Source organism: Podarcis muralis, chromosome 1 (assembly GCF_964188315.1).
Source record: "Podarcis muralis chromosome 1, rPodMur119.hap1.1, whole genome shotgun sequence".
NCBI lineage: Eukaryota > Metazoa > Chordata > Lepidosauria > Squamata > Lacertidae > Podarcis > Podarcis muralis.
In genome coordinates, this window is record NC_135655.1 from 57365741 (window position 1) to 57472804 (window position 107064).

General features: G+C 42.3%; 5 protein-coding genes across 5 annotated transcripts; 4 read left to right on the forward strand and 1 right to left on the reverse strand.

Annotated features, from left to right (window-relative positions):
• Positions 1-1890: 1890 nt before the first annotated feature.
• On the reverse strand, positions 1891-42257 carry LOC144327847 (uncharacterized). The gene is made up of 5 exons (XM_077929268.1): positions 41746-42257; positions 35553-35632; positions 17370-17468; positions 5931-6026; positions 1891-2067 (listed from the first exon to the last, which is right to left on the reverse strand). Exons 1-5 carry the CDS (start codon positions 41767-41769, stop codon positions 1968-1970), a joined length of 399 nt encoding a protein of 132 aa, XP_077785394.1. The 5' UTR covers positions 41770-42257; the 3' UTR covers positions 1891-1967.
• Positions 42258-46545: 4288 nt separating this feature from the next.
• LMO2 (LIM domain only 2) lies at positions 46546-57729 on the forward strand. Its single transcript, XM_028728293.2, has 3 exons — positions 46546-46886; positions 53681-53896; positions 56653-57729. The coding sequence occupies exons 1-3, from the start codon at positions 46846-46848 to the stop codon at positions 56870-56872; spliced, it is 477 nt and encodes a 158-aa protein (XP_028584126.1). The 5' UTR covers positions 46546-46845; the 3' UTR covers positions 56873-57729.
• Positions 57730-65089: 7360 nt separating this feature from the next.
• Positions 65090-78165, forward strand: FBXO3 (F-box protein 3). Its single transcript, XM_028728302.2, has 11 exons — positions 65090-65358; positions 68088-68177; positions 69098-69252; positions 71151-71265; positions 71395-71599; positions 72435-72480; positions 73084-73168; positions 73553-73675; positions 74221-74336; positions 75522-75712; positions 77326-78165. Exons 1-11 carry the CDS (start codon positions 65252-65254, stop codon positions 77455-77457), a joined length of 1365 nt encoding a protein of 454 aa, XP_028584135.1. The 5' UTR covers positions 65090-65251; the 3' UTR covers positions 77458-78165.
• A 7302-nt stretch (positions 78166-85467) lies between these two features.
• On the forward strand, positions 85468-94230 carry CD59 (CD59 molecule (CD59 blood group)). Its single transcript, XM_028728355.2, has 4 exons — positions 85468-85682; positions 89134-89211; positions 90604-90705; positions 91581-94230. The coding sequence occupies exons 2-4, from the start codon at positions 89148-89150 to the stop codon at positions 91772-91774; spliced, it is 360 nt and encodes a 119-aa protein (XP_028584188.2). The 5' UTR covers positions 85468-85682; positions 89134-89147; the 3' UTR covers positions 91775-94230.
• Positions 94231-98229: 3999 nt separating this feature from the next.
• Positions 98230-104346, forward strand: LOC114596582 (CD59 glycoprotein-like). The gene is made up of 4 exons (XM_028728342.2): positions 98230-98347; positions 101509-101601; positions 102653-102754; positions 103806-104346. The coding sequence occupies exons 2-4, from the start codon at positions 101538-101540 to the stop codon at positions 104003-104005; spliced, it is 366 nt and encodes a 121-aa protein (XP_028584175.2). The 5' UTR covers positions 98230-98347; positions 101509-101537; the 3' UTR covers positions 104006-104346.
• Positions 104347-107064: the final 2718 nt, after the last annotated feature.

Genomic DNA, 107064 nt, shown 5'->3' on the forward strand with positions numbered 1-107064 from the left:
TTGTCCCCGAGAGGGGGCAATGACAATAAAGATATTATTATTATTATTAGAGGTTTTCGTCATGTAGTCTGCCTCAGGTAAACAAATCATCATATAAATGTGTCACTCCCTCATAATTTGGCCCTAATCATGATTTTACATTATAATATGATAATATTATAGTGTAAAATCATGATTAGGGCCAAATCAGACTACTGCTTTTCATGTTCCGAATATGCTTTTCCAGTGCATTTTCATATGCTGGAAAAATCTTGAAAGATTTCAACCTGGGTCCAAAGCCTCACTTCCCACATCCTGACTTCAATATTTCAGGGATACAGTGAAGTGAGATATTTAAATGTTCACAAGACCCTTTGGGGACCAGGATTGTTTGGAAAGTGGGGACACACACACACACCCCAACTGTGGCTATGTGCATATGATACACTTAAAAAGGACATGTCATTTTAATAATCCTGGGAAGTAAAGTTTGTTAAGGGTGTTGGGAGCTGCAGCTCTGTGAGTGGTAAATTACAGTTCCCAGGATTTGCATGGAGGGATACTTTAACTGTATGGTGTCTGCACAGCCACAGTTTCAATTCCCAAAATCACACACAAAACAAGTGTACTTCATTTATCATTTATTTATATCTATCAATAATAATCAAAGCCGTTCCGTTAACCTCAACACATAAAAAATGGTTGTATGAGCGGTTTCTGCTAGACATTATGAAGTAGGTGAGTCAAGGTTCAGAGAGGCCTCCCTAAGGGTCATACTTGCCAAGATGATCCAGGCACCTTTCAGGTCAGCCTGGGAGCATCGCCACACCACTGGGCTTGCCTTTAAGAATCCTGAGGCTATTGGAATGGATGTAAAAGCAGATCCCTTGGTATTTTTACCCGAGTGTTATTTATTGACCATTCATTGTGGTTTGTTTGCAGGGAGGTTAGATGTGGCATTGCATCAAGCAAGTGTTCTCCTACTCTAGAGAACGAGAGTGTTCTTTCAGTGAATTTTCCTGTCACTTTCTCCATTTTTTTGGAGGAAACAGGTTTAGGGCACAAATTGTGCAACTTGAATTTGCTGGTACGTGGATCCCACCTGAAAATAATGACAGTCCAGAACTGCCCCATGACACATGAGGCACCATCTTGGTCAGAAGGAGCGACTGCTAATTGTGAGGGGGGGGGGGGGGAGGAAAGGGCAAAGAAAATGTAGGAGAAGCCCGAAGGCAGCCTCTGTTTTTGTTCACTTTGCTGAAATTTCCTTCTATTGCATTAAAGAAGAACAAACAGTTCATTTGTTTCAGAGATGCTGCACATCTGTTTCTGTGTCTAATCACTGTTAATTATAAAGGACCATGTCTCAGTAATATTACCGGTCCCAGAGCTATGGCGTGCTTGTTGCTTCGCCTACAGTGTTTATTGCCAACTTTTGGCACAGCCTCATTTCATTATCAAACACAAAAAGGTAGAGCTTTTACTGGATCCTTGGCATGCACTACAAACTATCCAAGCTTAATACTAAAGCGGTGACTAATCAGGGAATTCCCGTGAGGAAGCTTTGTAATAACTCTTGCAAGGGTAACAAGGACAATTTCCATAGCCACAATGTTTTAAGCCAAACAAAATCCAAGCAGCTCTCATTTTTTCCCTTGCATGACCACACACACACACACACACACACACACACGGTAAGCAATGTCCTTCTAAAACAGAACGGCTGTACGATTAGCGTGCAAAGTTTGCATTGCTTTATCATAGCGGGGCTAATAGCAAAATTCTATTAATTGCCGGACGGTGTTTTGTTTGGCAAATCCAGGAAGCAGTTTACATGGCTACGCAGTGCTCTGGTTCACAGTGCTTCTAAAATAGTATTATTGTAAGGGACTAATACTGATTAGGGACAGTTCCCCGGAGGAAGGAGGGCCTTTTGATGATTGAGTCATTTCCTTTCTCTGTTCTGCTTCAATGATACAGTTCTTCTCTCAGCCCAGATACACACCCCTTCTGTCCAGAGAGTCATCCAGCAGAGTGCTCAGAACTTCATGCCTTGGCCTGACGTAGAGATGCTTGTGTTCATGGCTCCTGGAGCAAGCAATGAAGCAAATATTAGCTGACATACACCCACAAGACCACGTATTCACCTCCCACACAATGCTGCCGGTTTCTATATCCTTGCTTACATTCGATGGTGGTTTCCCAGTGTCCAGGGAAGACTGGTCCATTAGGGCAAATGGGACATTGCTTCATCAACCTCAAACAGCCCTCAATTTGAACCCTGGGGGAGCTTGAATCGATTTACATTGGCGGGACTCTCCCTATTGGTGGTTGACCCTTCCTGGACTCCCTGCACGGCGGGCAGAAGTCAGATATACGGTAGTTGGTTCAGTCCACTCCCTAAGCCAATACCGCTCACATTCTGTAACCAATAAAGTTGTGTCCTAAATTTTGCCCATTAACCATTAACCTAATACAGGGGTCTGCAACCTTTAAGACAAAAAGAGCCACTTGGACCCGTTTCCGAAGAAAAAAAAACGGGGAGCCACAAAACTCGTCATTATAAAAATAACTTTTTTGTCACTTTTTTATTATTTCTTTGTTTGACCCCTCAGAATTACTTCTCCTCATAGAAATAAACGTTAAATTAGCAAGTTACCTTTTTGTGTGTGTGTGTTCTTCACTCCCCTTCAAAACAGTGACCAGCGTACATGCCCCCTTTCAATGCAGTGACCAGCGTACATGCCCCTTACAATGTAGCGGGCAGGCGGGCAGGAAGGTGATGTCGGGACGGTGAGTGACTAACGCACACACCGCCCCCATGTGACGTCACAGCCAGTACAGCGCCCGCCACAGTGGGGAGTGTCGGAGCTCACAATGCGCCTCCTCCCCTCGCTAGTATCTGCCCCGGAGCCGCGGCAAAGGTGTAAAAGAGCCACATGTGGCTCCGGAGCCGCGGGTTGCAGACCCCTGACCTAATATAATGTGACAATGTGTCTTTTTCAACATAGGGGGAGGCCTTGGGGTCTTGACACGCAAATGATATGTTACAGACGATATATTACATAATCTGTACGCACCATGTCTAGGAAGGTAAGATTTGAAGAGACAAACTGCAGAAGGCCACTACCCTACTAGACATTAGAGAGGGGGTTGGACTAGATGACCCTCATGGTCCCAACTCTACATTTCTATGATTCTATTATTCTAAATCCAAACAAAGCAAATTAATCTATCCACACATGGCAGCTTAAATTCAGCAAGGCCATTCTCTTCCCACCCAATGTGCTTCAAGTCATGTTTACATGTTGCTGTAGACACCAGAGGGGTGTGTGACTTCACTCAGTGCGCATTATCTGTTTTGTTTCCCCACACCTGCAACTCCCCAACTCCTGTTCATGAAGCTGTTATCTGCGCATGTGCAATTGCTGTCTGAATTGTACATACCTTAGCTTAACTAGAAAGTGAATGTGACTTCTAATGTCATCAGATAGAAGCTGGCTTGAGGGAAGACTCATCAAACAGCAGCATTTTTTCAAGAAACTACAGGATGGATATTAGCCACACATTGTGGCTAATGTTGTGTGCACATCACTTCAGACACCAGCAGTGGAAGCACACTGGAGCCAGAGTAAATGGTAATATGTATGCAGCCTTAGACTCCTGATGCAGTTTTCTTTCTCCCCCTCCAAAGCCACCCAAAAAGGGGTGTGTGAGGGAATCATAACACAGATAAACCCAGTAGAATGAGGACATTTTATCATCCATTCTTATCCTGTACCCATATGCACATTATAGCAATGATAGTCAGTCATGTCATAATGAAATGTTTTAACAAATGAGGGTACAGTGGTACCTCGGGTTAAGAACTTAATTCATTCCGGAGGTCCGTTCTTAACCTGAAACTGTTCTTAAGCTGAAGCACCACTTTAGCTAATGGGGCCTCCTGCTGCTGCTGCCGCGCTGCCGGAGAACAATTTCTGTTCTCATCCTGAAGCAAAATTCTTAACCCGAGGTAATATTTCTTGGTTAGCGGAGTCTGTAACCTGAAGCATCTGTAACCTGAAGCGTATGTAACCTGAGGTATTCCACACAGGGCTTTTTTTCAGCAGGAAAGAGAGAGTAAGGGAGATGTTTATGGTGAATTCTGGCACCTCTTTTTCTAGAAAAGTAGCACTGATTCCACAATTGTGGAATGCGGGTTTCAGCCTGAGACAGGCTCCATCCCTTGTGGAACCATGCAGGCTCTAAAGACCTCTTGACTGTGGTCCTCAGCAGCTAACCTGGTGGTGAGCATGGTCAAAGTAGGTTCCCTCCTCCTCTTAAACTGGCCTCCACATGCACAAAGACCCTCCATTATTGAATTTATAACCAGGAAGAGGGTGTATCATCATCAGGACAATCCACACTTTAGCAATGGGCCTACTTTAAAAAGATATTTGCCCCTGCCACCAAAACTCCTGAGGTACGGGGACGGCAGAAAAATTGGCTTGAGGGAACTGAACTAGGACCCCAAATGGAGGGCAAGCTGTCCCTGCTTTACAGGAAACGCCATACAAAGCATGTGTTGATTGTCATATGCCAATCCTAAAGCACACACACCCTTGCAAGCCAATTGTGGCTCCTCAATGTGCATACCTGCTGCAGAAGAGATGCCAGTTTGCTTTACATGAGCCAAGTGAAACTTGCAGGAAATCGCAGCAATCTCCTACTGCAACAACCTTTGCAGAAGGGCTTATTTTATCAAGATGCTGCAGATCTTATGCCCATTATCCATTGCTTTGTGGTTTGTCACACATTTTCTAAATGGGCAATTTTGAAATGACATTTAAGGCCAGCAAGGGAAGGCTATCCCGTCTAAGCTAAGCTAAGCCTAGACATTTTTAAGTGCTTTCCCTCTGGAGGTGCAGTAATTGCTTTACGATTAGACAGGAAGCTGTATCAGCATTATTGCTCTAAAGGAGCCAGTGTTATCAAAAGACAACACTTCGGGGCCTGTCCTCACAGGAAGGGCATCGTGAGTAATCAACAGTGCTTTAAGCCAATTGGCTGCAAGACCCTTTGTATGGCTGGCAGAGTGTTTAGTGGAAAACATCTGACTGCCATTATTTTGTAAAATGCCCGGAGAATATAAATTTAATAAATAACGCCACTACCATGGATGTAAAAATGTGGGTCTTTAACTCAAATCATATGCACATAATAATTTGTACCCAAATGCAGGTACGTTCGCTTCTGCCTCTTAGTCAAGTCTTCTTCCCACCCCTCATGCTAAAATATATTACTATTTTTCTGAATATAAGAATTCACAAAGCAAGTAAAAAGGAGGTGATTGCACAGAGATATTTAATAGCTGCTTGCTTATAAAATGCAATAAATCCCGAGCAGGTGTGAAAGAATAACAGATCTGGTTCTAATCAGGATATGATAACACCTTGCTTCAGATTATCTGTCTCAGCGGCTTCAAACAGAAAGATACATCGTATACAACAGAGCTCTGTGGAATTCATCATTAACTTCCGAGACCCTCCAGAAAGGAGTGGACCTAGTTCTCAGCTGCTCAACAGAACACGGTAACCAACCATGTTAAAAGCTGCTGGAAGGTCCAGTGGGATCAACCAGCTAGTTGTGACCCTTGTTAGCACATACACAATATGTTGAAGTCAATCATGGTGTTACAAATGCAGTCTGTATGTAAGTGGAGAATGTGACAAATGGAATGGGGAGGTTGGAGTGATTGGATCTGTAGTAAAGTCACCAGGATATTTTTAAAACACAAAAGGGCATTCTCCTGCCTGCCTAATAAAAGTGAGACATACGATATTTCAGTGGATATTATTATTATTATTAGTCCTATGGGTAGGCTAATTTAGTTTGGCAAGCTGACACAGTGAGAAGGATTACATTGGGCCCCATTAATAACAAGGTATTAGCTAAACAATTCTACATACCTGTTTAGAATAAATCCTCTCCCAAAGCATTGGTCCTTAACTATTGGAGGAGGGAGCAGTGGCTTCAGTGCCTGAACTCTTTTCTGAGTTGTAGATCTGAAAATAAATGTGCTCTTTGTGAATCATTCTGGAGTTTGGCAAAATGAGGTAAATGCGTAATAAAGTAATCCTCAAAGAAATACTGGAAAACCAAAATCAGTTCATTTCTCATGAAAGCAGATTGATACCACATTTAGACTAAAAATAATCAAAGCTATTAAACACTCGCCCCCTTATTTCCAAATAAGTGATTGTTATTCAGCCCAAAACCATTTTTGCTTTCATTATGACAGTAAAGGCACCTGAAGGTAACTGACAGTGAGGATTGAAAATGGTGTCTTAACATTTTGTACATGGGACTATTCCACAGTACTGAAACGTACTGAACTTGTTTCTTTTATCAGCATTTGTTGCTTAGATTATTGTTGTTATATTAGTGTAACCAGAAGTACTCAACGTACCTTCTCAAATGTGATAACAAAATATTAAAGATTGTGTTTTCTTCTATCAATCTGTAGCAATGTACCTAACAGAGTGGTAGCACAGAATACTAATTAGGTATTTGATAAACACTATAATTAGCATATCATGTAATGATAGTATGAGGCCATGGGGTTTTTGATATGGGAAATTCCTAATGAATAGCAGGAATTCTCAAGTTGGAACAAGAATATTTACAGCGATAGTATCTTTTGGCTTTGGCTGTTGGTAAGTTTGATATCAGAATGTACCTTTCCCAAGACAGCACGAGGGACAACCTTCTGAAATCCCTTTTCTTGGGAAAGGACCTTATGGAAGACATTGCAAAACCATTGGTTCCCCCACTTTGATTTTTCTAACTTTCCCTCTAAGAGCTCCCAGGCAAGCAACAAGTCAAAACTAACAAACACCCACCTGGTGTTTTTGTGTTGATCAAACTTTCCTGGGGCTCCCCCTCCCATGCCAGTTTGAAAGCAAAATATGCAACACAGTCAAACAAATATATTAAGCTTAGATTAAGTCAACAAGGCAAAGTGTTTCTAAAAAGAAGAGCACACACTCAGCCACTTTTAGCCATACACCTGCAGACGGTGCACAGAGATTGGGGGTGTACTTAGCTGTGGGGAATATTGTGTTACATTCTCCTGATTATAATGCTGGTGCTTTTGTTCTGTTTTCTAACATGCCTTTTGCACTGCAGTACCTGCTGCTAGGGGTGGCCTATCCCTTTTCGCCACCTGAGGTGAAACAGGAAGTTGCTGCCTCTTCCCTCCCACCAAAGCCGGGGTCCTGCTGCCACCACATCTCCATTTGTATGAAGTACCACCAAATCCCATTTGTATGAAGTAAATGTCTGTTTACTCTCATCCATTTGGCTGCAGTTGACTGAAGCTGCATTTCCTTGACTGGTTGAATCGTCATCTCCACACACTACCTTCAAGACAAACATTGTTCTTTCTACCCTTTTACCCTCATGATGACTATCCTGTGAGGTACCGTATTTTTTGCTCTATAAGACTCGCTTTTTCCCTCCTAAAAAGTAAAGGGAAATGTGTGTGCGTCTTATGGAGCGAATGCAGGCTGCGCAGCTATTACAGAAGCCAGAACAGCAAGAGGGATTGCTGCTTTCACTGCGCAGCGATCCCTCTTGCTGTTCTGGCTTCTGAGATTCAGAATATTTATTTTCTTGTTTTCCTCCTCCAAAAACTAGGTGCGTCTTGTGGTTTGGTGCGTCTTATAGAGCAAAAAATACGGTAGTTAGGTTGAAAGACAGTGTCTGTCCCAGTGTCACTCAATGACCTCCATGACTGAATGGGGATTTGAACCTAGATCTTCCATAATAATAAAGGAGGCAAGCTAGCCTCCTTAAGGGATCCCATGGAGTAGACTCTAGTGAGCAAAAATAAGTTTTCCTATATACTAATGGTGAAATGATTCTCAAAGAGGGAGGTATTAGACTTGGAAGAAATCCCAAAGTTTCAAAAAATGTTCAGGGCAGGGTACCTAATGGGGAAATGCCCCAAACAGCTTAATAAAGACAGAGCAGGCTCAGTAGGCATAGAATCCTGACTGACTTGGGAGGGGTTGCGGGAACAGGAAAGAGAGAGAGAGAGTGATGGAATGGAATGGAATGGAATGGAAGAAAGGATGTCTGGTTGGCCAGAAAACTGAATAGCAGCATTCCATGCTGCAACATTTTGTTGCAGGTCTCACTTGTAATGATTTCCTAATATAACTTTCTTTGAGCATCAATGCAACAAAATAAATATGCACACAAAACTCCTAAACCAATTCAGTTAGTGCATTTGCTTATGCTCCTACACATTCTGTACATGATACCACAGACTTTTCTTAATAGGAAGGGCTATAAAGGCTTCCTGTTCCGACTTTGCCTAGCTCTCGTTCATGGTGTGTTTAGTTTCCTGACTCTGACCCCGACTTGACTCTTGGCTTACAGCTTCTGGCTCTCACTTGGTGACTGCCTGCAGTTCAGCTCTGATACTTCCAGACAGCAATTAAAGACAGTAGCTTTCTTTGGAGACAAGATTTGACAACCTTATTAACCACAATGCACTGGGGCCCCAGAACACTGTTAGAGCTGGACTGGGACCTCCACAGTACTAAAGAGGGCACAGTGCTCTGGTGACGTCTGAGACCTTCTTTACACACCCATGTTCACAACTCAAAAACAGCATCAAGTGACAACCTGTGTGAAAGAGCCATCACTGCTCAGACACCATAGATAATGGCCTCAAACACAAGGGGTGGGCCTGAACTAAGAAGAGTTTCCTGAGCGCAAATGTAACAGAGAACTTTGGTTGGCTTAAAAATGGAAGCATGAGTTTCTGGTGACCATATTAGAGGAAGAGAGGAGGCTGCAAGCTTGAGGCTTGTGCAAATTCATTCACATAATGCTAAACCATAATTTAGTGCTATGTCTGGACCAGCCCAGAGCTTCCTGAGAGAGATGCTACTGTGATGGTGTTCACTGAATTCTTCACTGGGATTTTTATGTAACACTTTTAGTTTCCTAAATTAGTATCTCCTCAACGACAATTGTGAGAAAAAAGCTGAACATCTGGACTAGGTCCAAGTATTGAGTCTGAGGCTATCTCCATGGCTTTGCCTTAACTCACACAAGTGTCTGTGCTGCAGTGCACGGACTGTGGAAGGACCATGTGGACAGCGTCTGTCTCTTGAAAGAAGCCTTGTGTGCTTCTACCCTGAAATCTCCTGATGTACCAAGTTTCAGGGCCAGTTTCCGCATGCATGAACTTCACTTAATCTATCATCACTCGATTACTCAGCTCCTGGGCCTGCTGCTTGAAATGGTGCCACCAAAAGATAATCGTCAGTTCAACATAACACAGCAGAATGTACTGAAAGAACTGCCTGGTTCCCACCATGTACTTTTGTGCTCGCATTTCACAGAATCGGGCCCTTTAACAGCTGGCCGAACTTTGTTATGATGAATACTCCGAGCTCTAATTGTTTGGTGAAAAATATTGCTCAGTGGCTATATAAACAATTTTAATTGGCTCAGGAGCCCCAAAATGTGCTTTTTTTGTTTGGCTGCCAAGCTGGCTTTCTCGCCTGCTAATTATGCTGAGCTCTAGCTTTTAGCAAAAACAGGAAATAAAGCATCCATTACTCAAATGACAACTTCTCACCCAGCCTGCATTTCAACATCCATTGTGTAATTTCCTACTCCTGAGCCCAGTTAAGAGCTAAACACATTTTAAAAACAAGTCACCCCTTTTTGCAAGGGCCAGTGCTACAGTTTATGCTACCCATTAGTAGACTGCAGTGCTTGCAATTCTAGAAGCACTCAAAAGAGGTTAGCCGCACACCCAGCATGCATCCGTGTGAGAGAAGTCATTATCTCCCAGCTCCTGCTGCCTACCTATTTTCAATAAATAAGCCCACCACAGGACTTGTATCAGCCTTCGGGCAAGACAACAGGTAAAACTTCCCTGTGGGATTGCTAGTCATTGTCCTTCAGGGATAACCTCTTTCTCTGCCGCTCAACAAAGGGTCATTGTCGAACGTCAGCTGCCCTCAATACACTCTCCCACCCCACCCCCAATAGATTCAGTAGATTTGCTCAGCTTTATCTAGCAGCAAAGAAATAGATTATTGACTGTTTTACACAGATATAATTGGACAATTGTTCTCGTGGGAAGTCTCTGCTTTTGAAGTGAGAACTTGAAGACCAAGAAGGAAGGAAGCTGTGACCTCTCTGAGGCGGAGAGGAGCTTGGGGACTTCACACAGAAAGACTTCGCCTTTCTCTGGCATAGTAATGGTAGTTTGCTAGAAAGAGAAAAAGAGAAGATCGGCTAAGCCCATTCTCTGGACGTGCGCTGGCACAGACATCTGCATTATTGAAACCTATGTGCAGGTGCAGGCGTAGACATCCAGAGAGCAGGGCCAACAGTTCTGCCTGCTCCATTCCCTGGTAGACATGCAGGGACCCCTTCATGGCTCAACACATGTTCCCATTTTCAAACACTGACAGCTGGCTTGGTGGAGCTCCATAGTCGATTATTTTACCACTTTGAAGACAAAACAGATACTGTAATCAGTTTGCTAAGTAGATACACAGTTCTCACTTTTGCTTTCACTTTTGTGGACAAGGCGGCAGTGTGAAGGCAAAGTCTTGAGAAGCCCCGTGCAGTCTCTCTTCCTCGTTCCTCTGCACACATTCACACAGAACAGCAGTCCCTACTCTGTACTGCAGGCTTTGTGCTTGCAGCATAGCTATCTGCCTCTTGAGTCTCATTGCGCACACACCCAAAAAACCAAATGTGTCTACAAGGGATATCATACTGTAGGGATTTGTGGGAGTATCCCACAAAGGATAAGATGCGTTTGGGACACTCTTCGCTTGATTGTGTGTGGGGAAAACCTTTTATCAAGGCGGAGTCCGTTCATGTTCTGTCCATGAAGATTTGGATAAGCCGTGCTCTGAGGGAAAGAGATAGTTCCAGCTTCTGATTCAGTGTGGCTGATGAGCTGAGCAAAAGCCTTATACATCCTTTCCCCATAGCCTTTTATTTTTAAACACAGCAATTTATGCTCCTTCGCCATTTTTAGTTACAATTTCATAATGGGGTGAGAATATTCCTTGAGAAGAAAAAGCATATGCTATCCAGCAGTAGAAAACACAGAAAGCACAGAGAATAATGTAATTGTTCAGATCCAGAAAGAAGTAATAAAATTCATTTAAAAAAAAAAATCTGTGTTCAGTTTTTTCTCAACATACATTAGCAAAGAGAACTACAACCATCTCATATATGCCTGCTTTGTAGTACGTCCCACTGATATCAATGGTGGTGGTGTTATTTCCAGGTAAGTGTGTCTAGGTCTGCAGCCTACAGCCTACAGTATATCACAGAGTGAACGTTCTTGGTCAGGTCTCCCCTCTAACCAATGTGAAGTACTTAGAATTTCCTGGAAGGTGACCAAGAACAGAACAACACCTTACATATGTGCACTGCAAACATATGCAAAATAGCAATCAGGTCCCTGTTTTTCCCCTCCATGGATCTGGGAAGAGTAAACACTTTAAGTTTTATTCTATATCCTTTCCCTGCCGAAACGCTCTAAGCCAGCCTGACCTTTCCCCACAGTTTATCCTTGGGCTATTCCAATGGATCATGTACAACCATCTTCAGAATTGCCTCCCTCTTTTTGTACGGCAGTGGTAACAATGGTAGGCTACAAGCCAAGTCTGGCTAATTGTTTATTGCTGCCTGGCCCACTGACCAGGAGCCTCCCATGGAATCCTGCTACGTAACCTAGCAACATAGCTAAAACCCTTGAGTATATTTTTATGCAGCTTTTACTGCTGTTTTTATCTCTGTGTTGTTGTATATCATTTTTCAACACTGTTGTCGGCTACCCTGAAAACACAATGTGCTTGAAGGCTGATCAGAGAAAGGGGGTAACTTGAGGAGCCACCTATAAAGATGGACCTAGGAGCCAGTGTGGTGTAGTGGTTAGAGTGATGGACTAAGACCTGGGAGACCAGGCTTCCAATCCCCATGCAGCCATGGGGTGGCATTGGGCCTGGCACTGTCTCTTAGCTTAACCCACTTCACAGGGTTGTTCTAAGGACAAAATGGGGATAGAGAGAAGCACGTATGCCACCTTGTGCTCCTTGGGAAATAAATGTAATCAATAAATAAAAATAAGATAGAAGATAGCCGTTTGGGCACTTTTCTGGGAAAAGACTTGGCCTACCACACCAGCTAGATACTTAACACACAGCTTTTGGCCAAATAAACTTACTGACCCCTATAAATTCTTAGAGTGGTTACTGATTTCTCATTTCCTCTCATTCTTAATATGCTACATTGCCTCATCTTGACTCATTGTCCTGCCTGGACTAGTATGCACAGCACTCTTGCAGTTCCCTACTACCTTATATATTCTGCCTCTATATATGTAAGTTTCTTGGACCAAAGCCATTCTGTACCTGTCTACTTAGAATTATGCTTCACTGAATTCAATGGAAATTCATCCCACATGACTAGAATTGCAGGCAAAATGATCCTGGGTTGTTTCCTTATACTGAGATGCTCTGAGACAGAGTAAAACACTATTTGAGCATTACCTTAAAGGCACTTATTCAAGACAGTTAAATGTTGAGCAGATGCAAAGCACATATTTACAAGATTTTTTTTCTATAAGATGAATGCTGAAATTCTTTTTTGGCACTTCTCATATGCCAAAACTTTGCAATAATAACTATTGGTGAAATGACACTTATAATGATGTTAATGTACTCTGAATATAGCTGTGGAGACAAATGCGAAAACAGGGAACAAATGAGAAAGCATTCACTGGACCAGTTACACAGGATTCAGAGAAAGCACTCTCTGTCTTTTTCAGGGCATATCTACACTGCAAACGTATTGGTTTCAAAACCATTGTTTCTCCCAAAAAAACATGGGATATAGCTGTTTGGTGGGGCCAACCAAAATTCTCTAACAAGGTTTTTATGCTATGTTCACCAAAACAAAGCCAGTGATGAGTATAGGCTACACATTAGGGCAAATAAAGGTGCCCTTTGAATTGTCCATAAAAGCACTGGATTCATAGGTTTCCATAGGCAATTTGCTCAGCTTATTGATTCTCTGCTGTTTAAATTAAAGTTTGATGTCCTGGAACAGGCTATTTGGCACAAAGCACTAATAGGATGCAAAAGCACATATGTTGCCACAATGGAAACATTAACCTGCACACAGAGCAACAAACTGCATTGCTAAATAAGCTGCATATGCAGTTTAAACCTCCAAATATTTTTAGAAATTTGCTGCAGGATGTGATGATGATCAACAACACAGATGACTTCAAAAGGGGGTTATATTTATTTTTTAGGTTTCCTGCCCGGCCTTCATGACAGGGTCCCAGGGCAGATTACAACAACAGAGCCAATTATTAAATAAAAAGATAAAACTATTGCAATTATGAAAACAAATGGGCTCTTTGTTGGGACCAGAACATGATAGATAACTATGGAGTACCGCTATATTCAGGACCAGGGGTGTTGTGCTGCTAAGCATCAGTCATTGAGGAACAACAGCAGAAGGGCTATGGCCTTCAAGTCCTGCTTCTGGACTTCCCAGAAGGATCTGATTGGTCACTAGGAGTTACTCTGCTAGACATGATAAGCCCTGCTTATGTTCCTCTTAGTTAAAAAAAAATGCAAGTAGAAGAAGAGGGAGAAAGGTCGCATTCTCCTATCCCTGAAATAATAAAATCTCTTGTGGCACCTTAAAGACTAGCAAATTTATTGCAGTGTAAACTTTAGTATCTGTTGAAGTTGGTTCTAGTCTATGAAAGCTTGTACTACAATAAATCTGTGAAGACAAGATACTATAAGTCTCTTTGTTGTTCATGCCGTGACAGTAAAAACCCACTTACCTCTCTGGAAGTTCTAATCCTGAAATGATAGTAACTACATTCTAAATGTTCTCCAATGACGTATCAATGAAAAATATCCCCTCTTGCCCCAAATCTGGAAAGGTATAGCCCAGAATTCAAACTTGTCATCTCAGTTGGGATTCTGTCCAACCTAACCATGTGACAATTCACACAGTTGTCAATAATTCTAGAGGATAAGAACAAACCAGTTCAGGTGTAATGACAGGCTATGGTTTGTTTTGAACAAAGAAGCAAGGAAGTAAACGAGAACCATCAAAAGGTGTGAGCTTATTTGAACAGAAGATTTCCTCATGAAACATCAAACCATGATTTAATGTTATATCCCCATATATGTCCCCATATGTATACTCTAATATGTAATCCTAGGTCACACCCCCACCTACTCTGTCTTTTAAGCCACTTTAATATGCTGTATGTTATATACAATGCACTTAAGAGATTTACTAAATCTTACTGGAGGATTTGAGACAATCTAGAAACTCGTGAAATCTCCTTCTCATATGATTGTATCAGCACATTATGAGAGTGGAAGCGAAAACCATATAAAAATGAGACAGAATACTTTTAAGAAAAAGAACAAAAAGGAAACAGAGACATAAAAATGTGAAAAGGCAGGATCCATTATTAATTTTGTAAAGTTTTTGAACGAGAGAAAAATTGACCCTGAGAATGAATAGAGATTTAATTTCAAAACTGGCTTCATTTACTGATGAATAGAAAATAGCTCAGAAGTAATGGGAAATCCAGATACTGAAAGTCCTCGATTTGGGGCTAGCTACTAGTTCACCTAGTACGCTGGAAAATAAATTAGTCTGGAGAACAATGGATATGATGAAATGGAAATGTGGCAGGGAATATTAAGCAAATAGTAGTGTTGAGTATATGCATATAGTTTAAGAGACTGCTATTTGAATAGTTTGAAACAAAACAGTGAATCTCAGCATTTTTAAAAAATATATATTATTTTTTGTATTTCAGATAATGCAGTAATTTTTAAAAAGCACACAGGGTCAGAGGAAGCTGTCTTATACTAAGGGCTGTCTACACTGAGTGGCAGCAATTCTCCAGGGTTTGGGGCAGGGTTCTCTCCCAGCCTTACCTGCAGATGCTGGGAACCTGGGACTGTTTGCATGCAAAACAGATGCTCAATTGCTTAACCAGTGGATTCTCCAACAACCCAGTTTCTCTTCCTTTGCCTAGCACATCTTTCTTTCCATAAATCTCAGCATGTCTGATGTATGAAAATACTAGGGATCTTAGTGCTCATATATGGACCGTTTTTTGAGATACTGAAGGCATCATGAAATCAGTAGGAACGAATGGCTCCCACGGCTTGTGAAAAAGGCAATACAGTGGTACCTCAGGTTAAGTACTTAATTCGATCCGGAGGTCCGTACTTAACCTGAAACTGTTCTTAACCTGAAGCACCACTTTAGCTAATAGGGCCTCCTGCTGCTGCCGCACCGCCGGAGCCCGATTTCTGTTCTTATCCTGAAGCACTATTTCTGGGTTAGTGGAGTCTGTAACCTGAAGCGTATGTAACCTGAAGCGTATGTAACCCAAGGTACCACTGTACCGAGATCAGTAGAGATGATAAGACACTTTTATGCATGGGAGCCAATTTAAGTCATTGGTGCTCCAAGTATAAAAGATAGCTGGGAAACTGTGGCATTCCTAGACAGGGTCTATGAAACAGGCTAGGCATGGCATCTGGCTGTTACTCCGGCCTGCTGCTCCTCTGCTGCGCTGTTTAGTGCTCATTCCATGGCACAGGGAGATACAGAATTTCAAACAGAGTTCAAGGACAATGTGGTGGGCTTGTTAGAGTGTTAGATCATAAAGACTTGCATTCAAATTACCTCTTGCCCTTGAAGAACCATTGGGAACTTTGGGCCAATCATTCTCTCTACATAGCCCACCTCAGAGGGCTGCTGGAGGGGGGAAATATATAATAAAATACAGTAGTACTCACTGAGTCTCTACTTTTTCAGACACTGATTTGAACTTTCGTCATCCTGCCAAAAATGTTGGTCACTATTCTTTTATGGCTTTTCAACCTGCTGCTATTTTAGTATTGAAATAACATTGCCGCTCAAACTTACTTTCACTTCACAATCACTATGAAGCTTAACATTAGAGAAGATTTTTTTTTTTAAATGTTGCTCATAATTTTATGGGTTCTGGTTGGAAGGGCTATCTGGGAACCCACGACATCAGGATCAATGCTAGCGAAAAAGGAATCATGACCCTATGTTCAGCCAGGAGCACAAGCAACCACACAACAACAGCCGCAAAAACAAAAGCCAGCATTGCTAGGCACGTTCACAGTGTTTCTGGCAACTCGCCTGCCGCCAACTAATCACAGCACTGTGCACAAATGAAGGCTCTGCATTAGTATGAATACACCAATCAATACATGGTGATGGCTGAATGACTCTGTGGCATCACCAGCCAAGTACACTAGCACATGCTCACACAATGCTGTCTGCAAGGAGAGTAATAACTGGCTATAGGGCTTTCTAAGGCCACAAACCTAGACAACTTTTAAGCAGCTAAGGGGAAGCAAAGGAAGAATGAAAATCTGCTAACACCAGAGATTCCTAAAGAAAAAGAAGAATGTTTTTATACGCTGCAACAGCAGCAAGAATACTGGTCGCCAAAAAATGGAAAGGTGAAATGATACTATCGAAAGAGGAATGGCAGGAGAAACTGTTTGAATATATTGAACTAGCAAAAATGACAGAGATCATTAGAAGACAGCCAACCCAAAGGTATAAAAAAGAATGGGGAATTTATCAAGAATATTTAATTAAACATTGTCACAAGTAAAAACCCTGACATGCTTTGACTAAACTCTGCAATATGTAAGTTAGATAAAGAATACATGAGACAGATTAAAGAAAGAAAGAAAGGGTGATAAGGAACATTGAAGCAGTGATAATAAAAGGGGGAGGGGAGATGAACCCTCAATGAGGAGGTTGGAAGTCATATGGAGAATTTAATTAATTAATTAATTAATTAAAGTAATTGTAAAATTAAGTAATTTTTTCTTTTTTCTTTTTTTGGAATTTAAGGATCATTTGGTGTGTTTTTTTAGTTTTTTTTTCTGTATCTCAGTTGGAATATATAATTTTTACCATGTAAGAAAATCAATAAAAGCATTACACGGGGGGCGGAGGGGGGGGGAGAGAGAGAAAAAGAAAAGAAAATCTGCTAACACCATAGCCCAATGAAAATGAGGCATGTGGAGAGAACGCAACAGCTCCTCAAGAAAAGTATCCAGGTCTCTTCCAAATATTCCTAGTAATTCTACCCAATTCATTGGTTTGTAAACTGTGTCCAGGTACTGTAACATTACCATATTTATTAAAGATGTGTTGACTCTTAGTCTGGTTTTTCCTCAGTTTGGTAGTTGGCACTCCTGTGGTCTTTCACTGCATAAAGGCTGCCACCAAATGCCTATGCTTACCTCTCAGCCAATATGAGGGTCTTTCCTCCAACCATAAACTTAGGGGAACTCTGTACATTTTTTACCATCACCTTCTGCTTCAGCTTTGTAGATACAGCCCTAGAGAAATGGAAAAGCATCAAGTAAGTTTGAGATGTGCAGATAAATACTAGCTTGTGGTCATGCTGCTGCAGAAAGCCTATCTGGGCTAGTAGTAGGCTATCTGAATACATACCCATAAAAGAGCAGCATAAAAAGCAAAAAACACAAAAACACAAAAAAGGACATGTATTGTGAGAACACTGCTTTTAAAATGTCCAGGAAACACTGCTCCGTCTCATACTGCAACTGTGGATCAGGACCCAACAGTGGCCATTGTCCACACACTGAGAGCAGAAACACCTGGATTTGGGTTAAACTGTTATTACTCATCCTGAGCCCCCGGGTGAGTTTTAAAGCTAACTAAATATCAGGCACTGTCAGGTTCACACCTTGACCCACAGGACTGTCAGGCGGAGTCTTGGCTACAGCAGTGTCCAGCTATAGCAGTGAATCATATCAAACATAAGCCATGATGATGAAGAATTAATTGGATATCCCACCCTTCCTCCCCAGGGCAGCAAACATGAAAAGTTAATACAATTACAAACTAAAAGAAAAGAACTATTGTTAAACATATCCTCAAAGCTAATAATTTCAAAACTAATAATAACTGCAAGGAACAGCAACTTCCAGCCGTCAGATGCCTGAATAAAAGGAATGTTTTTAAATGCCTTGTCAATCTTAATAATGAGGGAGACAGATGTGCACCTCTCTTCCCACTAGCTACTGATTGTCTTCTACTCCTACAGGACTACATTTACTGCCACATCTTTTTAGGCTAGGTGGTGGCACTGAGCCTTTCTCTTCCTCAACATTAACAAATAATTGGAATTTATATGTACAGTACGTTTATCTGTGTATGCCGGATACGAGAGAAGAATTGAGTCTCCTGAATTATTTGCGCTTTCCTGAGACTTTGTGAAGACAGATGTAGTGTTTAGAGAACTTCCACAGCAGGTCCTTCACCCTTGGTTTGTGTTTACCTCAGGTGTTTACCTCAGGGTCAGGACCTACACAACAAACATAAAATAGTAGGAGCTAAAATGCTGAATCAATGCACAGCCTTGCCTTGTGAGACAGGCAAAAAGAGAGACACAGGGAGATAGAAGAGAAATGAGAAGGGAGGCGGCTAACATTTACGGTATTTAAAAGCTGCAGAACTGCACCATGTATTTGGCCAGAGGAGGTGAGCTGGTGATCTCACACACACTATAGACTCTCCATAACTGGATTTCTCCCAACTCAAGTTGCACTATGTTGAAAATACCATGTGCAGGAACAGGGAAAAGGTATATTCATAAAACAGTAAAAACACCTCTGTCCTTCCAAAACCTTTACATCGATCTTCACCCTACTGTTTGGTCCTGGATCTACAAGGGAACAAACACCTTGATAGAGAGCTCTGAAACATTCATTTACTCCAGCTTAACTCTACAATGCTGGGATCTGTGGCAGAAGGACTGCTTGAAGAATGTCCTCACATACTGTGTCCCCCAGTAGAACCTTAATCGGAACATATGAACTAATCTGAATAAACGAGTGAAGCAAATTTCACCTTAAACCTATCCGTATGAGATTTCAGAACTCTCAGAGCTTATTAAAGCTAGGTAGGGAGGTAAATATTGGCACTGATGGGATATACATTAGAAAATCTTCCTCATTATCCAAGAGTCATGCCTGGGCAAACTGCCTGCTATTGCTAAGTTTAATAAGGCAAGGTGTTTTTTTTTCCAGGAGGAAAAAAAAGGCAAATTAACTGTGCAGGGGTTACTCCATGTCAGTGTCAATCAGATTGTGATATTTTATTTCCTGTGCAAGTGTGACTTCCAATTGCTGTATGCAAAGAGCAGAGGTACAGATCTGCATTTTGCAGAACATATGAACCTACCATCTTCTAAGTCAACTGATCCATCTTGCCGGGGAATGTCTAGTTCTCTGGGGGTCTGAGAAATCTGTTCTGCAATTATTTTAACTGGAGATGTCAAATCCCAGAACAGGTTTAGGGGTGGGGGAGTCCCATTGCACAAGTGGACCTCTTTCCCTGTTTTAACTAACAGTTGAGATTGAAATCTGAAATTTAGGCAAAAGTTCTATTCTATTCACACCCAAAGGACCCCCTTTGTACTGATCAGCTCTGCATTTATAAAACGTTTCTATTTACTCCCCTACTCTGGAAGCACTTTTCACAGTTACAGAATGGGATTCTGACTATTTACTAAATTTATACCCAGTATTGTATACACTTTACAGTATTTAAAAACACACAATACATAATATACTAACATGCTAGGGGTGTCATATTTCAAAAAGTAAAATTCCCGACACCTGCAAAGTTGTTGAACACCAAAAAACCCAATACCTCCACCCACCCAGAGAAGCACATTTAAAAGCCTACCTTTAATCAGTTAGACGGCATCTTAAAATTAGACACCATCTTAAAAAGTAGAGACATCACCTTGCCAACAAAGGTCCGTATAGTAAAAGCTATAGTTTTCCCCGTAGTGATGTATGGAAGTGAGAGCTGGACCATAAAGAAGGCTGAACGCCGAAGAATTGATGCTTTTGAATTATGGTGCTGGAGGAGACTCCTGAGAGTCCCATGGACTGCAAGAAGAACAAACCTATCCATTCTGAAGAAAATCAGCCCTGAGTGCTCACTGGAAGGACAGATCGTGAAGCTGAGGCTCCAATACTTTGGCCACCTCATGAGAAGAGAAGACTCCCTGGAGAAGACACTGATGCTGGGAAAGATGGAGGGCACAAGGAGAAGGGGACGACAGAGGACGAGATGGTTGGACAGTGTTCTCGAAGCTACCAGCATGAGTTTGACCAAACTGTGGGAGGCAGTGGAAGACAGGAGTGCCTGGCGTGCTCTGGTCCATGGGGTCACGAAGAGTCGGACACGACTAAACAACAAATCAGTTCAAGGCCTTGCTGAAAAGGAATGTTTCTGTCTGGCACCTAAAAGATATGTAATGAAGGTGCCAGGCAAGCCTCCCTGGGGATGGCATTCCACAAGCGGGGAGCCACCACAGAAAAGGCCAGTTCTCGTGTTGCCACCCTCCAGACCTTTTAGTGAGAAGGCACACAAAACAGAGCCTCAGACGATGATTGCTGGGTCTGGGTTGGTTCATATGGGGAAAGGGAGTCCCTCAGCTGTTTAAGAAACTAACTGGCAGCCAGCACAGTCAGGCTAGGATTGGTATTATGTGCTCAAACTGTCCCACTGAGCAACCTGACTGCTGAATTCTGCACCAGCTGAAATTTCCGAACTGCCTTCAGAGGCAGCCCCATGTATAACATGTTGCAGTAGTCTATCCTAGAGGTTACCAGAGCATAGAAAACAGACGTTGGGCTATCCCTGTCTGGAAAGGGGCACAGGGAACTGTTCCAATAAGTTAGCCTTGTGACTAAACTTGTGGCTCTTTTCATATCTATCATTGTCCTCATAAATCAAGCATCCCAATGACAAGCCTCATGCCTATTATCCAAGAAAACACGATGCAACTTAAACTTTTTTGACTGTGGGTCAGGTCCAAGTCAAAACAAACATAAACCAGAAACCCCTATAGCCATGGTAAAGCTTTCTGCAGAGATTCATGTTTTAAAGTGTGAATGCTTATCTCCTCAAGGGTAACTGGATATATTTTCATTAAGGTGTTTGGGTACGGCAAATGCAATAGGCCCACCACGGCTTTCAGAGGACAAGTTTCAGGTGGGTATTAGAGAAAAGAAAAAAGAAAAAAAAGGGCACATTCATCTCTCCAGCTTGCTGTGGTGACCAGGAAAAGCTATCACAGGAAGCCATCTGTAAAAAAAAGCCGGCCTATCAGTGTGTTGCTTACAGTTGGGGAGGGTGGTGGTGGTACAGGAAGTCAGGCATACAGGAAGTCAAGCAGAGGTGACTGATGCCTGGCCAGTTGCTTTTTTCAAACACAAGCCTCTATTCCTGTTTTGCTCTTAGCAATGCGCCCAAGTCCATTAGTGGAAGAAGAAATCAGCTGCCTATCAAAAATGTATGATTTGCTGCGGAATGCAAAGTATGTTAAGTAGGCAGACTGATGAATTGCAGATTTGGGTTTTATTTCCTCTAGGGTGTGGTTACAGGATATTCACTTAATTTGTTTAAAGTGCTTTTCTGGGAATAGGAATTCCATCTCATTAGAAGATACTGTGGGCACGTCATATCAAAGAAGAAGGGGGCAGGGTTATTTTTTGCAGTGAAAGAAATGGAAGGGGAAGAAAATAATTTGCTCAGAAAATATGTAGACATCAACAGCTATCTGTCTGCTGAAAACAGCAGAGCATCAGGACATTAAAAAGAGCTCTGCCAGATCAGTCCTAAGTAGCATTTAGTCCAGCTTCTTCATTGCTGCAGTGGCCAACTGGATGCCAAAGTGTCCTGTTGCCGCTTCCCAGCCACTAGTATTCAGTGGTCTACTAGCCTTTTTGGGACACGGGTGGCACTGTGGGTTAAACCACAGAGCCTAGGACTTGCCGATCAGAAGGTTGGCGGTTCAAATCCCCGCGACGGGGTGAGCTCCCGTTGCTCGGTCCCAGCTCCTGCCCACCTAGCAGTTCGAAAGCACGTCAAAGTGCAGGTAGATAAATAGGTACCGCTCCAGCAGGAAGGTAAACGGCGTTTCCATGTGCTGCTCTGGTTTGCCAGAAGCAGCTTAGTCATGCTGGCCACATGACCCGGAAGCTGTACGCCGGCTCCGTCGGCCAATAAAGCGAGGTGAGCGCTGCAACCCCAGAGTTGGCCACGACTGGACCTAATGGTTAGGGGTCCCTTTACCTTACTAGCCTTTTTCATGCAGGAATCATACAGAGGCTCCCTGAACATAAGCAGATAGAGCACAGCAGTAGCAGTCTTCCAACATGACCTACGTGCATTTTTTTCATATGAGATTATCATATAAACAGGACTACTGCAACTGAACATGGAAACTCCATTTAACCATCATGACGACTAGCCATTGGCAGACCGATTGTTTCTAAGGTGAGCATTGTCTCCATCCTGTTTCTGTATTTAAGTCTGGGGAAGGGCAGTGACTTTTAGGAGATTTGAAAGAGGTTTAAGGGAGGCTTAAGTTTCCATGATTTACACATGCATATCCTTTGTCTCGCTGTCACATCTGATGAAACAGGTTTTGGGGGAAATACAACACCCCTCCCCCCTCCTACAAAACATGCTCATCAGAGGCAAAAGTGAGAAGAGCTAGGAACAATTATCCTTCTTTCAAACTGCATTCGGGTCTCTGTCTCCAGAATGGAAGCCTATATCCTTTTCCGGATTTCTGGGTCCCTTGCTCATGTCACTACTAGCTTCAGCACTGCGGCTAAAGGAAGGAGGTTGGTCAGAATAAAAAAGGAGGTTTTTTGCTCCTGGAATCATAGGGCCTACTCAGTGTGTAACACACATAATTCATTCTCTAGTTAAAGGCATGTAGGTGTTAATATAGTTATTTTGCCAAATATTTTACAAGAACCATGATATCCTTTCTTCTACCTCATGAGTCATATCGGTCATAAATCAGAGAATTTTGTACTCCAAAAAGAGGAAGTGTTGCAGTCTACATAACAATTTCCTTTGATAATCTCAGCAAGATCATGAGAAATCTATTATTGTAGCACACTTGTAAACTGAAAAAAAATATATAATCTTTTTTCATTCGTTCAGCCGGAAAGGGAAGATGAATATGGCCTGAAGAGGCAAACTGAATTCCTTTTCTACTGCCTTTATATTGTGCACCCAATTGGTCTGATGTGCTTTGGGATTGTTGGTTTGATAATCTTTGCTGAGAGAATGAAGTGGTGATTGCAGTGCGATGCTGAGATAAAGGTGCACGTCACATAAGGGTCCCTCAGCTCCCATCCCCAGAACCATTAGGAGTCCTTGGCCGCCATGAGAAATGTGTTATGCAGGATGCAAAGGGGGGAAAAGGGGATGCGCAATGGATGGAAAGAAAAAGAAGGATGGCAATATGCATGATGGTGGTTGCTTGATGGAAACGAATTGCTAGTTTAATGCTTTAGAGAGGCATGTGTGTAAATAAAAACACAAGTCAAGCCCTGATGTAGTCCTTTATGTAGTCACACAGTAGCCAACCAGATGCCTGGAATAAGCCCTCAAACAGATGTGCAGTCGATTTATACAGGAATGTAAAGGCCCTTAACTTCAAGTCCAGTTGATTTCAATTGGATTTTATGGTTCTTAATTTTGCCTGGATTATGAGCTAAACTTTCAAACAAGGAAAGGAAAGTTGCACCAAATGGCAGGTCAGCGTGGGATGGAACAGAAATGACTTTTGTCCTTCTTCTAGGACTAGACAGTGGTTCTAGTTCTGGCTTTGTACATTGATGAAACACAATGTTATTACCATCAAGAAAATTGCAAGAATGATATGTTTGTTTAAAAATCGTGCTGACAATGGGAAGCTGAATCAGAAGTGATGTCACTGATTATATACTGTCCCAAATCCACATTCTGTCTTGCGATCTGACACAACACCATTGGGTAGGCTATCTAGAAGAAGAATTGCACGTCCCTAGGTACATCGTGGTCTGTGTCCTAGGGAAAGTGATGTCCCTACAACCAAAGTATAAACCTTGATGGGAAAATGTGTCAACATTTTGTCACTCAGTAGTGATTTTACAGAATAGTCCTTACGGCCACTGAACACCATACAACTTTCACGCATACCTCTTTGTAGAAATAGGAGTGACAAAAATTGTGAAATATATTACACCAGCACAGAAATGGGGAAGGAAACAACATGTTAAATCATTTTATTTTCTAAGCTTATTCTGCTCCTTGCAGATAGAGGCTTAGAATCAGAGCTGATTACAGTGCAAGGATTTGATTAAATAAGACAGAAAGAAGAACGATCTAACAGAAAGATATCTATCCATTCCCTATTATAAGTAGAGGCTTTAATAATTCCAAGTGAAATTTATCTTTAAATCTTTTTGAGCCAAATTCTATTCTCAGCAGCACTGCCGCAAAGCCAGTGTAAATTTATTTTCTTTCTGCATTCCAGTCTTTGGTGGAGCTGACTTGATTGTAACAGAATTTGATTTTAAATGAATTAATAGCAGATGTTCTTTCTGTAAGGAAGTAGTATGTTGCTTATTTCTATTATTTGGGGTTAATCGAGGTGCATATTTACACTGTGGTCTCCTGCATGTGCAAAAGTCCTCTAACAACAAAATCTGAACCACCTCATGTTAACTGTTGCAGCCCATTGGAGTGCTGGAGCTATGGAACCAATTGGGAATGTTGGGTGCTCCTTGTCAAAAGTCTGATGTTTGGGAGGTACCTAATCAACCAGAGGTGTGGATGTTGGCTATTCAGTCAATATACTGCCTTATCATGCTAAATTTTGAATGGCAGGAAAGAACTGTATGCCAGGATACTGCCCCAGATTTCATTATATGAGTTCAGGGATATGATCATAAAAACTAAGGAAAAATTACAATGCAAAATGCTTGTGATTTCCTAAGCTAATGGGGTGCAAACAGATTTTTGACGACAACAACAACATGGAAATGAGCACTAGGTTTTTGCTAGATTCCACTAGATTCCCAGACGTGGCTTTTATGTCATGTGAAATATCACATACAACATGAAAATTAACAGGTAAGGAAACATCAGGCAGATGGAATAAACTTCTGTCTGAATGCAGCCTTTGACTAGGAAGGCAAGGAAGGGATAGAAATATGTGGCCTTGCAGAGATTGTTGGACAGCAACTCCCATCGCCCCTGACCATTGGCCATGCTGACTAGGGCTGATGGGAGTTGGAGTCCAGCAACATCTGGAGGGTCACAGGTTCTCCGCCCCTGGTTTATTTGGTGCTCCCAACCAATCCAAAGGCTGGACTTGGAGTCAGTCTAACACATGGTGAACTTGCAATAAGAAGGAAAATTATTCAGAGCAGGAGCTAGGAGTTGAGGAGGACAAGGGAGAGGGGAGAGGCAGAGAAAAATATGGTCTGAATAAAGATACATACTGAATGTTCTGAATAAAGATACATACATACATAATTTTATCTGTATGCAGCCTTTCCACAGTTAAAATCATGCTCAAGGCGGTTTACAACATTAAAAAATACATAACAACATATCAAAAGTAGTTATAAACAATAAAAAATACACAACCAAACTTGTGTATTTCCACATAAATCACAACAAGATCTAAAATAATGATACAAAAAACCAACAGCAACAACTCCCTCTACAACAACACCCCCCAAACAACACCTCAGCCCTGTAAGATCTCCATTATTCAAATCTATTCCTCGTGGACAGGCAGGTATTTAAACCATGGCTGACTTGTTAATGTGGCAACTGTACAGAAGAGTACAGTAGATAATGAAAGGAATATGCAGCTGTGGACTTACAGGAGCCAGCACTTGAGACTCCTCCGTCAACTTTAACACCAGAAGTGCTGGCACATCATTAACCTACGACAGACCTGCACACAGTGAGAACCAGCAAACCAGACACAACCCAGGAGCCCCATAAAGTGGTTTGTCAGGTACTTGACACTCCTCTTTCCAATTTGGCAGTCCCAGGCAGGCAGTAAAAGCATGCGATGAACTGACCCACTTGTGACCCCTCTTGTGAGCCGCATTCGGCTTGGGCAGGCCTGAAGTGTGTTTTTCACCAGTCAGAATCGCTGTTTAATGCTGCCCAGATGGAGTTTCCATAATACTCAGTAGCAGGACTCCCAGGCAAGACTATCACTCCTTCTGTAGCACCTGACAAAGCAGTATGCCTCTCTCCTTCTTCAGGAGATTAAAGCAGCATTTCTTTTGCGCTACCTGGTGATTTTTATACTCTGTGATAAAGTTAACGTATAGGGCTGTCATTCTCTGTTTCCTTTAACCAGAGTGTCCAGCCATTTCTCTGGACAAAGCCTAGCTCCATACTATCTAAGGCTAATCTAATACAGTGGTACCTCGGGTTAAGTACTTAATTTGTTCCGGAGGTCCGTTCTTAACCTGAAACTGTTCTTAACCTGAAGCACCACTTTAGCTAATGGGGACCCCAGCTGCCGCCGGAGCACAATTTCTGTTCTCATCCCGAAGCAAAGTTCTTAACCCAAGGTAATATTTCTAGGTTATCGGAGTCTGTAACCTGAAGCGTATGTAACCTGAAGCGTATGTAACTCGAGGAACCACTGTAATTAGCTTGATCTGCTCTTAGGCCTCTTTTCCTCAAAGCAACAAGCAAAGCCAGGTAGAAGGTACACATGAGCGGATGCTATTTTCATTTACTTTTTGTGAGACTGCATTGTAAAACAATACATGGCAGGATAAATTCAGCTGATGAACATCCCCTCTCTCCCCACAATCTGGGAGCCATGTTTCCACAGCATTTCTGAACAAGTTCAGTCTGAAACTGAGGGAAGAAGTTCGACTGAGGTCGCACTTAAAGGTGAGCCTAGTTTCATTCACGCTTTCCAATACCTGGATCAAAACACAGCCATCTTTTGAATTTTGCACCTTTCTAAAGTTTGCAATGCCAAGAAATGTGTAAAAACATGCATATGTTAAGAGAAAGTGTGTATGAGAGGCTTATATTAATGCAAATAGCATTCAAACGTGTATTATTTTAGGAGAAATTACTTTGAAAAAGAAGAAGAAGAAGAAGAGTTTGGATTTGATATCCCGCCTTTCACTCCCCTTCAGGAGTCTCAAAGCGGCTAACAATCTCCTTTCCCTTCCTCCCCCACAACAAACACTCTGTGAGGTGAGTGGGGCTGAGAGACTTCAAAGAAATGTGACTGGCCCAAGGTCACCCAGCAGCTGCATGTGGAGGAGCGGAGACGCGAACCCGGTTACCCAGATTACGTGACTACCGCTCTTAACCACTACACCACACTATGTACATATTAGGCATATTTGCAGAAATTCACACCAAAATGGTGATGAATTTTCATGACTTCTTTTTTTATTGCAAACTGATGTGAAACGTGGAGAACTGAACTCAATGGGAAAATGCTACACTGAAAGAAGCCAAAACTAACATATTTGCCTATCCCTGTTGAGGCCACCCTGGAATCAGGAAGATCTCTCTTGCACCTGGAGCCTTCCTAGTCTTTTTGCAGAGATGTCAGAGTGCAGAACTGAACCACTGTGGCTTTCCTTTTAGGAATATGAACCATATATGGAGATTAATTGAGGAGAGGAAGAACCATGTATGCCACCTTGAGCTCCTTGGAAAAAAGGTGGGCTATAAATGCAACCAATAAATACATTATCCAGTGGCATTGTTTTCACTGGAAGGAATGAAGGGGGAATCCAATGTGGATTTTTGTGGTTCTGACCCGGTACAGCTTTGCTCACATCAGACTGCTTCTTGCATTGAGTACCCATGTATGTCCAAGTCACTAATGCATTGTCAGAGTTTCTTTGTTTAAAAAAACAACTTTTATGCAAAATTGAATATAAAGTTACAAGCCAAAACACACACACACACACACACACACACACACACACACAAATGTATGTATGTATGTATGTATGTGTGTGTGATGTATCAAACCTCTTGCTATACTATATTTCTACAACCTAATTTTTTATTTTATTTTTATTAATATATACATATTTTATGCAGTTGTATGCATTGCTACATATGTATAGTACAGTGGTACCTCAGGTTAAGAATTTAATTCATTCTGAAGGTCTGTTCTTAACCTGAAACTGTTCTTAACCTGAGGTACCACTTTAGCTAATGGAGCCTCCTGCTGCCGCCACGCGATTTCTGTTCTCATCCTGAAGCAAAGTTCTTAACCCAAGGTACTATTTCTGAGTTAGCGGAGTCTGTAACCTGAAGCGTCTGTAACCCGAGGTACCATTGTAATGCATATAATGTGTGAGAATTGTTTGTATTTTTAATGGAACTGGGGGAGGGACTCGCTTCTCATCAATATTAAAGAGTGAAATGGGGATTAGGGGGTGGGAAACCTGCGGAGATAGCTTGATATCAAGAATTTCAGAAAAGTTGATCCCTTTTCACTGGAGACCCAAATATGGATATCACCCCAGATGCCATATTCACACAAATAAAGCCAGCTGAAAACAGCTGCCTTTTCAGCATGGTTTCGGATCGTGATTTGTGTCTCCAGTGGTTACCATGCTTCCAAAATAAAGTCTAGGTTTAATGTGGCACAAGGCAAATGTTCTCCCTCCCTCTCCCCACTGTTTGCCCCCCAAAGCTTCTCTGTCCGTTCCCCCAAGCTTTCAGAGCAGATTTCAGGGTGGTGTGGGCCACAGGTGGAGGGAGGAGATGGGGGAAGTCATGCTATGCTAGCAGTAATCCTTTGTGTAATTATTCAGTTGAATACTGCTCTTGGAATTGAGCCACAGCCACTGTATCTTTCCTTCAATACATTTTTTAAAAAGCCCATGTACCAAGGTGTTCCTAATATGCAAATTTATTTAAATTTTAATAATTTTAACCAGCAAATGTCTCTTGCCTGCTCCCGTAAGTTGCCACTGTGGCATTGCATGAGTTCCTGCCACTCGCGAAAATAAATAATTCACATAAGCTGACAAGTGTATGGAAGTCAGTCAAATGCAAAGTTCCTTTTAAGGAAGACAGTACTTATCAGGATCGAAGAGACACATACATTCACGCACACTCAAGTTCACACACTTTTCGTCAGCAAAAAGAATTGTGTTTTGGCTAGTGCAGAGCTAGAGGATAATACAAAAGAAGGGGTCACTTCATGTTCTGCAGTTGTCCGGCTCTGTCAGGAGCTGCTGGATGAGTGATGGTCTTCTTGTTGGCAGTCTTCTAATTGGACAGAAGCAAGGAAGAGCAGAGAACAGCTCTGAAAGATGTATTTCTGCCAGTGTGTGCTGCCGACACCAAGAAACAGAGCTCACGAGAGGTGAATTGGGGAAGCAGAAACAATGAGTTGCTTCCTCGTTATGCTATGAACTAAAGCAGGGTCTATCATTGGGGCACCCATGGGCACCATTGTGTCTGTCAGTACTTCCTGTGGCGCCTGCAAAAGGTCTCAGCAAATGTCCCCTCAGAAATATACAATGTGCAAGAGGTGGTTTGCTCTTCCTCCTCAGTTCCTGTTTGCCTTGGTTCATCCTTCCCTGCGTTGAACACAAAGCCCTTAAACATGCCCACCTTTCAGTGAATGCCAGGATTGGACACCCATAGTCCCTTTCCTTCTGAACAGAGGAGAGGTGCAAGGAGCATCTCTTTGTGAGTGAGCATGGGGGTGCCTTTCCCCCAATGATTATGAGGGGCTAATGGGGAGGGGGAAGGTCCGCACCATTTATAGTCCTGTTTCTTTTTCTGCTCTCTTAAATGTGGAAATCATTTTGTGTTATACCACACATCCCATTGCAGCCACTAATGTGTCACTTTGTGAAATTGGACAAAATGCTAGTTTTAAAAATGTACTGTTCCTGTTGTGCCACTCCAATTAATGAAGCATCTAATAGTGGTTGTTGTTGTCTGAAAATACAAAAATACAAGTTTTCCCCCAACTATTACTCCCTGCCCCAATATCTGCTATTTGAAGGGATAACTTCAAGTTACAAGCAGAAGTGTAACTGAGCCCTGGCATCACTTTTAAATGAAAAACTGCTTACAGTGGGAGGAGGTTAGAGTGGAGAAAGCAGAGCTCCTTAATCCTTTCCCCACCCACTATTTCTGTGTGATAAATTCTGCCCCATACATACACCAGTGGCTTTTCACTCCACAAAGTTCCTGAATACTGTAATGTTTGCTGTTTCTGAAATCCCCTGGGCAGAAAGCACTTGGGGGAGAGACAGCAATTTGGAAAAGAGAATAGGCAGACAGGGAAACAGTTAAGCTTCCTCCATTATCTGCTGCAGAATCTCTGGTATAAATTTATCCTGTCTAGTGTATTTTTTCACTCTGAAAAGTGGTGTAGGGGTTAAATTACATACATTCACATGTAACCAACATTTTTAGACACACACACACACACAGAACATGAATGAATTTGACAAAAGGACAGGAAGGATTTCCAGAAAGAAGTCCTGAAGGGCATAAATACATAGCAAGTTCCTTGTTAGATGAAACCAAAGTTCCACCTAGTCCAAAATTCCGTCTCTCCACAGTGAGCTTAGAAAAATAACAACTGGAACAGCTGGTTCCTTTTGTTTATCATATAATTAGGTCTGCATTGTCTCTGAGTGTGAAGATTCCATTTTTAGCTATCATAGCTTGCCCTAACTTGATTGCCCTCATTCTTGCTTTGCATGGGTATCCAATGTCACTAGCCTGCTCTTTAAAAAAATACATGGTCCCTCAGTAGTTTCACAGAAATAGCAAAGAACATTGCGAATGTTAGGCAAAAAAATTTTTTTTCATGATTGCCCATCGCAGAATTCAATGCAATGTAGTTAACCAAATCAGTATATTTATTCACAGGACGCTCAAAGAACATGAAGATCAGGTATTTGGAAATAAACAAAGAAAATACGCTTCTGTTTATGATTCTGGAGTTGATATTTATGAGCAGGGTACCAGTAGTAGCCCTGTATAAGAAAATAGCCAGTCCATCTTCCAAACACGCCTGTTATAAGCAGCTTTGGGTGTGACAATTACACTGAGAGACCGGGAAATGCACATGTCTTATGCTTCCTGTTCCTGCTCTTCAGTGTCTCATCTGAAATAAAATGTTCGATGCCTCTCCCACAAGTGGGCAGATTTAGTGTACAGACAGCTTTGCTTATCTCCCCATCAGCAGAGACTCAAGTTATATTAAATCATGTTTATTATGCTGCTAACTTAATGCAATAATGACTCATCCACTAGATGAGATCTAGTAGAGGCCATGCTTCCCAGGCGCAATGAAATGAAATGACATGTCCTTAAAGACAAAGTCCACTCAGCCTGAAAAAGCTGCTGCTTCTTCAGATGAAGTTGCTGAGCAAGGCAGTCTCAGCATGGCAGAAGTACCTGGAAGTGCCAGCTTACATTACTCTAATGCTTTGTGTGAAGTGGTAGCCACTGCTTGGTGGTACAACACATGACTGTGTGTGGAAGATCCTAGGTTCAAATCAATTCCCAGCATCTCTAGTCAAAAAGACCTCAGGTAACAACCATAGGTAACAAGCCCCAACCCTTGAAGAGCTGCTTCACATTAAAGCAAATAGGAGAAGGCTAAATGGGCCAGTTGTCAGACTCAGGACCTGAGGCGCCAAGCTCTGCCCAACATTGGGGGGGGGGGTATTTGTGCATATGTGACATCACATGCTCAATGCAGCTGCCGCATTGGGAGGAGACCAATAGCGGGAGGAGTCTGAGCACGAAGCCTAGCTGTGAGGCATGAGGCTGTGCTTGGCTCCTGGCTCTCCTGCTTCACTGTGGCTGGCCCTGTGGAGGAATCAAGCTCGGCGGAGAGGGCAGACGGGGCCGAGGCATGATGGGACTCGCAGTCCCTGCTTGGCCTGCCCTGAGGCTACAGCAGGAGGCACAGCAGAGGCAGCGACCCATTGCAAAACAGTGCCGCGGCAGGACCAGGAAGTGGAACTGTCTTTTTGCTACTGCTCCAGGCGACTTTGCAGGGGCCCCCATCCCCATGGTGAAACACCCCAGGACACTCCGGAGAGTCCTGGCAGCCTTGTTATGAGAGAGACGCTGGGCAGGTGGCGGAAGGGCCACAGTGATGTGGGTCTTCCCTATGAGGAAAAACAACAGCACGGGGGAGGGGGGTTGCTTAGGGAACAAGGCAGTGAACAGGCAATGTGTGCTGACTGTTGCATCGGTAGGTGGCTGATTCTGCACTCGCCCTCCTCTGCGCCCTCAAAATTGGGGGGTTGAAGACACCTAAGCCTTATAGAGTTGGCACCTATGCTCAGGCCAAGCCAGTTTCATATGTAGTTAAGGATGCAGGATGAACTCTGGCGTTGTTCAGATGCCTATGGGAAGTCCACCAGCAGGACATGAGGCCAACAGCCCTCTCCTGCTGCTGTACCTCAGCAACTGCCTTCCACAGGCATTCCCCCTCTGAGTCCGGCAGTCACATAGAGTCATTGAGAGCCTTCCCCTTCACAAATTTGTCTTAATCGCCTTTTTAAGCCATCAAAGCTGGTGGCCCTTATCACACTGTGTTCCTATGCGGACCCAGGTTCTGTGAATCGTCAGAGAAAGAAAGCTGGATGCCTGCTGGCGCTGAAGTATTGCTAGCAAAGTACCCACGCAGAGATCCTCCGATTCTTACACTTCTCTTTGGTATGCACGCAGCATTCCTTTTTGCTGGCGGAGCAGAGTGGTGGCACTGACAACAGCTGGAGAGGGTCTCTTGAGATGAAACAGGTGTTGCACGGCAGCAATTAGGGAGAAAGCAAGAAGGCAAAATAACAGGGAGTTGCCAGGAGCTAAATCCTTCCCTCGGGAACAGTGCCTGACCTCAAGGAAGTCCATGAGACATCCAGCCAGACGGAAAAGAAAAGCTCGTCCCTCTAATAATGCGCGTTAGCCACCACCGATAACACACTCTCTCTCTATTTCCTGGGTGGGAGTGAAATCTCTGTCAAATGATGCCCTTGATGTTACAACTACTGTAAATAGCAGCATAAGAAACAAAGATCCCGCTGCTGGCAGCTTTTGGGCGGCTTGAATCGAAAGGACGTCCATTTGAAAATTTGGCTGTCATTAGAAAGAAAGCGAGGCAATTTCATGCCACAGTAGTTAAAGGCAGACAGTGTTCTGGTCACTGGTAAGCACAATGTTGTTGCTAATGTCTCCAGTAACTGCTAATTTACTCTTCCATTTTGCTCCTCTACACCAGCCACAAAGGGAGCTGACTCCAATTATTTTTCAGACAGAACCCAGCCTGGTGTTTACCATTATCTCCCTGACAACCCCTTCGTGTGACAACATTATGCAATGTAATTGCAAAGCTGCTTCATCTCACTGGGGCTGTTATTTTCAGTTATTTTTTTTCCCAAGGTCAAGGATAATAATTAAGGGATTGCCTGCAACACAACCTTGTTATGTACCCAAAAAAATAACTCCCAATAAGGCACCCACTGTTCCCCCGTGAGGAGATTTCTGTCCAGTTAAGAAGTGCTGGAAGATCATTTGAATGGCGTTTGGGGAGTGGAACACTAGGGAATAATTTGTAGAGAACAGCATCTGGAAGTCCAAGCAGCTTTACACATAACGCTAAGTCAAATTATGTCTAAGTGTTACAGAACGAGTATGCGAGTTCATGAAATTAAAGTCATAACTGTGTTGCTCCTTCCACCATCCTGCTACTGCCATAAGTACCCAGAGCTAAGCTATGGTTTGTCTTCATGTTATATCTAAGCCCAGGCTCATGGTGTGTTTTGCTCCAGACAACCCACAAGTTCTAGCCATGGTTTGTTATTGAATGATAATTCATGAGTTGTCTGGAAGAAACAAACCAGAATCCCTGGTTTGGACATAACACCAAGGTAAACCATGACTTAGCTCTGGGTTGCACAGCAGTAGCAGAGGATGAGCAAAGTCACCATAGTTCTTGCTCCGTATATTTGCATACTCACTCATTCACATTTCGTTTGGCTTAGCGTGACATGCAGACTGGGCCTTTGTCAGGTGTTGAGTACAGATATAAAACAACTGAATGAATATATATCACACGCACACCCCATTGTCACATTGTATCATGACCAAATTCTCAATGAGGATTAACTTGTTCCATAAAGCAGGAGTGGGGAGTTTTTCTTCTTCACAGCCAATCTTCTGGCGGCCACATACCAATGGCCACTCTCCATTCTCCATCCAGGCAATCAAGCAGTATTATCACAGGTCAAAACCATATTGTAGGCTGACTAAATCACTAGGGAAGGGTACAGAGCAAGGCCAATGAAGGGTGTGGCCTGGGGAGGGGCCTGGGAAGTGTCGCCAGGGCAAAATCCCTCGGCAGATTTTCTGTGCAGCTGATAAAATCAGGCTCAGAGAGTAGGATCAGATTTTCACAAGGCATGGCCACAGAGCAATGAGTAAAGCTCTTGGAGCCGGGGGAATAAATCAGTACATGGAACAATCAAAATATGGGTCCACCAAAAGTGGGGATGAGCCATAGGCATAAATACTTAATGGAGTGCCTCACCCATCATCAATCTTCCCTTGGTTTTCCACAGCTAGATAAGATTAATTGTGTAGTAACATGGGAGAGGGCCTAGTCTGCGATGGCGCCCTGTTTGTGGAATGCTATCCCTCTCAATATATAGCTGGCCCCTTCTTGAGTTTCAGCACCAGCTGAAGGCAGGCTTGCTTGCTCAGACATTTGTGTGGGTTAAGTATAGTTATACCTGCTGGTGTTGACTTGTTACGTGCTTTTGTTTTAGGGTATAATTGTATTGACTATTTTTTATTGTTTGGGGTTTTTTTAATGTGTTTTATTGTACCATTCCCTGGATCAACTTGTGATCAGGCAGGTTACAAATATAATAAATGAATGGATAAATAAATGGACATTACATTTTCAAAGAAATACAGAGTGGGAGATGGAAGTGTGTTCAGCGGAAGGAGTGTAGAGACCTCAGACTTTTGTGTGTCTGGAATGTAGCCTATTGTATAAAGGGTCACATCCGTCGCTCTGCTCACTTTTAACTCTGGCCTCACTGACCTGGAGCTTTTGCCTTTGGCCCTCAGAAAGTTTCCCATCAAGGAACGGGGCCCTCAGACTGAAAAAAGTTTGTCCCACAATGCCCTCCAGTGAAGCCCACTGTCTTGTGTTTGCAGTTAGTGGCCCATTCGGTGTCCAGTATTTACTCCAGCTTTCCCATCTGAGTCACACCTTGGTACGGTAATTGTAACCAGCAGCCTGGCTCATGGGAATTGACAAAGATGGTAACGGAGAAAGAGTAAAAGTAGTGGCACAAAGAAAGTGCAAATCACCTCGATGGCTGACACTGATGAGCAATGGCCTTCTAGAGGGAGATAGTCTGCAATAATTGGATCCCACTTGTGTGTGAGGCAGAAAGGTCTTGATGGGAGCAAGGGAAATCAATGAAACAAGATAAAGGTAGAACGAGGGTGGGGGGGATCCTGTACATTTGACACTAGTGAAACATCTCTCCATTTTCCCATGTCTTATAACTTACTTTTCATTATCTTTAGTGTGGGTAGAAGTGGATCTTTGTTCCTTGTTGTAAAAACTGGCTGGCTTCATCTTTGTTGCCTGCTGAAAGAAATAAAGCAAACAGTCTTCTCACCAGGCAGCCACATACAGTCCTCCAGATTTTCTCCAGCAAGACTTCCATTTTCCCCCCCTATGAGGCTTGTGAATGAGAACAACAAGGGAGGACCAACCATCTATTCTGCATTTCTCAAATGTTTTCTTTCCACTAATTATTTCAGTCTACTGTGGATCTTCTCCAGTCATTTTTAGCCGTCTTGGACCAAAATTTGGCCCCCTTAAAATATGAGTTAAGTTGGTAGAGCATGAGGCTCTTAATCTCGGGGTCCTGGGTTTGAGCCCCACGCGGGGCAAAAGATTACTGCATTGCAGGAAGTTGGACAAGATGACCCTTGTGGTCCCTTTCATTGATTCTCTGAAACTCTTAAACCAGCAGGATGCAAAATATTGATTTTAAATGTAAGAACCTAAGAGGAACCCTGCTCCATTAGGCCAATGATGCATCTAATTCAGCATCCTGTTCTCACATTGGACAACCAGATGCCTGCGGGAAACCTTCAGGAAGGACCTAAGCACAAGAGCGCTCTCCCTTGTGGTTTCCAACAACCGGTGTTCAGAAGAATGCTGCCTCTGATGGCGGAGGCAGAGCATAGCCCTCATTTCCTCATAATCCTCTTCTAAAGCCATCCAAGTTTGTGGCCACCACCATCTCCTGAGGGTGAGAGCTCCACCCTTTAACTATGCCCTGTGTGAAATGTCCCTGTCCCTGACTAATAACTTCAGGAATGTTTGGGGACTTTTCTCCTTCAGTTTGCAGAGAATACACAACTTAAGGTCAGCAGAGTTATAGCTTAGTTAAATCTACTGAGAAATGGTAGTTCCCCGATGGATGAATAAGGCAACAAAATAAGGTTCTCGGTGATGGTCCCATGAGGAGCTACACTCAGGGCAGTATCCAATTAAAACAGGTACACTAGTGCAATGACTTTTGGCTGCACAATGTAACTTCCCTGCCCTCTTCTCTCCCCTCCCTGCATGCTGACTAAATCTGCTTCAGAGGAAACCCAGAGCAGCTTTAGGGGTCACACTGTGGTGGGGAGAGGATAGGATGGGGAACCTACATTGCCCAACAAAGAGTCACTGTGCTAGTATAACTGTTAGTTGGATACCATTCTCAGTTTGGTAGGTCTGAGGATGCACTTGCTTGCCTTTGATCACACTACCCTTATGAAATGAAAAGTCATGCTTTCTCCTACTAAGGAAAATTCATGAACCAAGCTTTTGTGGCCTTGGTACATTTCAGCTGTTGATGGGCACATACAATACTTAGAGCATGTTTTTTCCTGGTCAGTATTCCATTTCTCAATCATAGCCCATGCGGATCATGATGATACTTTGCCTTGGGAACATCATGTCTCCATCTCTGTCTTCTATTTGTAAGATGGTATCCTTGCTCCCCAGGGTTGGTCTGATATATTTATTTAGATTTCTTTCCTGCCACAGGAACACAGATAATGGTTACCATTATCTCGTTTGATTCTCTCAGAAACAATAAGGGCTGCCTAAATGTATAGGAGTGGACAAACAGTCTTGATCGGGTCCATGTTCCCTGCACATCTTTAGTCTCATCTTACATGTGACAATCTATAAGTGGATTGCATGTCGTTTCCTGTACAGAACTGTCTTTCTATCAGCTGTAAGAGATTGGTTAGGCTGATATGGGGACTCAGAACTATACATTCAGAACAATTACCATATGTGGTAGAGTCCTTCCTGGAGTGTACAGTTCAGACTGAATGTGTGGTTGTGTGTGTGAGAGAGAGTTGTGATTTTGAACTCTCCCCTATGTAAAAAGTATTCCTACAAGAAGAAAGATAGCACATTGGGTTGTATTCATTGCTCGTTATATGCAGAGGAAACCCTTAGAAATTAATGGGCATGCCTAGCTTAGGTCCATTAATTTCAGTGGGTCTATTCTTAGTATGACTATTGTTAGATGCAACCAACTGGGTTGCATCAAGCATTGACGTTGTGCAAGCAGAGCAGATTTTTGCTCACATGTAAAGCAGTAAAAAAAATACTTTAAGCTGGATATAGTTTTAAACAGAGGCTGCGAACACACTAACCCATTTGTTGCACAGGCATGTAGTTTTCTCCTGCTTTGGAGGGTAGGACTCGAGGCAATGGCTTCAGGTTACAAGAAAGGAGATTCTGACTAAACTTTCTGACGGTAAAAGCTGTTTGGCAGTGGAACAGACTCCCACGAGAGGCAGTGGATTCTCCTTCCTTGGAGGTTCTTAAGCAGAGGTTGGATGGCCATCTGTCATGGATGCTTTAGCTGAGATTCCTGCATTGCAGGGGTTAGACTAGATGACCCATGGGTCCCTTCCAACTCTAAGATAAATCTGGAACCGTTCATGCTCATCCTTAACATGCTGCTTTTAATCTAGATTGATTCTCCCACCTACCCTCAGCAACCATAAACATCATAGCCAGACACTGGAGAGACCTGTGAAGAGTAAGCATAGATCAATGGTACCAAATAGTATGGGAATCAGCCCTACTAGGAAAATTAACCGATAAACTGAAACTGACACAGGGACAAATAGAAGATGATACCTTCACCCAGGTATGGCTCCCTTTCATCACATACACAGCCCAACAAGACAAGAATCCACCAACAGCATATGAATCAATATGGCTAACCTGATTAAAAACATCCACCTACCCCACTCACACACAAAAACAAAGTTCAACACAGCCAATCACAAACAAGCAGCCGCACCCTAGGCCAACCACAATTTCTCTCACCACCAAAGGAACACAGGCGAATAGCAAAGAGAACCTGCACAAACGATGCTGACACAAAAACCCACACATACATTAAGCAAAATAGAAATATCGCCTCCCGACCCCACCCCCACCCACCCTGGCCCCCTCCACCTCTTCTCCCCTCTTTTCTTCCTAATGTAACCCTAATGTCTCAACAAATGAAACTGACCTATGGAAAATGTAACTTGAAAAAAGAGACATTGCGCATACCTTTGTAAACCAAGAAGACTTTAATAAAATTTAAAATTTAAAAAATTAATCTAGATTGATTCTAAATCCTGCTGTCCACAAGGGTGGGTGTAGATACCTGATATGCATTTGAAAACTCTCCTCTTTATTAGGTTGTCCACTCCTTTTCCTCCCTGCATATGCCTCAGGTAAGTGAAGAAGGAAGCAGTGGCTGCAATCTTAGCACATCCCCACTCACAACATCATTGGGCATATGTGGATACATCTCCCCGCATCCCCCGGCTGCTGTTGGGACTGCCTACATCTGTTTTCAACTGGTCACACTGCAGAGTAAGACAGATGCAATCTGCAGTGTGATTTTATTTTCAGAATGAAACCAGTTTCTCAAGAAGGGCTTTTCGGGTGCAAAAGATAGGCACAAGATCTAGACTGTGTGTGGACTAAATAGAAGAAGCAGGCAGTCTGTCTCCCTTGATTCTTTGATAAGATGTGTGTATGTAGCCCAAGGTGTGGAACCTTTGGTTTTCCAGATGTTGCTAGATACTCCACCTGCAACCATCGCTGTCTATTGGCCATGCTGCCTGGTGTTGATGGGAGCTGGAGCCTGAAAGCATCCAGAGGTTCTCTACCCCTGCGTAATGGAAAGCTTTCCAAAATCCTCTGGATCATGATTCATCACCTGTTTTACAAAGCAATTAGTGTTATATCTTGCTCTCTTTACTCAGGCGAGGCTCCATAACAGGTTGTCCTTTCCTACTAAGCTTATAAAGAATGACGCATAGCAGCTCTTTCCTTGTAAAGCTGCAGGCGAAAAGAGAGAGCATAGGTTTCCCACATATGAGAGAAAAAGAGCACTTGGAATGATGTAGTGCGCTGAGTTAACAGATAAAAGAGCTTTGAGGAGCCTTGAAAAGATAGCAGATTTAAAAGAAAGAATTGTTTTTATATGTTGCCTTTCACACTTGAGAGCCCCCAAAGCAGCATCGTTCAGAGTAATGCAATAGATATTGTTGGTGTAATAGCTTGCCACAGCCAGTATATGGCCAACAATAGAACAATAGAATTATAGTGTTCCAAGGGACTTAAAGGGTCATCAAATCCTCTCCTCTGCGCTGGGACAGGATTAATGTCTAAGGCTGCAAGCCTATGCACAATTACCTGGAGTAAGTCCCAATGAACTCAATGGGTTTTACTTCTGAATAAATGTGCATAAGAGCAGCAAGCTCAAGGTAAGGATTCTTCTTTTCAGCCAGGATATTTCCTGTACATCAACATTTGCCAGTCGTGATGAGGAGAAGCCTGACTCCCACTTCCCAAATGCCATTTACGCTAGAGTTTTCCTCCCTACAGTGCAGTAAACAAGAAAGTGAAAGGCAATTATTGTGCCAAACCAGTCACTAATTAAGTTGAAGATGCTTGATTTCCCTTTTATGCCTACGACAACAACAAATCAATAATGCCTCGAGTCAACAGACTGAGTATGAAATTCTATAGCAATGCATTTTTTTCTGCGGGACAGTTACATTAATATTGCAGTTAGATTTGTGTGTGTTTAGGCTTACTTGGGAGTGAGCCCTACTGAACACAGTGGTACTTTTCTGGATAAATATGCATAGGATTGTGCTGTTTATCTCAAAATGTGCTACTTCAACTTTCTGACAAGAGGAGTGTTCAAGATGACATGTAAAAAGTCAGATTTGAAACAATGCAATCTGAAATAACAAATATACAGAACAGCAGAAGTAAACATTGGTTAAAATAATGAGCAGTTCTATTGCATTTGTCATTAGAACAGTTTTTGGTTGGACTTCCCCCAAAGTAAAGTGCTAGCAAGTGGAATGTGGCTAAGGAGCCCCAAATTGGGGTGTCACCACTGGAAAGGCCTTGCTTCTGGCATCCACCTGTCAAAGGAAAAGCCTGGAACAGAGTCTCACATTATGATCTTGGCAGAACAGCAGGTTCGAAAGAGAAAAGGTGATTCTTTAGATACCTGATTTTGGTGCTGTTCTTACTGTCAAAATAATGAATTTCCAATCTCCATCAAGGAATTTTCCACTTTGGGAACAGAAATGTGCATGCTATTTAAAGAGAGCTCATTTGAGGCACATTTTTTACAAAGGAAGCAGTGAGAAAACGGATGCAAATTTGACTCTGCTTTGTTCATTTTGTCATAATATCTAAGGAGAACTCTTATGTGTCAAAATGCATGCTCTTCAGATGCATCTGTCCACATGAAAGATGTATTAATTGGATGTTATACCTGTTTCTTCATTTAAATATTCTGTAAATGGAGATTTCATTAATCATCTGCATTTGTGGAACACTAGTGCTGCCAGCTCTGATTCACCTTTTTGGCTCAAGCTGGAGGTAACAGGGTGTCACTTGTGAATTCAGCATCCATTTACCCTTCAGGCCAGTTTAATACAGCGATCAGCACTAACAGAGCTTCTTCAGGTACCATCTGTTAAGTAGAGGAAGGGGGCTTTGCAAATACACCCCAAACCAAATGCGTGTTTGCAAAAAAAACCCAAACCCAAAACTCTCTCTTTGCCCATCAGCAGTTGGTGAGGTGATCTTTTTCTTGCACAGGCACACATATGCAAAAGGTAATCAATAACATCTAGGATTTGCTTCAAAAGAGAATAGACAGTATCATCCATCTTAATGAATGTTAACTGAAACTCATCTTGCTTAATTCCCAGCACAAGAAGATCTATAGCTTAACAGCCCCTTAAAGCACTGAGTCTCACCAAAGATAGATCAAGAGAGGGGGAGGGAATTATGTTTCTTTGTTGTTTTAAACAGAACATGGGAAACTTCAGTCCTTTTTTTTTAAAGATATGCTGATAAAACTATAAATCTTTAAACTACTATAGAATTTACTGTAGAATTATAGTACAGTAATGGAAACAGAAAAAGCTACTTTACCTGCCAGACCAAAAGAATGATATATAAGAAGAGAAGGAACATGAAAATGCATTCTTCATGGATGGAAAGGAGAATTCCATCTCATATTCTATACCATTCATTAACAAAGGGAGATTTTTCAATAAGGGGGAAATACAGCAGCAAAGTTATTACTTATAAATCTGACATAATAAGAGAAATCTTATTTTGCTCCTGTGAATCAAGCTTACATTGCAGTCTCTTTTTCCCTCCATTTGAAAAGAGTAGTCAGCTAATCCATGTCAGCTTGAGAATGTTGTAAAAATGCTTATTTTGCTTCCTGTTATTTAATCCATTGGGAAATGACATTGCGTGCTGCCATTGAAAGCTGAGGGAACAAGCTTATTTTAGATATGAGTGGAAATGCCACTCAGAAAGAAAATGTCATTTGTGCTAATTGCAGCTTGAAGTACACCCATGAGTAAAGGGCACACACACCTTCTGGCTTCACAACAGCTTTGTCCACTCCTTAAAAAGGGCCCTCTTGGTGATGTGTGGTTTAAAACCCCACCTGCCACATAAAACCCAAACATTGCTTTGTGTTTCTGTGATGCAGGTAACTTAAGCCTCCATGACAACTTTTATCTCCAGGCAATATTTCCTGCATAAGTGTTTGCCTAACCAGATTTAATTCAATTGCCAAACACAGAAGAATGACACACTGATCCTCTGGAGTGCTGGATATTTGATTATGAGTTTCCATCTTTCTCCTCCTCCTTCTGGTGGCAGTTGTATCTGTAAAACAGAGAGTTCAAACAAAATACTTCTCTGTCATCACCAGACTTCTCCACAGGAAAGCAACACAACATATATAGATATTTTCAAATCACAGAACAAGGCTGCTGTGGGAACTTCACAATCTGATTTTGTAATACTGGAAATACTTCTGAAGAATTTTGACGTGCCTAGCAAAATAACAATCTTGGAATTGTTTAAGATGGGGTGGGTGGGTGTGTGCATGGGAAAAAAGCTTCCAAGGGTCACATGCTAGGAATGGGCAGGCCCAGAGACAAAAATGGACAGGGGTAATGAATGTAAATTTCACCTTCGTACAGTAGGATAGTTTCTATGCAAACCCGTCTCTATCAAATGCACAGTCAGAGCTCCAGAGCACATTCCAGGTATGTGAAAATACTCAAGGAGGGTGCAAAGCAGACCAGGGAGGGGTGTGGCCTGAGGAGAGTTCTGACTGCTGGACAGAGAAGCCTGGAGAGTGACATTTCTCCCCCAGGCCTGAGTTTCCCCATTACCTGATTTAGATACAAGTTCTAGCTTTATTAGACATTTTGCGAGGAACAGAGCTGGACAACGACTTTCTGCTGCTTTAGGTGAAAGACAAGATGGCGCCCGTGTCCAGAAGCTGACTGGATAAGCTTGATGTTAGCCACAGGACGGCATCATCCATCGTCATACCTGACAGCAGCAAGCTCACTTAGGTGTTGCACTGCAGGGCACATGGCATACAGCCCTGTCCACCAGAGCCTCCCACTGCTCCCTAGCCCCCAACATGTGCTGTCTGAATTGCCTCACCCTGCCTAAAGGAAACGCTGACCCTGGCCAGGACCTGATATGGGGAATTCTTTTGTTTATCAGTAGTAAACAGAAGAATGGTCAATATTTGGTTGTTGTTGTTGTTAAATAAACTTTTATACCAAAACACTGAACATTGGTTCATATATAATGCACTTACTCTTCAAATTTTCCCATAATCCACCGACAAATATATACTTAACAACCATTTTCTCCTGCGAAGTTGCCAAGTCTGTTTAATGCAGTAAGTGGCTTGAAGTTTACAGTCGTGGGTTATTTTGCAAGTTATCCATTCAGCAACTTCTCTTGCTTAAATTCACAAACTATATTATAAACTATTTGGAGTTTTAAAAATGTGTTTCAAGGCTTTCTAAGAGACCTAAGAAAAGAATTGCCTTCAGGAGGCAGCTGCTGTTGAATCCAACTCAACAGTGGCTTTGACTGAGCAGAAAGTGTTTATGCTTCTGTAAGTTAGGGCAACTGATTTTCTCCAGCACCACACACACACACACAAACACACACACACACACACACACAAACACACACACATTGCTGCTCTGCACAGCATGCCCCATTCTTTTCCAGAAGCTTCCCAACCCTCAAGAGCACATCCACAAAAAATATATGAAAGTAGTCCAAAGTCCTAAAAGTAAAACAGATCCACCATGAATCATTAAAAATAATTAAAAATGTATTTGTAACTGCTTCCTAAAAGAATTTGAAATACTTACATAGGTCCTCAATTCCCATGTAGATTAAATAGCTAAAATATTAACTCATTTCTTTGCTAAGACATTACCCCCCGAATCCCCAACATTTAACTTACTTCGCCTTTATTGTTTATTTCACCTTCTGACCTGACAGTACATAGCTTACATTAACTGACTGTAATCTATTATATTCTCAGGTTGAACAATCCTTAAACCCCAGTCCATGCTGCTGTCCTAAGCTCTTGTTCCTCCTATTTAGGACAGACTTTAGGCATAGAGATATGCATATGCAGTGGTACCTCAGGTTAAGTACTTAATTCGTTCCGGAGGTCCATTCTTAACCTGAAACTGTTCTTAACCTGAAGCACCACTTTAGCTAATGGGGCCTCCCACTGCCGCTGCCACTACGTCGCCAGAGCACGATTTCTGTTCTCATCCTGAAGCAAAGTTCTTCACCTGAGGTACTATTTCTGGGTTAGTGGAGTCTGTAACCTGAAGCATATGTAACCTGAAGCGTATGTAACCCGAGGTACCACGATACTTGAGATGGCTCACATGCATTTTTTGAAACATTTCCCACTAAGTGGATATTCTTTAATCACATGGTGTAGTGTATGAATCGCACCTTGTGCATGTTTTGAAAGTGAAGATGAATGCACATTAAGGGTACTAGAAAACTGGCAATAGTGGATGCCTATTGAGGAGCATGGAAATCAGCCCTGAGTGCTCACTGGAAGGACAGATTATGAAGCTGAGGCTCCAGTACTTTGGCCACCTCATGAGAAGAGAAGACTCCCTGGAGAAGACACTGATGCTGGGAAAGATGGAGGGCACAAGGAGAAGGGGGCGACAGAGGACGAGATGGTTGCATAGTGTTTTTGAGGTTACTAGCATGAGTTTGACCAAACTGCGGGAGGTAGTGGAGGACAGAGGCCTGGTGTGCTCTGGTCCATGGGGTCACAAAGAGTCGGACACGACTAAACGACTAAACAACAACATTGAGGAGCATACCTCTCCACCACAGGCTTGCAGCTGATTTTCAACAGTTATGCAAATGTTTTGTTCTTGTAGTGGAGAAGGTACTATGAATGGTTATCTGGCACAATCATGCAATCAGAGACCAGCAGACTCTATATTTACATGAAATGGATGGTAGCTAGTTTGACCGTATTCACTCCTTCATTCCTGAGTACCCACAAATGTCTGCAATTAATGGGGAAGAACTTCCAGACTTCCAGAAAGTGAAGGCTCCAGGAGCACCATTACCTAAACACCAGCTGTTTCCTAATGATCTGCTGGTCGAAGCAAACAAAGAGGCACTAGGGCCAGACCCAATGCCCAGTGAAGCCCACAAGAGAGCTTTGTACATCTGGAGCCACTGGCCTTTAGAGGAGGTCCTGCCATTATTCCCCAGTACTTTGAATGGAAGCTCAAGGGGCTGAATGTAGTTAAGCAATTGTAAATGGACGTCTTTATTTTTTGTGGGGGGTTTTGTGTAGGGAATAAATAAATATCAGGAGATTGTCTGGTATTTTTTCACTAACAACTTTTGGTCTTTTTTCTTCACTTATATTGGAATCACCAGAGCAGACAGCCTCATCTGGTTGACAGGCATTCTTCCAACATGGTGCTGTGACTGTACTTTTACAGTGAAGCTTAATTTTATAAACAAGGCAGATCATTTCACTGTGTGAGTGAATCATCTTGCCTGAAGAGGGGTTGTTGAGAGAGGCTGGAAAAGATTATGATAGAGCTGTTTCCATTACTTGCTCCTAGGTGTTTGCTCATTCCTTTATCCACGTCCTTTTGAAGGTATATCTATGTGAACTTGGAGATAGGTAGATAGATGATAGGCAGAAACACTGCTTCCTATTCTAGCATTGAATGCAGTGAATTTGCCAAGTGGTCATCCATGTTCAAGCTGTAGGATCGTGCACATGCCTTAATGATCAGCAAAACTCAATATGCTTCATGAGATCTGAAGTCGGAAGATAATTCTTCTTCTTCAGTTTTATGTGTCCTCCCACGGACACACTTTTGACCTCAGGCAGTGCTGTGGTTAATGAAATACTGGGCACTTAAACCTGAACCTAACCTATTAGGCAACTTTCAATTAGCTTGATTTGCTAGCAAATGGTTGCATGGTTCAATTAAAAAGACACCAGCACACTCCTTTTTTTAAGCAGAGTCCCAGCCTCCCCCCCCCCCCGTGTGTGTGTGTGTGTGTGTGTGTGTGTGTGTGAGAGAGAGAGAGAGAGAGAGAGAGAGAGAGAGAGAGAGAGAGACTGGCCCTTTAAGGAGCCAACTCAGTCGTGAGAGATGCTGCTGTTCGGGCTTGCTTGAATCCCCAGGAGCCCAGTTAAGAAATAGACAGCTGTCTCTTTAAGTGTCATTTCCTTCTATTGTATTTGAATCGTGAGCAGGAAAGAGGATGTGAAACCAGAGAGGACAGACCGCGGAGCCAGCTTCAATAATAATAGTAGTAGTAGCAGTAGTGGGGTAATAATAGCAGCAACTTCGACTATAATGGGGATGGTGCTGTTGGTGGAGATGCTGGCAGCTGCCTCTGCGGAGCAGGAGCCCCTCTCTCGAGCGCGCCCGGAGCTGCCCAGGCAGCAAACCTAAGGCAAGCAGCAGAGGAGACTCCGGGATCCAACGCAGCAGCAGTGACAGCTCGGGAGACGGCGGCGCGGAGCAATCGGCGGCAGCAGCAGCAGCTCCAGCCTCTCTCTGCCCCGGTCGCTCGCAGGAGGAGCGTCGGCGCAGCCAGGATGGGAGGTTAGATCCTAAGGGTTAGCTAGGCGCGCTCGCTTGCAGGAGAGGCATCGTCGCAGGAGCAGCATCCAGCACGCACCAGCCCACCTCTCTCTCTCTCTCTCTCTGGTGCTACAGGAGGAAATCCTGCGAATGTCCTTGGGGAGCGGGAGGGGGGCGGAGGTGCCACTCTGCCGCGGGTAGCGAGCAGGCATTCAGGAGCAGGCAGCCTTTGTGGGGGCAGATCTCGGCGCAGACCAACCCACCGGCGAACTACAAAGGACCCCGGAGCTGCCAATGTCCTCGGCCATCGAAAGGAAAAGCCTCGAGCCCTCCGAGTAAGTGACCTCCTCTCCCTGTCCCCCCCACCACCCCCCAAGTCCCCTCCAGCTTCGCATCTCCAGAGCTAGGGCCAACTTTGCCTTGGAATGGAGACGGATTCTGGGCAATCCGTGGGGCTGGATTGTTGTGGGGGGGAGAGAGAATAATGACTATTATTATTATTATTATTATTATTATGAGCGCTGGCTTAAGAGAAAGTGCCATTTGGAGAGAGACAGAAATAAATACGATGGGGGCTGCACCTTCCTTTCTCCAGGTTACTAGGTGTGTTTCAGGGACCCCGCTCTCCCCATCCCGATCCAGTCCCTGTACCGCGATCACGTTGTGAATACGGATGGACTGTGCAGCAAGGACCAGGCAAGATCTCATTAAGCTCGCATTAAGCCAACCAGCCTTGCTACTCGCAGGGATGGTAACTGAAACCCAGAGCCACAGGCAAGTTCCCCATTTTGAGTTGGAGGCCAATTACCAGAGCCACCAGATTTCCTATCCAGCTCCTGCTGAGGGCGGGAGTGGGGAGGGGAGAAAGGAGCGGGCATTTAGGGTCGCAAACGCCTTTGCATCAGGTCCTTCAGATTAGGTGATGCTGATGAAAGTGGCTTCAGAGGGATAGGGGCCGGGAGACTCCCGTTTTACAAAAGCCCAAGTTTGCCTGCAGTGCCTCTCTTTCTTCTTTTCTTCCCTGCCCGGCTACACACTGGCTGATTAGACTAGAAAGGTCAAGGTTGTTATCAGATGCGTGTGTGCTGGCGCTCAACTTCCACATTTTCATAATGCAAGCCACCAGTTTGAAACTTGGAACAAAATGTCCAGCAAGAGAGTTTCTGTGCATGAGCCACAAGCGAGATCAGAAGAGGGGGGAGTGGTTGCTGTCACTCACAACCCCAGCCGTAGCTGTTAAAGAAGTAAAAATAAATAAATGTTTAAGTTAGTATAGAATTTGGATTTCCTGGTAGACCTCTTACCATGATGATCTTGCTGTACTCTCAAACAAATGCAGATATACATAATTGCAGAGATGATTAATTTGCTGTATCACTAGCACTGCCATTGAACTGGGCTTTTAAAGTTTACGCACTTACCTGTCCCATTGAACTTGGTGGGACTTACTTCTGAGTAAACAGATGTAGGATTCAAGCTATATGCCTCTATTTAGGGTGGTCATATTTTATTTGTCAAGACCACAGTAGCTTTGTGGTATTCTAGCAAGAAAATCTTATTTTAACTTTTAATGTCCCTACTTAATTAAATATATGTGTATATTTATTTCATCTGTCAGTTGTTCTCATGAGGTATTAAGAAAAAAACCAGGATGTGATTCTGTGCTTCTGTACAGGCTTAAGGCTGCAATTCTAAGCCTTCTTATCATGTACCAAGCACCCTTGAATTCAATAGGGGTGTCTTTTGAATAGACATGGTTAGAATTGTACTGTAAGTACCACCAAAATACTGTAAAATGAATCCACATGCAGAAAACAGTGCATAGGTTTTCGATCAGAGTTGGAAAGCCTTGCAGATCAGTCTGTCTCTCCTTTCCGAAAAATAGGTTATATTAATTTCAGTTGAATTTACTCTTATATTAAGTGTGGTAAGAACCAGTTGCTGGCCTCATCCACTTCAGATACTTTTACAGAGACTTATATATCATATGTACCGACTGAAACATTGTGCATATGTTACAGTTGCTCCATTCCCTATTTCCCCCTGCTATGTTAAAGCTTCTTATTCATATTTTAGGCTGCAGTCCTATATATCCATTTACTTAAGAGTAATCCTCTGAAAACTCAGTGGAACTTAATTTTTAGTAGACATGTATAGGATTGTGCCGTTAATCTTTCAAAACTGCCAGCAAAGGGGGGGGGGGCTTGAGATTCAACTAACACCTATTTTCAGTGTATTGTTACGGCATACAGCATTCCAGAACATAAAGTTTATTATGAACATTTCCTCCTCCCACTATTGTAAAAGTCCCTCATTGTTTTGGGATAAAAGGACATGAAACTGGTCTTAAAGAACCATTCCAAACTGCACAACAGCTGTGCAAACCAAAACCTTCCTGTACCTGTTTATGCAGACTTGTAGGATATCTTGGAGATAGTTTCTGGGTATTGGTTCAGGAACTCCCACACCTCTTTTCTCAATCCTATGCAATTTTAAATATATGGTTGCTTTCATGACAAGTCATGACAAGTCATGAACAACAACGAAAAAACTCTGTTCTTTCTGACAGAAATTGCTACTGTCTTCACTGACAGCATTCTCCATAAAAGACTAGTGTGCTAAAACATCATTTAAAATAGATTTGTGTGCAGAAATAGCAGCTGTGAACAGTGAAATAATTCAGTAGCACACTCACACGGCTATATAGGTATGGAATCAGGAGGTGTTTCTTCATAACGGCAAATCAAGAATTAGTATGAAATGCCTTGAGAACTTGATCATCTTTCAAGCTTTACATAGACAAGATTCAGCCGTATTTATTTTTCAGATAAATGCGACTTGAGGAAGTTTTACTTCTTTGAATAGCGTTTTTGAGGGAGTTGAATCATTTTTCATTATGTTAAATTCTTCTTTCTTGTGAGATTGCTTTTGAGAGCTTAGCAAGATACAGTCACACAGCTTACTTATTCCTTGAGTGTAACATTTAAGTCCTCTCGCGGCCTTAGAATTTAGCTGTTATTATTGTGAGCATTTGGGAATCTATTGTACCAGTTGGTAAACAGGGATTAAAGAAAAATCAGGAGCAGGATGGGTGAGAGACAGCCTTCTCGTCACACAGATTTGGTTGAGAAAGGAGGAAATGCCTGCCTTCAACTGAGAGAATATGGCTACCCAGACTACCTCAGAGGAGTAGAGCCTCAACTGGAAGTCAGCATCTGACTGTGATCTGGATGGGAAAGTGCCCACTTCTAATTTTTTTAAAGTTGAATATGAGGCTGCCAAATTAGATGGCTGCTGGTGGGCTAAGATTTCGTTGAAGACTGGGGCAGTGGAGAGAAGGCTTTTACCTCAGGATTTTACCCAAACTGGATCCAGTCTGGGGTTATGGAGTTGCTGGTGGGAGGTATATGGTAGCAGGAATGGGAACACCTTGGACTTGCCAAGGCCTGCACTGCAGTTATCTCTTGTTGGCAACACTGCGTCACATAACTTTTAAGTGAGAAGTTCCACTGGGCCTTTTTACAGACTTAAAGTGGTCTGCACTTAGAAAGACCTATAAGGCCAACGTTGCATCTACTTTGACTAGAATGTACATTTGAATTTAGTTCCAAACACTTATCCTGCATTATAATCATTCATATGTAGTATAAGTGGTGTCTGTGAGAGAGAGAGACTCAAACGAACTTATTTAGCATAAAAACTGTCCTGGGCAAAAAGACAAAAGGACGCCGTGAATGTTGTTAATGGTTTGAGCAAGAGGCATAATGTAAGCCAGTAAATCACGTGATTAACTTTGAAAATGTGAGGGTTTTATTTTTCCTCCGTGGCAATGTTTATGAGCTTAAGGTTAAACATGTGCTAAAATATCTTGCTGTGAGTTGCTGACTAGGCAGGCTGCTGGCGTTTTGCTGGGAATAATTCTCAACAGCAATTGCAAAATGGGATATCCAGGGAACAAAGAAGCTTTCAGGGAGATAGTACATTCACATTAAGAAATGTCTTTCCCCCTCTCTCTTATTTTATCCAGTCATTATTTTACCTTGTCCCTGCCCCCGCCCCTAGCCCCAAATAATATTTTTCCCTGGAGTGAAAAGTGCATTACTTCTTGAGAATACCATGCTACAGTGAATAATTTGGAGCTGAATCTTCCCATATGTATATGGTGCTACTCTTGTTAGCGGTTTTTGAAAAAACAAAACAAAAGATGACTATTATTAACAATCAGGACCTGCTGATTCCAACTATCAGTAAGCATTCTATGCCCATTGTTTGGGAAGGTGGTTCCTACAGCCCTAAGTGGTTTTTTTTCTTGAAGATGCTTTGACTTCTGCAAAGGTTTTCCTGAGGCTGCTGATACCTTCCCCTGATGCATGCATGGTGCCATTTTGATGGCATAAGGACCAAGGCTCAAAGAGTTTTCTATTTATTCTTTCCTATAAACTAAAGTTAGTACAGGACTGAATAACTCAAAAAAAAAACCCACCCCTATTTCAGTCCACAGACAAATGCATATGGGGGAAAGCCTTGAAGATACTTCTGCCCATTGCACCTTTTTAAATATTACAGCTGGACAGTGGACTCTTTTGATGAGCTTATTGGAAGGCATTGCTATAAGGCAATCAGGTGGGCAAAGCTAATTGTGGGGGCCATTAACACAAAACCATCTCCCACGCTGCGGTCAGGTTCAGGGTGCAGGTATAACATTTGAAAAGCGCTCTCATTATGTAGGCAGGGGAAAAGATAAATGTCCTTGCTTTAAATTAGCCTTTCCAACCTGGTGCACTCCAATTTTTTTAGGCTACAGTGACTTTTAAGGAGGTCTTGGGTCTCAATAACAGAGTGGCTCTATCTTGGAATCAGGAACTATTAAGAGTTACTGATATGTATGGACTCCCTTTGGGCATTTAGAAGGAGGGCCTACAGCAAAATGTTGAAGTATGTCATTGGCCCTAATTGAGGTGTTGTGGTTCAGTGTCCCAGCCAGCTAGTGAAATTATCTTCCAGGATGCCATAAGGTGGAAAAGTAGGGCATTCCATAACTCTGTTTTCTTTTGGAATTTGCACTCATCATTCTGTGGTGACTGAGCATGCTCATTCCTTGCTGGGCATTTTTTAAGGGAATGCCCCATAGATTTTTTTTTAAATTAAATTATGCAAACCTCTGTTTTCCTAAGCACACAAATATCTTATTTCTCTCCATTTTGGCCCCACTCCTGTCAACACTCAATACCTATGGGTTCCTATTGGAGGAAGTAGTTAATAACATTCAGTATTCTGAAGCATGGGGCTATATTCATTTTCTAGCCTTCTCATCTTCATTCGCACATAATATCAACCTCAATGGCTGTCCTAGGGAGGAAGGGTGTAGTATAAATTCAATAAGTAAATAACGAAATAAATATCAGAGAAAACCTACTGGGGGAAACCCTGTAGTTATCAGGACATGTCCTTGAAAACTCCCCATATCATTTGATGACATGCAGTGCAATTCTGCACATGCTTACTCAGAAATTAGTCCCGGTATGTTCAGTGGGATTATTCCCAGGTAAGTGTGCAAAGGATTGCAGCCATGGTCCTGGCTCAGCAGTAGATCTGCTAAATGAACACAGGCAAGGCAACGTACCTCACACTGGTTAAGCTGTGAAATGGGTATAAAAGTTACCAGTCTCACACAGTTGTTGTAAGTTGTTTCTCTATCTCGATGGCTTCCATGATTATTCTCTTGTGGTGATGTTCCATGTTAGAGAGCAATTTGGAATCTGCAAAACAGGACACGAAAGATAGAGAAACACCCTCACAACATGAACAAGCGTGACGACACATCCTGCTTGCCAGACATCTGGAAATTAGCCCTCCCCACAAAAACTGACACCAGATCCAGAGGCACACAGAACGCCATCACCAATCAATCAACCACACCAGACCCAAACCCAGACCCTCTCCACAGATAAATTACAGACACCATCCAGTAGCCAAACCATGGTGGCACCTCCGGATGCTGCACCCCCCTGCAATCCCTACACAGATCTGGCTGGCACAGGCCACAAAACCACAGCTCGCCCCTATACACGAAGCCAAGCCAGAGCACAACTAAATGCAGTACAGCCATCTTCTCAGAAAAACTCTTCACAAAGTTCAAGAGGTCAAGACACAAAGGCTTTAGCAACTAATCCACACCTAATGACCCACCTAAGTGGTACTCAGGATATCACTCAAGAAATCACTCAAGATATCCCTCAAGCAATCAAGGAACAAAAGAAGAAAAGGCACACTAGCCTGGGAACTTCCTCTCTGCCCAGAACATTGGAGGCTATACACCACACCTCCTCAACAGTATTTATAGGAACTCAAACACTGAGATCCTGCTCTGTTCCAGTAACAAGAAGCCGAAAGCACCAGCCTGAAGATGACGAGTGAGACCTCGTCGAAACGTCGCCTAGACACCCCAACTTTTACACGGGAAGACACCCGAGGACACCAAAACCTGCATATATATATATATATATATATATTCATTCCAAGATTTTTCACTGAAATAGGCTAGAATTTACATTAGTATAAATGATATAAATTGAGCTTTCCCTCCATACATTTGCTAGCTATGAGTAAAGGCAAGAGGTTATGCAGGTCACCAAGTCCATTTACCACTGGGGATCTTACATTATGCAATGCGAGGCTTCTGCAAGCATTTCCTACTTTTCCACATTTACCTTTCATTCCTAAGGAACAGAAACTTTATTTTAAAGAGATGAAACTGAGATTCTCAAGATTTTAAACCCTGTACGCAAAACCCTAACCAAACAATAACATATGTTAGGAGACTGTATTCTATAGGGGTTGAGTTGTAGGGTTTATTGCTGGGATGAAATTGTGTCTCTTTTACTGTACATTTCTTATTATGAATTGCATTTATGTAATTGTTTTACTTTTTGTATTGTATGGATATTATGTCATGTTTGAATATAACATCCATATAATACTGTGTGGTCTTTTGATGAAGGGTAGTACTGGTATATAAAATTAAAATTAATTTAAATTAACAAGGGGAGAAAAATCAGACTGAAGATTTTCTATTAGACTATGAGTTTGGCTGGATTAGTGTATTCTAAAGGCTGTCTCTTTCCACCAGGGAGCCAGTGGATGAGGTGCTCCAAATCCCCCCTTCCCTGTTAACATGTGGAGGTTGCCAGCAGAACATTGGGGACCGTTACTTCCTGAAAGCCATCGACCAGTACTGGCATGAAGACTGCCTTAGCTGTGACTTATGCGGGTGCAGACTTGGAGAAGTGGGAAGGCGGCTATATTATAAACTGGGCAGGAAACTGTGCCGAAGAGACTATCTCAGGTATACCAGCCACCATAACATAACCCACCCTCCCTCCCTCCCTCCCTTCCTTCCTTCCTTCCTTCCTTCCTTCCTTCCTTCTTTCCTTCCTTCCTTCCTTTTAAAAATGAAGGTAGGTCTACGCTCAAAACTCTAGTGCAAGAACTGGGCTCAGTCTGCACAGAAGAGGTATAAGATACAGTCGTTGGAAACTGACTAGTCTCAAAGCCAAGTCTGGATAAGCTCCTTGTCAGTTAAAATGAGGAGGCTGGGAGAACTTCAGGCTGCACAGGGTAGGGCTCACAAGAACCTTCTCCACGAATTGCTGTCCAGTCTTATGCAAGGCTCCACTTTGTAGGATGACTACTGATATTTGAGACACAGTATGGCATGGTAAGGGGAAGGGAGGAAGAACTATGCCTACGCCACAGGTAGGCACGTTACCATTCCAAAGGTTTGAAATCAGGCACTTAAACATGTGCTTTTCCTGAATTGGGTGTAACCTTGGGCTGTAAAGAGATGTAAAACTAGTGTTCATAACTAAGGATGGGGGAGAAAGTCAGTTGCATTCATATTTAAAGCCAAATTTATCAAATTCCACACTTTCCGGAACAATATGAGAATTCAAGCACAGCCAATCTTTAAAATTCACACTTCTCCAAATTTTGTGATGCAGTTATTTAACCAAAAAATGTGTGCAAAAATGCATACATTAGGGGGAAATGTGCAAAAAAAATGAATATTTAACTGAAAATATAACTGAAAAACATATGTGTGTGTATGTGTGTGCGCACTATATGAGGAGAAATTGCTTGCAAAAATGTGTGCATACAAAATATGTTTATTAGGAAGAAAATTACTCTAAAATGCCGAATAATTTACATGAAGATTTTTTTGTAATTAAAAAAAGTCACAAATTGCTGCAGAAATGTGGAAAATTGGAATTAAGATTAAGAAAAATCAGGAACTAAGAGAATTGGAATCGATGGATCCTTCCATCACTATTCATAAGACACTATGTACACACAGTTAATTTTTCTTAGGATCCTGTCTGAATTTTCTACTTTTAAAAATAGCATCAACAATCCCCCCCCCCCCGTTAGTTGTGAATAAAAGAATAACTATGTTCTTCTACAAATCAAGGATCTTGATTGTTTGCCATCTCTTTTGTACTTCATATGTGTGATTCCATGAAGCCATGACGGGGGAGAGAAACACTTTACTTATAGCTGGATGTATTTAGCATCCTCAAAAATTCACAGGGCTGTGTGTGTCAGTGGGCAATGGGGAGGAATAAAGTGCTAACCTACCCAATTATCCCACTTCAGAGCTTTTTCTAGTAGCAGTTGTGCTTGAGTAGGACTGCATTTGCGTAAAGTAATAATATGCAGTAAATCACCAGTGTACGTGCAACATCCTGAAAAGAATTCAGCCCTATTTCCACTAGCTGAATATTTTCTCACTGTAATGGCAGAAAATATGGGCTGTTAAATTAATGCATTTTCTGTGCCTTGTAATTGGATGTGTTCCGTCTTTTCACAGCATAATGTGTTAATTATCTGTGTCTACTAATGAAGAATTTCATAGACACAGGCCGTTAAATTGGCTTTGGCATTTCCCACATCTGTAATTCAAATGTAAAAGCTGACATTGCCTGGAACGTGTGTGTGTGTGTGTGTGTGTGTGTGTGTGTGTGTGTTTTAAAACAGTCCCTCTTCCTCTTTTTAATCCACTATCACAAGTGATTCATTCCAAGGTGGTTCTTTAGTGCCACCTTAAAAAAAACAAAAAAAAACCACCATATGTAGCAATTGTTACAGTGACTAGGAAGCAATGAACAGTGACATCTCCTGGAAGGCCAGGGAAATGGCGACAGTTTCCTAGGGAATTGTATTCCAAAAATCAAGCAGTCTGCTTTTTGTATGATGAGCACAGCATTGGAAACTGACAAGCCCTTTCTGAAATGGGTGCGATTGCAAAAAACATTGCAAATTTATATTGGCCTCTGATATTCAGTACAATATATCATCATCTACTGGAATATTAAACTAGATTTTTGCAAACTCAGCAGGCGGTAGCCTAAATTAATTAATTATCTGGAAGCACATGCTATCAATATGTATCATGCACATTACACTGATAAACCTTTGAAAACATAGCACCATAATGGTAGTCTCTATGGGGGTGTCTTCGTGAGGCTGCAATATGCTAAAACAGGTTTAGTCATCATGGTGCCTTCCATAAATTGTTGGGTTACAACTGCCATTATCTCTTGACCATGGGCCATGCTGGCCAGTTCTGATGCAATTGGTCATCCAACATTATCGGGAGGGTAACATGTTACCTATGCCTGTGCTAAAATAAAGGATCCTATAAAACTTTTGGATTTGCACTAGAATTTCTAGCAGTTCACAGAATCTGCTGTAATTCATGTTTATTAAAATGGTTCTATGAACTTCAACATGCTTTTATTAGAACCTACAAATGCATCTTGATTGCTTACAAATCCATATTACGACAAAGCCAATATTTCAATCAACAGACTGGGAGAAAATACTAACTGGCAATCATCATGAGAGCATTAGAATCCTCATTCACCTTTTCCATTACCCTTTCTCCCTTCACAAATTTCTGGGTGTCCTTCTACACAAATCTATTTTGCCTTCACAAAACGCAGCCAAATGAGCAAGCAACATTCCTTGTACTTTACGCAGTTAGAAATACATTTGATAATCTGACTCCTGAAGGTTCTTGAATTTCTTTCCCCCTCTCTAAAGGCTTTTCGGCCAAGATGGCCTCTGTGCCTCCTGTGACAAGCGGATCCGGGCCTATGAGATGACGATGCGAGTAAAAGACAAAGTGTACCACCTGGAATGCTTCAAGTGCGCCGCTTGCCAGAAACACTTTTGTGTCGGTGACAGATACCTTCTCATCAACTCAGACATAGTCTGTGAGCAGGACATCTATGAGTGGACTAAGATCAATGGGATGATATAGCTCACTTGTGCCTCGTGGTCTCCAAATCCATCTCATGGGTGACACAAATACCTAGCTGTGGTGAGGAGATTATCACTCACAACATCTATGTGCTTTGTCTAAGGAAAGGGGGGAATACAACAGAATATACAGGCACCTCATCATGTACAATTGCAGATTGGGGACTGGAACAGTAGCAGGCAGGTGGATTTCTGTTAGCAGTCATGCTTTGGTGATAAAACTGACATTCTCTGAAGTGATGGTGGAAGCTGGGGAAACAATATAAAATAACAATGGGTTATCTTGACTGGAAATATAGTAGTGACATGTAAACCGATATTATGGCTTCGACACTTGCAGACTAGGTTGTGCAACAAAATGGGTTTGGGGTATTTTCTTCCTTTCTGTTTACGCTATTGAGACCATGTTCCCAACATTAATGCAAGATGGGAGAATGTCAGGAGGAGGGGAGGGGAGCGAGGAAAATGGAACTCCCATTCTTTTAAGTTCTGGAAGTGGAAAGAATGCTTCTTTTTGCATGGAAACCAGTTTTTCCCATTTGAGAATGAAAAGTACAACCTTTGGCTGCAATGCTGCATCAGATGCACCCTATTTTATACGTTTAAGTACTTGTGAGGTCAGTGGGACTTAATGGCATGTGACTAATGCCAGACTGCAGTCTTCAGTGCTAAGCAATCATTTCAAGAATTTAGGATAGGCCTTTCGCTGCCATTGAGTGTGAGAAATATCACCACTCATTTCTATACAAATGTTAATTGAAAAAAATTGTCCAGCTATTTTATTAACTTAGGCAATATTAATAATTTGTTGTGTGTAGTAAGATCCTGCAGATTTAATTAAAAAAATGACTGGTTTGATATCTGTCCTTATTTTTTATTTCATTACACTAGTGGCTTTTCCAGCCAATCAGATTTTAGTGCAACAAACACACAACCAACCAACCAACCGTTACTAATTTCTTTTGTTGCAGGGATGCTGAACCACTGAATTTGCAATGTTTTGCACATGTTGGTTTTATTGTTTTTATCTTCTGTAAGCCACCCTGAGAAATGCAAGTGTGCTGGAAGGGTATGACATAAATCTAACCATCACCATAGAAAATGCTATTTCCCCCCACAGACAGTACATCTGTTGCTTTTGTGACTGCCACATATAAGCAGTGTGATGGTATGAGTGTCAATCAAGTGATATGAATGGTAACGAGTGGGCTATTGAATATTACCTGTGATATGATTGGTAATGAGTGGCATAAATTCTCTCTCCTCCGTATTTGTGCTGCTTGAAATTGTTTGTTGGTTTGTAATAGGTTTCAAAAAGATTTCTAAAATGAGGCAGTCAGTGGAATTACTCCTGCCAATTTGAGGATGAAACCAGGGAGAGTTTGAAAGATGATCCTCTCCGCATGCACAGTAACACACTGTTGTTTCAATAACCCTTTCAATGCAACCCGATACAGTGGTACCTTGGGTTAAGTACTTAATTCGTTCCGGAGGTCCCTTCTTAACCTGAAACTGTTCTTAACCTGAAGCACCACTTTAGCTAATGGGGCCTCCTGCGGCCGCTGCACCGCCGGAGCATGATTTCTGTTCTCATCCTGAAGCAAAGTTCTTAACCTGAAGCACTATTTCTGGGTTAGCGGAGTCTGTAACCTGAAGCGTATGTAACCTGAAGCGTATGTAACCTGAGGTAACACTGTACATGCTTACTTGGAAGTAAAACTGGCTATGTTTGGTAAGGCTTACTCCGTAAGTATGTTTAGGATTTTAGCCTAAATTTTTATTTTATATTATTTGAGTTCTTTAAAGATTGAGTGTTATTTCCTTCAACACTGTTCACTTCTCCTCAAAGGGTTTAATAATGCTATAGCTATCCCCTCTCATTCATTGCATGTAGAGTGTATACTGTATTTTACTGATTTCTTTATATGGGAACTTAAGGGAGTACACACAGTTCAGGCATCCATTCACTGATTATCTGGAGATGCTTTAAGGAAACTGGGTACAATCCTGCCAGCATTTATTTGCAAAGAAAGAGAACCATCTACTTGAGCTGCAAAACTCACAGATTAATCAAACACAAGGTTGGAAAGTTTATTTACAATGGGTTTTGTTCACGTGCAGCACAACCATATATATATATTATATGGAATTGTTATAATCCATATACCAGAACCTTCACATAATCCTGCCCAAGAACCAAAGCCTTCCACTGATATCCCTACCATAAAGTGACAATGCTCAAAGGGGCATTTTCTGTTTGTGGCCCCTTTACCTCTGGAATGTTCTACCTCAGTAGACCCAAATATGACCTTCACAGCTTCTATTTAAGAGAGCAGTTAAAACTTTTGGTTTTAACTAAACTTTAGAGCCCCCCCTAATTTTAGGGGGTGGCATGAGTTCTACAATTGTTAGTGGATGCTGCTCTGTGTCTTTAGTGATGAAGAGCAGGCTATAAATGATTTAAAATAAACCCAGTGTAGCAAGCAGAAGTCTGATGGGTTTTGAGAAAATGCTTGTGATAAGAAGCCGCTGAGCAGCCAAGTGAAATTTTGGCACAGCTGTTTGAGCTGTAGTAACTGCCTCCCCTCCTCAGGATTGGATAGGAGTCCCTCAGACAGGACTTCCATATTAATCTCTGTTATACTTCAACCTAATACAGATAATCTATAATTAACACATATTACGTACATAGTGCCTACAATGGACAAAAACATTATGCACAACTGCAAAATCTGCTGTTTTCTAAAAGTAGTTCTGGCTGTCCATGAAGGCTTTGCCAAATCTAGTTGTATATCTGTCAGTACCAATTTAAAGCCTTTCATTTCTACTCTAAAAACATCTGTCAATTGGCATGGGTATTGTGCTATTGATAATTGTTCTAATATGAAGACAGGCAGATAGCCCTGCTGAATTGTCGGCTTACCCCCAAATTTGTGCAGAAAAGACTCCTCACAAATCAGACGTTATGCCTCTCATCTCACTTCTTTTGCCTTCCCCTGCCTGGCTCATGGTTGATTTGTTGTTGTTGCTTGTTCATTTTTATTATTTATTTCCCAATTGGCCTCGCAAGCATTGTAGGCAGCATGGTCCTACATTTTTTGCAGTCCTGTTCCTATATACAGTGCTGCTCCTATATAAATGCACAATAGCTCAACTATTCATTGACCTTTTAAAATCTAAGAGTGTCTGCCAAGCAATCTTGCCCACACGTCTCTAAAGAAAGCCCAGATATCCCAACATATGTGCCCCAGAGAAAAATAAAATATAGGTTAGATAAGGAAGGATGGCAAGGGATGAGATCACACAAGGCAAATTGTACTGTCAAGTTTGGCGGTCAAAATCACCCATTGCAGAAATATGAGGCGTCATGGCTACTTTCTGAGCAAGATGCATGAATGGGACCATTCATTAAGGTTCAAGTGCTGAAGTATGAGGTTATGGTGAGGAAATATTTTTTTCTGGAGAAAATTTGGCCTTTCTCAGACTACCTTGAGAAAGAAGTGATCACCTCCTGGGGTGTTTGGTGTGGGGCAGGAGAACAATTTAAGGACATACTAGGTTACCCTGAGGGTTTATGAGGTTGTGGGCACACAAGAGTCAACCCCTTGAGCTACAGGCTGAGATGGGCTCTGGGGCATCCATAGGGATGGACAGGTACACTAGAGTGAACGCTTTGTTGTGGGGCCATGATGAATATGCTCAGCCTCCACATACCTCAAGGCTCACCAGGAAAAGCTGGGGAGATACACCCAATTCTTGGCTAGAAAGCTACTGTATGCAGCAGGGGACATGCCCAGGGGGTGTGAGTGGGGTGTTCCCCCCTTTATACTGTTGGGAGGTTGCGGAGACAGTCTGTATTGTGCCTGAGTCCTTTCTCATTCCTACTCAGCAGCCCTCGCTTAATAATTGGCTCTTGATTTGCAGATCTCATACTACATTTCAATAAATTTAACCATTCCACCAACATGCCGTCTCTTGAGTCTTCTTCAGTGGTGTAGAGGAGAAAGAAGCAGGGAATGACGGGATTGGGATTGTTTTGAAAGCAGCACCTCACTATTTAACATATGTTTTTATTACAAAACAGAGTGTGAATTATTGGAGAAGTTGTTTTTAAATGTGAAAAAAAAAAAAAGAAATAGATAGCAGATCTCCTTTTATAAAAAGACCAGAAAAGCAATGAAGAAATTAGAGTAAAATGTCACTTCCTTCTATTCCTTTTTAAAAAGTCTTTAGAAATGTCACATCGTCAGAGATCCCATCATGATCCACAAAAATAAAACTGGAAAACTGGGACATTTGATACTGAATTATATTGTTCTTTGGATGTGTTCAGCAACAGCATTATTTGAAAAGTACATCATTATTCAATATTTTTTTCCATTATTCAATGTCATGGTTGGAAAATGAGAGTATTACCGGCAGTGTCGCTTTTTAATTCTGTGCCCTTGGAAAAAAAGGGTAATATCATGTCAGCTTAATGGACTTTTTGGTGACATGAGTAAAACAGGAAGCTGCTGTTAATGCAATATCTTTATTGAAAGCTGGGTACAGCTGTCTCTCCTGCCTCTTTTCTCAAGGTAATACTATGCTCCCAATCCTGTCATACCCAGGAATCAAATTATTTGAATTCTGGACACATCAGCACAAAACTGAAGACACTCTGCCAGATCCATAGTATGCTTGGAAAAGAACATCGTACAGCATCACTCATTTATACGACTGTCAGTCTGGTGCTGTAAATTCACAAGATATGGAGGCCTCGGGTGCCACACTTTTTGTCTCTCTGCTCCTCAATCACCTTCCTTCAATATCTCTACCCTATGTAAGCCAACATTTCATCTCTGGGCCATGTAGCTTTCAAATATCTGCCAGGATACTCAGAGGTTGTCCATGCTGTAAATTTGAATGGAAAACTATGCATTAAGGTGACTACTTGATTACAGTCACCCAGAAAGATTCATGCCAGTTCTGAGATATGCCTTTGGAGAAGAATCTGCAAAAAGTTTGGTAGATCTAAACTAGAATATAGTTGGCACCTACTGACTACATCTATGGTAGGTTTACCCCCTGCTCCTCTTTTATTAGATGGTTCATTTGTAGGCAGAGGAAATTCAATAGGACAACTCATTTTCTCTTCTGCTCTTTGCCAAAAAGAAAATACAGTGCAATACTTAACAAAAATTCAAGACACAGATTGTTTAATTAACATTCATATTCAGTAACCACCTAGATTAAGGTGAGGCTCACATAAGATTAAGCCTTCACATAAACAACGTGTATCAACTTTTGTGACATTGGAAAAAGGAATCTATCTACCGTATTTTTCGCTCTATAAGACACACCAGACCACAAGACGCACCTAGTTTTTGGAGGAGGAAAACAAGAAAAAAAATATTCTGAATCGCAGAAGCCAGAACAGCAAGAGGGATCGCTGCACAGTGAAAGGTGCAATCCCTCTTGCTGTTCTGGCTTCTGGGATAGCTGCGCAGCCTGCATTCGCTCCATAAGACGCACACACATTTCCCCTTACTTTTTAGGAGGGAAAAAGTGAGTCTTATAGAGCAAAAAATACAGTAATAAATATCTAAACAAATCAGCAAGTTACTTAATAAGAATAGAATAGAATAGAATAGAACAGAATAGTTGGAAGATATCACGGGGGTCATCTAGTCCAACCCCCTGCAATGCATGACTCACAGCTAAATAAAAGAGTAATCTGTTTTAGTGGTGGATGCTGGGGGGTTGAGGGACAGAACAGCACGTCATATGGCTTTCCCTGGGTGCCCTACACTAGCCTGCTGTCCTCAGGTGTGATAGAAAATGATGTTCCACCATCAGTGTTGGAAGTACTTCTTAATCAGCTTTCCAGTTGGCTTCCGCACATGAAAATTGTGGAGGCACCATCTTGCCCTTTGACTCTGGCAGCAAAATTCTTGGAATGGTTCTGAATTTTCTCACTAAACTATCAGCAAGATCATATGTGTGCAGTAAGTTGTGAGCCGGCTTTCACATCAGTGAGTTGTGTTTGGTGTTCTCAACATGCTAAGTGTGTGTGTGTGTGTGTGTGTGTGTGTGTGTGTGGAGACAATGGTCCAGTAAGCTCTGTGCAATGGAAGTGGCAACACATTGCGACTGGAATTTATTATGGTTTAAATTTATATTGTGTCTTTTTGAAACCAGGCACCAAGGCAGTTAAAACAAAAGTAATATACAAATACAATACAGTGGTACCTCAGGTTACATATGCTTCAGGTTACAGACTCCACTAAACGATCAACATGCCAAACGATCAACATGCAGTTTGTTTACACCTTAGTCTTGACTTGACTATCTCTAAAAGAAAAAAGGCAACATGTGTTACATAGATACGAGCTCACAGAAAGCAGACACGGCATCAGTGAACTTCAAAGGAGAATTTCTAGCTCACTCACTTGGGAGTTACAGTAGTTACATTGAACTCAGTGGGACTGACTTTTGAGTTAACATGCTTTTAGAATAGAAATGGGTGGAATTGTGGTTTGTTAATAAGATGTACACAGTAATTACTTTCCATAATAAAAGATACTAAGGCTAAAATATGTCTAGATATCTCATCCTACATTCCTGGAAATCTTGCTCCAAATCCAGATGCATCTGGGAATCAGTAATGAGAAAGGTTATTTATGACAACATAGGTAAGGGCAATCTGCCCATTATTATTTCATGTATTCCACGGCTGAACCAACATTATGAAAAACATATTCTGGCACTCAGGCCTGACTGCAAGACCACTTTAAAAAATAGCATAAACAAAAGTTATCATAACCATTCGATAGCAGCTTTTTTATTAATTCCACCCAAAGTCGATGTGTTCTATGGAAGGCAACAAATTTTGGGATTACCATTTTATTTAACCCTTACATTAAAGCTCTTCAGCTGTAAAACATCTTCTTTTTACATAATCCAAGTTGTTACCCAAGTTTCTGAGAAGAGCAGCACACTGAATGTGCATTTCATAGATTAGGGTTATCAGCTACTTCATTACACAGTTACAGGCTCCCTCCTAAAACAGCTGAGTTTTTCTTGAAGGAATGGAATTGGTGTCTTGGGGAAATCTGACACATGCTCAGGGCTGGATTAAGATATTTAGGGGTCATAAGCACTGAAAAGATTATGGTCCCGTCCCCCCCAATAATTCAAAATAAAATCCAGATCGGTAATTCAAAATAAAATCCATGAGCTTTAGGAGGAAACCGATTTTCTAGATCCAGCTCAATCTGGGTTTAGGCCCGGTTTTGGCACAGAAACTGCTTTGGTTGCCCTGTATGATGACCTCTGTTGGGAGAGACAGGGGGAATATGTCCCTGTTAATTCTCACTGATCTCTCAGGAGTTTTTGATATTACTGACCTCTGTTTCCTTCTGGAGCAGCTGTCTGAGTTAGGGGTGGGTGGCAGTGGGGGAGCTTAATGCTCTGGCAAATGGGGGGGGGCAGAGAATAGGCAGTGGCGGGGCTGGTGCACATCCCGGGGGCGTGGTGCGCTGCCCACAGGGGCGTGGCGTGCATCATGGGGGCGGGGCGCGCCATCTGCAGGGGCGTGGTGCCCAGCGTGGGGGGGCAGCCACGATGGCACCCTACTGGGATCGCGCTGCCAGGGGCGGTGCACTCCCCCCACACTCCTCTTCCTCCGCCAGTGGTGGGTGGCACCACTTTGCGGTAGTTCAGGTCCTACTTGGATTGGTCCTACTTGTACACAGCCTGGTGGTACTTCTGCATCCTATGTTGTTGCTTGAAGCTCAGGTGGCCTAAAGTGGAGTTAGTGGAGTAGGGTGCGAGGAAGTCTAATAAAGCCCCGTCCTGCCCCCAGTGATGCCTACTATTTGATAGTTCTTTTTTAAATACTTTTAAAATTAATTTAATGAAATAATTAAAATTAAATGATTTTTTTAAAAATAAATAAACCTCAAATTCTACCTGCTTCCTGGCGCCCTAACTAAGCACGTGCCGTCGCCTTGCCTACTGCGCGTGCTCGAAAGTCAAATCTTGCAGACCCAAAATTGGGAAACGGGAAAGCTACACCTGTTGCATTTCTACCTGCTGCAGTGCAGCTGTTCAAAGGAGCCCTCGCGCCCACAACCCTCCAGGCGAGAAGCGTTTTGTGAGATCGAGGCTTTGGATGCAGCAGCGCGTCCCTTGAGCCCAGTCCAGCCCTGTGTGTGTGTGTGTCTGTGTTTGATAACAAACCAGCGTGAGGGGCGGGAGATGCCTGCCAGGCGGGCAGGAACAAGCCGTAGGCCGCGCTTCGCCCTCGCCCAGCCCAGCCCGGCCCCAGCTGAGCGGGGAGGAGGAGGAGGAGGAGCCTCCCACTCCGGAGCCGAGGCCCGACCAGAGAGGCGTCAAGATGGCGGCGTCCGTTGAGCTGGACTTGCAGCCCCTGAGCCTGGAGTCGCTGCCCACGGACCCGCTGCTGCTCGTCCTCAGCTTCCTGGATTACAGGGACCTCATGAGGTGCGGGGAGCCCGGCGCCCGGCGGGGCTTAATGCGGGGCAGGGCGGCGCTCTCGGGGCTGCCTTTAGGTTCCCTTGGCGGCGCCAACCGTGGGGAAATGGGGAGGAAGAGGAGGAGGGTGGCGGCTGCTGCTGCCGCCTTCTCGGGGGAAGAGAGGGCCATGGCGATCCGTCTCCTTTCACCACAACCACCACCCAAAAAACCCATCAATGGCGGGGCTGCGCGTGCAGGAAACATCTCCATGGAGAAGCTCCCGAATGGGAAGGAAGAGTAGGGGATGCGAGGCTTGGGTTGAGCCGAGTGGGGAAATGGGGCGAGGGATAGCCCTGGTTATGGGAGCTGGGTCGATGGCCCTGTCTGTGGGGAAGCGGCCCCCAACCCATCTCCTTCCCCCCCACCCCCCTGCAAGAGCTCCTGGTGCTCTGGGCTGCTCTGCATTGCACATTTCTGGAGAGGCTCCTGCCGTGGGTCCCAAGTGGCTTCCAAGCTGGCCCTGCGCTGATAGACAGGTTTTCTTTCACCACAGCGCGGCTGTGTCAACAGGTGCTGGCTCTGGGCAACGTGCTCGAAGCCAGCCCTGCCCTAGTGACACCACATGGTGGATGCTTAAAATCCTCTCGGTGGCAGAGGAATAGATTGATAAGGTTTGTGATATGGGGTGTGTGTCTTCCTTTGTGCAAGGTAGCTGGGGGCTGGACTTGATTGAGCGCCACAACCATCTCCTGACATTGTTTTTTAAAAATAAAAAGTAACCCTCTCCTGACAAAAAGTAGCCACAGTGTGCTGTCCTTATCAGGTAGCGAAATGCAGGAGGTGAAATTAAGCCTTTCCTTTTCTACTTCTTTAAACTCAGAATTGTCCCTTCCCAGGCTGCTTTTCCACATGCAGTAGAACATGTATTGGCTCCCATATATTTTCCCTTAAGAAGTGACCAGAGAAGAAAAGTAGCCCCTCTTCATTCCTCTGATTAAATTTGAAACCTGCTGAGGCTTCTTCTCACTTAAAGCAAAACCACAGGACTATTTTTTTCTGGAAGATGCATTTATGTCTAGTTTGGCCCTTGACTGCACATACTTTAGATGAGGCTAGCATTGACAATGCAGCTTGGAAGTGGAACCTTTTAGTTTGAGCCAAGCTTGCAAAGTGCTGAGAGCGAGTTGTTTTGTTAATGTCTGATCATGAAAGCATAGTAAAACTTTGACATGTTCTGCATTCCTTGCAATGGAATTATTCACTTCCAGAATGTTTCTGTGACCCTCTGTTTCAAAACCTGAGATAATCGTGGAGCCAAAATAGATGGACCTCTCCCCTGAGGGAGTTTCCATATATTAATATAAAATTGACTTCAAAAGGAAAAGCCTTTGTTTTACTCTCCTTTGCTTTACAATTTCTTTAAAATGGCTCGTGGAGTGTCCCTAAATTTCCAGTTATTTGTATTTTTTGTGTTTAATGTTATAGATACTATAGTGTCTGCCTCAGTTTGTCTCTATACACTATGATCTAATCTGATGGTGGTGGTAAATATATTCTGCTGTATGAACTGTGCACCCAAATGACAATTCATAGTTTTTCAGTGTTAATGGAAATTCTGTAGAACCTGTAGGGAGGTGTGTACGCCATTGTATTAGGATATCTTGTTTAATGTGCTGAGTTTGACATCTGTTAAAGCTAAAGTTAAGCACAGATAATTGGTGTGCTTTATAAGCAGCCCAACAAAGGCTTGGCAGAATTCCCAATGGTTGGAAGATGGGACTTAAGTATCCCCTTTCATTTCCTATGGCAATGATTCCACATTCCCTGCCATTTATTTCATCTGTCCAAAATCTATATGCTGAGCTCACCTTAACACCATTTAGTCCTTTCCAAAAGGTGCAAATTAATACAACAACCAAAGCTGAGAATTGTAAACACTTGGCAAAATAGCAAATACATACAAATGTGCAACATTACTGGGCTTATGTTACCATGATGTTGCCTCCCATATATGTCACAAGTAGTACAATTCAAATAATTTATACCAAATAGGTTTCTGAACATACAGTTGAACAAACTCTAAATTAACTTGCTCTTCCTGAAGTAGTGATTACGACATGAATTGAATCTCCTGCCCTGAGAGGTATCTCTGATGAGAATAGATGAAAAACCAAAGCTAATTTATTTTAGCTTTTAAGATTAATTTTCTCCCTTGCCCTCTACAGAGGGGCTAGGGTGTTTTTTTTTTGTGTTTTTTTTTAGCTCTTGCTCTCTATTTTTCTCATATTCATCATAACAAGTTGGAAGCTAATGCCCTAACTTGGAGAACTCCAGTTATTTGAAAATTTGGCCCGTATCCAGCCCATTACCAAATCCAAGCACCAGTCCAGTTCCTGAACAGTCTCACTTGATTCTGATGAAATAAACAAAGCTGAATGTCATCAACATACTGATGACTCCTCACTCTAAATCGTCTTCTGATCTCACCCAGCAGCTTCATACAGATGTTAAAGAGCATGGGGTGGGGCACAAAATGAAAGTGTCCAGAATTCCACAACACAGCTGCCATGGAGAAAATGTACAAAAGTGTGGGTTAATTTAGAGAATTGAGTCTTAAAGTGTGAAATCATGTGTCAAATTTAACTTTAAAAACTGGAAATTCTCCAGCATTTCTGTACAAAGTACAAGTGTAATCATTACTGAACCTAGTTTTAGTCTGACTTGTAGAGAAATTTAAACTGACTTTGTATTTGCAGCTGCTGTTGCGTAAGCCGTAGATTAAATCAGTTTTCAAGTCATGATCCACTGTGGAGGAGGCACTGTAAGAAATATTGGCTTTTGTCTGAGTAAGTATGGCTAGTGTTTAATTTACATAAAATGAGAAAATTATTCAGTTGTGTTACCAGTTTTCTGTCTGGTAAATTTACAAGTTTTTGTAGACTACTTCTTGGATTAAAAGTTGTGTGCATTAAAAAATAAATTTTGAAATAGCTGAAAAAGTATGCAAGGATCAGCTCAATATGAAATAATCTGTTAGTAAATAATAGCTTCCTCCTGAAAAGATGCTAGGTGGTGCTGATTCTCTAGTAGATATACTAGAATAGCTTAGCTTGTCTAAGTCGTAGGGTAGTTCTATGAAAAATGTTGCAATATTCTTATCCCATAGGTTTTAATTGGAATCTAATTGGATATCAGAAAATTGCATGTTTGTGTTTGGATTAATTGCCGCTCATTTTGACACACAGTCACTTTTACAGGTTTCCTTGGTAAAGCATGCATGAAAATTCACATGGCACTATGCCCCCCCCCCTTTTTTTTTGCTGGCCAGCCCTATGTTTCTTATGCATAAGGATTCTTTATTCACACCTGTGGCAAAGCCTTGACTGTTTTTGTGACATCCTCTAGAATGAATTCATAAATCATTAGCCAATTATCAGAATGGTATTTTGCTTTCCCTTTTGTAAAATCTTATTTCTGTTGTTTCTGTACAATATTACACAATTATGAGGCTTATTCTTCCTTCCTGCTTTTTGTGTGCATATTATTCAAAATTAAATACAACTCCAGTTGAATTTTTTTAATGGGATAGTTAAACACTTATGCAAATCCTGCTCATTGAACTGTAATCCAAACTTCTGAACTGGAATTTACCTAAAAAAATTGGAAATTAGCAAATGGGGGGGGGTACTAAGAGTTTTCAAAAAATGCATATATGCAATATTCTTACTACTTATTTCTGTTTAGATATTGTTTTTTATCTTTTTAGAGCTGAGAAATCTCGGAGTTGGAAAGCAATCTTTATAGATACGTATGCTGATCTCGGAAGGTATATTCAAATTTATGCTACACTTAAAAAGGCCTGGGATGATTTAGAAAAATATCTGTTTCAGCGTTGTCCTCGGATGATTACTTCTTTGAAAGGTATTGTTTATCTCTAAAGTTATCGTTTTAGATCAGTGTCAAGTGCCACTTAATGAACACCCTAGATTATTTAACTATTGCCAACATGCCTGTTAAGCTGAAAACAGTTCTGTCCTCCCCCTTTTTTATTTTAGCCTTCTTTGTGTGTGCTTAGCTGTCAATCTGGCATAGTGATCTAGAACAGGAAAAGGAAAACCAAATGGACCTCGAAAGCATAATATAGTAATGAGTGTGGTATTTTTCACAAACTGTTAAATAATGTACAGTATCTGTAAACATGATGAAATTAAGGAAAGCTTAAGGACCCAATTTGTAGTGGGTTTTCTGACTTTGATGTGAATCGGTGCTAGCCTGTCCAGTGCGGACAGGCAAAACACTATTGAATTTTGCATTTTATTTTTGTTAATTCTAATTCCCAGTTTTGTACAAAGGCAAAAGTGCAGCAGCAATAGAGTTTTGAAGAAGTAGATATGAAAAGCACACACTGTGAGATTTGAGGAATGGTTTGAACAAGATGTTCTTACCCCTGAATTCTGCATCTTTCCATTAATCATTCAGCAACTGGTTTGTCGAGGGTGGGGGTAGAGATGCTCCTTAAAACACCAAAATGGGGTCCATGTGTGTGGATCTTTTCCCAGAGGTCTCACTGCTTTTCTGGAAATCTGAGAAGATTATGGGGGGAAAGGAGAATCCCTTTCAGCTGCGCTGAATTTCAAAGAGGTTTGCAAAGCAGCTATATGTCTCAATCTTATAGGCTTCTAGACAATGGGGGGCAACAGGAAGTCTTAACCCTAAATTCAGAATTTTTTAAAAGCTCAACAAATTATTATTATTTTTTTAAAGAAAGCATTTCATTGTACTTTTGCACACTAATGAAGTGCAGAAATGTTTTTCAAAGCCTCAGGATCAGCTCTTCCTCCCCCACTTCTCAGAGGAGCTTCTTCAAATGACACCCACCCCCCAAGTCTGGAACATGCCCTGCCCTTTTCCTGCCTTTCTTCTTGTGGGGGGGAAAACAATAATACATGCTTTTAAAAGTTTAATCAGTGTGCTAGAGCAGATGTGCATTCTTATCAAGCAAAACCAACCATATATTGCAAGTGGTCTCTTATTTTTCTTTAGCAGCCAGTTTTGGAGCAGCTGTTTCATTGTTCCTCTTTCCTTCACTATAGAGACATGCAAGGGGAATGTAACTCTCTAGTGCCATTTTAATTTCACTTGCAGCTGATAGTGTCTCAGCATTACTAAAAACCCTAGAATGGAAGCAGCCATACTAGGTGAGAATGATAGTTACTGTAGGCTTTGGAATACATGAATCTCTTTTGGGGTTACGAAGGGTTTGACATGACTAAATGACTAAACAACAAACATTAACACATGCCATTTTCTCTCTTATATGGCCCTTGAAAATTATTTATTCTCCTCCTGAGTAATAGTTGGCAAATATTTTAGCCACAAATTGCATAGGGCAGGAGAATCGGACAAAAACTGCTTCTGAGTCTGGACTACAGACTACTAGTTGGCCTTCCTTGTTTTACAGCATTGTGCCCCTATACAAATTATATGCTTTGGCTTGAATTAAGACAGACTTCTATCTCTGGTTTGTCTTAAAAAGAAGCCCACCACTTTGGAGTACATAGGTGTTTTCCAAAAGCAAAAGACATTATGCTTTTCGTGTAGTGTTTCTGACATAAGTATTAATGTCTGTTTCAGAAAAAGTAAACTGAAGAAGCCCTAGGAAAGTATATGATTCTAAACACAGTTGTCACACCTGCTGACTTGAATGGGGCTTGCTAAAGAGGTTTTAACATCACATCTTAAATAAGTTACTGCAAAATGCATTGTTTATATTGTCTGAAGATAATCTGCTAAATGGTATAGTTTTTGAATGCTCACAGAGAGTGTTCGGGAGGAAGATCTGGATGCTGTGGAAGCACAAATTGGTTGCAAACTCCCCGATGACTATCGATGTTCATTTCGGATCCATAATGGACAGAAGCTAGTCGTTCCAGGGTGAGAAGCTAACGTTAACTGTCATTGCTAATTGGCAGTCGGCCGCTACGTAAGCTTGCACATACTTGAAATTTGTTTCTTCCAATGGTTAATAATGTCTCTCCCCCTTTTCTTTCTGTCTTTCCAAAGGTTGATGGGAAGCATGGCCCTTTCCAACCACTATCGCTCTGAAGATTTGCTGGACATCGACACAGCAGCCGGTGGTTTTCAGCAGCGGCTAGGACTGAAACAGTGCCTCCCCTTAACCTTTTGCATCCACACTGGATTGAGTCAGTACATGGCTCTGGAAAGCGTGGAGGGTCGCAATAGTTACGAGATCTTCTACCAATGCCCAGTAAGAAAGACTTGTAAATAGACACTTTAGACAACACTAATGCTACTCATTATCTTCAGTAGATGAAACTGATGCAGTATATGTGTGTAGAATGTTTTAAAAAATCTAAAATCAGCTGTCTTTCATCTCTGAGCTACTTCCCACCATCCACAAAAGGCCACATAAATGTTCAAACGTTCTAACTTGTGAAGGAGAGGGGCTTTTAAATGGCAGCTATTGCTATAATTGCCAGGGAAGTGAAGGCTGATCATTAGGACCTGGAGCTGAGAGACAGGCAAAGCAGGGCTACTAGTGAAGAAGCTGGGGATGTGATGATGGGGAAGGAGGATCTTGCAAGTTGATTAGAAGTCTGCCTCCAAAAAAATTGGCTTCTTACAAGTGTGTCTAGTGCATAAAAATCAAACTTCACACTTTGAAATAATAGTAAGTTATTTATTAACAGTGCATGGGGGGGGGGGGAATCAAAGCACCCTATTGTTGATAGCGGTACATAAAACACCAATTTGGTTTTTAACTACAGGAAGGGCCATAACTAAGTAGAAGAACTTCTGAAAGCTATCTAATATTAAAAAACACACACATTAATATAAAGACTGTTTTATTGATACTATAATTTCAAAGAAATAAATCTAACTTTTCAAGTTGAGTTTTCTACCAAATTTTCACAGACGAGATGGGAACATAAAGTGACTTGCACAGATGAAACACTTAATTTTGCTCTTTTTTTACTACTGGTTATAAACTAATATTTTCCTGCAGTATTGTATGGTACAAATGTCACCTGTAAATCCAGTTTTTAAGAATACAAATAAACTTTTCCCTTTTTCTTTTAAAGGATCAAATGGCCCGCAATCCATCTGCAATTGATATGTTTATTACAGGTAAAAGTATTTTGGAACTTAAATGGGAAACAATTTAGAGACGTCAATATGAATTGGAATATGTCTGGAACTTTATCCACTTATCTCAGCATACAGTATTTGCTCATTCTAGAACTTTTGCACCCTAGGGGACAAACTATATGTTAAACTGTGATCACGCGTAATATTGCAAGATGTTGGGAGAGTGCATTTATAAGCAGAGAATGAAAGTAAGCGTAACTCTTCAGGTGCTAGAATCCAAATCATATCTCTTGAAATCTACCCACACAAGTTCGGTATTTGCAAGATAAGTTTGGGCACTAGCACTGTATCTAAAAGCAGCCAGGTGGTGGAAGATAAGAGCACATCCTTTCACTTCACTTCCATTCTCTGGCTTGGAGTGCCCTGTCTCGAGAGGGAGAAGGAAAAACCAAATCTTGGTTGCATTTGTGCCTTACCACGTACTTGAGACTGCTAATGGTCAGAGCTAGGTGACCACCACCTGGGAGGTCTGAACTGTTCTTTGTTTTGTTTTGTTTTGTTTTGTTTTTAGTCATAGCATATGTAATTGGCATACTGGCCTTTTTATGACCTTGTGAAATGTTTCTCCCCCTTTGCCATTAGGTAGCTCCTATTTGGAATGGTTCACCTCCTATGTAAACAATGTAGTAACAGGTGGCTATCCCATCATCAGAGACCAGATTTTCAGGTATTATGGCTTTGGTTTACAATCTGTGGTACAGATTACAAAATGTATTACAAAATGTAATAATCTTAAACTTGTAACAAAAATAAATTATCATCTTATAATATTTGTTAGACATGTATGTGAGAATGAGGTAGTAAAGCAAAGCACACTTATTATTTACAATAATAACATTGTAATGTTAGCAATACATTTGCACTATGTTCTGCAGAAACAGATATAGTCTAAATGGCATTAAGCAGGTGCAGAGAATGCCTTCTCTTATTATGGAGAGAAATAGATGCACAAATTGTAAGGTGAAAGTTGGTTTTATACAAATGAATTTTTCAGTATTTGTTTATTCTTTAAACTATCAGACAAGATAATGCCTTTTTCTTTATTTGCTAGATACGTTCATGACAAGAGTTGCGTAGCAACAACAGGAGATATTACTGTCTCTGTCTCCACATCTTTTCTACCTGAACTCAGTTCTGTACATCCACCTCACTATTTCTTTACTTACAGAATCAGGTAGGAGCAGTAAATGAATGCTGATTTTATCAATGTGTTACTCACACATCTTGAAGCTTTCTTTGCTCACTGGCAAAATTCTAAACGACCTAAAATATGTCCTTCCAAAATCACAATTTATCAGTGAGAGATAAAAAGTAAGAATGGGGAAATGTTGAATGCTTTTTACAAGACTGCACTGAAGTTACTTCTTTGCTTTTGACTTCCTTTTCTGTAGTGTTCTATAGAACATATTCTTTCTTCTAACATCTGTTCAATTGTTATTTTTCCTGTGTAATAATTACAGGATCTAGATCTTCCCCCTTAGGGTAGCATTTCTTGGACAGTCAAATTACTACATTGTGTCAGAGAAAAACATGACTCTTATGCCCCTGCTAATGAGTGTTGTTTGTAATGTGGTCAGACGAGTGTCACAGCTATTTCCTTCCACCTCTCAAGGCCCTAAAACAGTTAAAATATTCTGGATAGTATTTTAAGGAAGGTAATAGTTTTTGGCTAGTGCTTTTGCTCTCTCACTAAAATGAGTATTTTGCATAATTTTTTAGAATTGAGATGTCCAAAGATGCTCTTCCAGAGAAGGCTTGTCAGCTAGACAGTCGGTACTGGAGAATAACCAATGCCAAAGGTGATGTGGAGGAGGTGCAAGGTCCTGGAGTAGTAGGTAAGGAATATTTAAAGAATGTAACTGTTTTAAAAACAACAACAACAAATGCAGGGTGCAGTTAGAGAAACCTTGATCCTTTTCTTCTCAGCCATGATTCCAATCTAAGCAACCATCGCTGCCCCCGCTGTGTGGCAATTAAACTTTTTAAAAAAAGGTTTCTTTGTTGCAAGTGCACCATCACTGAGGAAGGACTGAAAAAGAAGCCTGCAACAGTGGGATGAAAACGAAAGAGACATTCTCTTCTTTGCTTCCCTGCAACAGCACATGGAGAGGGAATGAAGGAGGGGAAGGCTTTCTACCCTTTTCCCTGCTGCAGCTGCTGCTGCTGCTGCTGCTGCTACTGCTGCTGCTACTACTGCTACTGCTACTGCTACTGCTACTGCTACTGCTACTGCTACTGCTGCTTCCTTCAGCAAGGAGCGGGGAGAAGGAAGGGGAGAAACGTGTGGTGGGCAGTGGCATCAGGGCAGGATGATTTCTTGGGAGCTGCCCCAGACTGTCCTGCCTGTTGCTCTGTGGCTTATCTGAGGTGGCTGCCACACTTACTCACCTGCTTGCTTGGGCTGCCTGCTCACTCGCTCTGTCTTCCTGCCTGCCTGGGCCTCACACCAACTGCCTCTCAAATAAGCCATGCAAACTGCAGCATGGCAGCACCCTTACAATTTTATACTAAAATTAAAATCTATAATAGTATAGATTGCTCGCTCTTTGTTTCTTCGAAGTCTGTGGCACTGTTCTAAGGGCCAAACTACACATTACAATAAACATGCTGTTTAAAAAAGCGTGCTTAAACTGGCCAGTTTTATTGGGGCGAAGGGGAGTAGTTTTGAGGCCCTGCACTGAAACTTGTTCTCAGTCTAAATTGGAGCCCAGTTTTTGGTGAGAAACACTCCCCCATGACCATGGCTGATAAACTGCCCCCATATATTCTGTTTGCTGTATAAATATCACATTTGAGGGCAAATAGCAGTCAAGAGAGTGGGTTTGTTTGTTTGTTTTTGTCAAGAAAGTGGTATGGGGCCTGTATTGGAACCAGTCTTGTGGCTGTATTTCTTTTAGAAATAAAAGTGACTAGTTGTAAGCACACTTTTTTTAAAAGTTCATTGCAATGTTAAGTTTGATCCTAATTGAAGTATGTTTGGTTCCAGAGGTTGAAGTCCTCTGTTAATTTTGTTTCTACAGGAGAATTTCCCATAATCAGCCCTGGTCGGGTTTATGAATATACCAGCTGTACGACATTTGCCACTACTTCAGGGTACATGGAAGGATACTATACATTCCATTGTCTCTACTATAAAGACAGATTTTTTAATGTTACCATTCCTAGATTTCATATGGTTTGCCCAACGTTCAAAGTATCTACAGCACGCATGGTAAGTTAAAATGGATGTTTTTAGGCCTTAACTCTTCTCTTTGGTTTCCAGAAAACAATTGGATTTTGTGTTTAAATATAAATAGTGATCTCCTTTTTGCATAAAACTAGGTTAATAGTTTTTAGAAGCTATAAGGTGAGTAAAGTAAAAAAATACCTAGTTTAAAAATGTGTGTGCTCAAGTATCATACTTGTTTCTTTATCAATTATGAGCAAAAATGCAGTGAGGGGATTGATAACAACTTTCTCATATATGGGATTATGAAATGTGTATAAAGGTCCTGGAACATTTGGGAAAAGCCTAAGTAGTAAAATGTCTTTTCTGACTGCTTGTTTTGTTGTTTTTTGCTTTGCTTTGCTTTGTTTTTTGAGTAATGCTCAGTTTGGGGAAGAACAAATATATTAGATATATTAATAATTTGATATTGCCTACATATTATATAAAAGGGACATGGGTGGCGCTGTGGGTAAAACCTCAGTGCCTAGGACTTGCCGATTGCATGGTCGGCGGTTCGAATCCCTGCGGCGGGGTGAGCTCCCATCGTTCGGTCCCAGCTCCTGCCCACCTAGCAGTTCGAAAGCACCCCTAAGTGCAAGTAGATAAATAGGTACCGCTTTATAGCGGGAAGGTAAACAGCGTTTCCGTGCGCTGCGCTGGTGCTGGCTCGCCAGAGCAGCTTCGTCACGCTGGCCACGTGACCCGGAAGTGTCTTCGGACAGCGCTGGCTCCCGGCCTCTTAAGCGAGATGAGCACACAACCCCAGAGTCGGTCACGACTGGCCCGTACGGGCTGGGGTACCTTTACCTTTACATATTATATACCGTATTTTTCTCTCTATTACACGCAGATTTTTTCTCCTAAAAAGGAAGGGGAAATGTCTGTGCGTGTTATTGAGCGAATGTGGGGGGGGGGGTCCCTGGAGCCGATTAGGGGAGCGCAGGAACAAAAATCAGCAAAAATCAAATCGTGCGTTGCGTCGGAGAGGGAAACCTGAAAAGAGGAAGTTGCTGCTTTCCTGCATTCTGCCTCAGGGTCTTACTGCCCACTCGCTTGTGTTTCATTGCTGTGTTTGCTCAAACGGAACAAAGAGCAGGCAAATCCCCTCCCCTCCAGGCAAGCAGAGGGGAAAGCAGAGGTCTTTCCTTCTAATTCCTCTCCGTGCTCCTCGCAGGCAGCCAGAAAACATGCAGGAGCCAGCTCCCCTTCCTTTTATTTCCTGCTGCTGCTCCCTGCATGCCCCCAGAATCTGTTGTGTCCACTGGCATTGTTTTGGATCTTGCCCAATGCCTACTAAAGAACCAAAGAATTGTCCTACTGTCTAGTGTCCAATATATAGCATAATGCCATCTTGAATGGCTGTGACAGGAATTTCAGCCCAGCCCCAGGCTTTCTGTTGGGTAACACTTTGGCAATCTGTTGGAAACCAGACATAGTTGTATAAATGCCATACAAACTACAAGAGATGTTAAAGTATTTTACTTTTTCTGTGGTACTCATTGATCCTTTGTTTAATGCAGCTCAGCTTGATAAACATGATAACATTTAGTTGGGGTAGTTTTGCAAGGAAACTTTGTCAAAGAGCTTACCTATATTACTTTTGTTCCTGCATTTAGGAAACCAATCATAACGAATGTGCGATGGATGAAGACGAAGACTCAACAGATACTGATGAATATGAAGACAGACGCAGAATTCTGGACATCCCTGTTCCTTCTGGACGGGGACGTTGCCCGCGTCAAACTTGAGCAAACTTCCAGAAAAACAAAACAAAGACCTATTGATTCTGCAGAAAATATTTCTGTGGAAGATACCATGTAAAAATATTTCTGAATATTAAGTCATTATTTGGCAGAGGAGCAACTAGCATGAGTGCTGGTTCTGGCTTGCATCTGAGCAGATTATACAAACAGGGTTCTCTTTTGTCATGTGTTTGCTTCTCGAAAGAGAATATGTTGGGTAGAGGTGGGAATACAGTAGTGTGGTGAGCTATATTCTTCCAAAAAGCTTTGCAGTTGAAAGTAATCATTGTAAATTTAAACTTCCTTAAAACCAGAATGGTGCTGCCCATTTTTCTTTCCGTTCCTTTTTTTAATTAAAGCAGCAAACAAAATGGAAAATTAGGCATGTCATTTTCACAATGATTTTGTATTACTATTTCATCTCTTGACATATGTGAATGAAATAACTGAAGTTAAATATGTATAGCCATTGGGACGAATATGTATGTTTTTAATGGAACACTCTGAAATGCTTGAAAGGGAGCTGGTCTAATGTTTTAAATCCTGCATCATGCGCCTTTTTGAACATGGAATATGCATATTGCCTACTGCATTTCTTCATTTATTATATAATATAAATATGTAAATAGCTTGATTTTCCTCTTCAACTGCCATTTAACTATTGTGATACGTGTTTAGAATTTTAAGTATAAACATGTTTTCCTGAACACTAAATGGTTTTCTTTATAACTGTCTCACTAAAAATGAAGAGAACTTGAAATAAGTATTAACTCGAACATTTACATTGATGGGTATTAATATATATATATATAGCAAAGGACAGGTGAGATGTAGTTTCGTACAGCAGTTGCACCATTCTATAAAGTAGTGGGGGCTTTAGGCTGCAATCACATACACACATACTTGGGAGTAAATCCTATTCTACTCCCAAGTAGACATGTCTAGGACTGTACTGTTAAGCAGCGGTGGTAGAAAGGATTCACCTGTAATAAAACTGGAAAATCTGTCATAGACTTCTATGCCAGGATAGGGACCTGTAGGGACCTCCAGATGTTGTTGGGACTACATCTCCCATCATCCCTGGAAATGCTGCAGATTGAACCTTGGGCCTTCTTCCCGCAGTGCAGATGATATACAAATAAGCTGTAGCCCTTCACTGATAGTGTGGCTCAGATGTTCCTCCGAATGATATATAATTAGGATTTACCAACTGTACTTGGTACATAAGATTGGGGGCGGGGAGTAAAAAGAAAAGTAAAATTCATAATTAAGAAAATATCAAATTGATACTCCTAGCTGAAGTAAACTGCAACTATAATTTCCAAAAAGAGTGAACTTGTTACATTGTGGAAAGCGTTTGAATTTTCTCAAAGCCATAGTTGTATAATAATTTATTGTAGGGTTTGTATTATACATTTACAGCATAATCTACAGCAAAGGGAATCCAGGTAAAGTCAGGATGCAGTTTTTTAAAGTATTGTGATTCTGAAAATATTTTAATTAGCTTATGAACTTGTTTTTCCTCCTCATTTTGGCTAGAACAAAAACAGTACTTATCGCAGATGGTGATTTGGGAAAGGGGGTTGAAATAAACCAGCATCTCTGATTTGTTTCCCCCCTTGTGATTACAGGAAGGAGCAAAACAGCCATGATCAGTTTATGATGACATTTACCATGACATGCTACCAATGCCTATCAGACCCCTTTATCCTATGAGATGATACTTTTACTGAGGCTAGATAACCTCAGTAAAAAAAAAAAAAAAATCCTCATTCCAGGAGGTTTAAGATATTTCCCTATATATGTTTGTTTACATGTCAGTTGAGTGCTAAACTTCAGGAGGAAGTAAGCTCTACAGAAACTTTTGCTGTATGTAGTAAACCTGACAATGCTGTCCATACTATTCCCAGTTCCCATAACTGCATACAGCCAACTTGAGAAGGGTTTGAAGTTTATATGCCCAGGCACCTTTTTATATACTGTAGGCTACCTCATGTCATCCTTATCTTCCTTATCCCAGTAGGTAACTGTTCTTGAAGTTCTTTGAATATCAGAAGCTAGCATCCCATCTGATATACAGTGGTACCTAGGGTTAAGAACTTAATTCGTTCTGGAGGTCTGTACTTAACCTGAATCACCACTTTAGCTAATGGGGCCTCCCGCTGCTGCTGCTGCAGCACGATTTCTGTTCTCATCCTGAAGCAAAGTTCTTAACCCGAGGCAATATTTCTGGGTTAGTGGAGTCTGTAACCTAAAGCGTATGTAACCTGAAGCGTATGTAACCCGAGGTACTACTGTATACCATGTGCCTTACTCTCTATCCTTTCTGGAAGCGAGAATATATGTTAAAAACAAGCTTTCCAATCTGGATAAAAAGGTCTCTGATGTAGGTGTTTTATTGCTTTCAAATACATACAGTATTCAGAACCAGTTTGTTCTCAGTGTGGAGGCAGTGTTTAGCCTAGGTAAAGGGTAAAGGGACCCCTGACCGACTCTGTGTTGTGGCCGACTCTGGGGTTGCATTGTTCATCTCGCTTTATTGGCCGAGGGAGCCGGCGTACAGCTTCTGGGTCATGTGGCCAGCATGACTAAGCCGCTTCTGGCAAACCAGAGCAGCGCACGGAAACGCCATTTACCTTCCCGCCGGAGCGGTACCTATTTATCTGCTTGCACTCTGACATGCTTTTAGGGCAGCAGCTGAAGAAGGAACAAAAAGGGTTTTCTTGTGTGAGTTTCTTGTGGCTGTTTAGCTGCTCTCTCTGTGCAAAGGTCAGAGGGGGCAGGGCTTCTGTTGAGGTAGGTGATTAGCTGTGGGAGGAGCTTATCAGAGTTTTAGGGCAGCAGCTGAAGAAGGAACAAAAAGGGTTTTCTTGTGTGAGTTTCTTGTGGCTGTTTAGCTGCTCTCTCTGTGCAAAGGTCAGAGGGGGCAGGGCTTCTGTTGAGGTAGGTGATTAGCTGTGGGAGGAGCTTATCAGAGTTTTAGGGCAGCAGCTGAAGAAGGAACAAAAAGGGTTTTCTTGTGTGAGTTTCTTGTGGCTGTTTAGCTGCTCTCTCTGTGCAAAGGTCAGAGGGGGCAGGGCTTCTGTTGAGGTAGGTGATTAGCTGTGGGAGGAGCTTATCAGAGTTTTAGGGCAGCAGCTGAAGAAGGAACAAAAAGGGTTTTCTTGTGTGAGTTTCTTGTGGCTGTTTAGCTGCTCTCTCTGTGCAAAGGTCAGAGGGGGCAGGGCTTCTGTTGAGGTAGGTGATTAGCTGTGGGAGGAGCTTATCAGAGTTTTAGGGCAGCGGCGCGCGCCTAGCGGCGCGCGCAGTTTGATCCATATTTTAGATTTAGGGGAGCTAGTCTCAAACATTTGTTGGGGGAGACCTAGATTTTTTGGGGGGGATTTATTTGTCCTGTCTCCACACTTTTAATGATAGAGGACCACTGTAGTCACCCCCAACGACACGTTCTCAAGATGGAGGGTGAGGGAACAGCTGCAGTCGCCTGTGGTTCCTGCGCAATGTTTGCCATCTTGCCAAAGGTTGCAGGCAGCTTTACCTGCAGCAATTGCATGTTGATTGCCCTCTTAAAAGACAAAGTCCAGCAACTGGAGGAACATGTAGCTACGCTCCAAAGAATTAGAGACCTGGAACTCTTCTTGGAAGCAACAGAGCACACCGTCTCCACCAAGGAAGAGACAGGGGACTCCCCTGAGAAGGTGGCTAGTTCACCAACACAGGAGCCAGATATATGGAGAAACGTGACTCAAAGAAGTAGGAGGCCCAGGGTTCGCTCTGATTGTTTAGAAATACGCAATCGCTTTGAGGTCCTTTCCCCTACCATGGAAGACGAAGAGCAGACTCCATTTGAGGATCTCTCCCTCATTACAGTCGATCAGGTATATGAAGACGAGCAGCAAAGGCAGTCCTCAGGGAATGTCCAGGCGACCTTGGAACGGACAGCTCACAGAAGAACCCCGACCAGACCTAAGAGGAGGCGTGTGGTGGTGATAGGGGATTCCCTACTGAGGGGAACAGAAGCAGTGATCTGTGGGCCTGACAAGATGTCTCGGGAAGTGTGCTGTCTCCCCGGGGCTAAGATCCAAGATGTAACTGAACGACTGCAAGGAATCATAAAACCCACTGACAAATACCCCTTCCTCTTGGTTCATGTGGGAACCAATGACACTGCAAGCAATAGCCTCCAGAAGATCAAAAGAGATTATGAGGCTCTGGGCAGGAAATTGAAGCAATTAAATGCACAAATTGTCATCTCATCTGTCCTCCCAGTTGAACGACGTGGCCCAGGGAGAGAGGGAAAAATAGTGGAAGTGAACAACTGGCTTCGCAAATGGTGTAAACAGGAACGGTTTGGATTCTTAGATCACGGACTGCAGTTTCTTGAAGATGGACTTCTGGCAAGCGATGGGCTGCACCTCACAACGGTTGGGAGGAATGTTTTTGCAAAAAATCTCAGAAACCTCATCAGGAGGGCTTTAAACTGACTAATGTGGGGGAGGGAGACAGTGCTCCTGAAGGTAGGAGTCTATCAATTGATGAAGATGATCATCCAAATGTCATAGACCGAATGGAGCAAAGAGCATGCAGACCTAGTGGTGGGAGGAGAAAATCCTTAAATAAGAGACACGGGGGAATGATTAATGGACTTCAATGTCTGTACACTAATGCGCAAAGCATGGGAAATAAACAAGATGAGCTTGAGCTCCTGGTACAGCAAACTAAATATGACATAATAGGAATCACTGAAACCTGGTGGGATAAATCCCACGATTGGAATGTAATAATGGAGGGATACAATCTATTTCAAAGAAACAGACCAGACAAGAAAGGAGGAGGAGTGGCGTTATATGTCAGGGATGTGTATACCTGTGAAGAGATCCAAGATTTAGAACCTCAAAGCCAAAGTGAGAGCATTTGGGTGAAAATTAAGGGAGAGAAGAATAACAGTGACCTCATTGTGGGAGTTTACTATAGATCCCCAAGCCAAACGGAGGACATAGATGATGCCTTCCTGGAACAGATGGCCAAGCATGCAAAAGGAAGGGAGATAGTAGTAATGGGGGACTTCAATTACCCTGATATTTGTTGGATGTCAAACTCAGCCAAGAGCATAAGGTCAAACAGATTCCTCACTGCCCTTGCAGACAACTTCATTGTCCAGAAAGTGGGAGAAGCAACAAGAGGAACAGCCATTTTAGATCTGGTCCTAACCAATGTTGATGACCTGGTTAGTGGGGTAGAAGTGGAAGGATCATTAGGCGCGAGTGATCATGCTCTTCTGAAGTTTACTATACAGCGGAAAGGAGCAGCCAAGCATACTAGGACTCAATTTCTCGACTTTAAGAAAGCCGACTTCATAAAGCTTAGGGAAGTGCTGGGTGAGATCCCATGGACAGTAATACTAAAAGGAAAGGGAGTTCAAGATGGCTGGGAGTTTGTTAAGAGGGAGATAGTAAAAGCACAACTTCAGGCAATACCAATGAGACGGAAACATGGAAGGTGCCTAAAGAAGCCAGGGTGGCTATCTAAAGAACTTTTAACTGAGTTAAGATTAAAAAAGGATGTGTACAAAAAATGGAAAAGGGGGGAAACCACCAAAGAGGAATTCAAACAAATAGCCAGCACGTGTAGACACAAAGTCAGAAAAGCTAAAGCACAAAATGAACTCAGGATTGCTAGAGAGGTTAAAAGCAACAAAAAAGGCTTTTATGGGTATGTTCGTAGCAAAAGGAAGAACAAAGAAACCGTGGGGTCACTCAGAGGAGAAGATGGTGAAATGCAAACAGGGGACACAGAAAGGGCTGAACTCCTCAATGCTTTCTTTGCCTCAGTCTTCTCCGATAAAGAAAACAATGCCCGACCTGAAGAATTTGGAGCAAATGATTCAGCAGAGGAAACACAACCCAGAATAACTAAGGAGATAGTACAAGAATACTTGGCTAGTCTAGATGTATTCAAGTCTCCAGGGCCAGATGAACTGCATCCAAGAGTATTAAAAGAACTGGCAGATGTGATTTCAGAACCACTGGCAGTCATCTTTGAGAATTCCTGGAGAACAGGCGAAGTCCCCGCAGACTGGAGGAGGGCAAATGTTGTCCCTATTTTCAAAAAGGGGAAAAGAGAGGACCCAAATAATTACCGCCCAGTCAGTCTGACATCAATACCAGGGAAGATTCTGGAGCAGATCATTAAGCAAACAGTCTGTGAGCACCTAGAAAGGAATGCTGTGATCACCAATAGTCAGCATGGATTTCTGAAAAATAAGTCATGTCAGACTAACCTGATCTCGTTTTTTGACAGAATTACAAGCCTGGTAGATGAAGGGAACGCAGTGGATGTAGTCTACCTTGATTTCAGCAAGGCATTTGACAAGGTGCCCCATGATATTCTTGTAAAGAAGCTGGTAAAATGCGGTCTTGACTATGCTACCACTCAGTGGATTTGTAACTGGCTGACTGACCGAACCCAAAGGGTGCTCATCAATGGTTCCTCTTCATCCTGGAGAAGAGTGACTAGTGGGGTGCCACAGGGTTCTGTCTTGGGCCCGGTCTTATTCAACATCTTTATCAACGACTTGGATGATGGACTCAAGGGCATCCTGATCAAATTTGCAGATGACACCAAACTGGGAGGGGTGACTAACACCCCAGAGGACAGGATCACACTTCAAAACGACCTTGACAGATTAGAGAACTGGGCCAAAACAAACAAGATGAATTTTAACAGGGAGAAATGTAAAGTATTGCACTTGCGCAAAAAAAATGAGAGGCACAAATACAAGATGGGGGACACCTGGCTTGAGAGCAGTACATGTGAAAAGGATCTAGGAGTCTTGGTTGACCACAAACTTGACATGAGCCAACAATGTGACGCGGCAGCTAAAAAAGCCAATGCAATTCTGGGCCTCATCAATAGGAGTATAGCATCTAGATCAAGGGAAGTAATAGTGCCACTGTATTCTGCTCTGGTCAGACCTCACCTGGAGTACTGTGTCCAGTTCTGGGCACCACAGTTCAAGAAGGACACTGACAAACTCGAACGTATCCAGAGGAGGGCAACCAAAATGGTCAAAGGCCTGGAAACGATGCCTTATGAGGAACGGCTAAGGGAGCTGGGCATGTTTAGCCTGGAGAAGAGGAGGTTACGGGGTGATATGATAGCCATGTACAAATATATAAAAGGATGTCACATAGAGGAGGGAGAAAGGCTGTTTTCTGCTGCTCCAGAGAAGCGGACACGGAGCAATGGATCCAAACTACAAGAAAGAAGATTCCACCTAAACATTAGGAAGAACTTCCTGACAGTAAGAGCTGTTCGACAGTGGAATTTGCTGCCAAGGAGTGTGGTGGAGTCTCCTTCTTTGGAGGTCTTTAAGCAGAGGCTTGACAACCATATGTCAGGAGTGCTCTGATGGTGTTTCCTGCTTGGCAGGGGGTTGGACTCGATGGCCCTTGTGGTCTCTTCCAACTCTATGATTCTATGATTCTATGCTTTCGAACTGCTAGGTGGGCAGGAGCAGGGACCGAGGAACGGGAGCTCACCCCGCGGGGATTCGAACCGCCGACCTTCTGATCAAGTCCTAGGCTCTGTGGTTTAACCCACAGTCTAATTACTCTTAATTCTCAAAGGCCTTTAAGTTGGAAAAAGTCCTTTCCTCTGCCTGTCCTGAATCGTCTTAACATTCAGCTGGCCATGAGTTCTAGCCTTAGGAGGGAGAAAACCTTTTTTCTGTATCGACTTCCTTCGCACTTTTAAGCAAATTAAAACCCCACCGTGCTGCCTCTCCCTCGCCTTTTCCCTGAACTAAAAAGTCCCCAATGCTGCAGCCTTCCTCAAAGGGGAGCCGCTCCATCCCCTTGTTGGCTCGGGTGGCCTTTCTCCGCTCCCCAACTCGACAATATCCTTTTTGAGGGGAGGCAACAATGCCTGCGGTTTTATTCCCAAGCTCAATTTGCCACCCAGACGACGACGACGACGACCCCCTCAAGGCCTCGCTCCAGGCCGAGCCCGCTCCGCCCCGCCCTCTTGTCGCTTTCCCCTCTCGCTCGCTCCCATCATTGAAACACTTATATTTCGCTGCTTCGGCCGCTCTCCGCATTGCCGCAGACCAGCCTCGCCGCGCGGGAGGCGGAGCGTCCTGGTGCCCGAGAAGAAGCGGCGCGAGGGAAACCGGCGGGCCAGGATTTTGCTGCAGAGGGATTGCGGCGGAGCGTCGAGCTGCGGGCAGGAGGGTGAGCGGCGGGCCGGGCACTTGGCGCGCGAAGGGCTGGTTTCGAGGGCTTGCCCTCCGTTTCCCCCCTCAGGATTCGTCATTTAATCGCTTTAATCCCGCTTGGAAGGTGGGGAAGGGATACCCCCAGAGCAGGCGGGGCAACTCGCTGGGTCTCCGGAGAGGATAGGGATAGGGGCGAAATGAGCCTAGACTAAGCAGGTTGCATTTAGGGGTTAATTTTGCGGGGAAGGGTAGGAGACCAGGGAGCAGAAAGCATCCTCTCCAACTAGGGTTGGGAGAGACCTCCCTTCCCCAAAGGCTGGGGAACTGCTGCCGGCCAGAGTAGGCAATACTGATCTAGATGGGCGGGGTAAGGCAGCTTCGATTGCTCTGCCGGGCGGAGTGCCTGGTAAATCGCGGTGGTAGGTGGAGGGTCGGAATTCGCAACGGGATATATGGTGCGTGTGGCGGGCGGGCGGGGGGCGTTGGGTGTGCATCGACTACATTGGGCTCCCGTACTTTCTGCTGTGTCCGTTCAGAAAAGGGGATTCCATTCAGTGGGTGCAGCTTTCCTAACCTTTGCCTCCCCATTGGCATGAGAAGGCGACCCTACCAAACAGCCCCGCCCCAAAGCGCCCTTCCTGTCGTCCGAGACCGTCCTAACTAGGGTCTGTCCTCTTGCTGCTTTCTGCGGGTCTCAAAGAGAATTATCTCGGGATCGTGGAAGGAGCACGTATCTAAGACTGCAGAGGCAGTGCTGAGAGATAAAAGATGCTCTGCCTCCATCAAACCCCTGGTTCTGGTCCCCTTTCCCATGATCTAAGGTCACCTGATACATTGCTGCTCCCCAATAATTCTAGCTTTGGTAACGTGCCAAATTAGGATCTTGTATGTCTTTAAATACCCCCTCTTCTCTGTTTAGTATGGTGGTGCTGTATAGTGATAGGAACTGCAGGGAGCTGGCCAAAGTTAATCAAGGCACTTCATGTTTTCTTCCTGTTAACTCATTGCTTTTCCTAGTGTGAAAGAGTGGGTCGTTTTCTCTGAGAACATAAAATATCACTGAAACATAAAGTAATGGAATCTCCTAGAGCCATTGCTCTTCGTGAGCCAAACTGTGTGTATGTTTTTAGCATGTTAGAAGGCAGAATTCCCAGCCCAAAATTTTGGTGTTCCAAGTGGGAGTTGGCAGTAGTCTGTAAAATTAGTTTAAAATAACAACAACAAGCCTGCAGCTGTATCCACCCACATGGCATGTTTAAGCTGAGGACTTTGGCTGAGAGGGTATGTGTGATATGTTACAGCCCTGCTATATAGTCCACTTTATTTTAGAAAATATAGTACAAATTTTATACTATTCAAAATTCAATACTGTATTCACAGAAACATAGTAATCTAGAGTTGGAAGGGAACCCAAGAGTCATCTAGTCAACCCCCCCCCCTAGTGCCGGAATCCTATCTAAATCAGTCATATGTTGAAGGCAGATTAATACTGGCATCTGAAAAGATCTGTATAAGGTGCCAAATGAATATCTACCCTCAGGTTTGCAGCAGCAGCAGCAGCTAGTAACATCTGGATCTCCAAAGCATCCAGCGTCTTCAGTACTGATAGAAGTTCATTCAGAATATTTTCGTAGCTGTCCTTTCTTTCCATCAGGTTGTTAAAAAATTTTTTGGACCGCCTCACCTTTCAAAACGAGAGCATTAGCAAACCAAAATACAGAAGGCATTTTTAAAAATGAAGTCTAGGACTACTTTATTGCATATGCTTCTAAAAAGGGAATATAATTGTCAGCCACCATCAACACATGGAATGTTGTGGAAGGATACATTGCGAGGAACTCAAGGTGAAGCAGAAGGGCTGGACACTTGACTTGACACCATGTTCACATCACTGCTTGGATTACAGGGCAGTTGATAACACTGCATATTGTACTTACACTCTTATTTGTTTTGGTTCGCTTACTTGTTCAGTTAAATAATTAACAATAAAAATGGAACAGCAACAAACAACAACAACAAATCACAAGTCTGTACACTTGGCCATCTTCACAGTGGAAACGGACCAAAAACCTTTTAGAGAGCATACTCAAAGTGCCTGCCATTTCAGTACCACCAATCCCTCAATGTATTATTCTGAAACTGCAAGGGTACAAGTGCTCTGGAGGTCAGAACCCAAACCAATGGATCCAAATGACATCAGGAAGAACTTTCTGACATTAAAAGCTGTCAACAGTGCAACAGACTCCTTCAGAAGGCGGTAGATTCTCCTTTGCTGGAGGTTTTTAAGGCAGGATTCGATGGCTATCTTTCAGTGATTCCTGCATTGCAAGAGATTGGACTAGATGACCCTCAGGGTCCCTTCCAACTCTACACTTCCACAATTCTATGATTCTAAGTACTGTATTGTAAAATACAAACCTGGAAAAGGGATCTTGATTGCAGACCTCCATTATCCAACTTAATCAAAAGACGGGATGCTTAAGAGGAGACGTACCAAGAGAACAAGTGCACATCTGTGACAACAACCCACATTTTGAAGAGTTAAATGCTTGTAAACTAGATCTGAAACAGATGGCTGGGTGGCTATTTGATGGAGAAGCTGTAAACCTCTCAGGAAGACATGATGGATACAATATTTTCTCTTTGAAACCCTCCCTACTCTCTCCTATACCCACTGCAGGGCCATCTACTGCATGTAATGGTAGTGTGAAATGTATAATCTTCAAAATACACTTTAAAAGCAATGCATATAGTGTCTGTGTTATACGTTTTCAGCAGAAATGTGGATTGTATGAACAAACAGAAGATGTTTGGGAGCTGAAGTTTGGAACAGTCCATCTTGCTGGTTTCTCTGGCTGTTGTCTTAAAATTATTGCCACTATTACCATTGACCTTGAATTATTAAACTGCCAGCCAACCATTTTTCTCCTCTCTGTCTCTTTCTGCAGTTCTCCTTTCCTATTTCTCTTTTCAAGCTGACTCAATATTTTTGGTTGCTGAGCATACTCAGTTCTTCTTGGGCTGGGCTGGGCTTGGGTTGTTTCCCCCCTATTAGGTTTCCTTTTAAAAATATTTTTTGAAAATGTTTCTCCAAACCTCCTACAGGGACCCCAGAGCATGCTGCTACCTGCTTCTTTTCCAGTGCAGCCTAAAAGCAAATAAATAAATAGTAAAATCTTACTAAAATGTGTAACATAATTTTATTTGAAAACAGCACCATTATCAAACTAGAGTTCCTGGAAAGCTATGGAAGCTATGACTGTTAAAGCTGATGTAACAGTTGGAAGGGAGGGGTGTATTAGTGTAAAAAAAAATGTAAGAAGGTAACTTTGTTCATTTGCGTCCTTGTCAAGACTAAGTTGATTTTCTCTCTCCTAGAGGCTAATAACAGCTTTGGATGGGAGGCTTTGACTAGAGCAAACAAATTATGGGCATGGTCCCAGTCTCATGTGTGTTTCTCTTTTTAGACTTCAGGGGAGCCATGGACAAAATGAACAACATTCTGCTTACAATATTCATTATTGTAACTGTGTCCTGCAGTTCTGGTAGGTATCCGCCTTGAAGCTCCTTGAAGGGAGTGGCTCAGTGATGGAAATTTGATGGAAACCTATAGAAAGTTTTCAGCTTCTATTGTATCTGTTCAAGTGCTGTACAGAGTACTGCAACTGATGTGAACATAGCAGTTGTCATACAGTTAACCAGAAGGGATTTTAAAGCCTGAGAAGAGAAGATGGGGAATGGTCCTGAACAACACACAACCTAGCAAGCATTCCGTGCAGTCCTTTGGTGGAGGTGTCCACCAAATGCTGTAATTGTTTTGTTGGTAAACTTTGAATTATTATTTTGTATTTAATGCACAGCCTAGAAAACACAGCAGGTTAGTCAGCACAAACATAATAAATAGTGATGTGGTAGTGACCTATCAGGTGCTTAACACATATGCTTGGGTTTACAGGCACCAAAAATGGGAAATTTGCTTAGTTCCATCATACATGGCAGGTGAGTTTCTTTGATGTAGTCAGTCAGGAATCAGCATGGCAGGGACAGGGAACCCATAGCTCTCCAGCTGCTTTTGGACTCCAACTCCCATCTTCGCTGACCATTGGGCTATGCTGCCTAGGGCTGATAGGAGCTGGAGTTGAACAGCATCTGGAGGCTATAGGTTCTCTGTCCCTGGAAGAGGGTTTCCACAGCAATTAGTGGAAACAGGTAGAGTTGGATGGCAGTTGAGGCCAAATGTTCCACCATATCTGCCTGGATATTCTACATAATGAATAATTTGTTTTTAGATGTCAAACTACTATTGTCTAATTCATAATGCAGATGCACTTAAGCCTATTGATTTCTTTAGACTGAACTCTCACCAGGAGCCAAAAGCTGCCCAGTTCAATCCTTTGTCCAGTAGGGGGCTCTTCCTCTCTATTTGTCCTCATTACCTACTACTGTGTCAAAGTGATCAAACTTGGACAGGAGAGAAGATTTCCTTGAGTTCTTTGGTTATTAGTTGAATCCTAGATCAATTAAAAAAAAAAAAACCCTGCCTTTAAAAATGTCCTATGTAAGGTCCATGAAAACAAAAAGTATTTTACACTTTATTATTAGAGACGGTAAAGCAACAACAAAAGCAAAAATGAAACTTTTGGCGTAGTGATCAAAGCAGTGATGTATCATGAGTTTTCCTTTTACCAAAAATTGAATTGGGTTCTGAAGCGACCGCTACTCAGGTGAGCTGGAGGTCCCCAAATCTTACTCTAGCCACAAACAATTTGGGAAAGATGCCATACTCTCTCCTTTCCTCCTCCAATATTCATTATGATGTGAGTAATCATATTGGCCTAATGTTTGTTTACTGTGGCAGTGTACATAAAATACTTTAGATATAGATCGTGCTATATAGATATTTCGTTAGTTTAACAAAATCTCCCTTTGTATCTCAGGCTATGCACTCCGATGTTACACTTGCGAACAAAGCCCCTTCCTGTGTAGGACAAACCTCACCTGTAGCTATGAAGAAGATGCTTGCTTGCAAATTAGGTTTGGTATGTATAATATGCAGCAGTATATCAGTCTCACTCTTGGTTTGAGTGTCTCTTGCAGCACAATCCTATACTACTAACAAGCCCTTTCTGAACATTTTCCAACTCTATCTGCTTTTTGAGATGAGGCAATCTGTACTGTACTGAAGTATGCAAAGTGCAGCCGCACCATAGATTTGCATAGTGGCATTATATGAGAAGTCCTTTTCTCAGAAAGCCCATTTCATACAATCATCCTTTGGGGCCCAGTTTGCTGCATCCCTTAGCTTGAGGCAGGTTTTCTCAACCTCGGCCCTCCAGATGTTTTGAGACTACAATTCCCAGCATCTCGGGCCACTGGTCCTGCTAGCTAGGGATCATGGGAGTTGTAGGCCAAAAACATCTGGAGGGCCGAGGTTGAGGAAGCCTGGCTTAAGGTTATATTATATTTTTACATATCTGCTTCTTTCTTTTGTATAATTTAATTCCAATGTTTAGGGTTTCTTTCTTTTTTTAAAGAAGTGGTTTGTTTTTGAGACTGAGTAGAAGCTAGGAGTGGCATGAGAATTTGATGTAGATGATTTATCTGCTTTACATGGGATGAGGGCAAAAGCTATGTAGTGCACTAAAGCAGCCCCTTCTGTGAACAGGAGTCCTTCTGTTCACAAAAGAGCAAAGTACTGAGACATTTGGTTATTTGGTTATTTTTTTAAAAGCTTCCATATTTACCATATAAACCATATTATAAGTTATGGGATCCTTATAAAGTTATCAAATCAGCAGCTTTTGTTAAGCATTGGTTTAAAAAAAAAATTCAACAGAAAGCAAACGTATTTTAAGCTGTCAAGTTTTCAATTGCTTATTTTGGGGTGTCATTTTTCTTTTTTCTTTTTTTACAGTGCATTTGAGAACCTATAGCTGCTGGAAAATGTCACAGTGTACCACAGAACAAGTTGCCAATTACTTTAACGCTGACAGTTTTAGATTCCTTTGTTGCCAAAGAGACCTCTGCAACAAAAGTTTAAACACCATGGTCAGTACAGTTCCTCTAGCCATTTCTGCAATGACTGTGATTTGGATGATGTTCCTGTGATATGGAGGTTTTAAAAAATGTGTTGTCTATACACATCACACTTTCCCATCCTTTTTTTAGTTGATATGTCTGCAGCATTTGGAGAAGGGGTGCATTGTCTTAAACCAGAAAAGTATTCAGATACACAAAAGAGAAGGAGCTGCCAGGACAGGTTAAAATCCCCTTTTCAGATAACTTGGAAAACAGGAAAACACTCCTGAATGAGAGAAAACCATTCTGTAATAAAATGTTCTCAGCCAGTGCATTCTGATGTCCTTTAGCAACTGAGCCACCTCCATGATTCTTAGGGCTGGTCAACAGCCGGCGGGCTTAGGCTGCTTTAACCTCTTCCAGATGACAGTTCTTATGTAGAAACAAACACATTCTTTCTTAGCTATCTGGAATCTTTCATATCCAACACTTGCAGAGATGAAAAGAGAACTGTATGCAAAGAGCCATCTACTTAATGGACCTAATATGTAAATCATCCCTATTTGTACGGCACATTACATTTCTAGGTGCTTGGTGGCAGAGCAGAGGAATTCCCAATAAAATCAAAATTAAGTCGGCAAGAAAAAAATTGACACCAAGACATGACGCTTACTGGGCTTAGACTAGCATCCAAACCCCCTTGGCATCAGGCTGGGGAAGGTTCAAACTGGGCAGCAGTGTCTCTCTGCCTAGCCCTGCCAGTGATTCCAGAGTCCCTCTGCTGGTGCAGAGCTTTCCATTCTGCCTGCTGAATGGGTGGGCAGAAGTATTATTGGTGGGATCCTCACCAGTGGTAAGCCACAGTAAGTCCCAAAATTGGGCATTCTGGGAGGAGTGAAGCCAACTGGGATCCCATGCAAGTCCTGCTGCTGTCATTTGACGGCATCGGGCCCAATCTGGGTCTGCTTGCTGCTTCCGTCTGGCACGCAGCAATTTGCCTCCCCCCCCCCTCCACCTTGACAGGGCAATGGATGCCATGGTGGCTCTGCCAGTCCTTCTCAGTCCATTGCTGCCCTCTCAGCCTCTTTATCTTGCCCTCAGGACTCTCCCTGTCCTTACTCCATGCCTTCCTCAAAGCTGGAATGGGTCCTTAACCTATGATAATGCCTCCTGCTTCCTTCGATGGAAATGATGCACATAGAAGCCTGCCCTATAAAGAAAAGGGTTGTGTCTACTGATCACTTTGGTCTCTAGCCCTGCTCACCATTGACATGCTGTCCCTGGAAGGAGAAAATTCAGCCCTTGGTCCATGGGCATAGCCGGATTTTTGTTAGGAGGGGCAGGCCTTTTGTTGGAGGAGGCAGAACCTCAGTTAGCTATGTATTTTTATAGATTATGGGGGGCAGCTGCCCCTCTTGGCTGAAAAGAACATGCCATGACCCTTTCTTAGACTGTAAGTCAACGAGATTCACAGGCAGCTAGTGTTGGTGACAATGTTGTTGGTACTGTAGTTTGATTTGGTCAAAGTCTTATATAAACATCTGGAGTGGTGGTGAGTAATCTGCCTCTGCTCAGCTTTAAAATGCTAAAACGCTGCAGCAAAATGCTTGTATCATTGTTTCATTTGCAGAAGTCTTGCTGATAAACGTGTAGTAGCCTATATCTGCTGTTTGAGCGCTTACTTCCTGATCCTTATAGCACACTTACATGCAATTCCCTCATAAAGCAATGAAGCTTACCTTCAGGAAGTGCATTTAGAACTGCAGTCTAATGACATTTCAACTTTGAGTTTAGTGTGAAGACTTTGTCCAATGAGGGGAGGCTCTTTATACTGTAATCAGATGTGAAACGCATTAGCCTACTATTAGCTGGTATATATGACAGCCTATAGTTATTACTCTTTCTATAGTCATTCAAAAAACAATGCACTTCTTGCCATGTTTTTTAAACTGCCAATATACTACTAGCATTGCAATAAATTCATTTACTGTGAATAATGCTTATATACTATGTATATAGCAAGGGTGGTGAATCTGTGGCCCTCTGATGTTGTTGAATTCTGATTCCCATTAGTCCTGACCACTGGCCATGCTTGTTGGGACTTATGGTGTAACAACTTCAGGGCAGCCACAGGTTCTTGATCCCTGCTATAAAGAGCACACTGGCTTTGTTTACAATTACACCCATTGAATAGACAGTAGCTAATTTTTAGAATTCCTCTTTCTTCTGCAATAGTCTTCCATGCATTGGTCTTCCATGTTATTCTTGTGTGTGTGTGTGTATCCTTTCAGGTGGTAATGGGCTAGTTGTGGGGACAAAAAGCTCTCTCTCCCCACCCAAAAACTTTAGTTGCTGTTAACTTTCACTCCAGGATAGCACACATCTAATTTTCAGCCATTGTACGCAGATAGTGCCACATTTTCCATATATACACGATACATGTTTCATCAACATGGATTTGTTAAACAAAGTGTTCAATCACTTGGAACATGACTGGTGATGGTTATTTTTTAAAACAACAATTATAAAACAGTAAATAAAACACACTTCTGTGTAATGTGTGGTTGTTTGGAAATTAGGAACATAAGAAGCTGCCTTCTATGCAGCCTTGGCAATGGTCTATATAGCTTGGTACCAACTTCCCCCAACCTGAGGCCATCCAAATGTTTTAGATTACAACTCTTGTCAGTCCCATACAGCCCAGGCAAAATTCAGAAATGATGGGTGATCCAAAACATCTGGATGGACCAGGTTGGGAAAGGCTGGTTTATACTAACTGGCAAGGGAATTTCAGACAGGGCCTCTTTCCAGCCCTTCCTGGAGATTCCAGGGGTGACACCTTCTGTGTGCAAAACAGATGTTATACCAATGCTATGTTCATACCAAAGCTGTGTCCCCTTTCCAAGTTGTGTTGCATTGAAGCAATAGCCAAGATCAGGGGTAGACAATGTGATGTCCTTTGCTTGATAAGGACCCCAAGCTCCCATCATCCCTGACCAATGGACATGCTGGCTGGGAATTGCCGTCCAAAACATCTGGCTGGCACCACATTGGCTACCCTTCTCCAAGACTCTTGGACAGTGAAAACACTTTTTAAGAAGCATAATGTATATGAATGGAAAGGTCATATTTCTGCAATCCTACATTTGGATAACCTACATTTGGGAATAATTGTTCATATTCCCAATGCTTTTCAAATATTTCCTGTAGAGTGTAGGCCACATAGAGCCTATAGCAACTATGAATCAAAACATTATCCTGTACTGATTACATGTCTATGTTCTGTCATAATCTTTTTTTAACAAATGTCCAGTGAAAAAAATAATACACAGCTGGCAGCATTGTCAAATAGCAGCAAAGCATTTATGCAGCATTGACACACTGTTTGAAAGCAGCAAGGTTTCTGAAAATTTTCCAGAAGAGTCCAACAAGTGCCTAAGGGCACAGTGAAACCCATTAGCTCACTACAACCAGTGCTTTTTTCTCTCTAGAAAAATAGCTGCTGGTACCATGAAGCTGTTACAGCAAGTGGCACACTTCTTAACAACAACAAAAAGGTGTCAGTACTGCATACCTTTGAGTAGCACCTGAAAAAAGAGCACTGACTACAATAATATGTAACTATAATATTTTTTCCAATAAAGATTCCAATGAAAGTAGAAATGTTGCCAGATTTACCAAAATTTCTACCAGAGCCAGTACTGCATACAGCTTGACACAAACATGACTACATGCATAATATATACATTTTGTGAATAATTTTGCATCTAATTAGTCTGACTTTTTAAAAGAAAAAATCCAAACATCTGGTGGTCATCAAGTTGGCAAAGGCTGTTTTAGTATATAAAGAATGCTCAGGCAGACATTTTTAAAGGGGCAGGGAGGCACAAAACAGTTGATCTGTTGCCTGTTGCCAGGCAATATGGAAGTTTTGTGTGTGTGTGTTTGCTGGGTCAACCCCAGGCTGAAGGAGCTGAGGGGTCAGGGGAAAATCCACAGGATGAAGAAAATAAAAATCCCTTTAGGATGCCTAGGTGCAAAAGATGACAGGGGCTCCTAAACTTTTAACAGTATCAGAGGGAATTCCAGCAGGTGTAGTTTGCCTGATAAGCTACACCTGCTGAAATTCCTGCTCCTGCACAGGTATTAAAGGTACAGGAATGTGTGACTTGCACGTAGGCACCCAACTTGAGACTGAGGGCTCACTACAGCCCTATTTTAAGCCCCACTTTGAACCTGACTCAGTTGCTGCTAGCAGAGCATTCCTATATACATCTGCTCACTGTTAAGTCCCATTAAATTCAGCGGAGCTTACTCCCAGGAAAGTGTGCCTATGATTGTAGCCTAAGCACCACAGCATCTGAGTTATATAAATCGGCATAGTTGCAATGAGTTCCCTAGCCATCAGTTTTCTTTCTCCATGTTCTTCAACTTGTTCCTAACAAGCTCTGAAATGACCCTATCTGTATCCCCAAGGATTGCCCTTTTGTGAATTAATGTGAATGAAATAATCTAGTATAGATAAACAAACAGGCATGCTTCTTGTAAGTAAAAGGGGTTGAATATTTTTTTATAAAGCCATTTTCCCAGTAAAAGAGAGAGAGAGAGAGAGAAAGAGCATCACACCAGCCAGAATAAGGAAGGACACAGATATTGTGTGCTTTGAAAAAGATACAGATATGGAATGTGGTGAAAATTGGCTGCAAGCCTGGGAATCAGTTATTGCTAACTGGTTTGAAGAAAAAAAGAAATAGAAGATTAGTAGAGCCCCAAGTCAGAAGAAGAACAGACACAACAGGATTCTGTCATGGCTGCACAAGATATCACCAAAGAGGCAAGGGTAACTAGCTACCTGTGCAAGTATGAAGTGTAAATGGCAGTGTAAAAACCTGCTATTCTGCTGGTTAAAGATAATAAAAAGGTAAAAGAAAATCAAACTGTCTAGATTCCTGCTCTTGCATAGTGGTTTTGATCACCCACTGGGCCTAGTGGCACTTTTAAGAAAATAAAATTAGCAACACCCCCTAAGCCTCTCATGGAGAACATAGGACAATGATATAGTGCCAAAAGAAATTAGAAGTGCTGCAGGCCAAAGGGGGTAAGGAAGTAAGCCAGGGAATGACGATAGGCACCCACCCAGGTTTGATGTTTAGCAGAGCAAACCTATACTGTACATGTCTTCTCAGAACCAAATTTCACCAAGTGCAACAGGATTTACGCCCAGGTAAGTGAAATAACTCCCTCTCACAGTACCCTCAGGTGACGAGGACCAACTGAAATGGACCCAAAACTGAGCCAGGAGCAATGGTATCTAATGAATACCTACTAAATGGCAATGTCATATTAGACACAATATTATCCCAGCAATAAACTCCACAACTCAGCCCCTGTAAAATGCACACATTATTAATATAAACCATTCATTTCACAATCTCCTATAACAGCACATTTATTGTGCAGATCAAGCCCAGCCCACTGAACCTTCACAAGAATTTGCCAGACTATTTATTCCAGTCCGCAAAATGTTGGAAGGTGTGTCTTCCTTGATGGCCACGTGGCCAGCCTTGAACTTCTCACACCCCCCATCTAAAAGGGGCCGCCGCTACAATTCAGGGCTGCTCAGAACTGACTTTGTGGAGTAGCAGTGCGCACATTTTAGTTTTTCCGACGTGGCACCTGTTTAAATAACGACCGAGAAACCTCTGGCTGGTGACTTTTTCCTCTGACAGCCTTTTTCTCCTTTGGATATCTGGCAACAGTTTTCAGTAGGCGGGTTCCCAGCTGTGCTTCAACATCAAATACAGACGCAGAGCGTCCTTCAGCAGACCACATAGCAGATTCAGATACGGATCTTAAAACTGAAACCCTGCTCGGGGGAGGGAGGAAGCGGCGGGGAATCTGCTGGATTGCATAGAGAACATCCCGTTTTCTATTTCCAGGCGCTGCAGCTGAGCAATAATTAGCAGGTGCTATTTGATCGAGGATCTATCAGAGTTCGGTCCTGGGCGTAGCCAGGAATTATGTTTGCGGGGAGCGGGCGGGCAGGACACCCACCTGGCACCATCCTCTGGCAGATTCGGAATGAAAAGTCTCAAGAACAGTTGTTTTGAATTACTTTGTTTTGACCCCAAGTGCTCAAAAAAAAAATCTCTCAAATTCTTTCTACAGTTTCTGCATTTAGTTAAATATTTTTATTGATTGACTTGATTTAGGAGGGGGGCAGTTGCTCCCCCCCCCCCCGCTATGCCCATAAGTAGCGTTTATTTACCTTTCTTTCACCAGCGACAGAGAGGAGCTGTGTACCATGCATTTAAAGCATATAAAGTCCCCCAGGTATCCTGGGAACCATAATTTACCTCTCGCCGAGCTACAATTTCCAGCACCTGTAACAAACTACAGGCCCTCCCCCTTTTTTTAAATGGGAGTCCTGAGCTACAAATTCCTATCAAAGACAGTTTTGGATTTACTGGCAACCGAGCCGTTCCCTCTAGTTAACCCATGACGTCACCCTCTCCGCTAGCCCTTAAGCCAATCAGGAATGCCGCCCTCGGCCAATGAGGCTAAACCGAGGCTGGCTTTTGCTATATAAAAAACAATTTCCCAAGGCAGAGCAGAGCAGCCGAGAGGCGTGTGCAAGTGGAAGCGCGGAGCAGCCGAGGAGGGGTGAGTGCAAGGGGCCTTTTCTTCCGCCAGGGTTTTCTTGATCATCAGCGACACACCCGCGGCTTCTTCTCCAGTCTTTCCAGCGCCTTCACTCTGTCCCTTTGCAAGATGCGAGCGGCGCGAATGGGGTCGGATCCCTGGGCTGATCTGGGACGTGGGCGGGTCGTCATGGGGAAAGCGCGTGGAAGGCATTCGGGAGCGGCAGCGTGACCGAAATAGTTGCCCACTTAGTAGGCCGGTCTCGCGGAGAAGCCGAGGCAGGCGCAGCAATGCCCGGTTTCAGCGCGGGGCTTGGAGGACGCGGCGCCGATTCCCCCCCCTCCCGCGGTACGAAGCGAAGGGAAATGCGCACCTATCGATGCTGGGGGAGAGGTTTCCGTCATGCTGGAGAGCATTATCGTTATTTATATAATAAATGCACAGGCTTGTCGTATATAAGGCCCTTCCCATCTAGTTGCTCATTCCGGCGCATGGGCAGGGCCATAGGCGTAGCCTTAAATATAAATAAATAATCAATAAATCAATAAAAGTGCTTAACTGAGGCTCTGTCTTCCCCCAACAAAAGCTTGCTGCCCCCTCAAAAAAAAAATAAAAAAAAAAATCCTGGCCACGCCCATGGTGGGGAACTGGATTCACTACATTTCTGTATGATCCGGATCGGTTGCACTGGGAGTTGGGGGAAATAATGGAAGTCTGTCTCGGTCCCTAGAGGGCGGTGGCTTGTCTACTTAGCGATGGTCTCAGAGGTACCTACCTGACTATTCCTCGCAGTAGGAACCTGCAATGTCCGCACCTCCTGCCATTTATTCTCCTCAGGTGGGGAAATGTTATTGTAAAGGTATTAGCAAATGAAACTTAACAAGAGGAAAGAGGGGAGGTGTAAAATAGCATCCTACATTTCACAAGGCAAAATGTTACACGAAGGTGCTGCAGATCCAACCTGGTGTGACCCAACCCTACTTGCTTGTGGAAAGTTTGCTGCCTACTGAGGAATATGTATTGGTGTGGCCCATGGCTGATTTTTCATCTGGGCCTCTAGAGCAGAGCTTTCCAGACTTTCCATGTTGGTGACATGCATCATTTCGCAAAACAGTAATTAAGTTTTACTAGCAAACCAGAGGTTAAACCGTTTCCAGCCCCGGCAGGAGCGCCCTGAGCATTCGCGCAACACACCTACACACTGCAGCCGAGGCACTAACATGTCGGAGCACCTCTTCCGTTGGAGAGGAATTCATCCTGTTTTGTTATTACTTCAAAGTGAACTGTTGTGTGGGGAAATGGCAACCAAAAAAAGCAATGAGCTGCATTGCTGAGTTCAATTCTGGTCCAGTCTGCAGGCACTATGAAAGCAAAACTGGAGGAAGGAAACTTTGGCCAAGAAGCTTTGACTGATGACTGAGGTGTCAAGCAGGCAGAAATGTTTTGTTAGAAGCAGAAATACTGACAAGACCACAGTCCAGATAAGAGGGTTCACCAGTTTAAAGAAGAAAAGAGCTTTGTTACTCTATGCAGCTAGTAGTGCTGGGTGATAAGGTTTGATACCACATCAAGCCCATAAATAACGGAAACCGTTTTTGCAGTTTTCTCGTCTTGTCACTGCTACAGAATGAATTTTAGTTGAGGGTAAAAGAGAGAATTAAAGCAACAAGTCATCAAACCGGAAACGGTTTTTGGGATGTTTGGGAACAGAGTAGTCTTATTTTTATCCTCTGGATTCAATCTTAGTGTCATTGTTTCCACACTAAGTTTTTCCTGATGTCTTTTGTGCTGTGGTATATTTTGTCTGCAGAAGAAAAACATCGCTTTCAGATTCCATTCTTGTTGCTAGTAAAGAAACATTTTTCTTTGATTTTTACCTGGGCTAATCCTCAGTTTTGAATTTCCTGGATGCTATATATTGGCTGTGAATCCAAGAACTAAGGAGCTTGTTTCCATTCCTGGGATTCCATTGGTAGATAAGTTTTTCTCAAGCTAGAAGGCCAAGTAGTTAGGACAACTAGGCTTATACAATCTGCTTTTAATAGTGGTGTTTAGGTGGGGTGTTTAACTGGTGGAGTTTAGGTGGTCCAATATAGTATTCAGCAATGGTTAAATAAGTTGTACTTGATTACAGTACATAAGATTATAATTTTGTACATAACAGCCACTTTGTATTTTCCTTACCCGAAGATTCATCCATATATGATGCGCTATTAGATTTCTCTTTGGTCAGAGGAGGTTGGTCTATGAGGGCAAATGGGGCACTACCCCAACTTCAGTCGACGCTCACCTGCCTCCTTACTTAGAACCAGCCCAGAGGGTGGCACTGGCTATCCATTTCCACCTCCTCAATGTTGGCGTTGTAGCCTGATGAGGGTGGGGGACAAGCCTAGACTTAGTTGTCTCCACCTGTCTCTGGCTCGAACTACAATTGGTCTCCTTACATTCTGCCCCTGTGTTAACATAGGATAGTGCATATAGAAAATGGGTGACATGCCAGTCCTTGTAAGTTTTTCTGCACCACACATTTGCAGTGTTACCAGTTTTGCGCAAGACTGCTGTTTTGGCCTTCTCATTAGATTTGCTACTTTTTTCTTGCTCCAGAACAGCTTGATTAAACTACGATTTGCCAAAAGAAATAGAATTGTGGCTGCAAATAAAGTTATTGGCACCAAAGAGGGATTGGAGTGGTTGTGCATCACTGGGTAAAGGGGTGGCAATGAGAGTTTGGTGTAGAAATTGGGTGGATTTGCCCACAATTTAAGAGATGCAAGCAAATTTCACTCTTGTGTAAGACCTCTGTTAAGCAAACAGAAATGGGTGTTGCGCCCCACAAAAAAGCACATGCCTCCATTTTGCTCATTGTGAGGCATGTTAACAAAGGATGGTAACATTTGCTTTTGTGGAATTGTGCAGGTTGGTTGGTTGCTGTAGTGGAAGTCTGCACAAGGTTTTCCACTAACACAGCTGGGCTTGCCTCTCTTCCTCCAACAAAATGCTCTGAAATTGGCTCTGGTGCGGGTTCGGAGGATTCCAGAACAGCTCAAGGATGGGAGGAGATAGGGGATTGTTCCATCTGGCAAGTTGAAAAGATTCTGCTGACAGAACAGTTGCCGTAGTGCTACATTGAATTGTTGCTTCAGAACATCCAGTACCAACCAAACTGTGTTTTTGCTTTATAGGCTAAGGCTGGAAAAATAATAACTGGAAGATGAAGACTCTTGTTACCACCGTTTTGATCGCCACATTTGTTCTGACTTTGTTCAGCCACTTTGGTAAGTATGCAAGTGCGCTATTAAAAATACTGCGAACTTAGAGCAAGGCACTGAGCAGAGGAGGTGGGCTTCACAAAAAGGGGTTCAGGGGCTGGGAGAGAAACGTGGACTTGAACAGTTGTTGCTGGTATTTCCCCTAAAGAGTAATAGATATGGGGGGCGGTTTCTGGTGGGCTATGATTCTAGTAGGCCAAGAAGGACTGCTTAATTTTGACTCCTGGAGGCAAACCTACTGGGATGTGGTAGGTTCTTCCTTTGTAGGTAGTTCTTCAGAGATGCCAGCCACTGCTTATGGCTCATAGCTTAAGCTATACTTGTGGTATTATACTTGCGGTATTGCTGTTGAAACTGGTTTGTGCTGACTCCAGCTGTATTGTAGTCAGATCTTCTAGAACTGAATCGGGAACTCTAGAACAGACTTCTTCATATGGCTCTTTTGCATACATACTAGATTATACTTGGTTCCCTCGATGAGAAAAGCCTTGCATTAATGCCACAAACTATTTTTATTTATTTGGTTCAAATTTATAATTCCTTTTTTCCTTTCCATGGGAAACCCGTGATGACACACAATAAAATTACATAAAGTGGTTCAAAACCACTTTAGAATACAATGATACAGGCAGGGATTTTTTCCTCCAGAGGCAGTTGGACTCCACATCTCATATATTTTGCCTATGCTGACAGGACTGGTGGGTTTTGAAGTCCAGTAATCTCTGGAGGATTGTAGCTTCCCATGTTGGAAGGACAACAGAGATCATTCTGAGTGCAACTTAAGGATGAATTCTATTGTTACTGTTAAAGTGAACTAGGTGGTGGTGGGGAGTTTTACATAGCAACCAGGTAAGGTGGCATGATCTTTACTAAAGCACTATGTGCTCTGATGAGCTGTGACATCTGATATGTCTTTGTGGTACGCTTAAACACTTTTAACTTCTGTTTTAATTATTTCTACATCAATATTATAGTTCAAGCTTGTTACTAGGAATCTAGTTTAATGATGGAAGCCTGCAATAAGACCATTTCTATTCTCCTCCCCTCTTTCATTTAGGAGCTGCCTTAAAATGTTATCAGTGTCTGGATGGTATAGGTCCATGTAAAACGAACGTCACATGCTCAGGTGATACTGATTCTTGCATATTGGTAAACTTGGGTAAGTATGCTGCCTTATCTGAATCATGTGTAACTTGTGATTAAGTACAATTTTAAAAACTATTTTCTTTACTTCATTATGGTCAGCACTTGTATTTTCTGCATTTTTTTCTCCCAACTCACTGAAGTGAGGCCTTTTCTTCAAATTATTGTAGGGATAGGTTGTTGAGGAGATTGCATTGGTTTAAATATGGCATTAGGCAAATTTAATTGTCCTGCTTCTGACTCTTCTCTCCCCATCCTCATTAATATTCTTCATTAACTGCTGGTTGTACACCTAGCATTGTACTTTTTGGGGTACATTTTATGATGTGGAAGTCTCTGGGCTGATTTAATTAGATGAAACATTAAGGGAAGGTGGAAGGGGGTCCCTGAGCATTTTAAAGTTGGGCAATCCATGAGAATGGATGTAACCTAATACTTGTAAGAAAATTAGTTTATCTTTCTTGCATTGTACCACAAAAAGTAGAGCTCTCTCCCTGAGACACTGTTCTTGATACGGTGATACATTTTTTTGGAACGTGAATCTAAAATGTTTTCATAATAAATGCATATTAAAAACAAATGTTGAGTGATAAATCATACAAACTACAGCTTTTGTACTTAAAGAAGTAAAGTAGGCCTTGGATTCAATGTGAAATTATTGTACACATTTTCATTTCCCCTTAATTTTCTCCTTTGCCCCTGTGCAGAGAAGCAAATGGGTGTTGGATGGTTATTTTGGCTTGATACTATTCCCTTTGTTACTGGAATAGGAAGCTGGCTGCTTCTTCAAATAGCTCTTGTAAAGTAAACTATCTCAAATAAGATTTGGGGGCCAATACATGGTTTATTTTTTTCTTTTTAGATGCTGTCTCTATATTTTTATCACAGTATTTTAAAAGCCACCTTGCGTGTTTTGAACAGATAGGCAATATTTTTTAAAATAACTGTAAGGAAGGTATGGAAGGCTTAAATAGACATTCTTAAACTCTCCTCCCCCTCCCCCAATTTTCTTGCTCAGCAGGAAAGTAAACTACTTTCCATAAAATCTTGTCTGTGTTTTTTTTAAGGTACTGGAAGAAATATCTCTACGTGCTGGAAATACTCCAACTGTGAAATTGACTTTATTGAGAAAGAATTCAAGACTGGAAACTTCAAATTTCATTGTTGCCAAAAAGATTTGTGTAATGGCAGCCCAGTTACAGCAGGTAGTAAGATGGTCCTTGGCTTAACTTCTGTGCTGATCGCAATCCAGATGCTCGGCTTCTGATCTGGAGTAGGAAATACTTTGAACAAAAAGAAGTCATTTCATACCTATTGACAAATAGCCTTGTAAGAGAGAGCACCACACATTGAGAACAGAGACCGAATAAATCAGGGAAAATGGAAAGTAGAATAGCAAAACTTGTTTACTACATTGTAGTCACTGCATTGTGGGTTTTTCTTTGTGGTGCTTCATTCTACTTGTAAACTTGTATCACTTTTGTGCACTTCAACTTTTCATAGCAGAGTTTTTGAATCTAATGAAACTGCCAACTTATTTTTCATCTTTTCCTATCTGTAAGACTTTTATCTCAATAATAAAAGTGTCTACTTGACATTTGAACTGCATACCCTTTCATCATGGGCCTCTGTTTCCACACCACAACTTGCAACCAGTTGCACCCGTAGAAAGCATATTTTGCTGGCTACTGTCAAATACACTTTCGGTTCCTATTCTTTCTTTCCAACATGGCTATAAGGAAGTATTTCTAGTGAGGCATATTTCACATGGTGGGTAAGAGTTCAGAAGGCATTATTTGGACAGTCCTAATCTCCACTTCATAAGTTTCCTCATGCCAATGCTGCAGTAACCTTGTAGTCCAGTGACCCTGAGCAGCGTCTTGTGACATCCCATCACGGGTCCGAATGTATTATTGTGCTCTAGGATTAAATGGGGCAGCATTTCAGACAATGTTTTATCTAGATCTGCAGCTCACAGATAATATAATAGACACTCACTGTCTAGTGCCAATTTTTCTGTGTGTTCTGTTTAACTTGCCTGCCAACAATCCCTGGAATCTCAGTTCTGCAGCACATGTTTAACTTACCCAACAACCATGATGGGATATTTTATAATTCGCTATACAAACAGCAGCTTGGTTGGTGATGTTTTGTTGCTTTTATACTTGTTTATGCACAACCTTTCACATGTTTAAAATATTTCTAAAACCACAATGGCACTCTCACTCAATAAGTTGTGTCCCTTGATAAGGGTTGCTAAATTAGTTGAAATGCTCTCCAACTATGAGTTCAGAGCAATGATGGGGATGTCACTGGCCATTTATTAGTGTCACTGGATAACATGAAGGTTACTTGAACACTGCCCAATAGTCCCCTGCTGCGAGAAGCCAAGTTACAGGGAACCAGGCAGAGGGCCTTCTCGGTAGTGGCACCCACCCTGTGGAACACCCTCCCACCAGATGCTTTCTAAAAGTTTGGTAGCTATTTTTCTCTTTGACATCTAAAGGCAGCCCTGTTTAGGGAAGCTTTTAATGTTTAATAGATTATTGTATTTTAGTGTTTTGTTGGAAGCCGCTCAAAGTGGCTGGGGAAACCCAGCCAAATGGGTGAGGTATAAATAAATATATTATTATTATTATTATTATTATTATTATTATTATTATTATTATTATTATTATTATCCATGCCAAAGCTGCTATAGGAAACTGGTTCACCAAAGCTGTCATGTTTAAAAGTAGGGACCCATCACAAATTTTGCACAAGTGGGTAGATGGAAATGAAGGTCATTTTCAAGGCGATGTGGATAACATGTTGCTACCTGAGACGAAATAGGCTACCTTTAGGAAACTGCTGAAGCTTGTTTATTAACCTTTTTGGATAGGCTTTAAATCAAAACGAAGGCAAGGAGATGTGCTATAAAACATAACAGAAATGGAACTCCCATGTTGAAGGCTAAGGTGTTGTAAAAGAATGCAAATAATTACGGCAGAAACATGACTCTGGACTTCAGTATACTTAACAAGGTACCTAATAATTTCAATATAAAATACTATGGTTTAAATTGAAGCCCCCAATTATACATGCAAAGTTATTCAACTCCTCCATGGTGGTTGGATCTATTGTAGCTGGCAATTCCTTTCTCCTGGAAAAACAACAACATAAGATTGTGGAACCCATCACAATGATGTAGCACAGGAGTTGCAGCCACCTGTCTCTGGAATATGAGTAGCCCTTTCCTTACAGATAAGTATACTTGCTTGCACAAATAGTTTTAGATCCATGCCCCCCTTTAAAATATACCTAAAGCAACTCCTTATGGTTAATAGTACAATAATGCTCATGTATAAACAAACTATTATTAACAGCTTGGCTGGTAGCCAGATTCTACACCCAGATTTGTAGGCACAAATCATCCTCTAGAATAAAATAGTTTACTAGGGGAAAGCTGATGTTGCCCTTGGGGCGCCTCAGGGTCAATTTTTATGGTAGCCCAAATCTCAGGTGTACGCGTATATGTACAGGTATATATCTCAATTTTAATTCAGGAGCTACTGCTGCAAACTGCTCTAATTGTATATTTTATCTTTATGAATGCTGTCATTGTGTTATACAAGCTGGTCTGACTGTAATAAATTATCTATTATTAAATTTCTATTCAAGCTTTCATCTGAAGATCACATGGAGATTTGCAATAGATTTGGAGTTGGATTTCGCTTAGAAGAGCATTGTTTTAGGCAACTGCTCTCAAAAAATACATCTATTATGCAGTTCAGTTATTCAGACATCAATGATTCAGTCAATCTCAACCATTTTTCCATGGAATGTTTAACCAAGAGTGTCTGTTAATGTTTCACTGAGAATGGCTCACTTCTGTTGGGCTGGTGGAATTCTACTGGAAATGTTCACATATTTTACTACAAAACACTTGGAATAATATAAATTCATTAATATTTGCTGAAGTCCTGAAAAAAAATCAGAGCTATTATCAAATTTCACAAATGCATTCCCTGTGTTGCTGCTTATTGTTCATCTGCTCATCTAGTGAAAGAAAATGGTATTACATTTGTGTTAAAAAAGCAGGGTTTTATTTATCTCCTCAAGCAAATGAACCGGCATGCATATAAAACAGGTAAAAGCAATCAATAAATCTTTGCATGTAACCTGATCCTGAAATTAGTTATAATTGCAAGAGAAAACATCATTAAACATTATAGGCAGGTCTAAAAAATAATTTACCTGAACAAAAAAACCCTGGGACAACAACAACCCTTTCGACCTTAAAATTCGGTGGGATGGGCTTATTTGTCTTTGCCAGTGAATTGCAAA

Bases quoted from the DNA above. Each gene is read 5' to 3' on its own strand.
- LOC144327847 (XM_077929268.1), bottom strand. From the start codon at position 41,769: ATGGAGGGAAAAAGAGACTGCAAT. The intron at 35,633-41,745 runs GTAAGCTTGATT...TATTTCTTTCAG, and splicing joins AGGGAAAAAGAGACTGCAAT to CAGGCAACAAAGATGAAGCC. The intron at 17,469-35,552 runs GTAAGTTATAAG...CCATTTCTCTAG, and splicing joins CACACTAAAGATAATGAAAA to GGCTGTATCTACAAAGCTGA.
- LMO2 (XM_028728293.2), top strand. From the start codon at position 46,846: ATGTCCTCGGCCATCGAAAGGAAAAGCCTCGAGCCCTCCGA. The intron at 46,887-53,680 runs GTAAGTGACCTC...TCTTTCCACCAG, and splicing joins AAAAGCCTCGAGCCCTCCGA to GGAGCCAGTGGATGAGGTGC. The intron at 53,897-56,652 runs GTATACCAGCCA...CCCTCTCTAAAG, and splicing joins TGCCGAAGAGACTATCTCAG to GCTTTTCGGCCAAGATGGCC.
- FBXO3 (XM_028728302.2), top strand. From the start codon at position 65,252: ATGGCGGCGTCCGTTGAGCTGGACTTGCAGCCCCTGAGCCTGGAGTCG. The intron at 71,266-71,394 runs GTGAGAAGCTAA...GTCTTTCCAAAG, and splicing joins CAGAAGCTAGTCGTTCCAGG to GTTGATGGGAAGCATGGCCC. The intron at 71,600-72,434 runs GTAAGAAAGACT...TTTCTTTTAAAG, and splicing joins AGATCTTCTACCAATGCCCA to GATCAAATGGCCCGCAATCC.
- CD59 (XM_028728355.2), top strand. From the start codon at position 89,148: ATGGACAAAATGAACAACATTCTGCTTACAATATTCATTATTGTAACT. The intron at 89,212-90,603 runs GTAGGTATCCGC...TTTGTATCTCAG, and splicing joins AACTGTGTCCTGCAGTTCTG to GCTATGCACTCCGATGTTAC. The intron at 90,706-91,580 runs GTATGTATAATA...CTTTTTTTACAG, and splicing joins TTGCTTGCAAATTAGGTTTG to TGCATTTGAGAACCTATAGC.
- LOC114596582 (XM_028728342.2), top strand. From the start codon at position 101,538: ATGAAGACTCTTGTTACCACCGTTTTGATCGCCACATTTGTTCTGACT. The intron at 101,602-102,652 runs GTAAGTATGCAA...TCTTTCATTTAG, and splicing joins GACTTTGTTCAGCCACTTTG to GAGCTGCCTTAAAATGTTAT. The intron at 102,755-103,805 runs GTAAGTATGCTG...GTTTTTTTTAAG, and splicing joins TTGCATATTGGTAAACTTGG to GTACTGGAAGAAATATCTCT.